This window comes from Periplaneta americana, chromosome 16 (assembly GCF_040183065.1).
Source record: "Periplaneta americana isolate PAMFEO1 chromosome 16, P.americana_PAMFEO1_priV1, whole genome shotgun sequence".
Taxonomy (NCBI): Eukaryota; Metazoa; Arthropoda; class Insecta; order Blattodea; family Blattidae; genus Periplaneta; species Periplaneta americana.
In genome coordinates, this window is record NC_091132.1 from 3,764,019 (window position 1) to 3,908,197 (window position 144,179).

Genomic DNA, 144,179 nt, shown 5'->3' on the forward strand with positions numbered 1-144,179 from the left:
CCATCTAAAAGCTATTTTGTCGTCGTATATTTTGTAGCAAGAAGACCGTGACATAACCTATGCATTATTTTGTTCTGTGCTGTGCATCATGGAGCAAGTTTTATTTGATGAGATTCTAATATTGAGTGTTGAGGAAAATCTTCACGTTTACGATAAGCGGCGCGCCTCGTATAGAGATGAGAAAATGGAGGAGAATACGTGGTTTTCAATAGCTGCATCTTTGAACACCGATCGGAAGCGAATCATATTTTATTACTGTAATGGTTATATTACACACTACATATTCATGCTTCAATTCAATAACTACTGTTGTGTTCATTTTTGTTCTATTGCAAATATTTCTTCTCTAATTATTTTACGTTATGGTAGACTTAAAATAGGTTGTGATAATAAAGCTGCATGGGCATATTTATAGTACCGTACCTAATGAAATGTTTCAGTTGAAATTTCGAAGTTGGTTAACCTGTGTTTATGTTGGCTGCCTTGTACTCATGAAAGAACGCCATTGGTCAAATATACACAAATAACATCAGAATGCGTAATATCGACTTTATATATCGTTATTGACATACACATCGATATGCATAGTCGTCTACGTTCTCGGTTTATTGTGAATCAAAAATTGTCATATTCACGTCCTCTGCTTCTCGTTTTCATTCTGGTTCTCGTTCCCGGTTTATTGTGAACCAGCCTTAAGTCACTTCTATTGCTCCGACTGATATACTATAAGACAGTAATTGGACCGGACGTCATAATAAATAAAATAGAAAACTATTACGATATCTCTTAAACAACAAAGCGAACATCGTTGTAAGATTTGAAGTTTATTTTCGCCCGCAGGTGAATTCCTTTCCTCTTGTTTCATTCTTCAGTTACATTTAATAGATATTACGTTACTCACTGACGTTATGTTAGTAACGGAGAAAAAGCGAGAGGAATTTGGCCTCAAGTCAATGATTTCGATTACATGCCCGGAGGGTTGAAATCACGAAACACTCTAGTCGGTGATTAACCCAGCAATAGCAGTACCGGCTGCTCCATTAGTTCATATTCAAGTAAATTATGAAAATTTTTTGTGAAAATTTTTCTTTTAACTTGCTAACAAATTAAGTCATATCAGGAACATAACTCACCAGCAGGAAACCTCAATGACATAATTGAAAATCCACAACTCTTTCAGAATCCACACAAATAAAGACTTGTACTTACTTACTTACTGGCTTTTAAGGAACCCGGAGGTTCATTGCCGCCCTCACATAACCCCGCCATTGGTCCCTATCCTGAGCAAGATTAATCCAGTCTCTACCATCATATCCCACCTCTCTCAAATCCATTTTAATATTATCTTCCCACCTACGTCTCGACCTCCCCAAAGGTCTTTTTCCCTCCGGCCTCCCAACTAATACTCTATATGCATTTCTGGATTCGCCCATACGTGCTACATGCCCTGCCCATCTCAAACGTCTGGATTTTATGTTCCTAATTATGTCAGGTGAAGAATACAATGCGTGCAGTTCTGTGTTGTGTAACTTTCTCCATTCTCCTGTAACTTCATCCCTCTTAGCCCCAAATATTTTCCTAAGAACGTTATTCTCAAACACCTTTAATCTCTGTTCCTCTTTCAAAGTGAGAGTCCACGTTAATAAATGTTATGTTTTATTTAACGACGCTCGCAACTGCAGAAGTTATATCAGCGTCGCGGGATGCGCCGGAATTTTGTCCCGCAGGAGTTCTTTTACATGCCAGTAAATCTACTGACATGAGCCTGTCGCGTTTAAGCACACTTAAATGCCATCGCCTGGCCCGGGATCGAACCCGCAACCTTGGGCATAGAAGGCCAGCGCTATACCAACTGGCCAACCAGGTAGACTCCAAGTTAATAAAGACTTGTAGCCAGACAAATAACATTTATTTAATAATGCAACAAAAATAGTGATTTAATTCTCTCATCATGTTGCTTCTCACTCAGGAAAAGTAAACTAGTTCATAAATAATTAATTTCAACGAGTAACACCTAGATTCACAGTGATGCGAGATGTTTGGCTGTCATAAACGTAGAAACATCAAACTTTCCGTACCTACCTAATATCGGTTCCATAATCCATTCATCGATAGTTTTCTGTCCAAGGGCAGATCCTTCACTGCAAACCCAGCACTTTTCAATCATTCCTCTTTCCCGCTTTCCTCGTAGTCCCCGCACATGATCCTTATATCTTAGTGTCGTCTATCGTCATTTATTTATTTTTCTTTACTTGTTTATGAATTCGTTTATTTACAAATTATATATTTTTCATTTCTTTATTTTTTTCTTGTTTATATATATTTATTATCTTATTTATATATTTTTTCATTTATGTATTTGTCATTTTTTACTTGTTTATGAATTTCATTATTTACTTATTTATATATTTTTTCATTCATTTATTTATTTTTCTTTACTTGTTTATATATATTTATTACCTTATTTATATATTTTTCATTGATTTATTTATCATATTTTACTTGTTTATGAATTTCTTTATTTACTTATTTATATATTTTTTCATTCATTTATTTATTTTTCTTTACTGGTTTATATATATTTATTACCTTATTTACATATTTTTTCATTGATTTATTTAACATTTTTTACTTGTTTATGAATTTCTTTATTTACTTATTTATATATTTTTTCATTCATTTATTTATTTTTCTTTATTCGTTTATGAATTTGTTTATTTACTTATTTATATATTTTTCATTTATTTATTTTTCTTTATTTGTTTATATATATTTATTACCTTATTTATATATTTTTTCATTCATTTATTTATTTTTCTTTACTTGTTTATATATATTAATTACCTTATTTATATATTTTATCATTTATTTATTTATCATTTTTTTACCTTTTTATGAATTTCTTTATTTACTTATTTATACATTTTTTCAGTTATTTGCTTGATTTCCTTTAATTGTTTGTGTATTTATTTATTTACTCGTTTATAAATTTTTTTCATTTATTCAGTCATTTTTCTTTATTTGTTTATTTACCGTACTTATTTATATATTTTTTCATTCATTTATTTATTTTTCTTTACTTGTTTATATATATTTATTACCTTATTTATATATTTTTCATTGATTTATTTATCATATTTTACTTGTTTTTGAATTTCTTTATTTACTTATTTATATATTTTTTCATTCATTTATTTATTTTTCTTTACTTGTTTATATATTTTTATTACCTTATTTATATATTTTTCATTGATTTATTTATCATATTTTACTTGTTTTTTAATTTCTTTATTTACTTATTTATATATTTTTTCATTCATTTATTTATTTTTCTTTACTGGTTTATATATATTTATTACCTTATTTACATATTTTTTCATTGATTTATTTAACATTTTTTACTTGTTTATGAATTTCTTTATTTACTTATTTATATATTTTTTCATTCATTTATTTATTTTTCTTTATTCGTTTATGAATTTGTTTATTTACTTATTTATATATTTTTCATTTATTTATTTTCCTTTACTTGTTTATATATATTTATTACCTTATTTATATATATTTTCATTCATTTATTTATTTTTCTTTACTTGTTTATATATATTTATTACCTTATTTATATATTTTTCATTCATTTATTTATTTTTCTTTACTTGTTTATATATATTTATTACCTTATTTATATATTTTCTCATTTATTTATTTATCATTTTTTACTTTTTTATGAATTTCTTTATTTACTTATTTATACATTTTTTCAGTTATTTGCTTGATTTCCTTTAATTGTTTGTGTATTTATTTATTTACTCGTTTATAAATTTTTTTCATTTATTCAGTCATTTTTCTTTATTTGTTTATTTACCGTACTTATTTATATATTTTTTCATTTATTTATTTGTTTTTCTTTACTTGTGCATGTATTTATTTACATATTTATATATTTTATTTATTTATTTTTCTTTATTTGGTTATGTATTTATTTTTTTACTTATATATTTTTCATTTATTTATTCAGGTGTTAGTGGTGACCACTGCAATTTTCTTTCCCCTTTTTTTTAAGATATAGGCTACTTCAGTCAAATTTTGGCTAATAATGCTTAATGTGTGGATTTTTTTATATTTTTACCACATAAAAAATAAACAATTTTCACTTTTCAGCATATAAAAATCCGGTCCCTATTTATGATAATGATAAAATAAAAACACGACACAGTGGAGAGAAATCTAAAGAACTGAAGTCGAATTGAAACTCCAATATCATTTTACAGAGCAATGCATGTAAGAGTTGGATTACGATCAAATTAGAATAATTGGACTTTCTGAGTTAGAGATAAGGGTAGATTCGGAATTTATCTATATTTAACAAAAGGTATACCACACTATAATATGAATTATTTGCAACAATATTATTATGGGCAGGACATGCAGCACGTATAGGTTAATCCAGAAATGCGTACAGTTGGAAGACCTGAGGGAAGAAGACCTTTTGGAAGGCTGAGACGTAGATAGGAGGATAATATTAAAAAGGATGTGAAGGAGGTGGGATACGATTGTAGGAACTGGATTAATCTTGCTGAGGACAGGGACCGAGAGCGGGCTTATGCGAGGTCGGCAATGAACCTCCGAGTTTCGTAAAAGTCATTTATAAGTAAGTATTATAAATAAGAAGAATAAATAAAAGAACACATTAAAGAGATGCACACTAAAGAGATGAACCATAATATAATCTCCATACATCACTAACCACAAACTAGCAATGAAAAATCGATGAATACTGCATTACTAGCCATTAAAACAGTTGAAAGTGCCAGAAGCAGATGAGCGTGTCGACAAGGGATTTAGTAAACATTTTTCTCTCCAAGACTACTACAGAACCCATGCACATCTTGCCTGCTGTAGATTTGAATGTAACATAAATCATGTGAATATTTTTCTTAAAACTGATCGTAAATCTGCGAATGGTAGTTTCATCGCTCCACTTAACCACGCTCTATTCAGAGGGAAGACTCGTAAACGAAATGAGGTGAGGTAGTAAATGGCCGCACTCAATTTCACAAAGTAATATAAACGTGAACAAACAATTTCACGTGAAGTCGCTTCCTTCCACAAACCAGGGCACCAATTAAACCAACAATAATCTTGTACATCACTATTTTATGACGTTATATCAACCACAAGGTTATTTAGCATCGTTGTAATTTGTCATAGTGACAAGACATATGAGCTAGGGGACTCGCTATGTCTTTACCTGACTTTCGCCTTACAAAGTAAGATCAAGACCTATAACCTACCAATTAAATCTACTCCTTAACACACAAATATGGTACGCTGTTAAAAATACTGAAAGAAAGACAAACTATATATATATATATATATATATATATATATATATATATATATATACACACTAATAATAAATCTATAGCCGAATTATTTCTGGTAATTTTCGATTTTCCAAAAATAATTGATCCTAACATATATAATTAACCACCCTGAAACCGAAAATCGCTTTTTTGAAATTTTTGTTTGTATGTCTGTCTGTCTGTCTGTATGTTTGTTACCTTTTCACGCGATAATGAATGAACGGATTTCGATGAAAATTGGAATATAAATTAAGTTCGTTGTAACTTAGATTTTAGGCTATATGGCATTCAAAATACATTATTTAAAAGGAGAGTTATAAGGGGGCTTGAATTAAATAACTCGAAATATCTCGCTTATTATTGATTTTTGTGAAAAATGTTACATAACAAAAGTTTCTTTAAAAATAATTTGCGATAAGTTTTATTCCCTGAAAAATTTTGATAGGACTGATATTTAATGAGATAAATGAGTTTTAAAATTAAAATAACTGCCAAGGCCGTGTAATGAAACAAAAAACAAATGACTTCGTCTATAAGGGGCCTTGGACAGCAACAATCGAAAGCTATGAAAGATAGCCTACAGAGAATGTTTCTGCGTTTCTATGAAGTAATATCGGAAGCTAAATTAACCGATTTGTATAATTAATTATTAATTCACCATTGGAAAGTGTAGTTTCTCTAGATGGACATAATGCTATAATGTTATCACAGTAACTTCTGAGTGAATCGAGGACAGGTAAGATTAAAATAGATTCTTATGCACAGAAAACTTGATAGGCTATTCTGTATATTCGTTTCCTGTATTTCCTAAACTAATTTTTATGACCAAATGAGTGATCTCTGGATCAAAATGATCGCATTTTAATTATGCAAATACAATTTAAATTAAGTAACATAATAAACGATTTATCCTTCTATCAAACACGAATGTTCCCTGGATCAAATGTCCTATTTTAAATATATAATTACTTTATATTTATTTCTAACGGGTGCAGCGGAGCGAACGGGTACGGCTAGTATATATATAGGCTATATATATTAAGTTCGGACTTAGGTTAAATGCTAGTAAGTCACAAGCTATAATAATTGGACATAAGAGACTACTGAACACAATGAACGACAGACATATCCCAATTATTACAGTGAATCAGCCATGGCGAGAACGTGACTCGCGAGACATTGTGGCTCGCAGTGATAGCTGCTTGTAACCTCCGCCAACCCCCACCCTCTCACTCACTGGAGTCAAACTCCGTTCCATTTGTATTTGTCTCTGACCTGCAGGTGGCATATGTCTCTCTCTAAACCATGTACGAAAGTTCCAAGTAGGATGGGAGGACGCATTTTTTTGCTGTCAATATGATGAGAATATTAAATGTATGATTTGTTCACAAGTATTACGAGGAAAACGATTCTATAACATAAAACGGCATTATATTACATGTTAAAAGGTTAAGTGTCATCATCATCATCATCATCATCATCATCTCTGTACGTCGACCCTTTTTCAGCAGATGTACGAATAATGCGGTTAGCTCTTCAATTTGAACTCACTGATTTACAATGTGATGTCAAATGGAAGCTAGATGTAAAGATTTGACAATTGTTGAACTTTCAAATCTTTGCCAAAAAATAAATATCCGAAGCTTCGTTCTTTCGCTTGCTCTGTTGAAGCCATGTTCGCTACAACTTACGTTTGTGAAAAATTATTTTCAACAATTAAAATAGTAAAAACCAAATTTAGATCACGACTGACAGACAAATACATTCGTGATCAACTACGACTGGCAGTAAGAGACATAATTCCTGATTTTGAAACTTTGTCGCATAGACATTCTGAAGGCAGTTAATTTTAGGTTGTGATATTGTTCATTTCTTTCTTCGTTACACGTACTAAACATTAGTTTGTAGCCTTGTATTGTATAAAATTATATTTAAGTGCTTGACGTAAGGAAAATGAAAATCCGTTAATAAGTCAGACAGTTGCTTCACTTCCCCTTCGGGTCTCCGCCTCCCTCCATAGGTGCTATGCACGTTGCAGGTTACACAGTGGCTCGGCGCTCGATTACATTTTCGCCACCGCTGCAGTAAATAATTACTATTCCATACCACTCTGTCGTCAGAAACCTTGGCGTTTACTTAGACGAAAATTTAAATTGGGAATGCCAAATAAAGGAAATACCCAAGAGAGTGTGCTATACCATGCATTCTTTTAACCCGTTCAGAAACTTCCTCCCGCCAGAATTAAAACAGACTTTAGTGCAAACCCTCGTACTACCACTGTTTGACTATTGCGACGTAATACTTACAGACTTGACAACTGACCTTTCGAACAAGCTGCAGCGTGTGCACAATGTGTGTGTCAGATTCATCAGTAATGCTCACAAATTTGACCACATTACACCCTCGTTCAAATCTTTATCCTGGCTGCAACTTAGTAACCGTAGAACACTTCATTCGCTCTCTCTTCTGTTTCGAGTTCTCCACATTTCTACTCCAAATTATCTTCGTTCCCGGTTTAACTACTTATCCCCAATCACAATCTAAACACCAGGTCACAGGAGAGCCAAATCCTAGCAATTCCTGCCCATAGAACATCCCACTATTCATCCTCTTTTACTGTCTCCGTCCCTCGTGAATGGAATTCTCTACCTCAGAAGATTAGGGGCTGCCAGACAATAACTACTTTCAAGACAAAGCTAAACAATTTTTTACTGACGCAGAGAAATTGAAGTTGTAATTATAATCATAATCGACTTTAATGATTTAATTATATTTAGGTATTATTATTATTATTAGTATTATTATTATTATTAATGTTATTATTAGTACATAATTATTTCATTGGAGTGTTGGGAAGGTAAAAGAATTGTTATGTATTGTATTGTATTAATTATGTTTTGTTCCTTAGCAATATAGTAATTTTGTATTTTTATATCGCACTGGTTGAGTGAAAGAGAAGGCCGAATGGCCTTAACTCTGCCAGTTAAAATAAACCATTATTATTATTATTATTATTATTATTATTATTATTATTATTATTATTATTGAATTTGGTATTCCCAAGAAACTAGTTCGATTAATTAAAATGTGTCTCAGTGAAACATACAGCAGAGTCCGTATAGGTCAGTTTCTATCTGATCCTTTTCCAATTCACTGCGGGCTAAAGCAGGGAGATGCACTATCACCTTTACTTTTTAACTTCGCTCTAGAATATGCCATTAGGAAAGTTCAGGATAACTGGCAGGGTTTGGGATTGAACGGGTTACATCAGCTTCTTGTCTATGCGGATGACGTGATTATGTCTTGAGAAAATCCACAAACGATTAGGGAAAACACGGAAATTTTACTTGAAGCAAGTAAAGCGATCGGTTTGGAAGTAAATCCCGAAAAGACAAAGTATATGATTATGTCTCGTGACCAGAATATTGTACGAAATGGAAATATAAAAATTGGAGATTTATCCTTCGAAGAGGTGGAAAAATTCAAATATCTTGGAGCAACAGTAACAAATATAAATGACACTCGGGAGGAAATTAAACACAGAATAAATATGGGAAATGCGTGTTATTATTCGGTTGAGAAACTCTTATCATCCAGTCTGCTGTCCAAAAATCTGAAAGTTAGAATTTATAAAACAGTTATATTACCGGTTCTTCTGTATGGTTGTGAAATTTGGACTCTCACTCAGAGAGAGGAACATAGGTTAAGGGTGTTTGAGAATAAGGTACTTAGGAAAATATTTGGGGTAAGAGAGATGAAGTTACAGGAGAATGGAGAAAGTTACACAACACAGAACTGCACGCATTGTATTCTTCACCTGACATAATTAGGAACATTAAATCCAGACGTTTGAGATGGGCAGGGCATATAGCACGTATGGGCGAATCCAGAAATGCATATTGAGTGTTAGTTGGGAGACAGGAGGAAAAAAGACCTTTAGGGAGGCCGAGACGTAGATGGGAGGATAATATTAAAATGGATTTGAGGGAGGTGGGATATGATGATAAAGACTGGATTAATCTTGCACAGGATAGGGACCGATGGCGGGCTTATGTGAGGGCGGCAATGAACCTTCGGGTTCCTTAAAAGCCATTTGTAAGTAAGTATTATTATTATTATTATTATTATATATAAATCTGAAAACTATTTTCATTGAAAAATCCATAGTGATACTTAAGGCGGATATCTGAATCTCTCCGTCAAGATCACATCACTGCAGTTTCATGTCATTCTCCATTCGCCGCTAGACTGGACAAGTGCAGAAGAGGCTGGTTAAGGAACGAGTGGGGTTGCCTACCCGAAACGCGAATACACAGCAAACCTCAGCGGAGTCAGTTGATGTGGATCGAAAATGAGCATAGGTTGGGGAATGTTATACATAATGTACAGTAAATTAGGTTTGGTTTTTGGTTTCTATACTGTAAAATTCAGATACCGAGGTTTATTTTGAGTTTTCGTAACAAGTTGTTTTTTACGGTGATGGGTTGTTAGCCCTTTGCCCAACCCCCAAGCTGGAGGACCACCCCTCATCGGCTGTCCGCGACTGCTTATTCAATATATTCACAGCTACCCTCCATATCTGGAGACCGTCTCCTAGGAAAGTCCACGATAACAGAGAGGGTTTGGAATTGAACAGGTTACATCAGCTGCTTGTCTATGCGGATGAGGTGAATATGTTAGGAGAAAATCCACAAACCATTAGGGAAAATACGGGAATTTTACTTGAAGCAAGTAAAGAGATAGATTTGGAAGTAAATCCCGAAAAGACAAAGTAGCCTATATGATTATGTCTCGTGACGACAATATTGTACGAAATGGAAATATAAAAATTGGAAATTTATCCTTTGAAGAGGTGGAAAAATTAAAATACCTGGGAGTAACAGTAACAAATGTAAATGATACTCGGGACGAAATTAAACATAGAATAAATATGGGAAATGCCTGTTATTATTCGGTTGAGAAGCTTTTGTCATCTAGTCTGCTGTCAAAAAACCTGGAAGTTAGAATTTATAAAACAGTTATATTACCGGTTGTTCTGAATGGCTTTGAAACTTGGACTCTCACTTTGAGAGAGGAACAGAGATTAAGGGTGTTTGAGAATAAGGTTCGTAGGAAAATATTTGGGGCTAAGAGGGATGAACTTACAGGAGAATGGAGAAAGTTACACAACGCAGAGCTGCACGCATTGTATTCTTCACCTGACATAATTAGGAACATTAAATCCAGACGTTTGAGATGGGCAGGGCATGTAGCACGTATGGGCGAATCCAGATATGCATATAGAGTGTTAGTTGGGAAGCCATAGGGAAAATACCTTTGGGGAGGCTGAGACGTAGATGGGAAGATAATATTAAAATTGATTTGAGGGAGGTGGGATATGATGATAGAGAATGGATTAATCTTGCTCTGGATAGGGACCAATGGCGGGCTTATGTGAGGGCGGCAATGAACCTCCGGGTTCCTTAAAAGCCAGCCAGTAAGTAAGTATTATTATTATTATTATTATTATTATTATTATTATTATTATTGTACTTTACCTCCCGGGGTTTTATCCAGGTCTTTCTCATAGAAAGTTTGATTAATGATGGGTTAATTGCTTATGAAGGAGCGAAATCTGAACAGTTTGTATAATCAAGTCCGCCAGCAGATGAGAAATATTTTATGTACCGAGGAGGTCCTCGCTGGAGGATACATTCGAGTCCAGTTCGCTGCATTCTGCAGGTCGAGTATGGAGTTCGCTGAAAATCATTTGAAGCCAATCAAGCACTCGTATATCACTTAAAAACGCTAAATCGAAGCAGATCGTCGTGACCGGTCCTTCTGATACAGCGTACAGACGCGAGAGAGAGAGAGAATGCTCTTTCATTATTACAAATACAAAAACATGTTCCCGATGATGTCGATTATTTTATATGGGATGGCAAAAACGAGCTCTTCAACGGTAGAATGAAGAGGAAATATTAAAAGAAGATGAAGAAAGAAGCCTAAAGGAAGATCATGATGTAGAGCGAAACACAGTAAAATGATACAGCGCGGGAGGAGTTCCACATTAAAGGGAAGCTGCGGTCACATCGCTAGCCACGGTTTGAGATTTACTACTCAGGTTCGGTTTCCGAAAGTGAAAGGATCGGATGATAAGAATTTTTTTCTCTTTCCGCTAACATTAAAATTTCATCCCACCAACACTTTTCATTTCAGTCTATACTCTATTCATTTCACCTTACAGAAAACATAGTTCGAGGGTAAGTTGCTCGTCCTTTTGTGATACCGGATAGAATTGACCAGCCTAACTATTGTATCTTCTGTTTGGGGTATGTTTGTGGCTGAAAATTACTTATATACGTTTTCTCACTGATTTAACTTCTATCTCTAAGAGGTTCAGTGAACAAAGATCCCACATGAATTACCTACGTGCAGAAAAACTTAGGTCTGCCATCGCCTCACAGAAAACAGTCGCAAATACTTATGATACATATAGAAAAATAAATGCTTTTCCCCAGGGAAGTTCTTTCACTGCAAACACAGCATTCTCCAATCTTTCCTATTTTCTGCCTTCCTCTTAGTCTCCTCATATGGTCCATATATCTTAATGTCGTCTATCATCTGACATCTTTTACTGCCCCGAACTCTTCTCCCGTTCACCATTCCTTCCAGTGCATCCTTCAGTAGGCTGTTTCTTCTCACCCAGTGACCCAACCAATTCTTTTTCCACTTCCTGATCGGTTTCAGCATTATTCTTTCTTCACCCACTCTTTCTAGAACATCTTCATTTCTTATTCTGTCTGTCCATTTCACACTTCCATTATTCTCCATATCCACATTTCAAATGCTTCTAGTCGCTTCTCTTCACTTCGTCTTAATGTCCGTGTTTCTGCCTCATACAATACTGCACTCTACAGAAAGCACTTCACTAGTCTCTTCCTTAGTTCTTTTTCCAAAGGTCGGCAGAAGATGCTTCCTTGGTCAATGCTATCCTTCTTTTGACTTCCTGGCAGCAGCTCATGTTACTGCTTATAGTACATTCCAAATATTTGAAGCTGTTCACTTGCTCTACTGACTCATTTAGTATTCTCAAGTTTACCTTCTTTACTTTTCTTGCTATAACCATGGTCTTCGTCTTGTTTGTATTTATCTTCATCTCATATTGCTCACAGCTGTCATTTAGCTCCAGTAGCATATCCCTTAGTATCATCTCCTCTTCTGTTAACAACGCCATATCATCAGCAAATCTTATGCACTTTATTCTTCTTCCTTCTACTATAACTCCATCCATATTCTGAAAACAGTTCTTCACCAAATCCTCAAAGTAGATGTTGAATATGGTGGGTGATAAAAGGCATCCTTAACGTAATGCAATAAATTATTAAAGATTTATTTATTTATTTATTTATTCATTCATTTATTTATTTATTTAACCTGGTAGAGATAAGGCCATCAGGCCTTCTCTTCCCCTCGACCAGGGGATTACAACTACAATATTAAGAATACAATTACAATTATAATTACAATTAATATTAAATTTACAAATACAAAAAAAAATCAAAGTAGTAAAAGATTAACTGATTAATAAAAGCTAGACAGTTTATTGTAAAAGTTAAAAAGAGAGAAGCATTTCTTTTATTGATTAAGTAAAAATTAGACCTACTCTACGCAGTAAGAAAATGCTTAATAAGCTCGCTTTTGAACGCTACTAAATTCCGACAGTCTCTGATGTCACTGGGTAGGGTATTCCACAAGCGCTAGAGCGAGATTGTGTATGGTGATGAATACGATGATGTCTTATGTGTTGGTATGGCTAGTATGCGGCTATTTTGCGTGCGTGTGAAGAGATTATGATATGGTGACAGGTAACTGAAACGGGAGGCAAGGTAGGCAGGTGTAGAAGTGCGAAGGACTTGGAAAAGGAGAACAAGAGAATGAAAATTTCTACGTTCGTTAAACCGTAAGAGTTTGGAAGGATGGGGTAATGTGGTCAGCGCGACGGACATCGCAGACGAAGCGAACCCAAGAATTATGAACACGTAATTTTTGCGATGAGTGGAGCGGAGAAAAATTCTCTCCGGCACCGGGATTTGAACCTGGATTTTCAGCTCTATGTGCTGAAAGGATTCGATCCGACATCGAGATGGGAATCCGGTGTGGCTTAGTGGATAAAGCATCAGCAAGTAGAGCTGAAAACACGGGTTCAAATCCCGGTGCCGGAGAGAATTTTTCTCCGTTACATTCATCATTCCTAACCACAGAACATCCTTTTACTCTTCATTTGTTACCGTCTCTGCAGCTCATCTCTGGAACTCTTTACCACAACATGTCAGACTGTCGGACATTGTCTAGTTTCAAAAGTAAACTAAAATTGCATTTTTTCAATTCAGATTCCTTTCAGTTATAAGTCCTTTCCTCTGCGATAGTTTTGTAAAAATATAATATAAATATCTTTTTTCTTGCTTTCTCCTTTTTTGTTCTCTTGATCACCAGATGAATTTATTATCATACCCTTTTTATTGTCAATTTTATTTAATTTTCGTATTTCTTTTCTTTTTTATTATTTTATTACATTCCATTTTGTTATATTCTTCCATACTTTGTTCATATTAACTATTTGTACTAAATGAGTTGCTTTTACTATAGTCGCGACGCTGTTATTTCCGGCGTGACTCCTCCGCTTTGCTTACGTCTTAGGAAGTGAAGGCTCTATGAAGTCTAGGTAGGTAGTATCGTTCGCCATTTTTGTTCTTTCGTTGCCGAGCTACCATACGAGGAATCTATTTGCCACACCGTTAAACATTATCATGTCGTAGCTCCTATGATAATAAATCAAACGTAATGTAATTCAGCAAATAATTGAGCGGCAAATAACGTCTTCGTGTGCTTTCTGCGAACCCCAACGAAAGAGCCAAAATGGCGGGCGTTTATATTAAGCATTTATCGAGCCTTAAGAAATGAATAACGTCTTCCTCAGCGAGTCACAAGACGCACACGTTTAAATGTGGCCGACCTGCAACGCGATTGGCTGCCGAAAATTATAGCGACTGGACTATATATTACAATGTATTTTACTTTTTTTTATTATGGTATTATTTTCTTGTTGTTTAGTGTCGATTTATTATGCCATTATCATTATTTTTTGTAATATATATTTTTTAATTTTATTATGTTATTTTACGACGCTGTATCAACATCTAGTTTATTTATCTTCTGAATGATATGAAGGTGATAATGCCGGTGAAATGAATCCGGGGTCCAGCACCGAAAGTTACCCAGCATTTGCTCGTATTGGGTTGACGAAAAACCCCGGAAAAAACTTCAACCAGGTAACTTGCCCAGATCGGGATTCGAACCCGGGCCACCTGGTTTCTCGGCCAGACGCGCTGACCGTCACTCCACAGGTGTGGACTTTTTGTAATAGCCTATGTTAGTATTCTGTTCTTTAACTTTTTTTTTTTTTAATTTTTCACTGATTGTGTACTTTGTGACCTGGTAGAGTGTAAGAGAAGGCCCTATGTCCTTAACTCTGCCAGTATAAATAAAGAATTATTGTTATTATTATCTTTCAACAGAATATCTGCACGAAAATATCATAATATGTACTTCGGTACATCATAATAATATAAGTAATGCAACAAATGTTCAATATCGCTGCTACGGATCCCGTTTGTGTGGCACGCCGCCATGTGTATGCAGAGCTATATAAAGCCCAGATCATGTGGGATGAGTAACAGGCGGACTCTCGATAATAATTGCCTGCCCTCACGCCAGGCCTGGCGACTGATCTTCACCGCATCAGCAGGCCATCCAAGAAGATTAGGGGCTTGGCCTCACGCGGAACAAAACAACCTCAAAATATTAGGATAAAAAACACAATCGTAAGTGGAGGTGGTTTTGCAACTTTCCACTTTAAGCCGCTTGTTTTTCTGAATCCATCTTGTTAATATTGCACACGTCATTGACTGATCATAATAAATGAATGAATGAACAGTTGAATAAATGAATGAGATCTGAGTGTACCTAGAGAAGCATTGTTCTGCATTGACTGCAGTTAGCCTTGTTCTTTCGTACTGCTCTTGGCAAACATTCGGTTACGTCTCTGATGTCGGGGCTCTACGTAAAGAACAGAAAAAAGTTTTTCTTGAACTTTTTCCTGCTCTAGTTGTTGGTCAAATGTGAATCCTCCACTACTCCTCGGAGAATCTTTTTCAGTCCGAATACATTTCAGTCGATAGCTATTCTAACACACAGGTTAAGGGTGTTTGAGAATAAGGTGCTTTGGAAAATATTTGGGGCTAAGAGGGATGAAGTTACAGAAGAATGGAGAGAGTTACACAACACAGAACTGAACGCATTGTATTCTTCACCTGACATAATTAGGAACATTAAATCCAGACGTTTGAGATGGGCAGGGAATGTAGCACACATGGGCGAACCCAGAAATGCATATAGAGTGTTAGTTGGGAGGCCGGAGGGAAAAAGATCTTTAGGGAGGCCGAGACGTAGATGGGAGGACAATATTAAAATGGATTTGAGGGAGGTGGGATATGATGATAGAGACTGGATTAATCTTGCTCAGGATAGGGACCAATGGCGGGCTTATGTGAGGGCGGAAATGAACCTCTGGATTCCTTAAAAGCCAGTAAGTAAGTAAGTAAGTAAGCTACTCTAACAGTAAACGTTTGGCAAGAGAACCGTCCAACGTCACGGCGCTTGAATTTAATGAAAATGCATATTTAAGCAAATTCTCGTTCGTTTACAAACGCGGTGATAGTCGTTCGTTTCGCTTTTTCCTCGTTTACGAAACATATTGATTTTAAAAATCGTTGCTGCTTATGCCGCTCCTGCGCGCACTCGGATCCTCATAGTTCCGCTACACAGTATCACAGCTCTCTCATTAGTGCTCTGGTCTATTTCCTTTTTCTCTTAACTCACATTAATAAGTACTCTTTCTTAAATAAAAATTCAATTTGAAGTTAAAATATATATCAACTTGTGACTCACCATAGGAGAGAGTTGGGTACTATCGGACATCGGGTAATATCGGACAGTGAGTTTCTTTCATCTACCACACGATGATAGTACCTGATTGACATGGTTACGTTCCTGTGATGTCGTATACAGAAACGTAACTATGTCATTCAGGTACTACCATATGGTGGTAGATGAAAGAAACGCACTGTCCGATATTACCCGATGTCCGATACTACCTAACTCTCCCCTAAATATGATAGTGTGGATTCGAAATGAATTGGTAGAGACAAGAGCCATTAAACAGTAAAAACATTTTATAATAGGCCGGTTTTTCATACCCTTCTGTAAGAAAAACACTGTTTCTAACATGCAATATTGTTGCAAGAACGTTATCAAACTTTCTTACATGTTTCTCCGACACATATCCACACTTCTGCCACGGGTATATTAGCTTGTCTTTGAGGGCAGGTGAATGAAACTATTGATACACAACAGAATGGAATGTCATTATGAAGCCCTATCGTACAACGTGTCTGGAATGTTTTCACAGATAATTTTATGTCTGTAATACTCTTCTATACTCCATACATTTGCGTTATTCCAATGCCTTGAAATGTAATGTTAGACCTATATGATTAATTTTTATTCATATTACTATAGTTGCTGTATTTTAGACAACCAAAGATCGATTAAACGCTTCTTCAATAAATTCATATTTATTTATATTTATTTTATTGCTAGTAAGTTTGAAATGAATGCAAATTAATACAATGTAAGATAAAGTATCCACTCCTGAATGAGTAAGACTCGTGCTCAGGAGGGGATTCCAATACAGACAAAATAAAATTAAAATTGAGAGTGAATACAGATTAAAAAGTGTTTAATATGTTTAAAATCAAACTATAACTCCAATACAATTTTTTTAATTTCTTTATTAATTTTGAGAGGATTCGTGGTTAAAATATTATTGGAATAAAATTTGTTTAATAATCTGGGACCTTGACTCATGCTATGATAAAAAGCTGCATTGGTTTTATATTTTGGTTCAGATAAACGCAGAGATTTCGTATTTTTAGTCTTATATTTATGTATATACTTTTCAAAGTTATTATGATTTCTCTGAAAATATTTTAATAAAATAAAATAATAAATTTGTTTAATATTGAAAACTTTGAAATGTTTAAACTACAATTCAGTTGGGTAATCTTTCTGCTTTTTTAAACAAATTTTAATACTTTTTTCTGTAGTAAAATTAACGGATAAAGGTTGGATTTATAAGTTCCACTCCAACCTATGATACCATACATAAATATAGATTGAAATAATGCTAAATAAATTAATGTATACTACTTACAACTACTTATTGGCATTTAAGGAACCCGGAGGTTCATTGCCGCCCTCACATAAGCCCGCCATTGATCCCTATCCTGAGCAAGATTAATCCATTCTCTATCATATCCCACCTCCCTCAAATCCATTTTAATGTCATCTTCCCATCTACGTCTCGGCCTCCCCAAAGGTCTTTTTCCCGCCGGCCTCCCAACCAACACTCTATATGCATTTCTGGATTCGCCCATACGTGCTACATGCCCTGCCCATCTCAAGCGTCTGGATTTAATGTTCCTAATTATGTCAGGTGAAGAATACAATGCGTGCAGTTCTGCGTTGTGTAACTTTCTCCATTCTCCTGTAACTTCATCCTTCTTAGTCCCAAATATTTTCCTAAGAACCTTATTCTCAAACACCCTTAATCTCTGTTCCTCTCTCAAAGTGAGAGTCCAAGTTTCACAACCATATAGAACAACCGGTAATATAACTGTTTTATAAATTCTAACTTTCAGATTTTTTGACAGCAGACTAGATGACAAAAGCTTCTCAACCGAATAATAACAGGCATTTCCCATATTTATTCTGAGTTTAATTTCCTCCTGAGTGTCATTTATATTTGTTACTGTTGCTCCAAGATATTTGAATTTTTCCACCTCTTCAAAGGATAAATCTCCAATCTTTATATTTCCATTTCGTACAATATTCTGGTCTCGAGACATAATCATATACTTAGTATTTTCGGGATTTACTTCCAACTCTATCACTTTACTTGCTTCAAGTAGAATTTCCGTGTTTTCCCTAATCGTTTGTGGATTTTCTCCTAAAATATTCACGTCATCCGCATAGACAAGAAGCTGATGTAACCCATTCAATTCCAAACCCTCTGTGTTATCCTGAACTTTCCTAATGGCATATTCAAGAGCGAAGTTAAAAAGTAAAGGTGATAGTGCATCTCCCTGCTTCAGCCCACAGTGAATTGGAAAAGCATCAGATAGAAACTGGCCTATACGGACTCTGCTGTAAGTTTCACTAAGACACATTTTAATTAATCGAACCAGTTTCTTGGGAATACCAAATTCAATAAGAGTATCATATAAAACTTCTCTCTTAACCGAGTCATTAATTTATGTATCATTTAAATATGAAGTACAATTAGATTTCTAAATCACCTTCAATACTACTCAGAATATAGAATGCTTATGTTTTGCTTAGCCTAAACCTCATTTGCAAATATTTTTTCAATATTGTATTAAAATAGCCTAATCTTCTCTTTGGGAAATTATCGTCGCCCGTCTTCGTCAGAAATCATCATTTTCAAATATTAAGTCCATAATTATTATCCTCACCATGATGAAAATTATTGTCGTTAATACAGGATTAATTATTTAAATGACCAAATATTGATCAGTTAACTTAAATGTAGTTTAATGAGAACTTAAAGCCTAATTTGTGTTGATGAAATGCATTGTTGCTTTAATTATGAATTAAAAAGCCTTTAAGTGGCATTTAAAGTTAAATAAGCGTGCTGAAATCGGCGCTTAGACACAAAGACGAAGAGAGCCATCTCTGCTCTGGAAAAAAAGAAACAAATTGCACTCTTTTGAAGCACAAATTTCCAGCGCAGATTTTTTTTTTCAGAAGAAATCAGTGTTGCATTTAGTTCAAAGTGAAGTACTTCCAACTTATTAGAATTTTGCGTAGTCGTAAATCAGACGGTGAATCTGTTTTAAATTCATTGTAAACGCCGCAAATCCTGGCGGTTAATTGAAACTGTTTGAAGTAGATTAGAACGGTTTTATTGCTACAAAAATAAATGTAGGTTTTGTGCTAAATGAACAGAAGTCCATAAACATCTCAAGACGATTCCACCAATCCCAATTAAGTATTTCCGTCATGCGTGGGGCTTAATGATACCTGTTTTCTGTTCCCAAGAGTTAACATGCGGACGACGCAGCCAGACAGACAGTCTGTATTTGGAAGTCTCCTCCCATCCATCCCCCAAACTGGTAGTCGAAATTATTCTGTCCCTTGTACGACAGGGTAACTTACTTTTAATTCAGAGGAGGAGAGCGATGAAGGAACAACTTGTCTCCCGGATCTGGGAAGATTCATTGCTGGCACACTGAGCGCAGCCTCGCAGTTTGATGGACTCGTGAGTTGTTCAACATCCGAGGACTAATGGCGTGCCAGGCACAAGATCGCAGCTTCATTACGAATCGCTTTCTTTCGAAAGAAACCAGCTGATTGATTGACTCGGTATTTTTAATTACTCCAGTGTTTCGTGTAATGTTTCCCTCTGTATTCAGCTTGTAGAGGAGTTAGATTCAATTACATATATCCATTGTCTAAGCCTCTAAGTTGGTTGCATTCCTTGAAAAGGAAAACTTATTTAAAATGCGTGGTTATGTTAATAGAAGCAGATGGACTGTTCTGTAACACGACAGGTTGTTAATGAATTCCTTTAATTCACAAAGAAATTGAGAGTGGGTACTGTAATGAGCATCGCTAGGGGTTTGATCGATAAGAAATTGTGAAAAGTATGGCAGTACTGACCTGTTAAGCACAGAGAGGTAACTGAAAATTTTATTAAAAAATGAGATAATGACATACAGCGATTCTGTGACGTATTTTGCACCTAATATTATTGAATCGAGGCGCAAATTCATTAAAAATGATGTACAGCTAGAGATATGTACTTCATGCTCACGAAGTTCTGACCAAGACGAGCGAAGATGATTTCCGAAAGAGAAGGTTATTTAATAAAGAAGTGGAAAAAGATTTTCAATGAGGTTTAGGCTAAGCAAAACATAAGCATTTCATATTCTGAATAGTATTGAAGGTGATTTCGAATTCTGACAGTTAAGTACTTCATAATTATTTAAATAATACAGGGACATCATTTTATTTTTACTAACATTTTTAATATTAACCTGTCTATACCTTTAGAGAACCGGAAACACCGCTTGCTCCCCCCTCCAAGACTGGAGTTCGATGATACTGGTGTAAAACACAAATCACTCTACTAGGTACAGGAAGGAAGAAAAGTAGTTCATCCATTTACGTAAACTAGGAAATATCGCGATTTTGAGTTTGATAATTTTCATTAGGTTTTTCTTTAATCAAAGTACAGTACTGTATTAAGAATAAGTGTTTTTACTCACGAAGTCAGTTATCCATGCGAACGTATTCATTATGCAGTGTATATTATACTGTCTACAGCACTTTAGCGTACAATATAGAGAAAGAAGTTAAATTGAAAAATAATCATAATATGAATATTTAAACACAATTTTGAAAATGGTGGCCGTTCATTTCGATACAGGCTTCAGTTCTTTTGTGCATATTATCGCACTATAGACTATTGCATCTAATTCCAATTGCCAGTTTCGTCCTTCGTACTAGTAACTCATGTTGAAATAATTCTGTACCTACTCTACGTACTGTGAATTCAATTCTTCACTTCTGCCCGATCCGAAAATATAAAATTACTCAGACATGCTATCTACTGTCCGTCCAAGTGGTTATGCCACAGGATTGTAGAAAGGGAGGAAATCACGTGACAGTTAATTACTTTACGAGGCCCTTTTATTTAAGTTAAATTAAACAGCTGTATAATATTACGTAAACGTCCAATTCCTAAGAGAAATTAATGTTTTCAGAAAAGAGCTAAGACAGCCCAGCTTTTACAGAGGGGCGAGCAGAAGCAGGTGGGGGAAATCGGGATGCGACGTAGGCAAACGGACAGTACCTGTGCGAAAATATGATTCAGTATTGAAAGCCCTTTCGTCACTGGAAAACGCGAACATATTTCTGGAACGTACTATACTCAGTAACTCAGTATTGCTTACTATCTGCGGTTTTGGTTCTGTGTGGAGTTGGAACTTCCTTAGTAGAAGGGGTGGGAGTGAAGTACATTCAAGAACTCAGGTACAATAAAAATTGAAGTAAAAATAAAATGATGTCCCTGTACATTTATTGAAGAAACGTTTAATCAATCTTCGGTAGTCTAAAATACGGCAACTACAGTAATATGAATAACATATTTATCATAGGCGTAATATTAAGGCCCATTCACAATGAAAATTAAACATAACCGTAACATAAACACAGAAGTTTGCGCCCAGGCTACCAAATGGGATCATTCACAGTGATTCACATAAGCATTGACATAAACATTACCTTAAGACGTTAACATGAAAGTTTGCAAACCCCAAACTTTCATGCTTATGCTTACGTGATTTGCAAACAGAACACAATCGTGGAGCGCTGAAGTATACGACAGAATATGAGGAAATGGCGTCGTTGTTATGTTTCCATGGTTACCAAGTATGTTTGCTGTTATGTTTATGTTCCCATCGTGAATGATGGCATGACTTCTTGATTTTACTGTAACGTTAAGTTAACGCCTACGTTATGTTTAAATTTTAATGAGCCTTTACATTTGAAGGCATTGGAATAGCTCATTTTGCATGTTTCTTGATATCTCCTTGCATCTGTTTTCGTATCATCTCATTTTGTTTTTAAGACATTGAGTTGAGGTTTTTTTTTCATTGAATTATATTTCCACTCAATTCCAACATTTATTCCTTTCTTCTAAATTTGCCCATCCGTCTTTTTGTTTTCGATGATTTTAATATATTTTGAGGTTATCTCTGTTTATGACTACTTGAAGCAAGTAAAGAGACAGATTTGGAAGTAAATCCCGAAAAGACTAAGTATATGATTATGTTCGTGATCAGAATATTGTACGATATAGAACTATAAAAGTTGGAGATTTATCCTTCGAAAAGCTGGAAAAATTCAAATATCTTGGAGCAACAGTAACAAATATAAATGACACTCGGGAGGAAATTAAATGCAGAATAAATATGGGAAATGCCTGTTATTATTCGGTTGAGAAGCTTTTATCATCTAGTCTGCTGTCAAAAAATCTGAAAGTTAGAATTTATAAAACAGTTATATTACCGGTTGTTCTGTATGGCTGTGAAACTTGGACTATCACTTTGAGAGAGGAACAGAGATTGAGGGTTTTTGAGAATAAAGTTCTTAGGAAAATATTTGGGGCTAAGAGGGATGAAGTTACAGGAGAATGGAGAAAGTTACACAACACAGAGCTACACGCATTGTATCATTCACCTGACATAATTAGGAACATTAAATCTAGACGTTTGAGATGGGCAGGGCATGTAGCACGTATGGGCAAATCCAGAAATGCATATAGAGTGTTAGTTGGGAGGCCAGAGGGGAAAAGACCTTTAGGGAGGCCGAGACGTAGATGGGAAGATAATATTAAAATGTATTTGAGGGAGGTGGGATATGATGGTAGAGACTGGATTCATCTTGCTCAGGATAGGGACCAATGGCGGGCTTATGTGAGGGCGGCAATGAACCTCCGGGTTCCTTAAAAGCCAGTAAGTAACTAATATAGCAAATGAAGTCAGTATAAATGTCACTGCTTACATTAACAAGGCACATGGCCTTCGGAATTACTATTTTACCACAGTCCAATATATACAGTCACGAAGCTTGAGTTCATGAGGGTACTAGGAACAACAGACTGTGCAGGTACTATTTCGCATTATTTGTAATGAGGCGATAGTAGTGTTCCTAGTGGTTAGCAACTATCTATGGATGCATATTTACTAAGTATTGAGCTTCGTGAGTGTATATACTAGACTGTGATTTTATTATGATTCCGAAAGTCGTGATGACTTAATTGGGAATGAAATTTTATTGACTTTATTTTAAATGTGTATTAGTTTGGTGAAATACAAACGAATTAAATATGATTTAATTAATTTAAATTGCAATTAGTTAATTGTGGATTAGTAAGATGTTGGTGAAATCGACCCTTAGACATGCATTTGTGTGCATTTCTCCTTGTCGTGCTTCAACTGAAACTGCTTCATACTAATCTTCGTTACAAACTAGCTAAATAAGTGGAATTTACACACGCAATTTTATACGCAACCGCCGCACGATCAGTAAATTATGTCTGCTCGCATCAGTAGCATCATTAGCTTCTCACGTGTCGGACACAGCTCGTCTGTTAACATGGTACTCTGCTTTCAAATTACCAAGCAGTCCATAATGGGCAACATGCAAGGATTTCATTTTCCGTAGAAAGTGGGTTCTTTTACTGGAAGTATGACAGCATTTCCGAGTATTATTATTGTTATTATTATTATTATTATTATTATTATTATTATATCTTGGAGCAACAGTAACAAATATAAATGACACTCGGAAGGAAATAAAACGCAGAATAAATATGGGAAATGCCTGTTATTATTCGGTTGAGAAGCTTTTGTCATCCCGTCTGCTGTCAAAAAATCTGAAAGTTAGTATTTATAAAACAGTTATATTACCGGTTCTTCTATATGGTTGTGAAACTTGGACTCTCACTCTGAGAGAGGAACATAGGTTAAGGGTGTTTGAGAATAAGGTGCTTAGGAAAATATTTGGGGCTAAGAGGGATGAAGTTACAGGAGAATGGAGAAAGTTACACAACACAGAACTGCACGCATTGTATTCTTCACCTGACATAATTAGCAAAGCTCGGATCTTGGGGACTTGTGTGTCGTGTGCTTGAGTAAGGTTACAGGCATAACGTACACAAAGCTCACGCTGCAAGTGCTCAGGGACAGTCGTTTGTACTAAGAAAGTGGTCACATCGAATGGCAAGAAGACGAAAGAATAAACTGTGTCACGTCGAAGCCAATGACATTAAGAGAATTACAGGTAAACGGTCTGTTTGAGGAAATAGAAAATACGTGTTATTCGAATGGGTGTTATGGAAGTTTGAAAATGCATTTCTTAAATTTTAGGTACAGAATTTCGTGGAGGAATTCTGAGGAGATACATTATTTTCTTCTAATGCAGAGTTTATATCTTGTAAGTTGTACCACACATAAACTAGAGCTGGAAACGGGCATTCATTGAAAGACATTGCAGTCCTTTAAATTGATGGAGAATTTGTCCATAGCCATGGATCAAGTCGTAGAGGGACCTTCCCTAGTAGTGATACACTAATTGAAAACTATTTGCGAGAAAAATTTAGGATATATTTATCTTTCTCAGATACGAGATCTGCTGAAAATCGAACAGGAAACAGTGACAGTGAAATATTCAGTATTTTATTTAGGCCCAAGACTTTATAATAAAATTTCAAACCATTTTTCAAATTTGAAATTTTTTAAAATTCAAACTTTTAAAAAAGAATTTTGTAAAATTATCCATGATATATAATAGTAACAAATGTACTTTTTTTTACCTTTTATTTCTATCGACTATATTCATGTTTTTATCGAATATCACTGGCTTCTGTCGGATTGTCAATTTATATTAAATGTGTATTTTTCTCTCGTTTTCCCTTTCTTCTTTATTCTTGCTCTTGTGTTGTACTTATTGGTTTGAATTAAGTTAATTACTGTATTTAGTAAACTGTCCTTGTAAATTTTATGTTATATTATTCACTAAGACCACACCGTACACGAGCCTGACTCTTACGGTAGTGGCTAGAAACATTTTTATTTTATAAATGCAATTTGTACTCACTAGGTAGCTAGTTAAAATAAATAAAATAAAAAATTAAAGTTTGCTCCCGTCACTTCATGTGACGTGGAAATAAGTTTCCTTCGTTTCAAATCATGTTTAACTAACAGACGAAGAATTTATGGGTTCGAAAATCTTCGAATGCATGTAGTCATACACTGTAATGAAATGTACAGAGCAGAACTGTAAATTTGATGTATTTTGCATGTTTATTTATATATATGCTATAAAATTAGATGTTTCAACCTATCATAATATTATCATTATGTTGTTCCAGCCAGGAACCACTTTTATAGCAGACCTGACAGTACCTCCGTGCTGGAAGCGGGAGTTTGTTGACATTGAAGTCCGGTCGCTTAGCCACGTTCAAAGACACAAGTCCCCAACTTCCGAGCTTTGATAATTAGGAACATTAAATCCAGACGGTTGAGATGGGCAGGGCATGTAGCACGTATGGGCGAATGCAGAAATGCATATAGAGCGTTAGTTGGGAGACCGGAGGGAAAAAGGCCTTTAGGGAGGCCGAGACGTAGATGGGAGGATAATATTAAAATAGATTTGAGGGAGGTGGGATATGATGATAGAGACTGGATTAATCTTGCTCAGGATAGGGACCGATGGCGGGCTTATGTGAGGGCGGCAATGAACCTTAAAGCCAGTAAGTAAGTAAGTAAGAATTTTCTTAAATTTTTATGTAGTTCTATTATCATTGTCCTCTGTTACCTGAATGACAGAATGGTCACACAGATTCCTTACCGAATACCATCGAAAAGACGTACATGAAGAAGATAAATGAAAATGCAGCCGAAGATTAAGAACAATAGAATAAAGATATTCCTCAAATATTTTTGCCAATCTACAAGTTCTCTTCTCTGTCATCCAAAACTTCAGATGACAATGAAATAGTGACACAGATTCCTTGATAAATACCATCTAAAAGACGCGCAATAAGAAGATGAATGAGAATGGAGGTGAATATTAAAAACAAAAGACACGAGGACTGTTCTTAAATATTTTTGAAGACCTACTATTACTCTTCTCTCTAGTTTGCATGACATGGAATTGTCATACAAATTCATTCCTTTATTACTACCAGTAGTAACAAGCGCAGCTACCCACAATGCATCATGTTATCTAACTACTGTCTTAGGGTGGCAGTTAAACATACAGCACAAGTTCAAAGAGGGCAAGCTGACGAAGGGTGAACTAACAGCACGTTGCAGGCGAAATCCCCTCTGAGATCAGTCATGCCGGATCGTGAGGAGGCCTTAGCTCAAAGTGCAGAGCTGGCGAAACCTGAATCTCTTCCCTTAAAAGGCCAAACTACCAGCGAATATTATCCACATTGTTGCTGTTGAAAAATACAATCTGATTTCTGGGTATGTGCCCGGAAGGCAGGACGTATTACAGATTCGTTGTGAAACCAGATGCATGATTTGTGCAGCTGGAACAATATCGAGCGCGCCATCATTTTGTATATCATTTGGACAAAGATGTTTTATATCGCGTAACCGACGGGCGTGGCTAGTCCGTGAAGTGGAAGGATAGAGCGGGCGAAAGTGACTGACAGTAAAAACAGCCCATCTCACGATCCATACCCTACACGTTAATAATTCTGAATATAATATACAGGCTACAGTACGACCGAATTACTAAATGCAGTAGAAATACTAAGGGACGATTTCACCAAACATATAAGGTACACGTACCAAATAACGCCACCTTAACACTTCAGTCACTTTTGCTCTGGAAATGAGTTATGTACAAACACGAAAATTATGAAATAGAAAGTGTAATCTTATCTTTACAAAATAGCACAATGAAAATGGATATATTATATACCGAACAAGAATTAGAACTCAAATAGGAAAACTTTGTAAACTGGCGTTATTGGGAACAGGTTGTCCAATTAACGCCACCTACTTTCTATACACTTATAATTGTTAATGAATTATTTTTCCTAAGCAACACAAATTGAACTAAGCGACTAAATTTGAGTTTCTGTTAATAAAAGGTACAAAATCACTCAATACTAATGAAAGATTCTTGATCTGAAACTGAAACACCAGATGGATTAGAAAAATATGTTTTCCAGTGACTCCTTACTTAAAAAAGAGACACAATGTGACACAGTAGAAAGTTATTAAACACAAAAGCATTTGCCTTAGTTTAATATGAATGTTTTCCAATAAGTAAAACAAAAAAATTAAGTAATGTAAAATAAAAAAAAAAGAGTTCGATAAGCAATTGAACAAATATCATCACTGCACATTCTGAACATTTGTAAGTTGAAAGCTTAGTGACTTTCCTAATGTTTTCACACTGATGCTGTACTGTCAGCCTTAGTACTAACATAACCTAAAATTTTGTCTGTAGACCTTCAACGCCACATGGCGTTAAAGCGCTACTGAGTACTTGATAACATGACATGCCTGTTTCTCTAACATTTTCAAATTTTATAGATAGCAAATACTTTCTATACATAGAAGAATGTCTAAGGATCACGAAAACATATAGTTTAATATAGTTATTATTTGCTCAACACACAAAATAAAATATTTCCTCTTACCTTGATATAAGAACAGCCATTCACTATCAACACACAACAAGAAAATGATCGAATATAATATCACTCGTAAATGTCAGCGGACAACTAGTAACCAATTTCATCATTAGATTGCAAGCGAATACAGGCTACAGTAGTGCACTACCGAAAACTTGTGTCGTTAACAAATTTTAATAGGGTGGCGTTAAAGGTATACATGGCGTTATTTGGCTCAGGGCCCTCAATAAGAAAATGGTTTGACATAAATTATCTTTCTATCAACGAAAATAAAACCATAATTATTCCATTCTCATTATCTGAAAAATGTAACAAACCTCCTACGTCTATATTAAGTGTTAAACTATATAATTCTGATTGTTGTCTTATACAGTTGTATGTCCGATTATTAAGGAGTCCTCTGAAGTTAAGTATTTAGGCATAATTCTCGATAATCATTTAAATGGAACCAACAAATTAATTACCTTTGTAATAAATTACGTAAAATAGTATATTATTTTGTTTTATTGAGGAATTACTTGTCAATAAGTTTATTACGTACAATATATTTAACTTTATTGCAATCATAAATTATGTATGGAATTATAGGATGGGGTAGCTCATTTAAATCCAATTTTATCCACTTTATTTATTACAGAAGAAAATAATTATAATATATCTCCATAAACCTATTGATTTTCCATCTCAAAAATTGTTTTTAAACTTTAATGTACTTAGCATAAGACAAATTTATTATATTGTATTAATAAAATTCATACATAAAAATCTAAATAGTTTTTTATTTTATTCTCATAGTTATGAAACAAAAGATATGAATCCTTTAAAATTGTTTGAACCAAAATGCAACACTGTTACAGTATTTAATCATAGTAGTAATTTAGGCCCAAGAATATATAACAAATTTATGTTTAAATATCCTAATCTTGTCAATTCTAATAGTTCTAGTATTAAGTTTAAAACGTTATGTATGGACTTTATAAAAATTGAAAAATTGTAAATTTAAATTTATATACTATAATTGCACAGTAGACATAAGACAAATTGTAATGTATACTTATTAATTTTAATTCAGGAATCCGCCCCTGAGCACGAGTTCTACTCTTTCAGGGGCGAGCTAAAGTTTTTCTGTATATATTATATTTTATGTTACAATTATTAGCAAAATAAATAAATAAATAAATAAATAAATAAATAAATAAATATATGTATTTAACTTTGTCACTTAAAATCTTTTTAATTGACACTTAAAAGGACAATGCATTTCACCGACACAAATTGGACTTTAATCTCTCATTAAACTACATTTAAGTTAATTGGTCAATATTAGGTCATTTAAATAATTAGTCCTGCATATCGACTATAATTTTCATCATTGAGTGCACAATGATGGACTTAATATTTGAAGATTTGACGGGCGAGGATAATTTCCGAAAGAGAAGATTATTTTCATACAAAATCGAAAAAGATTTCCAAATACAGTTTAGGCTAAGCAAAACATAGCCTAAGCATTGTATATTTTGAGTAGTACTGAATGTGATTTAGAATTTCCAAATTGCAGTTAAGTACTTCATATTTTATGTAAATGATACATTCATTGAAGAAACGTTTAATCGATCTTCGGTTGCCTAAAATACGGCAACTACAGTAATATGAATAACAAATTTGTCATGTAAGTTTAACATTACATTTGAAGACATTGGAATAGAGCAAATCCATGAAGTCTTTCTATTTTGTTTGTTGCATCTACTTGTATCTACTTTCATATTATCCCGTTTTGTTTTCAATATTGCTCAAGACATTGGAATGAGGTTCTTTGCATTGAAATCTATTTATATTTATTTTTAATCTTTCTTCTTTTCTTCTAACTTCTGCCCATCATTATTTTCTGTTTTCAATGATTTGAATATATTTCGAGGTTACCTCTATTAATGGCCTTATTTCATTGTTGTAATATAACAAATGAACTCACTATAAAAGTCACTGGTTACATTAACAAGACACATGGCCTTCGAAATTACTATTTTACTATGATTCTGAAGGCCGTGATAACTTAATTTGGAATTAAATTAATTGAGACGGTTAGGAGCAAGTTTATCCTATTCTCCTCATATGATTCATATATCTTAATGTCGTCTATCATCTGATATCTTCTTCTGCCCCGAACTCTTCTCCCGTTCACCATTCCTTTCCATGCATCCTTCATTAGGCAGTTTCTTCTCAGCCAGTAACCCAGCCAATTCCTTTTCCTCTTTCTGATCAGTTTCAGCATCATTCTTTCTTCACCCACTCTTTCCAACACAAAATCATACCTTATTCTGACTGTCCACTTCACACGCTCCATTTTTCTCCATATCCATGTTTCTGTCCTCATACAATGCCACACTCCACACAAAGCACTTGACTAGTCTCTTCCTTGGTTCTTTTACCAGAGGTCCGCAGAAGATGTTCCTTTTTCTAAAAAGCTTCCTTTGTCATTGCTATCTTCCTTTTGACTTCCTGGCAGCAGCTCATGTTACTGCTTATAGTAGGTACGGCCCCGAGTATTTGAAGCTGTCCACTTGCTCTACTGCAGGGATGTGGAAACGCTTGTATTACTACTCATACTACAAACAATACAAATCCAACAAGGTTTGCTTTTCAGCAAGATAAAGTACAATTTGTTTAAATTTTTTGACGTGTTCATTATTGTTTTATGTATATAAATATCTACACCACACCGCCATTAAGCATATGAAAAAGACCCAACCCACTTGATTAATAACTATAAAAATATTTGATATTGATATTGATATTTATTTGTCAATCAACTTTACAATTCGCAGTTATGGTGGACCTTCACATTTCTGTTTTTCGATCCACCATCCCTTTAATACATACAACTCTTTTCTATTGATGTATTCTTTGCCGAGAACTTCTTGATTACTTTCTAATGTTCTGTTATGACTGAATTGCTATATGTCCTTCCCTCTCTATCCTCTTCTATTCTCTCCCTCCTACCTAGACTGTCTCCCTTCCATTTCTCGCTCACCTATTAGATATTGCATATTCCTTCCTTAATAATTTGCGTTATTTATTTATTTTCTTCTCTACCCTCGAATCCTGCCTCCTCTTAATCATTGTTTTCCCGCTATTTTCTCCTCATTACTTTCTGACTTTTCCGTTTACTCTTATTTACAAGACTTTTTTTTTCTATCCTCTGTTTATTTACTTATTTATCTCTTTCTTTTCGCTTCACTACTAAATTTCCTATTTTATTACCTCTTTCCATATATTTATTTCTATAACACTACTACAGTTGAAGTACCCCTGATACTATATAAATATATTCCATTTTTAATAACAATATTATTATCTTACGTAAGTTTTGTAGTTTTATACTACATAGCCGCCATTGAGTAAATTATAGAAATGAAGATCTAATTCCATATATTCTCCACATCTACTTATATAACCCCAAAACGTTTCACTTTCATATCATCAATATAGCATTAATATGTATAATTAATGAAAAAGTCACATCATGGCATTAATTATAACAATATTTAATTTCTAACGGTAATAATGTCATCAAACCACCTCAAGTTTTGTAGATTTTAATATCTAATACACAGCTGTACTCTGAAAATTATACACCGCAGAATCAGACCTGTAAATTATTTTTAGTAAGCCTTGAAGTTTTTAATAACCAATTGAATTTGAGCTGTAAATATGTCCGCAATCCTGCCGGTCATGGCCTTCGTGTAATAGCCTATTGTTTATTGTAGGCTAGTGTGTGTTTTGTTTTATTCTGAAATGATGCAATTGGTTCTCAAAACTGACGAAAGATTGATTTTGGAAAATATGAAAATTGTGTAGGAAAACTAACGCTTCACTGATAGTTACTATTTTTCTGAAAAACTTCGGGTTCTAAGCTTCAAAATGAGGGGTCATTTATTAAAATCCGTTCACCCGTTTTCCAGTAATTTCCATTACCAGTTCAAATTATATACATAGAAGGATTATTTGTAAGGTTGTAATCATGTACAGCTGGAATTGCTGATTGGGGCGTTGGCCTCCATAGTTCGCGCATAGGAAAGTTCTGTATTGAACGCTCCCTATCGAACAGAACATAAATGAGGATAATAAAAATTATGGAATTATTCGTAATATATCTATACATTGTGAAACGAATTATGTATCTTAAACGACTGTGCCAGATGTGCCCAGTACTATGATAGTGAGTTCGACATCACCAGTAATATTAGCGAATAGATATTAGACGGCAATTTCTACACATTTAAGATTTCAACAGTATTTTCATAAACTCCCAACATCACATCCTTAGTGAATGTCATGCTCTTCTTCCAGATAGGCCTATTGTCTTATACATCTGAAATTCTGTCTTTCTTTGTTCATCTTCTAATCCCTTATTCATCTGTCGTAAAAAATCTTGGTTTCTTTTTCGATAATAATCTAAATTTGAATTTTCAACAGTAATCTCACTAGACGTTTTGATTTATCTAGAGAAAATCAAAACTCGATTGGGATTTAATTGACTATTACACGATTAGAAGAAAGTATACAAAGATTAGAAGTAACGAAGTACTCCAATACAATAACATATTAATTGACTTACAAAAATACAACTGTCTTCAAATGTATTGCTGTACCATCTCAAAATTACAAATATTACGCTAGATGCATGCTAGATGGCAGTAGTGTCTTTATACAGACACTGTAATGATTACTATTCAATAAATCTTAATATTAAACAATCTCTGATACGTGACTATCCATAATATCATATAGCAGAAGCTATAACATAACCTAACTAATACACACAAGTGTTAGAAAAGTTTTAATTAACGATGATGACATAAAAAATAAACATGAATAATTTTAAAAGGAATAATTATTGAATGTACAATTTTCAAATTTGAATGTGGTTGGTGGTTCAATTGATGTTATATTGGACGTGTGCGTAATAGAAGTGGAACTCGTTGATTTAGGCCTACATGGTGTATTCCTCAACTTATTCAGGATTTCCGAATGGTGCTCTTCATTTATTTGTAAATCGGATTTCAGAAGATGCATAGGTATGATCAGCGATTTTTATTAATTCTTGTTCTTGAATGCCAATGCGAGTCATATTTGAAACTGCTGTGCATCGACTGGAGTGGTTTGTAATTTTATATATATTTTTGACGTCCAGACCAGCGCAGTTTCAAATGTTGGCAAAGAAAGAAACAAATACTAGGGACGCGATAAAATAAAACAAATGCTAGGGACGCGATAAAATTGTGCGATAAGCAGCCATGATTGGTTGAAATACGTCCTTTCGTACCGTTTTATTGATCAAAAGTAGTGTGACGTAGTAAAAGTGTAATAGTCAAGTTAAAGAAACGATAAAAAAAATCTGTTCCTCCATTCACTGTTTGAGTCGCTTGAGAAACTTCTTGCCCCAGCAACTAAAACTTACCCTAGTACAAACCCTAGTAATGCCGCACTTCGATCATTGTGACGCTTTGTTAAGTGACCTAAGTTCTGAACTGTCAGCCAAGTTACAGCGAGCTCAGAATATGTGCGTCAGATACGTGTGCAACATCCGACGATATGATCACATATCACCGTCCTTCGCAAGTATTTCGTGGCTCCGACTTAAAGAACGTAGAACTTTACACTCTTTGTTTTTACTCTTTCGAATTCTGCACACCTCAACGCCGAACTACCTTTCGTCTCGTTTCTCTTATTTATACTCTAACTACGACGTAAATACCAGATCACTTATCTGTGGCACGCTAAGTATACCTCTTCATAGAACATCTTGTTATTCATCATCTTTTACAATATCCACCTCGCGACAATGGAATTCCTTGTCACAAAGTATTAGGGGCTGCAAGACAACAAACACCTTTAAGAACAGCTTAAAAGATAACCTTATTAGCATTTCAATCCAATCATACTGACTTAAACTATCACCGTCTACATTGTTACTCCTTCCTTTAGACATCATCCTGATAGTGCTGTATTTACAAAATTGCCTCATAATCTCTTCCTATTGTTATCTAACATTATTTGGAATATATTAACATTCTATGTATTTTAGCTGAATTCTGCTACACAGTTTAATTAACAGTTCATAGTATTTTGTTGTTTAATTCGTAAATAACTCTTGTATACCTATAGGTAACTCTTATCTAAATCAAATTGTTGAATTCTTTTTGCTGGTTGAGTGGAAGAGAAGACCTTACGGCCTTAACTCTGCCAGCTAAAATAAATCATTATTATTACTATTATTATTATTATTATTATTATTATTATTATTATTATTACTATCTGTAGTAACTTTCGAGGAATATTATTTTTGTTGACGTCGTATAAAATTTTCTCGAATATCCTTTTGAGAAGATTAACTCCATATGTAGATGAAATTATTGGGGATCATCAGTGTGGTTTCAGGCGTAATAGATCGACTATTGATCAGATTTATTGTATTCGACAGATATTGGAGAAAAAATGGGAGTATAAGGGTACAGTACATCAGTTATTCATAGATTTCAAAAAGGCGTATGACTCGGTTAAGAGAGAAGTTTTATATAATATTCTTATTGAATTTGGTATTCCCAAGAAACTAGTTCGATTAATTAAAATGTGTCTTAGTGAAACTTACAGCAGAGTCCGTATAGGCTAGTTTCTATCTGATGCTTTTCCAATTCACTGCGGGCTAAAGCAGGGAGATGCACTATCACCTTTACTTCTTAACGTCGCTCTAGAATATGCCGTTAGGAAAGTTCAGGCTAACACAGAGGGTTTGGAATTGAACGGGTTACATCAGCTTCTTGTCTATGCGGATGACGTGAATATGTTAGGAGAAAATCCATAAACGATTAGGGAAAACACGGAAATTCTACTTGAAGCAAGTAAAGAGATAGGGTTGGAAGTAAATCCCGAAAAGACTAAGTATATGATTATGTCTCGTGATCAGAATATTTTACGAAATGGAACTATAAAAGTTGGACATTTATCCTTCGAAGAGTTGGAAAAATTCAAATATCTTGGAGCAACAGTAACAAATGTAAATGACACTCGGGAGGAAATTAAACGCAGAATAAATATGGGAAATGCCTGTTATTATTCGGTTCAGAAGCTTTTATCATCCAGTCTGCTGTCAAAAAATCTAAAAGTTAGAATTTATAAAACAATCATATTACCGGTTGTTCTGTATGGCTGTGAAACTTGGACTCTCACTCTGAGAGAGGAACAGAGATCAAGGGTTGTTTAAGAATAAGGATCTTAGGAAAATATTTGGGGCTAAGAGGGATGAAGTTACAGGAGAATGGAGAAAGTTACACAACACAGAACTGCACGCATTGTATTCTTCACCTGACATAATTAGGAACATTAAATCCAGACGTTTGAGATGGGCAGGGCATGTAGCACGTATGGGCGAATCCAGAAATGCATATAGAGTGTTAGTTGGGAGGCCAGAGGGGAGAAGACCTTTAGGGAGGCCGAGAGTAGATGGGAAGATAACATTAAAATGGAGGTAGGAGGTAGGATATGATGGTAGGGACTGGACTGATCTTGCTCAGGATAGGGACAGATGGCGGGCTTATGTGAGGGCGGCAATGAACCTCCGGGTTCCTTAAAAGCCAGTAAGTAAGTAAGTATTAATATTACTCCATGTCACCCGTATTAATCTTGTCTCCACTTCTACGTATTATGATTATTCTAAGATGGAACATTTTCCAGCTAGTCATGGATTCATTCCATGTTTTCCGTCCTTCTTCGTGCTTGACTGGTCAACCAAACTCTTTCCTGGATATTATCAATATGATTTATACAAATTTGTTTTATCAATTCGTTTTAAATGCTTTCTCTAAGAACTGTCGATTCAAGCCTTCGTGTGGGCCTCCAGCGGTGAATGGCTGCAAACTTGTGTAGATTAGCTATCAGTTTTGTAATATACTTTGCTTACTGCAAGATTTAATCACAAATGATTTTTGCAATTGAGTAGACGTCATAGAACACAATCTTGATCTCCCTGATTGACTTACATCTTGTTTACTTAAATGCAGATTATTCTAAAGGCAATAACACAGCTAACACATGAAAAAATGGTACTCATTTCATGTTAGTATGTTCCTTAGGCCAAGGCATTCTAAGTCAACAACGTCAAATGACCTTAAAACAATACCCATGTTTAACGGAGACTAAGAGGAAGGCAGAAACTAGGAAAGATTGGGGAATGCTGGGTTTAGTGAAAGACCTGCCCATGGGCAGAACACTTATGTATGAATGCGAGTGTTAAGTGCTTTTATGCTCGACCATGCCGAAATGTAGTAATTATACACCTGGTAGCAGTCCTTTGATGCATGTCATTAAAGTACACCTACTCATTAAAGTTCAGGTTTTCGATTATTCTCGGATATGCAATCGAAAGACAACGAGGGAAACGTCACGGAGGCTGGAAATCCAATACTGTCGCAGAAGGTTATGTTCTGTTACTATAATAATTAGCGTTAATTGTAAATAATATTCAAATAAATTCAATTTCTCGTCTCGTTTTTCAATTCTAAATCAATTTCCAGGTTATATCAAAATAAGTTCATGTTATTCTCTAGATTATATCAAGGTCAATGACATTATTGTTCCTCGGAAAAAATCAATACTTTCGGGTCTGCGCACATCTCACAATTTACGAGCTATGCACAAGGTCACTTCCGCTCTTCAGTCAGATACAAATAAAATTAATACTTCTGAATAATTTCAAGTTAGAAATATGGTCGAGCATAAAAAGTCGTATGAAACTTGCCTATAATGGTAATTAAGTCGCTCGTATGAAAATTATGAAACTCGCTTGCGCTCGTTTCACAAACAAACGTACTCGCGTCTTAATTACTATCATTATAGGCTCGTTGCATAATGTACTATTATCTGTTACCTGGTTTAAATTGTTAGAAATGTACAGCATTGGTATAGAGGATTCCACGTTAAAAAAAAAAACATTGAGTATATAGGGCTATTCCATCAAATGACCAGTTACCATAGAAACGCCTACCCATCATATAGCTTGTACAATGTACTAGGCAAGGCCCACGAAACCAATGCCTTTTTCTTAACATGGAATGCCCTATAGTTTTTTTTTTAATTTATTTGACAATTTTTGTACATTAGTACTATCAATTGTGCTTAAATAATTAACGTTACAATAATATGAGACTTGTGGAGAGGGTGACGTCCATAATGCCCTATAGTGGAATAGATGTTCCTCCAAATAATTTTCTTAATTACAATGAAGAGTTTTGCTATCACTGAAATAACAGTTTATGCGATACAATTAACTGAGTTAAAGAATATGAAGATACTGTTTATGAAATTTCGTGACACAACAGAATGCCAGAATGGATTGAGCTTCTGTAGAAACACAACATTCTATGCAGGGACTTGTAGGCTTGAATACTCCCAAAATCACTACAATTTTTCTCTTTTGTACCTCGAACATAGCCTAGACGTTCTATGTTAAAATGAATAAACCAATAAGAAAGAAGGTAATGTATTATCTCGATAGCTAAGAAGTGATATCTTGTATCTACAAAAATGGTCGTTTAGTTAACTACATTATTATTATTATTATTACTATTATTATTATTATTATTATTATTATTATTATTATTATTACTAATAAATTCATCTGAAAATCAATGAAAAAGGAAGATTTGACAGAGCGAGTTGGTTCAGACGGTAGTATTTGAGACTCTCATTTGGGAGGTCTCAGGTTCAAACCCCGTGGCCGACCAATCTGACTGGGGTTTTTTCATGATTTCCTTCAGTCACAAATCAAACGCCGGATACGAAATTTACATGCCATGATTAATCACTGTCTCAATCACCAATAAACATTAATAAAAATCTATAATCAGTTACATGAACACAAGCCATCTACAACACACAATAAGTAGAAACGGAAACTCAACAGTAAAAATACCCACATATCCTAAACATGAGATAGGCCTATGACCGCAGATGTTAAAGTGTGTATAAATAAACTTGCCAAAAAATATTAGATTTTTTAAAACTGGTTAACCATTAAATGTTTATATAACATAATAGAATTTTAAAAAAATTAACAGTAAACTTTCATTTTCTTTCATCTTAGAATAAAAATGGCATTATCTCATACAGGGTGTTTCAGGGCTAGTGTTACAAACTTTCAGGGATGATGGGGAAGGGCACATGTATCAATTTGAGATAAGGAACCCTGGTCCGGAAATGACCGAGTCGAAAGTTATAAGCAAAAATAGTTGTGTGGAAATGGAATTGTAATTTGGCACCACGTGCCCTCCTTCCCTTAACTTTTGGAACAGTCGTGAAAAAATGATATGGGTCGGATGTCTCCTACGTGGGTACTTGTCCCGATACAATCTGTGAGCTTGTCTACTGTTCCCATTGGCTCATCCGTATTCGAAAATCAGGTCTGCTTATTCCGCTCTCGTGTACTCCTCCATTTCACTAGGACTGATCGACTGGACACTGCAACTTGTACACATACACTGCTGTCTACAGACGTGCATATCAGGACCGACCATGTCCGTTACACATTACGCTATCTGCATTGCTTTAGTGTAGTTTCCTGTCCCCATCCCTCAGACAGCGCACTGAATGGAATACTGTAAGTAGACAACGTAAACAACGTCAGATGAATACAGTATGTGTAAGATGTACAGATAAATACACACAAATAAGGTGTACAGAGGAATAAAATTATTTCATTTCCACACAACTATTTTTGCTTGTAACTTTCGACTCAGTCATTTCCGGACCAGGGTTCCTTATCTCAAATTGATCCATGTGCCCTTCGCCATCATCCCTGAAAGTTTGTAGGCAAACACTAGCCCGGAAACACTCTGTATAAGTATAAGGTTAAGATTCTTATTCTTAATGTAGGCCTACACTTTCATCTGCGGTTGCTTCCACTTCAATTGATTTTTTAATAACAGGCTTGAAACGAAATGCAGCCAGCAATGAATGATTTTCGTAGTTTCCTCATGGAGCAGCTGTGGGTTGGAAGCACTACGCCACTGTATTATGATGATGTCGAAAGAAAAGTATACTTGCTTTTTTTTACTGTAGCATCAACATTTATTTATTTATTTATTTATTTATTTATTTATTTATTTACCTACGTATTTATTTATTTACCTGCATACCTACGTATTTATTTATTTATTTATTTATTTATTTATTTATTTACCTACATACCTACGTATTTATTTATTTATTTATTTATAAACCTACATACCTACGTATTTATTTATTTATTTACCTACATACCTACATATTTATTTATTTATTTATTTACCTACATACCTACGTATTTATTTATTTATTTATTTATTTATTTATTTATTTATTTATTTACCTACATACCTACGTATTTATTTATTTATTTATTTACCTACATACCTACGTATTTATTTATTTATTTATTTATTTATTTATTTATTTACCTACATACCTACGTATTTATTTATTTATTTATTTACCTACATACCTACGTATTTATTTATTTATTTATTTAATTATTTATTTATTTATTTATTTACCTATGTATTTATTTATTTATTTACCTACCTATGTGTATATTTATTTATTCATTTACCTACCTACCTACGTATTTATTTATTTATTTATCTACCTACGTATTTATTTATTTATTTACCTACCTGCCTACTTATTTATTTAATTATTTATTTACCTATCTACTTACGTATTTATTTATTTACCTACCTACGTATTTATTTATTTATTTACGTACTTATTTATTTATTTACGTACTTATTTATTTATTTACTTACCTACTTATTTATTTATTTATTTATTTATTTATTTACTTATTTATTTATTTACCTACCTACGTATTTATTTATTTATTTACCTACTTATTTAATTATTTATTTATTTACTTATTTATTTACCTACCTACGTATTTATTTATTTATTTACTTATTTATTTATTTACCTACCTACGTATTTATTTACTTATTTATTTACCTACCTACGTATTTATTTATTTACTTATTTATTTATTTATTTATTTATTTATTTATTTATTTACTTATTTATTTATTTACCTACCTACGTATTTATTTATTTATTTATTTATTTACTTATTTATTTATTTACATACCTACGTATTTATGTATTTATTTACTTATTTATTTATTTACTTACCTACGTATTTATTTATTTATTTACTTATTTATTTACCTACCTACGTATTTAGTTATTTATTTATTTATTTATTTATTTATTTATTTATTTATTTATTTATTTATTTATTTATTTATTTATTTATTCTGGTAGAGTTAAGGCCATGAGGCTTTTCACGTACATTTGACTTTGTCAAGGGAAAGATAAGTATTCTCTCTGAATACGGATTGGGCACTTTTTACTTCTGACTTGAGGAAATCAAGACGAAGCGATGTCTTGAATAGGGTCCTTGCTTAGACATATTCAGACTTTGGTAAATGACTTAGAACTAGGTGGCGATGAGGAACATGAAGGCAAAAGAGAAAAAAGAAAAATTAGTGTGGATCCAGGACATCGATAAGACAAGTTCCAGAGTCTGAGGAATTATCGTTGCTGGTGTTATTTGTGAGGTCGCCCCGCCGCCAGGCTCGCACAACATGCAAATACGGGGCCGTAGCCACGGCTGTACGGCTCGTAATTTCACTATTATAATAGCAATAACAAAAAAACACAAGTTGGAGGAGCGTGCATCGCACGAGGCCGGATGATTGATACCGAAGCTGTTTAGAAGAGGCACATTTTACTTTATGAAGCATTGATTTCCTTCCCCGCTCCCCCCCCCCTTGCTTCAATCACGTTATTGGTTTGTAAACCTGTTACATGAGGTTTCATGTCTGTAACATGGCTACATAGGATGACTAAGAAGCTAGCAGCGCTCCGAGACCTTTGAGCGTTAGCTAGCAGAAGAGAGAGAAAAATTCACTTCAAATCCTATTTGAAAAGTACAAAATACATAACATGAAAATGACACACACTTTCTGCAAATTTTCATTTACCATGCTACAAATCATATATAGTACATGTACCTGGTTTTAGTTTAATTCATAAGTAACACAGGTACATTTTACCACTTTTGGTTATGATACCTGCATTTATCCATTTTTTTATTTTCTATTTGTCATTTACAGCTATAACCGTGTCTTTTATTTACGAAAAGAGATTGATTTACAGTGAAAGAGTGCGAGCTAGTTATTGTGAACGTGCTAAAATAGCTTGCAATAAGGTCTAGGCTAGCGATTTTGAGATTAATATAGTAAGTACGATTCTACGGAATAATAAGAGTGTAATTGATGTTTTGTCATTTGAAACGTTGTATCAATGAAGAAGTGTGTTGTGTCAGTGAAGTGCGTTGTGTCAGTGAAGTGTGTTTCTGTCAGTGAAGCTTTATAGTTCATAGTGGTAGTGCAAAGTATTTGAACAGTGAAATGTTTTTGAAGTGTTAATGAAATCAGGATAGAATCAGTGAAATGTGTCGTAGTTCCAGTGCAGTGAGTGAGTTGACAGCGAAATGAGTGTAGTGTTGAAAGGTACTTGTGCAAGTACGAACATATCAGACTCGTGGGTTTTAGTTCGAACTTAGGGCTAAGATACAAATTAGATTTACTTTAAATGTTCTTTTAAGTGATCGTGCTGCATTTAATTTAGGATGCTCCTTGTTAATATTATTATAGTCTACTATTGCTATTATTATTATTATTATTATTATTATTATTATTATTATTAATAATAGTAATGTATTATTGTCATTATTGAGTGTAATTAGTTACCACTGCCACCGGATATTTACCCATTAGCAGTGTGAAAATAAGTACACACACACTTACGCACGCACGGACGCATATACTTACATACATACATAGCCTACATACATACATACATAGCCTACATACATACATACATACATACATAGCCTACATACATACATACATACATAGCCTATATACATACATACATAGCCTACATACATACATACATAGCCTACATACATACATACATACATACATACATACATAGCCTACATACATACATACATAGCCTACATACATACATACATAGCCTACATACATACATACATAGCCTACATACATACATAGCCTACATACATACATACATACATAGCCTACATACATACATACATACATACATACATAGCCTACATACATACATACATAGCCTATATACATACATACATACATACATACATACATAGCCTACATACATACATACATACATACAACCATAGCCTACATACATACATACATACATAGCCTACATACATACATACATACATAGCCTACATACATACATACATAGCCTACATACATACATACATAGGTCTACATACATACATACATAGCCTACATACATACATACATACATACAACCATAGCCTACATACATACATACATACATAGCCTACATACATAGCCTACATACATACATACATACATAGGTCTACATACATACATACATACATAGCCTACTTACATACATAGCCTACATACATACATAGCCTACATACATACATACATACATAGCCTACATACATACATACATACATACATAGCATACATACATACATACATACATACATACATAGGTCTACATACATACATACATAGCCTACATACATACATACATACATAGCCTACATACATACATACATAGCCTACATACATACATACATACATATACATACATACATTGCCTACATACATACATACATACATACATAGCCTACATACATACATACATACATACATACATACATACATAGCCTACATACATACATAGCCTACATACATACATACATACATACATACATAGGTCTACATACATACATACATACATACATAACCTACATACATACATACATACATAGCCTACATACATACATACATACATACATACATACATACATACATAGGTCTACATACATACATAGGTCTACATACATACATAGCCTACATACATACATGGTCTACATACATACATAGCCTACATACATACATACATACATACATACATACATACATACATGCATGCATACATACATACATACACTATGTATTTGTATGTTTTTTTTTTCATTTTTTATTTGCATTTATAGCTGTATCTTGCATTTGTACAGTATCTGTTCTTATCTCTTTTTACATTTTACCTCAATTTTTTTAATGTTCTAAGAAAATATTTGTACTGTATATTATATCTTAATTGGTGCTAGACAAATAAATAAATAAATAAATAAAATATGATGCGAATTTAGTTGTGAATAGGCAGCCCCTCCGCATTTCGTAACGGCACGCAACTTCTTGGTCACTCTGTGTTTGGTAAACATGAGCCACATCCGAGTTCTCCGTATGAAAACGGCTATCTATCACGGGAGGAGAACTGCCAACTTAAATCATCCCGCACTCGCGGTCACTGGACCGAGGCGCGTCGTATTTACATATTTGCTTCGTACCCAGTCTCGTTATTTCATATTGACGTGTTTATGAGCGGCTCTGCGGGATTGCATCACCCCCCTGGCAGCAGCTCCTCGGCCACATACGTTGTTGAATTCCTGGAATGCGAGCGCTTGGCTCAGATATTCGTACACATGCCTGTTCCGGCTTCCACCTCACCGAGGGTAGTCCAGATAGCGTTTCCGTGTACCTTCGAACTGTTGACTCTGGGAGGTTCCCTCCTTCCACTTTATCTCAATTAATACTTAACGCGTCCACACCTGTGGAGTAACGGTCAGCACGTCTGGCCGCGAAACCAGGTGGCCCGGGTTCGAATCCCGGTCGGGACAAGTTACCTGGTTGAGGTTTCTTCCGGGGTTTTCCCTTAACCCAATTTGAGCAAATGCTGGGTAACTTTCGGTGCCGGACCCCGGACTCATTTCACTTGCATTATCACCTTCACTTCATTCAGACGCTAAATAACCTGAGATGTTGATACAGCGTTGTAAAATAACCTACTTAAATAAAAAAAAAAATACTTAAAGCTGCGGAAATAAATTGTTAATTTCCATACAAAAATATGCTTTTGTCACCTCTTGTACCGAAAAGTAAATAAATTCTACACGATGTGTAAATATTCTTAAGGGACACTATACTGAAATTACTAACTTAGATGTTTTTAAAGCAATATTTACAAACATTTTATCACTGGTGTACCTGGTTAATAGTAACACATGTACAAAACTTTATGCGCCTATGTTAAGTGGTTTGCATATTTTATTAACATCTTAATACAATATTGCATGGCTTTATAAGATAATTCCTTTGCGCTACAACTTAAATTATTTTTAACTGATATTCACTTACATGATTCTTTACATACCGGTACATTGAAACAAGCATTACTATTGGAGTTTTGTGTACAGTGAATCGATATGGTAAAATTACTAGAAATATGTTTATGATTATTAATATTATTATTTTATAATGAAAATTCTAGTAATTCACTTATTAATTTTACAGCAAAACTCTATAGTAAGTTATTATTTCATGTATTTAAGGATCCGTCTCCATGTATGGTGGGTCCCTATCACCACGGCATGGCGCGTCCTCAGGTTGCGGATAGAGGAGACGGCCTCCAGATATGGAGGGTAGCTGCGAATATATTGAATAAGCAGTCGTGGACAGCCGATAAGGGGTGGTCCTCCAGCTTGGGGGTTGGGCGGAGAGCTAACAACCCATCACCGTAATAAACAGCTTGTTACGAATCCAAACAATATATGATTATGTCTCGTGACCAGAATATTGTACGAAATGGAAATATAAAAATTGGAGATTTATCCTTCGAAGGGGTGGAAAAATTCAAATATCTTGGAGCAACAGTAACAAATATAAATGACACTCGGGAGGAAATTAAACGTAGAATAAATATGGGAAATGCCTGTTATTATTCGGTTGAGAAGCTTTTATCATCCAGTCTGCTGTCAAAAAATCTGAAAGTTAGAATTTATAAAACAGTTCTATTACCGGTTGTTCTGTATGGTTGTGAAACTTGGACTCTCACTCTGAGAGAGGAACATAGGTTCAGGGTGTTTGAGAATAAGGTGCTAAGGAAAATATTTGGGGCTAAGCGGGATGAAGTTACAGGAGAATGGAGAAAGTTACACAACACAGAACTGCACGCATTGTATTCTTCACCTGACATAATTAGGAACATTAAATCCAAACGTTTGAGATGGGCAGGGCATGTAGCACATATGGGCGAATCCAGAAATGCTATAGAGTGTTAGTTGGGAGACCGGAGGGAAAAAGACCTTTAGGGAGGCCGAGACGTAGATGGGAGGATAATATTAAAATGGATTTGAGGGAGGTGGGGTATGATGATAGAGACTGGATTAATCTTGCACAGGATAGGGACCGCTGGCGGGCTTATGTGAGGGCGGCAATGAACCTTCGGGTTCCTTAAAAGCCATTTGTAAGTAAGTAAGTAAATTACTGAATCTGTTCATTGGCTTGGGGTAAATCTATCTAGACATACAGACAGATGCTCGTACTCGCTTCTAATGTAGAGTCGTGTAGAAACTCATTTCCAGGCAGACTAGGATTAAGACCTTGATAAATAACTTATTATTCAGGATGTTGCAAGATATAAGTTATTGGCTTGTTTTATAAATAGCTAGTTTACTTAAATAACACTAGTTCTGCCTGGAGAGAGAAGACCTATAAAGTAATCGGCGCCATTATTCTCATTTGGATACATTCTGTATCCGAAACTAATAAACAACGAATATACAACATCCTCAAAATCATAACAACATATGGTAGCGATTAAGGCAGGTAAAAGGGAGCAGAACAAATGTCATCAACTATAGACATGAATTTCTGCAGGAGATCAGATGGAATATCTATAAGACATCGCACACAAAATAATATAACAAGAGAAATAATGTCTTACACAATATTTGATAATATCAGATCAAAACAGTGCTATCACCTGTAAGAGTTAAAAATCACTGGCGTGAAATTTTGGGTGTTGGACGGGTTTCTGATGCTGATATAGAAAGGGTTCGGAGCTGCGAACTTATTATCAGATACTCGTATGAGGATGTGACCTGACTATATCAGGGATGAAGCAGGGTGGCCCACCCGTCAGCATCGGATTCACGACTGTCATGCAGGCAAACTGTCAGACGTGGGCAATCATCACATATATAGGGAGCACAATGGACCATGTAAGGATTCGTCCTGGATCCGACTTTTGGAAAAGTGAAGCCAAGGTAGGGCTTGATTTACTTCAGGTAAGGCTTTTCTTGACATGAGTATTTGAAAAAAAAAAGTTTCCTTTTTCTTATTTTGGCTCAACCTATTCACATGAGAAATTATGTTCTAAAATGAAGACTTTATCCATCCATCCATCCATCCAGCCATATCTATCTATCTATCTATCTATCTATCTATCTATCTATCTATCTATCTATCTATCTATCTATCTATCTATCTATCTATCTATCTATCTATCTATCTATCTATCTATCTATCTATCTATCTATCTATCTATCTATCTATCTATCTATCTATCTATCTATCTATCTATCTATCTATCTATCTATCTATCTATCTATCTATCTATCTATCTATCTATCTATCTATCTATCTATCTATCTATCTATCTATCTATCTATCTATCTATCTATCTATCTATCTATCTATCTATCTATCTATCTATCTATCTATCTATCTATCTATCTATTTATTCATTCATTCATTTATTTGTAAATACACATAGTTTTATATCGTCGTCATCCTTTGAAGCAGTAGATCTAGTGGCCTGTTACGGTCTCCAACCATCTCTTGTGAGGTCTTCCAACATGAATAACTGAAACATTATGTTACATTCATAGATTCTGTACTAAATGAAAGCTACGTAATATGTAGGCTACTAATTTTATTCGATTTAGTTACTTTTTGGTATAGGCCTACTATTTCGCTCCTGTACAATGCACCAATGGAATGTAAGAATCTATTGAGTTTCAACCAATCAAAGCCAACTCAACTTCAATCTTGTCTAAACAATCTTGTCGCAGCTGATGCGCATTTGTTTAATATATTATCGTACCTGATGTTCAGATGTTAAATATTTTCATTGTTGTCTTCATATTACAGTTGGTCATGATATTGCGTGATGGTCGTGCAAGGAAATGTAAGTATTAATCTGTTTCTAAAATATGTTATAAATTATTTATTAATTAGCCTATTATTCATGAAATAGTATTTTTTAAATATCCCGCGAATTGTCATCTTGTCGATAATCCACTAAATGGAAGTACCTAGTTCAAAATAAAATGTTATAACCTCAAATATTTATGTTTTCTGCTTCACTAATCATAATTTCTACATCTATTGTCAAATGTTTATCCACGAATTTAATATTGCAGGAGGCCAAGGCCATACTGGTCAATGAAATTATATTACGTTAGCAACTTAAATATCTTATTAGTAGTAATAGCCTAGAATTATATATGATCTTCATTTATTTTTTTTATTATTTTCGGGAAATTGTGCCCGCAAAGGGGATGTTTGTAGATTACACCCACTTCCATACACATTGATCATAAAGAGCGTAGACACTGGATGAATTCTTTTAATTGTTTTATGTGATTGGCAAGCTTGCTTTCTATTAATATTGCATGCTCATTTTACTTCAGTTAGATAACGTGAATTACATTATTGACCTATGAAATGCACATAATCTATTATCTTAGGTAATATCATAAGGATTCTCACATTATATAAAGAGATGAGAACTGGCTTCATATTTGAATAAGTGTCCCTGGTGGTAGTATTGGGAATGATAATGATGATGACGATAAAGATGGTCGCTTTGGCAACGATTATGGCGACGGTCAAAAAATGAGGATGAAAAATAAAGCAAAAAATTATTATTGAGAAAAATAAAGGTGAACAACTGTTACCATAATAAGTGGCACAAGGAAAAAACTAGACAAATAAGAAATGATTTTGGTGGAAATGTAGTTGTTGTTGATATTATTGAGTTAGTTTTATGCATAAATAGAAGACGAGAAGGAAGTGAAAGTGAGCAATTCACAAATATATAACTCTTCAGCAAAGAACTATAGAACATAAAAATTAATCCATGTTGAATCTTTCGTACACTACTTTTAACACTTGAATATAAATAATTGATTAAATGGCGATCTTACTCTTGTTAATTGTGTAAGCATGTGTGGCTTACAGCTGTTTCGGTGTTTCTTCACACCATCCTCAGAGCCTACTAGATCTCGGCGTCATCTCGAACTTAGCTGCCTGTTGTGTGGGTAATCTAACCACCCCACACAACACAAACATGCTGCATTCAGGACAATGGTACACAGATTACTCAACATACCCACGAGCGAACAATACTACAATGAAGAAGTGAACACAATCAAATACATTTTTATTTATTTTATTGGGTTATTTTACGACGCTGTATCAACATCTAGGTTATTTAGCGTCTGAATGAAATGAAGGTGATAATGCCGGTGAAATGAGTCCGGGGTCCAGCACCGAAAGTTACCCAGCATTTGCTCGTATTGGGTTGAGGGAAAACCCCGGAAAAAACCTCAACCAGGTAACTTGCCCCGACCGGGATTCGAACGCGGGCCACCTGGTTTCGCGGCCAGAAGCGCTGACCGTTACTTCACAGGTGTGGACAATCAAGTACATAGCACAAGAAAATGGTTACAACCCAAACATAATAGACAACATCATAAAGAAGACAAAACAAACACAACACACAACACAAACACAAGAACACAAGAAATACATCACACTAACATACGAAAACAAAAACACACACAAGATCGCATCCTCATTCAGAAAACAGAAATACAACATGGCATACAGAACAGAAAACACACTACAAAGACATCTCAACACAGAAGCAATAAATAAGAACACACAGGTGTATAGAAACTCACATGCAAGAGCTGCGACAGTTTCTACATAGGACAGACAGGCAGATCATTCCAAACTCGATACAAAAGAACACATTGAAGCAATAACCAGAGGACACAATACATCTACATATGCCGGACACATAACTAATGCTAACCACACATACAATAACATAAATACAGACATGGAAATCCTACACATACAACCCAAAAACCAAAAAACTCAACACACTAGAACAATATGAAATATACAGACACACGAAAACACACCCTGATCAAATTCTCAACACACAGATCAATTTCAGAACACACACACTATTTGACACCACATTTCAAGACTTTTCAACAATCGAACGCACCCACACAACAGGCAGCGAAGTTCGAGATGACGCCGAGATCTAGTAGGCTCTGAGGGTGGTGTGAAGAAACACCGAAACAGCTATAAGCCACACATGCTTACACAATTAACACGAGTAAGATCGCCATTTAATCAATTATTTATAAAAATTAACATTAATTTTAAAAAACTAACTTGAACATACAGCTACTAACAGACGAGAGTTCCTAGTTTGGGCTAGTTTCTTTGGGGTGTGACTGTACACATTCTTAACACCGAAGTGAGTATTTCTCGGTTGCCAGGAGACCAGATTCTTCGCGGATCATTGCATCGACTAGCTGTTGTTATTGTATTGCTTTTACTACTAAAACCCCTCGAGTCTCGACACGACCGGCGCATAGCACGCGAAGCAAAACAAACGCATATCGGGCTCCTAAATGTCTAATGAGCATGTACGTAATTACACAAATGGATATCACTTGTGCACTACATTACACAATCGAGCCAGAAACAACGAAACTTGTGTCACGTTTTTATGACTGCAGCATTTTGCTCCAGTTAGAAGCAAATCTATTTTCTCCGCACAGATGGTTCTAGCGTACTTACAGTTATACAAGTTTGCGTGGCTTAATACATGAAGGCAATACATCCCATCCGATGTGGACCATCTGCCTCACTCAAGCAACCAAGAAATTAATGTCATCAGGGTGTCTATCTCGTGGTTTGCATTCACATACATATTAAACAGCTCACATCTCTCCCTCATACGTCCATACAAAAAGTATAAAGAATAAAAGGGATAAATCCAAGGAACACGCCCTAAAGTCTCTGTTGTCAACCCGTACTCTCTTAAGTTATCTGCTTTGATATTCCAAATTAAAGATGCCAGCAAGAAACAGACATAGTAAATTTAACAAATTTTATTAGGTTAATGTTATTTTGATCTTCTTTTACGGCAGTGATGTCAAAGCAAGCGCATTTTTCTGACCTTGACGTCGTGCGCGGGCATCAAGCGCTAAGTATGGAAAGAGGAAGGGTTGTGTATATGAATAAGCAGCCTGTTGAATTAAGAAAACAGTGGTGCACAAACTTCAAACGGAACGTGAAATTTTATGTCGTTATTTTTATATGGCTTCTTTCTGTTTGATATTATCTATATTGTCTGTAAAACAAAAGTACTAACACTGATTTCTTAATATTGCACTTGTGTTTTAAATCTTAATAACATAATAGAGAGTTAAGAAGGAATATTCACTTAAATTCCATAGTAGTATAATATTATACTGTATTAAGTGGATGAAACACATCATTCATAAAGAAAGTGATATTCCAAAGAAGAGATTGAGTATGACATGATAAGTTGGAATTTATATTGATGATATCTTTAGCCTTACAAAAGTAATCAATAAACTAATCAAAACAATATTACAGTACAAAGCAAAGTTACCTAGGTACTGTATCTGTTTTAAGTGTAACTAATATTACATAACAAAACTCTTATCGCATTAGGCCTATGCTTTTAAGATGATATTTGTGAGCAACTTCCTATCATTAGAATATTAAATTATTTTTTCGAAATGTGCTGAAGCTATAGAGCTGACATTTTTACAACACATGGGCACATATCTTTTGCTTATGATGTAACAGTAGTTGCTTTGTTAATTCATTTCCTTACAAACAATTTCCATGCGAATATTTTCAAAATTTTCAATACGCTATCTTCAGTAATACGTATTTACGGTATATTAAATTTACGAAAACATTCTGTAAGGCTACTAAATAAATAGACCTATATATGAAAATTTCACTTTTTTATAAAGAAAAGTTGAGAAAATATTTCTTTTGAACAAAAAAATGAAACTTTTGAAAAATGAACATTGAAATTAAAACTACATTCTTATAATGCATTTATACTTCTCAGACAAATCTAAAAATTAACATGGATACAGTTTTAATAAGTTCTCTTCCCTTTATCTATTGAATCAGTGCTGGCCATTCCTGAATATAGCTCGACCAAGCGGCACATCTTTCGTCTGTCTCTTTCCTTTCCGCTGTAAAACGCTCAGGCTCTCCTGAGCTCTAAAGCGCGCGCTTGTCCTATGGGCATCAATTGACATGCCTGTACTACGGGGATACTTCACTGAAAATCATCAAATTTTTCAAAAAAATTTGTTGGCCATTTCACGTTTTTAGAATGTAGCTATATTTTCACACCCCAAATTTATTTAGTTCAATTCTGATTACAAATGTGTTTAAAAATGATTTTTTAAATTGAGACTGTAAAGGGGCGTGGCATTTAATAGCCGTCAAAATTAATTTTTTCATCAAAGAATTCTATTTTACAAATTTCTGATTACAAGCCTAGTAATTATTTGTTCAGAATTTGGCTCCCTGAAGTTACTACATGAATGTAACGCTGGAGAATTTTACATAAATATTCATTTTACTTTCAAATTAATTTTTCCGTAAGTTTATTTTTATTGATTCAACACCAACCTTTTTTATGCAAAATATTAATCAATCTGGATGAAATTTTATACTGCAAGTATTTATGAGGTAGCTGCATTTTATTTGGAAGAAATGCTGCTAGTTTGTTTCATTAATATTTTTCTCATAATTTATATAAAAAATAACATATTCAAAACTTCAAAAAAATTTTTAAAATTGAAAAATGAGATATTTCATAAAATGAATACACAGAAATGAATGTCTATGTCTTGTGAATGTAATGAAAAAAGGAAGCTTAAAAATTGAAATCATCTTCTAAAAATTTGGGGTTAAAAATATTTCAAAAATATAGAAAAGAAGTAAAAAATCAAAAGCCAAAAACATTTGGGAGTTCAAAATTTGAATTTCGTTAGTCCTTTACATAGTAAACATGTTCTAAAAAATTTGGTTGAAACAATGATTAGGAAAAAAGTTGTTATTTTTAGTGGGGTGTCCCCTTAAGTTTTAAAAGGGTCTCAATTTAATTCACTCAATACAATAAGAACTCCTATTTCGTCTCACAACACTATAATAATTACTATCAAATTTGAAGGTTGAGAGTTTAGAGTGAGTCTGCACTACAACAAAATTATATTACTTCGTAAACCAATCAGTTTCAATTAGTTTTTGAATACTAGGACAGTGCTATTATGCTTGACTATCGATTTAACAATTGAAGAGGTGAGAGTGAGATAGTCTACAGCCACACTTTTAACAAGAACATTTTTCGTGAGAGTTCATTTCTTACACATATAAGGAAACTACCATTAAATATTATAAAATTACTCAACAAGTATACACCGAAGAAATTATGATACCGCACCTAATAGCATTGGACTCTAAACCTTTAACACGCTCTCCTATAAAGGACTGCATCATTCTCACTTCTTCAACTGCTTTTAACACCAGATGAAACTTATGCAATAAAGCAACTTGTGTTAGTAATAAATTGCTGACGTAAGCAATACAACACTTTTCACAGATGAGTCTGAAAGATTTCATCAGATGTTTTTAAAACCTGAATACAGTCCATGTTGTTAGAAGTTAGCCTATGGTAAAAAAATCTGCGGTCCTTTTACGTAAGGCTTCTGAGCTTTGTTGTCAGCATCTCGGAGCACAATACCACATCACACATTGGACAGTTTTTGGGCTCATGTTCGGTGCCCGTGGCATGATCCCACGAGAAACTTTAAATCAACTTAAATAATATAAAATTTCTGATGCAACGATTGATTACATAGGATCTCATGTGTTAAAATCATCCTTAGCTATAATTAGTAATCATTTGTACCCAAGAAACTTTTATTGTAAATTATTTCCTATGTTTTCGTATCATTTATCATAATGTTTCTTTTCTTTAAAATTGTCACATAATTGTTTTTAATCATTATTCATTGTGAATTGATTAGTAGGCCGATCTATCGAACCCTTATTTAGGGCGGCTTTTTATTTAATCGGTACATTCATTGTTGTTTCCTGGTAACTTTTATTTTTCAGCATTTTTCCTCTAATAACTCAAAAATTTTTAAGGTATTTAAATGATATTTTGCATTCAACTGTATTTAATATGAAGACCTCCCTCAAAGAACGTTGTATATCATATTATGCAAAAGCCGTTGATATACAACGTTCTTTGAGGGAGGTCTTCATATTATGTGAATAATTCTTAGATGATTGGTTGGTTTAAAGTTTTCTTGTTAAATGTCTTTAAAAGTAATATGTATGTTTCTACGAAATGCTTACCTATTGTTTTTTTATGTAACAAGTCTGTGCGGGATGTATCCTGGGAAAGTATGGTATGTAATATGTCTGTGTTTCATATATTGTGTATCTATTTCTATGTATTATATCTATTTTATCTCATATCTACGTATTTGTATATAATACTTTATTATGTCATACACATTTAATGTAATATGTGTATTTTATGTCATAAATATGTATATATTTTTATGTAAATATTTGTACAGGGCTAAGATATGTATGATTTAACTACAACCCTAATATACCTTCGGGTAAAATAGGGTTCTATAAACTTGGAAATTCAATAAAATAATAAAAAATAAAATAATTAAAAAGATGTTATAAAAATTACAAAAAAATTTAGATAGGTAGTATCGTTCGCCATTTTTGTTCTTTCGTTGTCGAGCTACCAGACGAGGAATCTATTTGCCACATCGTTAAACATTATCATGTCGTAGCTCCTATGATAATAAATTAAACGCAATGTAATTCAGCAAATAATTGAGCGGCAAATAACGTCTTCGTGTGCTTTCTGCGAACGCCAACGAAAGAGCTAAAATGGCGGGCGATTATATTAAGTATTTATCGAGCCTTAAGAAATGAATCAGCGAATCACAAGACACACACGTTTAAATGTAGCCGACCTGCAACGCGATTGGCTGCCGGAAATTAGAGCGACGAGACTATAGTATAACACTTTAAGTAGGCTAAATGTGAAAATTGTTTTCAGTATTACAACTACCAAATCATAAGGCAAAAGGATTTCTGGTTGCTAAGGACAAAATAATAATTTAATTATAGGTATGTACTTATAATGTACCTAAGTTGTAACTCTCCCTTAACTTAAAGGATATTAATTCTCGAGACAAACGCCTTTCTACCTGCGCATAAACTTTCGGCAGCCTTCGTAAATAACGGTCAGTGTAGGTAAATGCGAACACATCATATTTCTATAATTTCTAGTCGTACAACGTGACATGAATAAATGTGTTTATTTAACAGTAGTACTCTATATCGATGCGAGAGATCGATTTACATATTTAAATTAAGTTGTTCAGCGATCGTCGTCATTAATCGATCCTCAGCGACCTTGTTTCAGACCCGCTGTCGGGCAGTCAGTTACCTCCTGCTTCATATCCCGGGGGCAACCACAGCCTCGGCTCCAAGTGGAATTAAAAGTCCGTGTTTGTTATTTTTATGCAATGATCTCACTAGAATATTTTAACATTTTATTTAATGCCGTTACTTTATGAAATTACAGATTGAGAAGAACGAATTAGCCATTTTGCTGTCTAATTATATCATTTAAATTCATTATATTATCATTTAAAGGGTGGTTTATTTATTGAGTGATTTTAAAGGACAGGTAACACATCAATGTATTAGCTTATTTTCGGCCCCTACGTCTTAGAGAATCACCCCTTGTTACCCTTTTGCTTACTGCATTTCTGATAAGATACTGTGTACCCAATAAAAAGAAACAAGCAAAGAGTTCACATTAGAATATATACTGTTTTTACAATACCAATTTCAAAGCCCTTGTTTCGTACAAAATATAATTTAAGGGCTCTTGGATATTATACTTTTTTCTTATTTGAATAGGTTATTTTACGAAGCTATAACAACTACTATGGCTATCTAGTGACCCAGCATTTTCTCTTAATAGGTTGAGAGAAAATCCCGGAAAAAAAAAACAGATAACTTGTCCTAACCAGAATTTGAACCCGGCCCGCTGGTTTCATAGTCAGACTTACTAACCACAGCGGTGGATACTTTTTTTGTTTTCATGAATACTACCACATCTCAAAATATCGAATGCTTTTCTTAACACTCTGTATAAGAGAAAATCATGACCATAATATTAATTGGTCTATAATTGAAGCTATTATGTAATGTTACGAAATGAGAAATTATAATGCAGTTACAAGTTGTTGCATTGCTAAATATTGACTGTCAAAGATAATGAATAATTACTGAATCAGAGATCTTAGAATATGCAATAAGCTGCCTAGACAAATTTTTGAACTTAAAAAGAATGCCTTAAAACGATTTGTTTCTCACAGACTGACCAAGAAGGCATGTCACTGAAATTTTAGATATGAGAATATTGTGTTTTAAATATCTGTAATTTTTTCTTCTTAAGGTTCACCATCTTCTAACACTTATCATTAAATATAAAACTTTAAAATTGTAAGAAAATTTTAATGTTTCGTATTCGTAATTGTTCTTTCTTCTCCTACAAGATATTGTTCACTCTAGCGAAAGTATTTTATGACTGTATGACTTGTAATAACAAATAAAACATAAATAAAGAAATAATTAAATAAATAAATAGATATATGAATGAATAAATAGATACACAGACAGATCAATAAACAGACAAACAAACAAACGAGCCAAAACAAACAAATGAACGAACGAACATAAAAAGAAACAAATAAATACAGATATTTTGTTACTCTTCAGCTTGTCTTCCTCCTCCCTAAATGTTTTACATGTTCTTTTTAACTTCTCTTTTGTCTCTCCTTCTGACCCTATTAATTTTCATTTGCTCTCTTTTTCCATTTCTTATTTTCTCTGATTTCAACATTATCTGCTTCCAAATCATTCTCCTCTTTTTCCAATTCTTCTTTTAATAATATTCTTCTCCTCATTGCATCACTAAAGAACGGTTTCAAAATCTGCATTACTTTAGATCAACGATTCTCAACCTGGTTGGGAGGGAGGGTGGCAAAGATCAGTAAATGGTGGGTCACAAACAAAATAATAATAATAATAATAATAATAATAATAATAATAATAATAATAATAATAATAGTAATATTAATATTAATAGCAATAATGGTAATAATAATAGTAACAATAGTAACAGTTTGGGTAAACACCTCGATCGTCTTGGCATCCTTCCATCAGCATCCTGCATTTTGTGCCATCAACAGGAAGACATGGATAGACAACATCTTGCAAAATGCCCTGCTCTGAAATCCTCCAAGGAAGTCGACCGCTACTGGGAAGCCAGAGCCCGAATGTTTTTAATTACTTAATCCGCAGTTTTGTTCACCACTCTCTTGTTTTTCGCCCAGTCAATGCTAGTAAATATAATGTACCAGCCATTAGACAATTAAAATTATAAATAAATAATATTTTAAAAAGAAAACAAACATGTTTTTCTATGAAATTTCAATATATCCGGTACGTTTTTGCTAAATAAAAAAAATAATTAATAAATTCATTTGTATTATATACGAAGTATCCCCTCCCACTATGCCTAAGAAAGACAACATGCTTTCGTCAGAATATTCCTTAATAAGTTTCACGACCACACAATCTCTGAAATAACCATTAATTTTCTAGATTAGTATTGTTCAATTATTATTTTGTATGGTTAACAATTTGAAATACATCACAACTTAATCCTGACATACATTCATTAACATTATTCCAATCCTAATCCATTTAAATGGTTGCAATATTTTAAAAACAAACCAAATTTTACATTACTATGTTTTATATTCTACTATTCACACCTCAGACCAGAAGGCAGCACTAAGATAAGGTGAGGGTAAGAGGGGCCTTATCATCAAAGGGGTTGAGAAAGACTGCTCTAGATTGCGACCACATTTCATGTGAGGGACAATCCTCTGTACACCCCTCAACGCTATTATCTCAGCTCCGCCGTATTAATGACACAGATGAGAAATTCCCCAAAAGTGCTACAACCTCATTTTATTTATTTATTTATTTACTTACGTATTTAATTAATTAATTAATTTATTTATTTATGTATGTATTTATTTAATTATTTATGTATTTATTTAAGTATTAATTAATTTATTTATTCATTTATGTATTTATTTATTTGTCTAAATATTTATTTATGTATTATTTATTTATTTATTTATGTATTTATTTATTTATTTATGTATTTATGTATTTATTTATGTAGTTATGCATTTATTTATTTATGTATTTATTTATGTATTTATTTATTTATGTACTTATGTATTTATTTGTATATTTATTTATTTGTGTATTAATGTGTTTATGTACTTATTTGTTTATTTGTGTATTTATTTATTTATTTATTTGTGTATTTATTTATTTATTTATTTGTGTATTTATTTATTTATTTATTTATTTATTTATTTATTTATTTATTTATTTATTTATTTATTTATTTATTTATTTATTTATTTATTTATTTATTTGTTATTGAACATAACAGGCAAAGCCCAATTACAATGTTCAAGACTGACAATCTAATTTATAAAACAAGGAAAAGGAAACATATCCTTATTTTCACGATTCCAGCGTCAGAGATCGCTGCAGCCTCTCAAGCCAGCAGAGACATCTTTCTACTTCAAACAAAAAGAAAAACGAGACGACATCATTTTTCCTGCAGCCCTTTTGATCAAGGACAAGTTTCTTTTCCGTCCTGTTTATCTAAAACTTTCTTTACTTCTTTTCGAAGGAAAAATCCTAATATTTTTATCGCCCTTGAAAATGCATGGTAGTCGGCGGGGACATAACCACAGATCCAATAGCAAACCCTCTGAATGTGTAAGATTATGCAGTGTAATAGCTCGTAACCGTGTCGAACTGACCCTGTGTCTGGTACACGAGCGTGTGGGGCGCTTGCAACAATCTCACATCCAATTTAGTTCACCGCATATGGGCTAGAACAAAGTCGGCCGATACTACAGAGCTCCACCTGGTGGTCGCCGCTTCACAATGGGATTGTATCACTTGTACAATACTAGAACATCGCCCCTTGTTTAACACGCCTCCAGAAACACAGGGAGTTTCAAAAGCCCGGGGGCAGAAATTTGTAGACCTAAAATTGTTTAGAAAATTACCTACAAAATTCTTCTACAGTACACAGAAACTGTTACAAATTTACAAATGGAAGTACCAAAAATTTGTCGACAGTACCTTTTGTTGTAGATGAGTTTTCTTGCGAGTAAAATTGTGTTTTTATTTATATTTCGAAGAGCACTTACATCTCTTTTCGACGCTTTGTTTTTTTTTTTTTACTATGAGTTTATTTACTACTACACTTGTGTAACTGAAGTTTAAAAAAGTAAATGAAGGAAGGTGTGTAATTGGCATGTTGAACTTAATTCTTTGTTGTAGGAAAGTTTTACATAAAACAAAACCCTCATTATAAAAATCATTGGTGCAAAGTGTATGTCATATGGGGGCAGAATCTTGGACATTACACAGAATAGGATATATATGAAAACAAATTATTGGCTACCGAAATGGACTTCTGGAGGAAAGCAACAAGAAAATCAAGAGGGGAAGAAAATTAGAAATCAAAGAATTAGAGAAATTATTGTAAATTTTATTAGTAACAACAATGTAATTTATTCGTCACAACAATAATTCCTTTCTACAATTCACCTTAAACGCTCTCGTCAACAATTGGATCTTCACTCAACACAGTATTCGTTATAGCACTCCACCGACGACAATGACAATTTACTTGGACTATTACGCACAACAATGAACTGTTAATCTTAACTAATATTTACAAAGCACTATTTACAAATCAGGACTACCAGTTCTCAGTTCACAGTTCTTCTATCTCAGTCACTCGAGTTCACGGTATCTCGAATCACAGACCTTCAGAGACAGTTCACTGTACTCGAACTCGGGTCCCTCCAACTGCGGTCCACTGCACTCGAACTCAGGTCCCTCCAACTGCGGTCCACTGCATTCGAACTCAGGCCTTCGGATGCTGACGCAGATGCGGACGCACACTCGAGTCGAACTCCGGCTGGCTTGCTTGCTCTGGCTTACTCACTGACTGAATAACTGAAAAACTGAAAACTCTGCTCGAGTTCGCTGGCGCTTCTTCTTTTATAGCAAAATCATAGTTGCGAGAAATTTCTACAGGTGTGTAGAGAATTATCTCGATATCTCCACTTCGACGCACTTCTGGAATAGTCAGGAAGGTCGTTCCACATTCACTGCGTTAAGTAGCAGCTGCGCGCGCAGCCTCCCCTCGCGTGTAGGCCCCTTTCCCCTTTCCCCGTGAAGCCCGCGCGATATGCTCTCTCGCGGGACGCTGGTCGTGAGTTAGAATCTCACGTCGCTGTCACATTATGGAGGTATAAAAAATGTTACTAAAGTAAATGAAGAAAGAAGTATAAAATGGTTTGGACATGTGAAGAGGATGATAAATGGAAGAATACCGAAGATGTTGAAATGGACTGAGGAGGAAAGGAGAAGAAGAGGAAAACCAAGAGAACAATGGATGGATGACTTCAGAAGATGTATGACTAGAAGTGATCCTACTGAAGAAGATGCTGAGGATAGAGATTTGTGGAGGAGGAAAATTTCTTTGGGTGGAGGATAACTACTATATTATTATTATTATTATTATTATTATTATTAATATTATTATTATTAGTATTAATATTATTATTATTAGTATTAATATTACTATTATTATTATTATTATTATTATTATTATTAATATTATTATTATTAGTATTAATATTATTATTATTAGTATTAATATTACTATTATTATTATTATTATTATTATTATTATTATTATTATTAAATAGTGTCAGCCTTCGTATTCCTATGAAGGACATGAGACATCACAAAATCTTCTGTATTAGAAATTTTAATTCTTCCTCGCCGGTCTCCAGATGTATTAAACATGCTAACTTACATGTAGGCGATTTAGATTCATTCAATGTATAGAAGTATTAGAATATGGCAATGTCTTTGCTAATATTATTTGCATAATCCTTATACACAAATTGGTAGCACGAATCATCTCCTTTCCCTAATAATTTATAGTATTAATTCTTGTAAATTAATTATTGTAATCTATGTTTTTTATTTTGTTGTTAACTCAACTATTTAGCTTGTACCATAGTTGTTCATTTTAATGTTTTAATTGTATCACTGTGCTGGACTTTTATTGGCCAATGGGTGTTATCCAGCACATGAATATCAATAAATAAATAAATAAATTATTACTATTATTATTATTACTATTATTATTACTATTATTATTACTATTATTATTATTATTACTATTATTATTATTATTATTATTATTATTATTATTATTATTATTATATGACAAACAATTGTAATATGTAACACGCTCTTGATGCGCCAAACATGTATGTTTTATGTTACCAGATGTTTAATTTACGAAATCCCGTTGTGTACATGAAAGTTGTTGCCCAAGTTGATTTTCTTTTACTACGTTACAGTATCTCGACATAATGCTCGGTGCAATAAAAGACTTTCGAAGTAACCCTCGTACCAGGCATAAATTTCTGTTCCCTGTCAGCTCGACAGCCCGCATAACAAGAGCACGTTAGTGACCTTCGTTAATGACGTATGTAACGATCATCTGCGTCCAATTTTATTTCCATAATAATGGCGGAATGAGAACGTCCAGATCATTACGCGCAGATTACCCTGTCAGGTAATGTCCATAAGTTTTACCCTAATTATGCTAAATTTTCAGTGTTGCAGTTTACCGAACACTTCCACGCTGTATTAAACCCATTCTTCCTATCTAACCACTAACTTGCACATTATCAGGAAGGCTGCAACATGCGCAATTCCATCATGCTATCACCGCTAATATAACGATTTCTATTATAATTATTTACCATTAAGAAAGTGTTGGTAGAGCAGCTGGCTACGGACTGGAAAGTCCGGGGTTCAATCCCGAGCGGTAACAGGATTTTTTCTGGTTGACAAACTTTCAGAACGGCCCCGAGGTTCACTCAGCCTCCTATAAAATTGAGAATTGGGTCTTTCCCGGGCGTAAAAGGCGGTCAGAGCGTGGTGCCGACCACACCACCTCATTCTAGTGCCGAGGTTACGGAAAGCAAGGGGTTCTACCTCCATGCCCCCCCCCCAAGTGCTATCATGGCGTGTGACGGGGATACCTTTACCTTTTACCTTTTATCATTAAGAAAGTGTGAAGAATTAAAGCCAAAAGCTGCTTTCAGTTTTCGTTTCTTTTGAAGTTTGTGTAACTATTATATTTTACGTTAGGCCTATAAGCTGTAGTACAGTATAGTATAGTAGTATAGTAGAGCGTTCGCCTACGGGTGGGGCCAGGAAAGCGGCCTGCCTGCGGTGTCGCTTGCGGGAATCGTCTATCCGTAAGCTTCCGCTTTCTGTACTATACTCTGTAGGGTTTTAATTTTAAAAGTTTAGCAGCAGTAAAGACTGATGTTTTTGAAACAATAACTTCCTGTGAAACACGTCTTAGAGATTTATTAGGAGAGCGTGTAAATGATGCACTGATTTCATCAATTTTTTCTCCCGTCAATACTCTTTCGTTTTCGCTTAGGAATTGTAGCATTTATCGACCCTGTTGTCCTTAATTTGTTAACAAGACGTCTAACAGTTTCTCTACCCTGAATTGGAGCACCCGGATATTTCACTTCGAATTGCCTACGCACCTCTCTACATGACTCTGTTTTCACATATGCATCATACATAAAAAAAACTCTCTGTTAAAGCGTGAATTTTTCGTTTTGCATTGTTAACAAATTTTACGCACACGCTGAATATTTAAGCAACTGTGTCAAGAAACTGCACTGTACGTGTTAAATACTGCAACATCTGGCTCACAACTGATAACTTGTCGACCTTGATTGTCCAGCGTGTCTCAACAACTGCGCGCACAAAGCGGAGTATCAGTGCATGCCGCTTTCCTGGCCCCACCCGTAGGCGAACGCTCTGTATTTGCCACTCATTCCAGTGGAACGTTTTATCCACAGTAACCTCACTAGAGGTTTTGATTTATCTAGAGAAAATCAAAACAAGACTGAGATGTAATTGTCTGTTACACGATTAGAAGAAAGTAGGCCTATATAAAGATTAGAAGAAATAAAATACTCTAATACAATAAAATATTGACTTACGAAAATACTAAATTGTCTTGAAAACATATTATTGTACCATCTCATCATTACAACTATTCCGCTAGATCAGGGCTGGACACATTACGTGATTCTGAAAAATGAGCGCTGTGTGCTTTAAAGAGCGGGTCTTGCGAGCACTGTGACGTATGCATTCTGTACTTCATTCAGTGTCGGTGCAGTGGTGACTCTGCAGTATGATGGCGAACTTTGAAGACGGAGTTTCCGCTCCTACACTAAAGCGCCCCGCTACTCCCAATGCTTTTAATGTATCATGGCAGGAGTTCTTTTTGGTAGAGAGCAGTGGATTAGCAAAGTGTTTAATTTGGCATAAACACTCCAACTGATTAAGGAGTTCAATATCCACGGCATTATTCTTTACAACATGCTACTGAATATAATAATAATAATAATAATAATAATAATAATAATAATAATAATAATAATAATAATAATAATAATAATGATTTATTTAACCTGGCAGAGTTAAGGCCATACGGACTTCTCTAACACTCAACCAAATATGAAAAATATGTTGGTAATGAACGTCATAAATTAATACAACTTAAAGAAAATGTTTCTCAGGTACATTATATTAGAGTATATATTTGATATTTATATTGCATTATAAGTTATTGTACATAAGTTACATTTAGTAATAAATAATTTTAAATTATACAAGTATTATGTTATATCATAGTATAGTATAGTATATTACAGTTTATGATATATCTTATCATATATTATATTATATTATAGTCCACACCTGTGGAGTAACGGTTAGCACGTCTAGCCGCGAAACCAGGTGGGCCGAGTTCGATTCCCGGTTAGGGAAAGTTACCTGGTTGAGGTTTTTTCCGGGGTTTTCCCTCAACCCAATATGAGCAAATGGTGGGTAACTTTCGGTGTTGGACCCCGGACCCATTTCACCGGCATTATCACCTTCATCATCTTTCAGACGCTAAATAACCTAAGATGTTGATAAAGCGTCGTAAAATAACCTACTAAAATAAAAAAAATTATATTATATTATATTATATTATATTATATTATATTATATTATATTATATTATATTATATTATATTATATTATACAATAATGCACTTAGTGAATCTGCTTTGAGAATTAGCTACAAAATTTTCCACGAAATTGCAAAGGAATTGAAAACATTCAACGAAGGTGATTTCATCAAGCGATGTTTAATTATATTGGCAGATGAAGTCTGTCCACAGCAAGTAGGGGAAGTGGAAGCCATACGCCTGTCTCGTAGAACCGTGGTGAGGATATTGCAGTATGTGCGTGTGTGTGCATAGAGCGAAGTTTATTCCATTAAATTAATAAGAGTGTTATAATGTCTGTACTGTACAATGGATTGATGTAATATCCTTATAAACTATTATGTACTGACAGACTGAATGACTAGAACAACCGTGGCTCTTGTTATATTAATGCAGGGAAGGTAGCTGTAATGCGAGTCCGCCACTGCGTGAGCGTTCTGCTCCGGCTTGCCTTGCGGAGCGAGAGCAGCTCTGGCCGGCTAAATGGAGCCGCTCTCATGCCCGGCCCTGCGCTAGATGGTACTAGTGTGCTATGATGAGCTGTGCCCTTGTTACCACTTGTGCCAATATCGTAAGTTTTTCTAATATCTCTTCGATATTTATGAAAATCGTATTAAAATTTCTTGAAATATACCTACTAGTAATTCATAATAAGGTAGTAAGTAGACAGAAAAGAAAATAAGCATGCTATTAGGATCACAGAATTTGTGTAGACGTCAGAAATTCCCCAAATTTCTTTAAAATCCGTGAGAAAATACATATCTATAAAAATAACTTGTAAAGTTAGGTGCAGACAAACTACTAGCATTACTATGGAACTACAAACAAAAGTGGTACGAGAATGCATTAACAATGTCCCTCCTTAAGGAGATTCCAGAAGAACTTAAAAAGTTGTGTATAAAGTGCAAATTAAAATTAAGGTGACATTTAACATTTAATTTTTTAAGGTGACATGTATTTATTTAGCCTGACGAGTTACTCCCTTGGTTTGAATTGTAAATTATTTAAAAATAGCGTGTAAGAGAGCCTTAGACTAGAAATGTTTAGCTTAAATGTAGTTCTGTTTATAAGTATGCATAAGGGTGTAATTATTTGACTTATTTGAACTGTTGTATCAGTGAAGCGAGGTGAGTCAGTGAAGTTATGGTTTTACAGTGCAGTGAATAGTTCCGATCAGTGATAATTTATAGCGTCAATGAAATGTGTTCTATAGTGTCAGTGAAATGTGTCCTAAAGTGTCAGTGAAATGCGTCATAGTGCCACTACAGGGAGTGAGATGAGAGTAAAGTGAAAGGCTATTGAAACTTATGTAGGGCCTATACGTATGTAGGTTGTATTGTAAAATTAGGTATTTTATGTTTTATTATTAATTGTAATTATTGCGCTAAATTGTATTGTGTATTCTTATTGTATTGTGTATATAATTGTATTGTGTATTGTATAATTGTATTGTGTATTGTAATTTTATTTTGTATTGTTTATATTGTGTTTACCACTGCCACCGGGTGCTTGCCCACTTGCAGTGTAAACAAATACATACATATGTACATTAGAAAGAACACTAGAGGATGATGATCTTATTTGTCTTCATAAATATCTTTAAATTAAGAAGATTTTGGTAATCACTCTTGAAAATATTGATTTGGAAAAGAGAGAATATTACACTGTGCGATTATTAGGATGTAATTCGCAATTTTGATCAGGAAAGTCTTAGATATGAACGCTTGAAATATCAAGAACCAAATTTCATATTTTGCTTCAGGGATGAATATTTGGCATCCTCTATCAGAAACCTTCAATTAGTCCCAAAGAGAGAGAAATTGACGACAACAACGCGCGTGGATAGCTCTTCATAACAGGGATATCCAAGAAGCATTTCGCGCTCTTGGTCGCATTTCTGTTGCAAAGAATTCCAGAACTAGTGTCGGGATTTTAATAAGATTTTTACTTCCATGGGCCTAATTGTTTTATGTGCTAGAGTCATGTTTGAGAAAAAGTGAAAGAAAGAGAACTGAAATTGTATAAATTCTACATATTCTGGCTTTGAAGATGCAAGATGCTTCCGCACAATAACGACTAAAATACCAACAGTTTTGTAAACTTACAATTTTAGTCTAGGTCACTGGAATTGTAAAATAGCGTACGGAAATATAAAAAATACCAAAAATACGTGGAGCGACAGTCCACGAAGGGCCGACCAACCTGTTGCTGATCCCACGTCCACATGCCTCAGCAGAGGTGAACGATCATCCAACCAGAGCGGGCATAACATGTGGTTAGCACGATGATCCCCAGCTGTTATAGCTGGGTCTCAAAACCGAATTTCGCTACATATCGCACCTCTCCAAATTCATCACGATGCTGGGTAGTCACCGGTCCCATGCAATGGCCGAAATTTCATGAGAAAATTTCTTTCCTCATAAAATATCGAACAAGCGCTCACTCCGTATGGCTCATAATATCGTTATTTAGAAGCTATGTATATGAATTTAATTATGTCGGAAAGTATATTTTTCCTTTTTCTGTTACAAGAATAAGTGAAATTTCATTGAGTTTACAACCTTGAGTACTTTAAACAGAAACTGATATGAATAATATTTCAATAGTCATTATAGATTAACTTTGATTCTTTCACCAGCTACTGATAATTGATAAAAAAAACTCTTTTCAGAACATGGGAGGGGTGATAGTAGGGGAAAAAGAATAAAGTGCATACGATTTGCTGCTGATGTGGCGTTGTTAACAGAAGAGGGACGATACTAAGTGATATGCTAATGGAGCTAAATGACAGCTGTAAGCAGTATGGGATGAGGATAAATTCCAACAAGACAAATACCATTGTTATCGGAAGAAAAATAAAGAAGGTAAACGTGAGAATTCTAAATGAGGCAGTAGAGCAAGTGGACAGCTTCAAATACTTGGGGTGTACTATAAGCAGTAACATGAGCTGCAGCCAGGAAGTCAAAAGGAGAATAGCAATGGCAAAGGAAGCTTTTAATAGGAAAAGGAGCATCTTCTGTGGGTCTCTAGAAAAATAACTAAGGAAAAGACTAGTGAAGTGCTTTGTGTCGAGTGTGGCATTGTATGGGGCAGAAACATGGACATTACGACGAAGTGAAGAGAAAAGACTAGAAGTACTTGAAATGTGGATATGGAGAAGAATGGAACGTGTGAAATGGATAGAATAAGAAATGAAGGTGTGTTGGAAAGAGTGGGTAAAGAAAGAATGATGATGAAAGTAATCAGGAAGAAAAAAAGGAATTGGTTTGGTCATTGGCTGAGAAGAAACTGCTTACTTAAAATAAATGGTGAACGGAAAGAGAGTTCGGGACAGAAGAAGATATCAGATGATAGACGACATTGAGGTACATGGATCGTATGTGGAGACTAAGCGGAAGGCAGACAATGTGAAATATTGAAGAATGCTGGGTCTGTAGTGAAAGACCTGCCCTTTGGTGGAAAACTATGAAAGAATGAATATTGATAAAGGTCTAATTTACTTCATTTTAAAACTTTATAAAGTTTATTTACAGTGACTATTTGTAAAGCAGAGGAATTACCTAATTTCTAAGAAAAAAAATTCATTTCTCGTTATGTAACCATCAATATTACTCAAATATATATTAATTTATTTTCAATAACATTGACATTAGTAGCGGCACAATGAACGTATTTTAATGTTATGTATACTATTTTTAATGTTTTCACTTTATCATTAGAAAATGCGATAATTTTAAAGATACGATGGCAGAGAGAAGGACCAATGTCTGATATAAGATACTTTATGGGTTAGATGAGTTAAAAGAGGGGATAGCTAAGTTGCATTAAGCCGATGTATGTGACAAGGTTAGTGGGTTAGTTGAGCGGGTTATTTATGACATGAGGCCCAAGAATTGTATGACATCATACCATTTCATCGTACCTTTAAAATTACCGAAAATACAATGAAAATGTTGATTAAATTTGTAACAAAAATGTTAGTAGTCTTTACATGCATTGAAGTCACCACTTACATACTCAAAGTAGTTTACCGTAAATATTGTGCAGGTTTAAAATTATAACTCAAGTCTGAGCGCGTAGTACTTTGAATCTTGCCCTTTTGGAAAGCGACTTTACTAGCCTTGGACATCCCTGAGCTCTTCTGCCAGGACCCATTCACTTATCCAGAAGTGGGCAGCCGGCGTTCCATCATAGCAACTAATAACTGATCAAGACAATGGCGTCGTGCAATTTGAATGTAAGAGCGAACAAAAATGTACCAATTGCACGTGCACAGGAAGAAATCAGAAGAGACAACTTAGTCTGTAGTAATTCTTGCCGAAATCTTCCTTCGGGGCGTCTTCATGAAGGTGAAAGGGGCACAATCTTAATAACAAATCTCCAAGGAAAGGAAAAAGAGCAATTCAATTTATCTCCGCCAAAGTAACAGAGACTTGTTTCAAGACAGTCCTTGTGCCTGTTAGGTCTCCTAGAGACAAGTTTTAAAAGGGTTATATACGAGGCGGCGAATTATCAATTGACGATTGCTTTATTTTAGATCATTATGTGACCACTTATGTTATTTTAATAATCACTTGGCTCTCACACGCTGAGAGCCATGAATGTTTCATGAACACAGCCATAATGACAGGGTAGCAATGTCTAACTTCATTTAAAGCGCTGAAGAGATTACATTACACTATAACAGAATTAATGGTTAAATACTAATAATATGACCCATTCAAATCTAAACAGTACAATAAATTTACTATTATTTAATATTTATGTTGTCCTTACATAATACAGAGCTCCCATTAAATAAATAATTACAAGAAACGTAACTTATGCAAACCCGTCATAACAATATCAAGTTTCGGAAGTATTGCTCAAGAGGCTTTCGAAATCGCTGTGACGTTCTTAAAAATATAGCTCGCCTAAAATAAAAGATATTATCAAATTCACACAAGATTTGTGGTAATTTATGTAGGCCTACTTACTTACTCACTGGCTTTTAAGGAACCCGGAGGTTCATTGGCGCTCTCACATAAGCCCGCCATTGGTCTCTATCCTGAGCACGATTAATCCATTCTCTGTCATCATATCCCACCTCCCTCAAATCCATTTTAATATTATCTTCCCATCTACGTCTCGGCCTCCCTAAAGGTCTTTTTCCCTCCGGCCTCCCAACTAACATTCTATATGCATTTCTGGATTCGCCCATACGTGCTACATGCCCTGCCCATCTCAAACGTCTGGATTTAATGTTCCTAATTATGTCAGGTGAAGAATATAATGCGTGCAGTTCTGTGTTGTGTAACTTTCTCCATTCTCCTGTAACTTCATCCCTCTTAGCCCCAAATATTTTCCTAAGAACCTTATTCTCAAACACTCTTAACCTATGTTCCTCTCTAAAAGTGAGAGTTCTAGTTTCACAACCATAAAGAACAACCGGTAATATAACTGTTTTATAGGCCTAATTTCTAACTTTCAGATTTTTTGACAGCAGACTGGTTGATAAAAGCTTCTCAACCAATAACAGGCATTTTCCCATATTTATTCTGTGTTTAACTTCCTCCCGAGTATCATGGTAATTTATGTAGAAATGGATAAATATAAATCTTTGTTTTCCAACATACTCATAGAGAAATGAATGCAGATTAGAGTCCAGAACTCAAATCTCTTAGATTTATCAATATTCTCTCGACTTTTGAAAATTCCATATTTTCTTCATAATAAAACTGAAAACATGTGACAGGATATTTGATGAAAACCTTATAATTGCGCAATGTGATAAAATAATTATGATAAATAGATAATTACAATTTGCTGTAAGATTTAAGTCTATATTTAAAAAAAAAAATCTTATAATTCCAAAGCATTTTATTTAACTACTGAATGATCTCTTGAAGATGACTTGTAAAATAGTCTTTGAGAGCCACATTTTTTATCTCGAAAACACCATACCAATGCAAAAATAATTTCTGATTGTGTAATTTTTTTAAATCTATTTCAACTACCCCATGGATTATATAAAACTCTTCCTAGTACGTTATAGATATATGCGTACACTCTTTACGTATAGGAATGGACTCGTTCATACTGTTGAGTCAACAGCGCGAATCGGATCGGAGCCACGTGGTTATGTTGGTCTAGTCATGGCCATCTTGACAATCGCCTAATATAAATACATGTTCAAATTACATACATATTTAGATTTGAGTATTTTTTACTCATAATCGTGTTCAAAGTTATAAAAAACAAAAAATTGCTATGTCAAACGTGCATCTAATATATAAAAGTGAATGTGGGTATGTATGTATGTATGTATGTATGTATGTATGTATGTTCCCTATACAAATCTACACGCTTTGACCAATATGTACCAAAGTTTGCACATTTAACCTTCATAACCAGGAGAAGAACATAGGCTATATTAAAATTGTTAAAATGGACGTTAAATTAATTAAAACAGTAAAAAATAAAAATAAATACGATCAAACATTCATGTATAATACTAAAATGCAATCTTCTATAGCCAATTGTTCTTTATTATTGTCTGTTGTATTCAACATCGACTTTCATGAGGCCATGGAAAAAGCAAAACGATATAAATAAATAACATTGTAGATATATCACGAAGGCCAAAATTTGATTTAAATGAAGCTGCCAAGAAGTTTGGTGTCCTAAAAGCAACCTTAGCGTCCAAAAACAAATATCCCGTTGAAGGAAAAGTGTTCTTTGGTCCTCGTCCAGTGCTGAGTGAAGCCATTTGTAATAACATCAGAGAAATGACACACACTTGCTTCTGATAAGGCACAAAAGAGAAAAATGGAAGAATAGGCAAGAGAAGAAAGGAAGCGAATAAGAAATGAAAGAAAAGGCAGCGAGAAGAGTTCTTTTCTTATTTTTTTTAACTTGGTTATTTAACGACACTGTATCAACTACGAGGTTATTTAGCGTCGATGGGATTGATGATAGCGAGATGGTATTTGGAGAGATGAGGCCGAGGATTCGTCATAGATTACCTGACATTTGCCTTACGGTTGGGCAAAACCTCGAAAAAACCGAACCAGGTAATCAGCCCAAGCGGGAATTGAACCCGCGCCCGAACGAAACTCCGGATCGGCAGGCAAACACCTTTGCCGATAGAGCTACGCCGGTGGCGAATAGTTTTTAATGAGAAAGATCAGAAGAAGAGAAACGAAACAGACAAGAAAAAAGTGAAAATTGTGAAAATGTGTTGTTCAGTCACTAATAAATGAGTATTCAATAACCGTGCAGTAGATGGTCAATAACTGTAAAAGTGAACTTGTTGTGTTTATTTAATTTATCTTTGCATTAAAATTTTATTTTTTCTTATGTTTATTGATTTTGATTTGTTTCTGAATCTTCACTTGACCCAATGCCTTTAAAATTCTCTCAATAAGTTACCACTGTTTTCCGCTATTTCATTGTTTTATTATTCATTAGCTTAAGTGGTCAATCACTATACAGTTTACCCTATATATTGATTCTTTGGTACGACTGAGAGATAAATTTAGGCTCACGATGACACCCCAACGATTCAGACTTGGAACAAGGGAATTCTCTAATTACCATCAGGTGTCTCTGAAGTTCAAGTGAAAGCACACATAGACATGAAATTACGTGAAATGTATGTCAGCACAGCTTCAATTAAATGTACAGATCTTATAATTATTTTTTCTCTGTCTCTGTACAACGTCACATCTGTGGCGGGGAGGAAAGGAGACGGCAGAAAAATTAATGGTGTTTAATACGCTGACAGCCACGACTAAGATAAAGCACTTGAAATTTAACGGTAACTGACCGGCAGAGATAAATAAACAAAACAGATAAATACATAAATTTAAAACAAAGTTGAACGTCAGGCACATGGTGAAATATTTCCTTTCGGTGCCTGATCTACAATTGTTTTAAATTTAGTTAAACCTGGCAGGCATTTGGCTAAGGAGTATTAATTCATGTAAGTGAAATTAAGTAAAGATTCATCTTCATGTGCGAGGAAAGCTTAGTAAAACAATTCGTTTTGGTTGTCTATAGTTGGGTTTCCGAAATTTTCGAAAATTCAACAAACAGTTCATTTGAAAACAGAAGCAGAAAGGAAAACCCGGGCAACGCCGGGTACTTTCAGCTAGTTTATATAATAAACTTGTACACTGCTGGCGATGTTATGACTAAGAATGTGACGTGCCGTAAGCATTTCCATGGCAACCTAAGTTGAATGACGTCATAGTAACAAAAAGTTCCACAAATCCTTTAATTTTTACTGCTAATATAGGTCGAGTACAGATATTACACACCAATTAATTACCTTCCTTCTGCAGAAGAAAGCAAATAAATTTGCGATAAAAATTTAATAACCAAAGAATTTTTTTTTTAAATACATACTTTCATCTTTCATCCAAAGAAACTTGCATAGCTTTAATTTGTTAATTTGCAAATTAAACGTTGCCAAAGCAACCAAAAGAGTATAATAAAAATAACTCGGCACAAATTTCACCTTAATAGTGCTAAATATGATGGGAAATGTTTTTTTTTTCCATTGCGTCATATATTTAGAAAGATCCTGGAATTATGGTAAATGTCAATACAATCCTGAAGAAAGGGAGACCTATTTGCCACATCATCGAGAGAAACACTTCTGTACTGGTGGAGCCAATATGCTGTTCTGAAACGTTGGATCTTTCTACATCTATGATACGGTATAAAAGTCCAAAGGCATGGCATCAATATGATTTTTGTTATAATTTATATTTCATAAAATCAATTTATTTTTGATTAGAAGAAAAAGAAGGGTAATAAAACTCTCACTGAGAGGCAAATTAGAATTAAAGAGGAATTGAATTTTGTTAAAAGTGTCCCCAGAAAACTTCATTATTCTAAAAATACGGAATTTTAGATAGTGATGAACATAGTTAAAAGCATTATAATCGATGGATAGTTGTGAATGCAGAAATACTTGTAAAAATGTACTTCTTTTTTTTTTTTCCTTTTTCCAGTTCCAGTCAGTCACCGAATGTATTCGAACGCATCGCCCGCGCCACGCAAGCGTGGTGGACACCGACTCCCATTTCGTTCCTCCCACGAGCCCTCAAAATAATGAATCACTTGCATTTTCATTTAAAGGGTTACGCCCTTCTTCCACTAATGCTTTCAATTGTTCTCTCATTGGATCGCGATCAAAGTCAGGCGATCGCAAGGAGCTGTTGAAGCAGAAGGAGTAATGGATGACCATAACTTATCATGCATTATAAATGTTCCCAATTGAATATGAGGACCACACATGCTCCAGACGGTCCATCAACACTGTGCGAGCTTCTTGATACAGGGTGGTACCTAATTCCTTATGATAAGTTTCGTCTTTACTACACTTAAAATATATTTGACTGCTGTAGTGTACGCAATGATTTCGAGGTAGTTTAAATGCTGTGAGGAGTGTGATCGAATCCCGCCTAGATGATCGTCTTTTGTTAAGGTGTAGCTTTAGCAAGGAGCCTGACTTGAGATCCATAGCAAACCATGTAGATTATGTCGTCTAGAATCAGGTTGAATATACATGCTGATTTGTAAAACGTATTTACATTACCGGTCCTTATAAATACTTACTTACTGGCTTTTAAGGAACCCGAAGGTTCATTGCCGCCCTCACATAAGCCCGCCATTGGTCCCTATCCTGAGCAAGATTAATCCAGTCTCTACCATCATATCCCACCTCCCTCAAATCCATTTTAATATTATCTTCCCATCTACGTCTCGGCCTCCCCGAAGGTCTTTTTTCCCTCCGGCCTCCCAACTAACACTCTATATGCATTTCTTGATTCGCCCATACGTGCTACATGCCCTGCTCATCTCAAACGTCTGGATTTAATGTTCCTAATTATGTCAGATTGCGGATAGAGGAGACGGCCTCCAGATATGGAGGGTAGCTGTGAATATATTGAATAAGCAGTCGTGGACAGCCGATGAGGGGTGGTCCTCCAGCTTGAGGGTTGGGCGAAGGGCTAACAATCCATCACCGTAAAAAACAGCTTGTTACGAAACCTTCAAATTATTATTATTATTATTTTTTTTTTTTTAATATTATTATTTTTTAAATATTATTATTATTATTATTATTATTATTATTATTATTATTATTATTATTATTATTATTACTATTCTGATATCTCACCTCATGATTATACTGAATTTCGCAATGCTCCCAGTGTTTTCCTTGAGCGAGGAAATCCGTTCATTTAACTCGATAACAATTTAAGATGAGATTTCAATTAAGTTTACCAACATATGTGGAAGTACTTGCACAAAGGTTTTGCACAAAGGTTACGTCCTCAGTCATAAGATGATGATAATGATGATGAGTAGGGCTAGGATTTTGATGAAATTGCACCTTCTTTCTAGTAAGCCAGAAACATAACCGCTTTAGTATTTATATGTTATGTGATAGACTGAGTGTTTCAAGACATATTTGTTAGGACATTTTTTTTTTGCATGTTTTGCCTGTTTCAACTCATAAGAGCATCTTTTGTCTTATTCGGACATTTAGAGGCATTTTCACTTAATTTTGGCCACAAATCCCCATTATTAATATAAAATAATGTTTATTTACTTTGATATTTTGTCTACAAATTTTGTCCATTGTTCCTTTAATTTCTACTTGGTTATTTAACGACCAACTACGAGGTGATTTAGCGTCGATGGAGTTGGTAATAGTGATATGATATTTGGCGAGATGTGGCCGAGGATTCGCCATAGATTGCCTTAAGGTTGAGAAAAACCTCTGAAAAAACCCAACCAGGTAATCAGCCTAAGTCGGAATCGAACCCGCGCCCGAGCGCAACTCCGGATCGCAGGCAAGCGCCTTAACCGACCGAGCTATATTTTTTGTATAATTTTAATCGTTTTTTCTAAACAAATATTGCCCTTTTAACGTAATACACCCCATGTAATGAATCAGTCCAACCACCCCTTCAATATAGACGCCTCTATACTTGCTAATTCCGTATAAGAGTGGCCTTGTGATTGACTACATGGAAACTACATCAGGTAAAACAATTAATTAAAGTGTACCACTTAGAAAAAATTATGTAAAATTAAATAAACTTAAATGCTGGTACTGGAACTTAATTTAATTACTAGTCTAAATATTAAGTAGCACAAAACTCCTTTTCCTACTAAGCCAATTTTAGAATGTAAGATTAATTTTAGGGCATTTTTAAGGGCATTTTTGAAAGATTTTTAGGTCAGAAATGCATTGTTTTTAAGACTTTTTTTATGATTTATAGGTCATCAAAATCCTAGCCCTTATGATGATCGTAAGTATTGTCACTACATAAGCTTCGTTATCATTCAATGAAAGAGTAATGGAACGGAGAAAAATTCTCTCCGGCGCCGGGATTTGAACCCGGGTTTTCAGCTCTACGTGCTGATGCTTTATCCACTAAGCCACACCGGATACCACCCTGGCGTCGGACAGAATTGTCTCTGATTAAATTCCAACTCTTGGGTTCCCTCTAGTGGCCGCCCTCTGCACTACGTCATAGATGTCTATGAACATAGGACCGAAGTCCACACATGTGCTGAGGTGCACTCGTTATGAGCGACTAGTTGGCCGGGATCCGACGGAATAAGCGCCGTCTTAAATCACGAAGTGATTTACGCATATCATATATATTATTTTAATAAGTACATATGATATTTCCATGCAGATATTCTGCGTCATCATACGATGAAAGAGCAATGGAACGGAGAAAAATTCTTTCCGGCGCCGGGATTTGAACCCGGGTTTTCAGCTCTACGTGCTGATGCTTTATCCACTAAGCCACACCGGATACCACCCTGGCGTCGGACAGAATTGTCTCTGATTAAATTCCAACTCTTGGGTTCGTTATCATTGAAGATAGTGTGGAGGGCTAAGATATCACCCTGTACCTTCCAATCTCACAACACATTGGCAACAGGGAGGAGTTCATGTGAGATACCCTATATAGGGCAGGACCCCCGACAGGTTTGGACCCCTCTGGGGATCACCATAGGCAGCCCCCCTTCTCGGAACTATGTTCTCCGGCTACTCCCTGTGATGGGCAGGGCCTCTTAATCTCAATGCAATGCTGTGTGGGACTCCAGGTCGTTCTTCATCAGTGCTGAAAACCCAACTGTCACTTCCTAAAGGCCACGGCGGCAGGAGTTTATAAAGGGGTGTGCCCTCATCTGGCCAGGAATCTGTGGATCCCCTCCTACCTATCCCGTGCATATGCTTTTATTGCTCCACAAGTTTTCGGTGTCCTCCATCCTTCACTGTTATTCGACTCGATTATGATCCTGTCACTTGAACGTCTATTACTCAACAATCTTTGAGTCATTGTAGTAATTTAAGTTTTGTAATACATAATTGTAGTTCTTCTGTTTTTAATTGCAAATGTCTTCCTTTGAAAGAAGCTGCAGTTGTGAAATATTTGGGAATCACTATTTATCAGCATCTGAAATGATATTCTCGTATTTCTTATCTATGCAACAGATTAAGTAAAACAATATATATACAATCATTAATACAATATGGTATAATAAATTGGGGTAGAGTAGCATCATCTGTACTTTATTTATTTATTTATTTATTTATTTATTTATTTATTTATTTATTTATTTAAATTTAAATATACAGAATAAAGAATATAATTATAAAACAAACAAGAGAAATAGAAATAAAATAATACAAGCAATATAAAAAGAAGATACAGTAGTATTAACAAAATTTGAGACCGAATGAGCAGCGCTCGTGCTCGGTCGCAGTTCAGATATAATATTAAAATAAAAATAATAATATAAATAAATAAGTAAAATAAAATAAGAACTAAAATATAATTACAGCGGCAATGGAATTATATAATATAATATTAACACTAGAGAAGAATAATATCGCACGTGAAAAGTAGGACTAATATAATATTTCAAAATTATAGAATACAAATATAATATAGGTTGATTAATTCATACACATAGGCTATAAATTTATTTAATCAAATTGAAGATATTAACACGTTTCTAATTTTCTTGTTATATGTTAGTGGGTTACATGTTAGAAGTTCTGGGTGTAATTTAGTTAAAGCATTGTACAACCGAGGGCCAAAATTTATGCTATGCTTTAGACCAGCAGATGTGAGACATTTAGGTTCTACTAATGTTGAATTAATATTTCGTCTTGTGTCATAATTGTGTGTCTGTAATACAAACTTATTACGATTTTTATGATAAAATTTTAACAGCGTATACTTATAAATTTGTTCAATATTAAATACATTAAATTCAGAATAAATTAATTTAGTTGGATAATCGAAACGTTTCTTCAAACAAATTTTAATTATTCGTTTTTGTAGTAAATTTAACGGACAAAGATTAATTTTTGTACTTCCACCCCAAAGAATTATACCATATTGAATGGTAGACTGAATAATGACCAAATAAACATTTCGTAGAACTCTAATAGGTAAGTAGCATCGAAGATTAACGAATTTATAATTTGTTTTACGAAGCCTCTTACAAAGATAAGTAATGTGATGAGGCCATTTTAAATTCTGATCAATAATGATACCCAGATATTTGACATACGTGGCTTCTTTCAAAGGTGGTACTTAATCCATTAATTTTATTACGCAGAAGATTAATAAAAATTTGTCTGACCAAAAATATGGATTACCCAACAAATTTAATTTATACAGATTTTAATGTATTGCCTATTGAAGAAATTTATAAATATAGTTTACTAACTTACTACCACAGAAATCAAATAAAACATAAATCTAATTGAAATGAATATCGTACTCGAAGACAAAAGTCTACTTTCCCATTAATTGAGCCTAAATGTCATACAAGCGCAGCCCTTAAACATGGTGCTAGTTTCGGCCCAAGACTTTATAATAAAATTACGAACCATTTTACAAATTTGAAATATTTTAAAATTGAAGCTTTTAAAAAAGAAATTTGTAAAATTATCCATTATATATAATATTAACAAATGTATTTTTATCTTTTATTTCTGTCGACTATATTCATGTTTTTATTGAATATCACTGGCTTCTGTCGGATTGTCAATTTATATTAAATGTGTGTTTTTCTCTCTTTTTCTCTTTCTTCTTTATTCTTGCTCTTGTGTTGTATTTATTGGTTTGAATTAAGTTACTTACTGTATTTAGTAAACTGTCCTTGTAAATTTTATGTTATATTATTGACTAAGACCACACCGTACACGAACCTGGCTCTTACGGTAATGGCTAGAAACATTTTTGTTTTATAAATATAATTTGTACTCACTAGCTAGCTACTTAAAATAAATAAATAAAATTAAAATTAATTAATTTTCATTCTTTGTCGTATTTTACCTATCAGTATTTCACGTACAATGTACTTAGCTCTTTTTTTATTCCACCATCCAAAATGGAATTAATGCGTAGGGTGAAACGTCAAACATTTCTTTAGTTCTTTTAATTTATACTATTTGTTGTTTTGTTTCTTTGTTATTGTTTTGTTTATCTTAATATTTGTATAATCAGTTATTTATTTCTAGATATTTAGTCATTTTTAATCACTAATATACCAAGCAGTCAACATATTGCACTAGTATTTTTTACGTCCATTGTGATCTGATCTTTCTACTTATATAGTTTTTTTTATTCCATCCTTTTTGCATTTGTGCTTTTTGTATTTGTAATAGTATTTAATATATTTCTTATTTACTGCGTCTCTCTGCATTTGTTTTTTTTACTCCCATTGTGATCTGATTTTTCTATATACCAATTTTTATTCTAGTGGTGTGGTGGAGAAGGCCTAATGGACTTAACTCCACCAGTTAAAATAAATAAATAAAATTAGAAAAACAAATAATTTTCACAAAAAGTATAATCTAAATATACTTAATAAATCTAACTCCAACCACTGCAACAGCAACATACAAACTGACATGAATATCCTACGTATTCATCCAAAAAAAAACTTAAACTCAATACTCTATAACAATACATCTATAGACACATAAAACACACCCACAACTCATCCTCAACACTGAATTTAATTTCAAAACACACATACTTTTCGAAACAACATTGGTTGGTTAATCCTCCTACAAAATTCAAAATTTTCGCCTGAAATTTGCTACATATACCTTTCAAAGTGACTGAAACATAGCTTACTATTTACTTTTTCACACACACACACACACACACACACCCACAACTCATCCTCAACACTGAATTTAATTTCAAAACACACATACTTTTCGAAACAACATTGATTGGTTAATCCTCCTACAAAATTCAAAATTTTCGCCTGAAATTTGCTACACATACCTTTCAAAGTAACTGAAACATAACTTACTATTTACTTTTTCAGGTTAGTCTTCAAGAGCTACGATATAATTATGTTATAAAGTACTAGCCAAATATAAAAAAAAAACAAGATGTGACTATTTTGAGTTTTACTCAACCTGAAATATCGCAGATGAACTTTATTCCTAAGCCTTGTTTTATAATTGTGATGGTAACTTCTTAAACTAAAATGATCTAAGGAATTATGCATTAAAATTGAAACATCCAAAATATACAGGGACATCAATTTATTTTTACTTCAATTTTTATTGTGCCTGAGTTATTGAATGTACTTCACTCCCACCCCATCTACTAATGAAGTTCAACCGTCCTCCACACAGATCCAAGACCGCATATACAGTCATAGTAGCCTTACGGTCATAGTAAACAGTACGTTGGAAAAATATGTTCGCATATTCCAGTGACGAAAGAGCTTTCAATATTGCATCATTTTCCATTTGCCTACGTCGCATTCCGGTTTCCCCCACCTGCTTCTATTCGCCTCTCTGTAAATGCTAGTGGCTGGGCTGTCTTAGCTCTTTTCTGAGAACATTAATTTCTGTTAGGAATTGGACGTCCACGTAATATTATATAACTGTTTAAAATAACTTAAATAAAAGGGCCTCGTTAAGTAATTAACTGTCACGTGATTTCCTCCCTTTCTACGAACCTACGACATAACCACTTGGACGGACAGTAGATAGCATGTCTGAGTAATTTTATCTTTTCGGATCGGGCAGAAGTGAAGACTGAATTTACAGTACGTAAGATCTCTTTTATAGAGTAAGTACAGAATTATTTCAACATGAGTTACTAGTACGAAGGATGAACCTGGTAATTGGAATTACGTACAATAGTCTATAGTGCGATAATATGCACATTAGAACTGAAGTCTGTATCGAAATGAACGGCCACCATTTTCAAAAATGTGCTTAAATATCCATATTATGATTATTTTTCAATTTAACTTCATTCTCTATAGTGTACTCTAATGTGCTGTAGACAGTATAATATACACTACATAATGAATACGTCCACATGGACAGCTCAGTTCGTGAGTAAAAACACTCATTGTTAATAGTGTACTGTATTTTGATTAAACAAACACATAATGAAAATTATCAAACTCAAAAGCGCAATATTTCCTAGTTTACGTAAATTGATGAACTAATTTTCTTCCCTCCTATACCTAGTAAAGTGATTTGTTTGTATATTACGTCAGTATCGTCGAACTCCAGTCGTGGAAGGGGGTAGCAAACGGCGTTTCCGGTTCTTAATCGTTGATCCAAAGGCATAGCCAGTTTAATATTAGAAATGTTAGTAAAAATAAAATGATATCCCCGTATAAATTTACTTACTTACTTACTTACAAATGGCTTTTAAGGAACCCGAAGGTTCATTGCCGCCCTCACATAAGCCCGCCAGCGGTCCCTATCCTGTGCAAGATTAATACAGTTTCTATCATCATCCCCCACCTCCCTCAAATCCATTTTAATATTATCCTCCCATCTAAGTCTCGGCCTCCCTAAAGGTCTTTTTCCCTCCGGTCTCCCAACTAACACTCTATATGCATTTCTGGATTCGCCCATACGTGCTACATGCTCTGTCCATCTCAAACGTCTGGATTTAATGTTCCTAATTATGTCAGGTGAAGAATACAATGCGTGCAGTTCATATTATTATTATTATTATTATTATTATTATTATTATTATTATTATTATTACTTACTTACTTACTTACAAATGGCTTTTAAGGAACCCGAAGCTTCATTGCCGCCCTCACAAAAGCCCGCCATCGGTCCCTATCCTGTGCAAGATTAATCCAGTCTCTATCATCATATCCCACCTCCCTCAAATCCATTTTAAGATCTACGTGTCGGCCTCCCCAAAGGTCTTTTTCCCTCCGGCCTCCCAACTAACACTCTATATGCATTTCTGGATTCGGCCATACGTGCTACATGCCCTGCCCATCTCAAACGTCTGGATTTAATGTTCCTAATTATGTCAGGTGAAGAATACAATGCATGCAGTTCTGTGTTGTGTAACTTTCTCCATTCTCCTGTAACTTCATCCCTCTTAGCCCCAAATATTTTCCTAAGCACCTTATTCTCAAACACCCTTAACCTATGTTCCTCTCTCAGAGTGAGAGTCCAAGTTTCCTAAATCTACAAACCTCTCCTTTCGAAAAAAAATCTTGAGTTTTAAGGGCAATCCTGATAGGAAATTTAGTTAAGCACACCTTCAAGAGGACCTACAAGAATTACGTAGGCCTACATATAACAAAATTTGGAGTAGTAGCATTTTTTAATGAAGCAATGCGTAAAAAAAATGCAAATGGAGGAAACAGCTTAAAAGTGTGAAGGACTTCCCAGAACATGTAACCTTTTGACTAAATGTTAGGCGATACAGCTAATTGAAGAGATCTAATCTGTATGAAAATTTTAGTGCATTCATAAAGGCAAATTTATTATAGGCCTAATTTATGAGCTCCCAATTTATAAAATTATTTCGTAATAGCAAAAACCGCAAAATTAAAAAATGTCTCTATCAAGAACACTAAGTAAATAAGAATTTATGAAACCGGAAGTGTTAAGGCGTGTAGCCTGATCACGTGATGTGAACAAAGCCGCCTGCAATCAATAGGACGTAATGTATTAATCGATTGTGTAGGCCGTTATTTCAAGCCAAGTTACTTTGGCACTCTTTAAGGACGAAGCGAGAGAAATCTGGTTGTGCAGAGGAACAAAGTCATGTCCTTATGAAGTTGCATTGTATGTAAAGATGGTACACGACGCTCCCCATGCAAATGCGTCCGTAATAATGCCCGGAATCAAACATAAAGAACTCGCTCTCTACTTCGACCTCAGACTTACGAGACCCGGAAAATGAATATTTGAAGGGGTGAGAACGGAGCCACACTTTTAACAAAAATAGTTTCTCGTGCGAGTTCATTTCTTACACAAATGGGGAAGCTACTAGTAAATTATTATAAAAATTACTCAATAAATAACAAAGTATACGCTGAAGAAATTCTGATACCGCACCTAATAGTATTGGACTCTAAATTTTTAATACGCTCTCCGGTGAAATGTTGTTTTGTGGGCTTAATCATTCTCACCCCCTTCATTTGTCTTCCATCAACAGGGGCTGGATATATTATATCCTGTATTGTCTCAAGCAACGGCCTGCATAACGCAGGTGAATTATTATTCAAAGAGATAAAAATTCACCTGATATTTTGAGTAATATTATCCAGTAATAATAATTAATAATTAATAAAGCTAAGATAACTTAATTACATTACTATTAAATAAGATATTTAATTTGTTAACTTAATATATTTCATTGACCGGCACAGCCTTGGCCTCCTGAAATTTGAAATTCACCGGTAAACATTTGACAATAGCTGTAGAAATTATGATTAGTGAAACGGCAAAATTAAACAGATATTTGAGGTTATGACATTTTATTTTGACTAGATAGGCCTACTTGCTAATAAGTGAACATAAAGTGATACGTGTCTGTATAAGCAGTGTATGTTAAACAGTGATGTTTATGGACGTTGTAAAATAGTGTTGTTGAATGCATTGTAAAGTAATAGTAATATAATAAATTGAACTATCTAAGTAGTTCTTGCAGACTTTTCCATTGCGCTGTACAATAAATACCCAAAGAATACAATCCCAATTATCTAACCTTTTGCTTTATTTTTTGTCTCTGTCTGGTTATATTTTAATCGGGTAGTGTAAAATAGATCGTCTCTTTTATCTTCCTGTTGGCTCCGGTAAGAATTTTCAGTAGAATATGCTGTGAGGAATAAAACTGTAAATGTTTCATTTTAAATTTGGTTAGTTTTAAATATCGATGATGTTGGGAGGGAATACTTTCTGCACAGTTTAACATTTTCGTCACCAGGTGCGCTGCTACTTGCATGGAGTAATTACTCTTTTCGCTACTTGGTGCGCTGCTAGATGTAATAATGCCCCTCCCCCCAATAGGTGGCAGCAAGGTGAATTTCTACAACAGCGCCTCTAGTATGTACTTACTTACTTACTTACAAATGCCTTTTAAAGAACCCGAAGTTCATTGCCGCCCTCACATAAGCCCGCCATTGGTCCCTATCCTGAGCAAGATTAATCCAGTCTCTATCATCATATCCCACCCCCCTCAAATCCATTTTAATATTATCCTCCCATCTACGTCTCGGCCTCCCCAAAGGTCTTTTTCCCTCCGGTCTCCCAACTAACACTCTATATGCATTTCTGGATTCGCCCATACGTACTACATGCCCAGCCCATCGCAAACGTCTGGATTTAATGTTCCTAATTAAGTCAGGTGAAGAATACAATGCGTGCAGTTCTACGTTGTGTAACTTTCTTCATTCTCCTGTAACTTCATCCCTCTTAGCCCCGAATATTTTCCTAAGCACCTTATTCTCAAACACCCTTAACCTATGTTCCTCTCTCAGAGTGAGAGTCCAAGTTTCACAACCATAAATAAGAACCGGTAATATAACTGTTTTATAAATTCTAACTTTCAGATTTCTTGACAGCAGACTAGATGATAAAAGCTTCTCAACCGAATAATAACACGCATTTCCCATATTTATTCTGCGTTCGCCTCTAGTATGTGTTACGGGAAACTCAGTAAGTTTCGCATCCTATTATATATTCATCCATGATCATGTCATGAAAAAATTAAATACAGGAGGATAAAAATGAACTTCGTAAGATAAAAAAAAGACGAGAGGTGTGCTATTGTTTCTACGATAGAAGAAAAGCGACTTCTGTAGATTCGGTGGTTGTCACGAGAAATCACTGTGCATTTCCTCAAGTTCCAATAATAAGTAAACGTCAAGAAATGCTTTATAAACGAGGCGATTAATGAGAATGGGAATGGAACTCGTGGTTCTGGGTCAGACATCCAATGCATGCCGAGACAGTTGTCTTCTCAGAAGAGCAGAGCTGTGATAAGAAGAACGCAATATCTTTGTTCCATTGACGTAACATAGCACGTCCTTATATAGCGCTACAATGAGTGCAAGATTGATGAAACATTAATTTAGACTGCCTGCCGTTAACACAAAGAGTGGTAGTTGGAAGAGCGCCACACAAAAGGCTATTGACTGCTTGCTGTAGCTTGTAAAACAAGCTTACAAGCTAGCACAGAACAACTTGTTTTCTACTGTAATAAATAGATACATGATTGTAGCCAGAACACCATTTGTTTCCAAATGTGGAATGAAACCTTCGGATGATGGGATCAAGTCCTACAATAAAAGTTACCGAAGGCGCGGAAGAACTACTTCCCTCAGAAATATGGAGCTGAATTGCAGGAATTTTAAAAAGGGAAATGTCTGCTTCTGCGGTATATCACTGAATCATCCAGCAAGTGTTAGTGTTTTTTATCGTCGTTAGCTTTGTACAGAGCATCGGCTCCCTTGTACGACGGTAATTCTTGACATACACATTTAAACGGAGACGGCGCGATATGTTGTCAGCACGACGTAGGATTTCACATCAATAACGAACGATCATAATAAATTATTTTATGCTCGACCATGCCGAAATGTAGTAATTATACACCTGATAGCAGACCTTTAATGCATGCCATTAAAGTACACCTACTCATTAAAGGTTAGGTCTTTCAACCAATGACGACTCAGGTTACAACTGTTCAGCCAATGACAGGTCAGCTTTCTACCCGTTATAAAACCGCAAGTATCGATTATTCTCGGATATGCAATCGAAAGAGAATTAGCGAAAAGTCACGGAGGCTGGAAATCCAATACTGTCGCAGAAGGTTATGTTCTGTTACTATAATAATTAGCGTTAATTGTAAATAATATTCAAATAAATTCAATTTGTCATCTCGTTTTTCAATGTCTAGTTTAATTTCGATGTTATCTCTGTAGATTCTTATAGCCTAGCAAGGTCAATGTGGAAATCTGTTCCTCGGAAAAAATCAATACTTTCGCGTCTGCGCACATCTCACAACATACGGAACATTGCTGAAGGTCAGATACAATTAAAATTAATAATATCAAGTTAGAAATATGGTCGAGCATAAAAAGTCGTATGAAACTCGCCTATAATGGTAATTAAGAAGCTCGTATGAAAATTATGAAACTCGCTTGCGCTCGTTTCATAAATATCCATACTCACTTCTTAATTACCTTCATTATAGGCTCGTTGCATAATGTACTATTATAACACTTTCATATAAAGTGGATCTTTCCATTATTGATATTATTTATAGTTCCTAGAGGAGATATTTCTTTTTTACAGGGAGATAAAGTATTTTATTTAACTGTCTTCAGATAAATGAGATAGCCTACGTCAGTGATGTCAACTGATGCCCACAGGAGCAAGCGCGCGCTTTAGAGCCCAGGAGAGCCTGAGCGCTTTACAGCGGAAAGGAAAGAGACAGACGAAAGAGGTAGTATATGCCGCTTGGTCGAGCTATATTCAGGGATGGCCAGCACTGATTCAATAGATAAAGGGAAGAGAACTTATTAAAACTGTATCCATGTTAATTTTTAGATTTGTATGAGAAGTATAAGTGCATTAGGCCTATAAGTTTTAATTTTAATGTTCATTTTTCACAAGTTTGCTTTTTTATTCAAAAGGAATATTTTCTGAATTTTTTTTTTTTAAAGAAAAGTAAAATTTTCAGATATGTTTGTTTAGGAGCCTTACAGGTACTGAAACAATGTTTTCGTAAATCTAATATATCGTAAATAAGTATTACTGAAAATAGTGTATTAAAATGTTTGAAAATATTCGCATGGGAAATGTTTGTAAGGAAATGAATTAACAAAGCAAATACTGTTACAACACAAATAAAAGATATGTGCCTATGTGTTGGTAAAACGTCAGCTCTATAGCTTCAGTAGATTTCGAGATAATTTAATATTCTGATAACAGAAAGTTGCGCACCAATATCACCTAAAAGCATAATGCGATAAGAGTTTTATTATGTAATATTAATTATAGTTAAAACATATACCTAGACAACTTTACTTTGTACTATAATAATGTTTTGATTACTTTTATAAGGCTAAAGATACCATCAATATCAATTTCAACTTATCATGTCATATTCAGTGTCTTTCTTTGGGATAACACTTTCTTTATGAATGATGTGTTTAATTCACTTAGTACAGTATAGTTGTAGTTATTATGGAATTTGTGTGAATATTTCTTATTTACTCTTTACTATGTTATTAACGTTTAAAACACAACTCCAATATTAGGCTAAGAAATACGTGTTAGTACTTTTGTTTTACAGACAATATAGAAAATAACAAACAGAAAGAAGCCATATAAAAATAACGACATAAAATTTCACGTTCCGTTTGAAGTTTGTGCACCACTGTTTTCTTAATCCAACAGGCTGCTTATTCCTCCTAGCATACTTAGCCCTTAATGCCCGCGCACGTTGTCAAGGTCAGAAAAATGCGCTTGCTTAGACATCACTGGCCTACGTTATCTATCTGTTACAATAAGGGTGGTCATGAAGAAATATAAAACTGTGAAATAATAAGCGTTTATTTTGTGAAACGAGTCAATACTAGTTGTGGTATTGGTGATAATAGGGTGATCAAACTGTGCTTATTATATTGACAGATCCATTCTCATCTGTTTTTATATTTTAAGAAGTTATCCTAAATCGCAACATTTCCTGACAGAAATAACCTAACCATCCGGGACGCTATAAACAATTTCAACAATAAAAATGACGTATTAATTAATAAATGAATGATGTATTTTGATGCGTCTTTGTTTCAGCGATTTATAGCTTCATACAAGGAGGCCGTGTTAATAACAGTTGCTGTAGATCTGTCATTTCGGTATCAGGTGAATTGCGAAAGATTCACGTTAAAAACTTAAAAAGAAACATTTCATTCAGTATTGTAAAGAATTATTTTTTTAGAATCTCTTAATACAAATCATCATCTTTAATACATTCATTTGTATTTTTATTAAAGAAAAATGTGGTTTTAATTAAAATGTCTCCGTTATTTATTTGTAGTCTTAGAAACACAACACAAAACAATCGACGATCCTACTTAAAGAAACAGAAAAGAAGCCATTCAGCTGCCAGATTGTAATTCTAATATTTTAATAAATCATTACTTTTAATATATTTATTTAGACTTTATATGAAGGTAGTGCGAAAATCATGTCTACAACTAAAGACTAAAGTAACTTTCCATCACTTGTGGTTCTCGTGATACGAAGTTTCACTTTAGCCTCTAGTAGACTATCATAAATAACTATTTCGCAAAACAAATTATTTTTGGAAACTTTGCAGAAAAGAGGAATAATTTCCTGTGTCTAAGATGAGACATACTTTCTCAACGCGATGCATTTTACGCATTTTGTAATAGGAGCCTAATTCTATTTATTTATAATGTTACAAATGAATGCCCATAGTCAATTTTTCAACCATCGTTCAAAATATGCAAATAAATGAAATCATATTAATATGCAACAAATAAGAAGAAATTCCTTGCTCTGAATTGAATACGGAAATCAATGTTTATAATCCCAACTGCGAGAAATTTTATTTCGCTTATGTATTCAAATTAAGTGAACAATATGGAAAATTGCTTGTAGCTTTCCTATTTACAATGTTAATAAGAAACTCAAAACTTAAAATGGGTTAAGAAAGGAATATTTTAAACTTGTTTTCAAAAACTATGTTATTTATAATGGGTGTGTCAATGAGTCCGTGTTTTAAATGGCACCATGTACTTATTCTTCCATTTTCGTATTCTTCAGATCTCAAGACATTCAAATTCTATTTCTAACGGAGTTGGTGAGCGCTTCGGAAGCAGGTCTCTCATAGTGTTTCTATTCTCCCCTTATTCTGAAGCAAATGAAAGCTGAACGCTTAAATCAGCTGACTGCAATATTTGTCCTTGAATAAGGGTGATGTGGAGGAAGATCCGACATGCTGCCCTCTACACAAGCGAGCGGTGGGACGAGAGGAAGGGGAGAGTTTTTAGTGGAAGCATTGGAAGTAATAAACTATCTGAATATGTATTGTATGACTTTCTCGTGCTAAATTCTAATCGTACCTGGTTTACATGTTTCAACCTGTTATTGGTCTTCTTCAGATTCCGAAGCGATACAGTGTTAAAAGTTGTGTAATCAAGATGTATAATAATAGTAGGCTAATATGCTTTACAACAGCGGTATGTTGAAGTTTTCATGTTCGAGGAAAAGTTTGAAAAAGCGAAACGTAGTTGAGCTGTTTTAATTTCCGAGAATTGAAAGAAAATATACCGCTCGTGTATCGTACATTATTTTGTGCGAAGATCGTTTATTACATCCCTGAAAGACGAATTTCTAATTAGTTGCAATGAAATCTCCATCTTGGTTTCTGTTCAATGACGGCAAATTTGCAAAACAAAAATGTCTATCTCCAACATTGTTGCTTTAAAATGTTCCAGCAGGCCGTGATATACGTCTGTCTTCCCCAATCTATAAATGCGAACTTAAAACAAACGGTAAGGTTATGTAATGATTTAGAGTTTACTTAATTTTTGCAAATATTTAAAAACAATAATTAACAGTGCAATTTAGGTGAAATTGCAGTGGTAAGTTTCCAATTTATAATTATTACTATATTGAACGTCTCTAAAAATAATATGTTAAAAGCCTAAAGCAGTAAAATCAATATGTCACTTAAGCGGTAAGAAGAGGGAAATTGTTATGTGTGTTAGGTTGGGAATACTGAATGTGGAATTTTAGACTTACCGCGGATTGATTTTGTGCGGAAACCAAGCAAATACGCACGATCTCGCACAAAATATATTTCGTTATTTTTAGGTCACCAGAAATATGAGAATTCATTTAACAACGACTCTTTCTTTGAAGTATTAATTGAAATTAACGAATTCCACACGTTTACAGTACACTAGGAATGAATTATTTTAAGTAGAATTAAAGAGAATTTTGTAGTAGAAAGGTAAAATAATGCTGTAAGTAATTTTAATGACGATTAAATTTTGGGAACTCCAAATATAAAGACACACGAAAAGCGTGTATTTTTAAAGTTAGGTTTTTATTACATTTTTTATATCTTAAAAATATATAATATGTTACAGTAGGCCTATGGTTATTCTAAAAGCGATTTTGTTAGAAATAATTATTAGAAAAGCCTTTTTATAGTAGGTATTGTTCGAATATATGAATTTCAACAAAACTAAAATTTGTTTTATTCCTATTTTTATTTATTTATTTTTATTACTTTTCATGGATTTTTTTAGAATTTTATTTTATTACTAGCCGTACCCGTGCGCTCCGCTGCACCCGTTAGAAATAAATATAAAGTAATTATATAATTAAAATAGGACATTTGATCCAGGGAACATTCGTGTTTGATAGAAGGATAAATCGTTTATTATGTTACTTCATTTAAATTTAATTAAAATGCGATCATTTTGATCCAGAGACCACTCATTTGGTCATAAAAATTAGTTTAGGAAATACAGGAAACGAATATACAGAATAGCCTATCAAGTTTTCTGTGCATAAGAATCTATTTTAATCTTACCTGTCCTCTATTTACTCAGGAGTTACTGTGATAACATTATAGCATTATGTCCATCTAGAGAAACTACACTTTCCAATGGTGAATTAATAATTAATTATACTAATCGGTTAATTTAGCTTCCGATGTTGCTTCATAGAAACACAGAAACATTTTCTGTAGGCTATGATTCATAGCTTTCGATTGTTGCTGTCCAAGGCCCCTTATAGACGAAGTCATTTGTTTTTTAATTCATTACACGGCCTTAGATGGCAGTTATTTTAATTTTAAAACTCATTTATCTCATTAAATATCAGTCCTATCAAAATTTTTCAAAGAATAAAGCTTATCGGAAATGATTTTTAAAGCAATTTTTATTATGTAACATTTTTCATAAAAATCAATAATAAGCGAGATATTTCGATTTATTTAATTCAGGCCCCCTTATAACCCCCCTTTTAAATAATGTATTTTGAATGCCATATAGCCTATAATCTAAGTTACGACGAACTTAATTTATATTCCAATTTTCATCGAAATCCGTTCAGCCATTATCGCGTGAAAAGGTAACAAACATACAGACAGACATACAAAGAAAAATTTCAAAAAAGCGATTTTCGGTTTCAGGGTGGTTAATTATATATGTTAGGACCAATTATTTTTGGAAAATCGAAAATTACCAGAAAAATTTCGGCTACAGATTTATTATTAGTATAGATAAACAAATGTTTTGGAGATGTTCATGGTTGTATAGATCATAATCCAATATTTAAATTTCAACAAACAACTGAAATGGTTTCCAATTTATGTTATATTACTGTGACATTCATAGCTTGTAGCTGTTTTTTCACAATTTCAAAACTAGAGGCATCTAGCGTTCAGGAGAGGCAAGTTTAAATTTACTGTATACGTATAAAGTTCTTAATTTTGTTGTACATTTTCAACTGTACGGAACGGGGCTTTTGAACCAAGGGGGCCTTGGTAATTGTAGTTGTAATAAACCTTCGTAGCAGGAGGATTAATGCTGATCTTCGACAGATTCCATGCTGCTTGTGGATATACTACAAAACGCCTGAAAGGAATTGGAGTTTGGCCAATGGAGCACTTAAGGCGATTCATTGAAATTTGGACATCTGTATATCAATGGGTAAACAAATCTTTTTTCTAATATAAATGGTTTACGTTTGTACAGCCTATAAGTGATTTTATTGCTAATAATTCTGTCTTGTATGTAACCTTAAAACGTACTGACAGACAGACTACAGCGTGTTCATAATGCATGTGTTCGATTTATTTGCAACGTCCGTAGATCTGACCGTATCACACCTTCACTAAATATGCTGTCCTGGGTCCGTCTCAAAGAGCGAAGAACTATTCACTCTCTCACTTTACTCTTCAATATTCTTCACACCTCTAACCCTAGCTACTTATCTAGACACTCACTCACAACACCATATCACGCTCTCCATTCCTAAACACAGAACATCCTTCTACTCTTCGTCTTTCACCATCTCTGCAGCTCATCTCTGGAACTCTCTACCACAACATGTCAGAGACTGTCGGATATTGTCTAGTTTCAAAAATAAATTAAAATTGCACTTTTTCAATTCAGATTCCTTTCAGTTATAAACCCTTTTATCTGCCATAGTTTTGTAAAAATATAGGCTATATATTTCTTTCCTTCCTTTCCCCTTTTTGTTTTCTTCATCAGCCGATGAATTTATTATGATAGCCTTTTTATTGTGAATTTTATTTAATATTCGTATTTCTTTTCTTTTTTTTATTATTTTATTACATTCCATTTTGTTATATTCTACCTTACGTTTTTCATATTAACCATTTGTACTAAATCAGTTGCTTTTACTATATTCCAATGTATTTTACTTTCTTTTTTCTATTATTGTATTATTTTCATGTTTTTAGTATCGATATTTTATTATGCTATTATTATTATTATTATTATTATTATTATTATTATTATTATTATTCTTTTATGAATAAAGAATCCTGTTCCTAATTGGAGATTATAGTTTCCTTCCCCATAATACAACAAGTAATCTCCTATTTGTGTTATGCCATTCCCATCTAACCTAACCTCCTGTACTCCCACAAAGTCTATTCTATACTTAGCTAGTTATTTTGGTACTAATGTTACCCCTCCTGTTCTATATAGACTTGTAACATTTCAAGTACCAAATCTCAAAACATTATTCCTTTGCTGTGGTCGTGCCAGAGAATCAGTCCCATTCCGAGGCTTATTTGAAGGATTCGTGAAGTTACAGGAGAATGGAGAAAGTTACACAACACAGAACTGCGCGCATTGTATTCTTCACCTGACATAATTAGGAACATTAAATCCAGAAGTTTGAGATGGGCAGGGCATGTAGCACGTATGGGCGAATCCAGAAATGCATATAGAGTGTTAGTTGGGACGCCGGAGGGAAAAAGACCTTTGGGGAGGCCGAGACGTAGATCTTAAAATGGATTTGAGGGAGGTGGGATATGATGGTAGGGACTGGATTAATCTTGCTCAGGATAGGGACCGATGGCGGGCTTATGTGAGGGCGGCAATGAACCTCCGGGTTCCTTCAAAGCCAGTAAGTATTATTATTATTATTATTATTATTATTATTATTATTATTATTATTATTTGTAAAATGTTAGTATTCTGTTCTTTAACTTTTTGTTAAATTTTAACTGCTTGTATACTTTGTGACCTGGTAGAGTGTAGGAGAAGGCCCTATGGCCTTAACTATGCCAGTATAAATAAAGAATTATTATTATTATTATTACTATTATTATTATCATCATTATCATTATTATCATTATCATTATCATTATCATTATCATTATCATTATCATTATCATTATCATTATTATTATTATTATTATTATTATTATTATTATTACAGACAACGGGTTCACATATCATTTAAATCTACTGAAACATATTTTCGGTCTGTGCTAGAACTCATATTGCTTCAAACAAAATAAAAATTATGTATTTGTTGCTATTTACAGATAAACTTTGTAACACGACTGTACCGGGGAGTAATATACGACGACAACCTAGCCTGAAATTTGTGAGCAATAACAACATGGTCAATGACGTGTAAATAGTGAGGTTACATTGTAGGTGGTTGAAATGGTACCGAGGTTTGGTGCAAAGGAGTGAGATCTTCATCTCTTTTGTTTGCAGAAGACTATATTTGGAAGCAACAATAAACATCAACGTCGGTGATTAAGTCCTGGGAGACCCAGAGCTGACATTTACAAACAACAATAAAGTATCCGCATTTGATGTTCTTCCCGTCACGAACGAATTCCCTCCTCATGTAATAAGATATTGAAGAACTTGCGATTCCTCCTGGATCGATTGCAAAATTACTGCATTATTAAATTACACAGACTGTCCGTAAGGTTATTCGACAATGTACTTAAGAAAAATTATCTAGGGCCTATATTATATTAAAGAAAATAATAATCATTATATTCACATCCATAAATAATCTCAATTTTATGACTTTATCCAATATATACTGAAATATATCCTTTTGTTATAATACCCTGGACGTTGGATCTAAATCACTTAATATATATATATATATATATATATATATATATATATATATATATATATGATTTCAACTGGTAATGGAAATTACGGGAAAACGGTTGATTTTAATTAATGACCCGTCATTTTGAAGCTTGGCATCCAAGGATTTTCAGGAAAATAGTAACTTTCAGTGAAGCGTTAGTTTCCCTACATAACTTTCCTATTTTCCAAAATCCATCTTTCGTCAGTTTTGAGAACTAATTGCATTTCAGCACGGCCGATTTGAAGGGAGCATCAAGTCGGCCGTGATTTCAGAATAAAACAAAACACACACTACAATAAACAATAGGCTATTACACGAAGGCCATGATCTGCAGGATGGCTGACATATTTAGAGCTCAAATTCAATAATTGGTTATTAAAACTTTCAGGACTTGTTAAAAATAATTTACAGGTCTGATTCTGCGGTGTGTAATTTTCTCAGTACAGCTGTGTATTGGATATCAAAATCTACAAAACGTGAGGTGGTTTGATGGCATTATTACCATTACAAATGAAATATTATTAAAGTTAATGTCATGATGTGACTATTTTTCATTAATTATACATATTAATGCTATATTGATGATATGAAAGTGAAACGTTTTGGTGCTATATAAGTAGGTGTAGAGAATATGTGAAATTAGATCTTCATTTCTATAATTTACTGAGTGGCGGCTATGTATGTATACAGGGTGATTCAGACCACCCGTAAGTCATTTATTTCGGAAACTAGTGCATTAAAATTTCCGAGACAAAAATATTTATAACTAAACCGCATGTGAACTTTCACTAGAGCTTGATTTCATCAATCAGCTCTAACAGGAAGTAGGGTCAGTGGCGTACCACTTTAAAATTTCAAATGGGAGTCGGGTCAAATAGAGTATCATTTGATAGAGCTCTTCAAAACAAACAACTTTCATAGGAAACATTTTTATTAATTCCTATTTTTTCAATGAGAAAACGTATGAAAGGCAATGGGTAATTCGGACCACCCATGTAATTTATTTCGGAAACTAGCGCATTAAAATTTTCTAGACAAAAATATTTATAACTAAACCACATGTGAACTTTCACTAGAACTTGATTTCATCAATCAGCTCTCACAGGAAGTAGGGTCAGTGGCGTACCACTTTAAAATTTCAAATGGGAGTCGGGTCAAATAGGGTACCATTTCATAGAGCTCTTCAAAACAAACAATTAAGGAAGAGACTAGTGAAGTGCTTTGTGTGTAATGTGGCAGAAACATGGACATTACGACGAAGTGAAGAGAAGCGAATAGAATCATTTGAAATGTGGATATGGAGAAGAATGGAACGTGTGAAATGGACAGACAATAAGAAACGAAGCTGTGCTGAAAGAGTGGGTGAAGAAAGAATGATGTTGAAACTGATCAGGAAGAAGCAAAGGAATTGGCTGGATCACTGACCGAAAAGAAACTGCCTACTGAAGGGTGAAGTGGAAGAAATGGTGAACGGGAGAAGAGTTTGAGGTAGAAGAATATATCAGATGATGGACGACATTAAGATCTATTGATCATATGGAGAGACAAGGAGGAAGGCAGACGATAGAGAATGCTGATTTTGGCCTTAGACAGAAAACTACGAATTAATTTCAAAATTGATAAGAATTTCATCTAACGAGATATACAGAAATGTCCACGCAATAAGATAAGGTGTTCGGAGGAGTGTAACTCTCCTAGTTTAATGTACAAAGTCCTTGAAGAATTTAAATTTAGTGGACATTAAATTTATTAACTTCTATATATAAATTTTCATATCATAGATTTATAAATTTCTATTTCACTATTATCACTATTTAATTTCAAATAATATTATTACTTACTTACTTACTTACTTATTTACTGGCTTTTAAAGAACCCTGAGGTTCATTGTCGCCCTCACATAAGCCAGCCATTGGTCCCTATCCTGAGCAAGATTAATCCAGTCTCTATCATCATATCCCACCTCCCTCAAATCCATTTCAATATTATCTTTCCATCTACGTCTCGGCCTCCCCAAAGGTCTTTTTCCCTCCGGCCTTACAACTAACACTCTATATGCATTTCTGGATTCGCCCATTCGTACTACATGCTCTGCCCATCTCAAACGTCTGGATTTAATGTTCCTAATTATGTCAGGTGAAGAATACAATGTCTGCAGTTCTGTGTTGTGCAACTTACTCCATTCTCCTGTAACTTCATTCCTTTTAGCCCCAAATACTTTCCTAAGCACCTTATTATCAAACACCTTTAACCTATGTTCCTCTCTCAAAGTGAGAGTCCAAGTTTCACAACCATACAGAACAACCGGTAATATAACTGTTTTATAAATTCTAACTTTCAGATTTTTTCACAGCAGACTAGATGACAAAAGCTTCTCAACCGAATAATAACACGTATTTCCCATATTTAATTTCATCCCGAGTATCATTTATATTTGTTACTGTTGCTCCAAGATACTTTAACTTCTCCACCTCTTCAAAAGATAAATTTCCAATTTTTATATTTCCATTTCGTACAATATTCTTGTCACGAGACATAATCATATACTTTGTCTTTTCGGGATTTACTTCCAAACCAGTCCACACCTATGGATTAACGGTTAGCGCGTCTAGCCGCGAAACCAGGTGGCCCGGGTTCGATTCCCGGTCGGGGCAAGTTACCTGGTTGAGTTTTTTTCCGGGGTTTTCCCTCAACCCAATATGAGCAAATGCTGGGTAACTTTCGGTGCTGGACCCCGGGCTCATTTCACCGGCATTATCACCTTCATCTCATTCAGACGCTAAATAACCTAAGCTGTTGATAAAGCGTTGTAAAATAACCTAATAAAATAAAATAAAAAATAAAACTTCCAAACCTATCTCTTTACTTGCTTCCAGTGAAATTCCTGTGTTTTCCCTAATCGTTTTTGGATTTTCTCCTAACATATTCACGTCATCCGCATAGACAAGCAGCTGATGTAACCCGTGCAATTCCAAACCCTCTCTGTTATCAAATAATGTTATTACAACAGTAATTTCAAGATGAAGAAATAAATTAAGTCATGATTGTAAACGATCGGTCGGGACCACAATTCGCCCGCAGGCAAGGGGTCGGTTGCTCACATCCGTCTGAACAGGCAGTTCAGTGATTTACAATTAAGCTCAGCCCGACTGCCTGGAGAAGTGAGCGTTAGAGCACGGGAATGACATCAGCTAACGTATTGTTCTAGCGCTATTATGCAACATTAGTATATATCAAGTACTCCTGCTTTCCGGCAGACATGTCGACCTCAGGGGGACTTTTACACCGTGTGCCCATGTAAAGGCCTCAACTTAAATTGCACAAGGCCACGACTTAAAATGTATCGACTTTACTTGTCGAGTCGGCATTTCTCTAAATTCTTATTTCTGCTTTTCTTTATTCCGTGGTAAGAATAAACATGAGTATATAGTATATACTGGACTTTTTTTAGTATATACTCTTGTTAGTAAGAATAAAAACATTTGAGTACCTATTCATTTTTTATTACATACTCATAACATGGAAGCATAGTAGAATATACTCAAGTGTCCATCTTGTACAGAATATATACTCATGCTTGATAAGAATAAAAGCTAGTATATTCTCATATTTATAAGTTCGTTCTCATGTTATTCTGAGTATGATTTGTAGCAGACTCAATTCTGAGTATTTCTTGATTTGTGTTCAGTTTAAAGTTAAATAAAAGAAAATGGCAGAATTTATGAACGATGTAGTACCTCTTGGAAAAATATAGAAAATGACGTGAACTTCAGAAGCCTTTAACGCTTCACAAAAGTGAATGTGAAAAAGGTTAAACATGTATTTGTTCTTCATAAAAACATAACCTATAAAAATATGAATGGCTATCAAATTATGAGGTTAGATTGCATTGTTAAATATAATTAACAATTACAGTTTATTTTGTAAAATTTGAATTGCAAAATGCAATTACTTGTAACTCTAAATTATATATATATATATATATATATATATATATATATATATATATAACTCTCTATAATAAAAAATAGAATTAGCATAACTGGAATTCTAGAAATGTATTGTAATCTCTCTTTCATGTTTATTTATTTATTCATTTATTTACTTATTTATTTATCAATTTAATTTATTTATTTTATTATTTGATCAATTAATTTGTTTGTTTATTTATTTAATTATTTCCGTATTTATTTATTATTTACATATTTAATTACTTATTTATTTCTTTATTTATTTATAAAAAACAAATCACAAACCACTACAACATGCGGATAGCATATGAAAGTCTATAAAAACTGAGCATCACGGTGCAATGTGATCAAAGAGGATAGGTAACACGAGTACCTACTAACTTTTAAACGATCAAGAAGGCTGTAGAGATGATTATAGCCTATATTCGCGTTAGGTAGAATGTCTTCATTCTTACGAATATGAGTATGTTCTAGTGGTTACGAGTATATAATTACAGGAAGTGCTCATACTCAAAAGTATAAACCTTGAGAAAGTACTTAAGCTTTATTATTACTACGCATTGTTGCAACACGATTGTGGATTTAGGAAAAATAAAGGCACGGAAAAATGCAACATTCAGTTTAACTGACAAAATTCTGGAGGCAGTTAATAAAAATTACAAGTTGGAGGGATTTTCTGTGATTTGTCCAAAGCATTTGACTGTATAAATCATAAAATGCTGCTAGACAAATTAGATTATTATGGAATTAAAAGCATTCCACACCAATGGTTTTACTCATATCTCATAGATAGGAAACAAAGTCGAAATCAATACAACTATGAAATCTGCCTCGGCATGGGGAACTATTAATAATGGAATTCCTAGTGTTTTCTAGTGTTCATAAATGATCTTGCCCCCTAATAAAAGATGTAGGTCATCCCATATTATTTGCAGATGACACAAGTATAGTAATTACAGCCAATAACTCCAACACATTCCAATCTTCAAGAAAAAAATTCTCTTCAAAATATGTGACTGGTTATCAGTCAATAAATTAGTATTAAATTGTAACAAAACTAATATATTTCAATTTAAATCCAGTAAAAATTCAACCTCGCACATTTCTAGCGCAATAATTAATAACAGATCCCCATTAGAAACAACAACAACAACCAAATTTCTTGGCTTAAAAATCTGTAAAGTGTTAAATTGAAAAAAATCATATTAAAGAAATTACCCCCAAACTTGTTTTCCTATTAGATCTATGCAAAAGATAATAAATATCAATACCTTAAAAACAATATACTTTGCATACTTCCACTCGGTAATGAGTTTTGGAATATTATTCTGGGGAAATTCCACAGATAGTAACAGTATGTTTCTATTGCAAAAAAGAGTAATTAGAATAATAGTAGGTGCCAAATCTAGGGAATCGTATAGGACTATTTTCAAAAAACTACAAATAAATCCCATGGCTTGTCAGTATATCTTTTCATTAATAATCTTCCTCGTATGTAATCGTGAACACTTTGTAACTAATTCAACAGTTCATAATATAAATACACGTCAAAAAATGACTTTCATACTCCATCGGCAAGTCTATCGTGCTATCAAAAGGAGTGCGTTATATGGCAGTAACAATTTTTAATAGCCTCCCTATCGATATAAAAAACGAAACTCAAAACGTAAGATTATTTAGGGCCAAATTCTATTCTGTAGGTGAATTCATGACATTCAATAACACTTCATGAAATTGATACTAAAACTTTGTGTTGTACTAGTAGACTATATTGTAAATCTCGTCTGAATATATTTCATCTAGACTGTGACTATAAATTAAGACTTTATAATAGTATCAAGTTTTTTGACTTGGTCCATATTCTAGCTGTGAAGCAGTGTATGAATACTATGGAATGTTAATAAATACAATACAATACACATCTAGAAGTCTAATGGACCTGTGTTCAGTTCTCGGCAGGAATGAAAGACTTATTTCTATTCCATAGAGACCCTGAGTTTTTCTTGTCTGCTTTGTTATATGTTTTCCTACGTCCTGCTAACCACACGACCAGAGAGCAATGATGCCAACTCGGCTATTTGGGTCGTTATAATCTAGAGACTTTTAGCTGGTGTTGACGACAATAATTAAATTTCGGGAGATTAAACGCACAAGTACAGCGACTTTCATAGCAGAATCCTAAACAGTTTTATTGGTATTTTTCTTGATTAAACGGCATAAAATAAACTTGTTTTTAATATTTAATTACAATATTTCTTTGCTGCTTTATTTCCATTCCTAAAACTTGAGACGGTTCCTCGTATAGGATGAGGAGATTTTCATTAGATTAGTATTTCGTGTTAATATTCTTATATGGATAGGATGCGCGGACGTGTAAGTTAGTTTCAAAATCTGAGACGGAAGTAACAGGTGGACAGGAAGGCCGAAAGGAAGCCAGGCTGACAGGAAACATGTGTCCAGGCGTGGAGTTGACTGATGAGGGAATGTATGGACTTTGCCTGCGGGTGGTCAGTAAGATGACGCCAAGCCAGGTTCCAAAAGAGACGATCTGGTATATGTCAGAGAATTGTCAGGACGCCGGAAGTAGGAGATGTTCTAGTTAACGAACAATTTTTGAAGAACGCGTCTTAAGTGACGTAAGTGTAATCATGGCCAATCAGGATTCTTAATAGAGACACGTGATATATAGATAGGAGGGTGAAATTTTATGTTTGGTGGTTGAAAGTAGAGGATAGATTTGGCAGATAGACAGAAGGCAGATAGACAGTGTTCGGAGAGGTCACACTCCACATATTCTCGGCAAACCTAACTCGGAAGTATAACAATTTACGGACTTAGAATTTTTTAGTGGGTGTAGTAAGAAGTCGTGTGTTGCATTATTATTATAAGTCTGAATTCTTTCCTCTCATCACGGTATCAACTGTCCGTTATATTACTGGTGTTTTATAGTACAAAAGATATAATTACGTGAACTCAGAAATTAGTATACCAACGTGCGGGAAGTGAGAGCGAGATATTATACACTTGAACGCGCATTTCTGCTAACCTGAAACGAACACTTAATAGTAATAATAAACGTTTTCATAGTTCTTACCAACAACTTCTGGTGTGCTCCTACATCATTTCAACCTACGAGCACGTCTCCCAAACCCCATGTCCCGACCGTTTTGCAGCTGACCTGGGACCTCATCCTCTACCGGAGTAATCTCGAGGAGGCTGGCGCCCAAATTAATCATTGTACGTAGTTAATTATTGACATCGACGTGCCATCCTCGAGATACTTTCCATATATGACGGAGCTGGCAGCCGAGGGCAAGGAAAGGCGTCGTGGGCAACGACGACGACGACAGACGACCGCTGCATATTTCGGCGCCCCAACGAGGTCCGACCGTCACAAAATATGGCGTCCCAACGTCGGGCTCGAGATGAACAACGTCGAGCCCTTGATGAATAACGTCGGGCACGAGATGAGCAGCGAGGCCCGAATGAACAACGAGCTACAAGATGAACACCTGATGGCGTGAGGAGTCCACAGGGATCGACGCGACAACACCATGCAGACCCCGAGCAGCTTGCAGTGTCATGCAGTGTCAACGACCGACGGCCACAACACCGTGCAGACCCGAAACAGCTGAGAACAACGTTGGACGGTGGGGGAGACGATCACCCAGGCGTAACCTAGAAGATGTCGATACGTAAGCATAAAGGGTTTCATTTCAATTGCTGTGTCCATATATATGTACATGTGTGTAATTCATTTTTGTAGGGTTTATTTTGTTTTTGAGTTTAAGGGGAATTGTTGAAGATATGTTATATATTACATGTTACTGAGGAGCCAAACTAAAAGTGGAGAAATGGAGAGTTCAGTAGGGATGAGTCCTAGTCAGGATAAAGAGAAGTCACAAGAGTCGGATAGTGGAATGACGAACAGTGCGATAGAGCTAATATTAAGTCAGATCAACCAATTGATAGAAAACAGTAATAAATTGAAGAGTGAGATGGGTAATTTGAAGAGTGAGATGGCTGAGAATAGTAGCAGGCTAGAGAGCCAGTTCGGTAATTTGAAGAGTGAGATGGGTAATTTGAAGAGTGAGATGACTTAGAATAGTAGCAGGCTAGAGAGCCAGTTCGGTAATTTGAAGAGTGAGATGGGTAATTTGAAGAGTGAGATGACTGAGAATAGTAGCAGGCTAGAGAGCCAGTTCGTTAATTTGAGAAATGAAGTAGCCGGGAATTATAGGAAATTGGAATCTATGCTGGTCTGGAATTGTAGTGAATTGAATAATAAGATAGCCGAGAATAGTAATGAAGTGGAAAGTAAATTAATTGAGGATATTAGTGAATTGAATAATAAGGTAGCCGAGAATAGTAATGAAGTGGAAAGTAAATTGATTGAGGATACTAGTGAATTGGATAATAAGATAGCTGAGAATAGTAATGAAGTGGAAAGTAAATTAATTGTGGATACTAGTGAATTGGATAATAAGATAGCTGAGAATATCAATGAAATGAGTAATGAACTAGCTGAGAATTGTAATGAAGTGGAAATTAAATTAGCTGTGAATATTAATGAGTTGAAAGAGAAACTAGATGAAAATAGTACAGAACAGGAAGATAAGTTAGCTGAGAATATCAATGAATTGAGTAATGAACTAGCTGAGAATTGTAATGAAGTGGAAATTAAATTAGCTGTGAATATTAATGAGTTGAAAGAGAAGCTAGATGAAAATAGTACTGAACTGAAAGATAAGTTAGATGAGAATATTAATGGATTGAATAATACGATAGCAGGAAATAGTAATGAAGTGGAGAGTAAATTAGCTAAGGATATTAATGAGAATACTGAGGAATTGAATATTAAAGTAGCCGAAAATAATAATGAGCTGGAAAGTAAAATAACTATGGATATTAATGGATTGGACGATAATCTCGTTGAGAATAGTAATGAATTGGAGTATAGGTTAACCGAGAATAGTATCAGGCTAGAGAGCCAGGTGTTAGAAAGTTATGGAGCATTCAAGGAGCAAGTAAATAGAGTAATCGAAAAGTTTGATGAGTTTGGGAGCGAGAAAGAGAATGCGAAAACCATCACAAACATGGGGCGGAGGGCAGAAGAAGCCTTCCCACCCCACAGAGGGTACAAAAGCAATGACCATAATGACGGTTGGAGCAGGGATCGGCCACACAGTGCTGGCGGTCATGGTTTACAACCCTACAAAATGACAGGCGGTACTGCAACGATCAAAGGAGTGAATATAGGAAGGGCTATTGGAGGCCTCATTTTTCTGCAGGAGGAGAAAAAGTTAAGTGGAAGCATGCTGGTAGATTTCATGTGAGGAGTAGCGTGACTCCACGTGTAAACTGTCAATTTAAGAATGGCACAATGACATATGAGGAAGGCCGCAGACGATCCCATTCGGAGAATGACGATCCGATTCATGATAGACATCCAGGCGACGTACCAGGTTAATAAACGAGAATTTGTGTAAAGTTGAAAATAATATGATTTTAATTATAAGAAAAATAAGAATGTGTTTGTTTTGTGCATGTAGTATTTGAGCGGTATAAGCAACTAGAACCAAGAACTAATTTCAGTGCTGCAAATGGTACCTTGTGAAAATTTTGTTGCTTTTGTTTTCTTTTTTTGCCACCTTCAGAATTAGTTGTTTTTGTGTGTCTTCTTATAAGATCACGCGATAAGTAGTATTCCCTGTGGCAATAATTTAAAGATGATATTAATAAGAATTAATAATGATTAATAATAATGATAGAATATTTTTTTTAATTAACTTCATTTATGTTCATTCATTTGTAGAGGTTGAATGATTCGATTTTAATATGTATCCATTTTTTTTAGAATCAATATTAAGTGCCAGACCATCATTTTAGTTCGAGACATAAAGTTGTCCTCTATATTGAGGGGACGTTATTCGAGATGTGTATTCAAGGTTGCAGCTTGTGTATGAGATATGATAAATAGAGTCAGTATTTCAGAAGTATTATGTATCGTTCGGTATAATTTTGATTCTGGTTAATAATTATTACGGTTTTATGAATGTAAATGTGTTTTCAAGGCTGAAGCTAATGTATGAAGTATGATATAAAGGGTTAATTGGTATTTTAAAATGTATTATGTATTATTTAGCGTATATTTTTTATTGTGGTTCATAATTCTTATTTCTATGTTATAAGTATAAGTATGTATCAAGGAACCGATCATGAATGTGAGTGAGAGAGCGCCATTGTATTCGGATGTGCCCTGAATGTTACGATTGGATGCTGTATATATGTCAGGTAGAAGTCAGTTAAACTGGCGTGTGAGGTGTAAGCAGGCGTGAGGTGTGTATATAGATTCATACATGTGAATAGTTGTAAATATGTAATAATTGTAAGTGTAAATTTGTACATTGTTTATAAGCATAGCAAAAGGCGTATCCAAGTGTGACTAATTAGGGGACACCGGAGACTAGTAGCGAAGGTATTTTATGGGACGTCTCATAACAACAAATATTCCCTTGGGAATATTCTTTGTTATGAGAGGGCATTTGAGACGGTTCCTCGTATAGGATGAGGAGATTTTCATTAGATTAGTATTTCGTGTTAATATTCTTATATGGATAGGATGCGCGGACGTGTAAGTTAGTTTCAAAATCTGAGACGGAAGTAACAGGTGGACAGGAAGGCCGAAAGGAAGCCAGGCTGACAGGAAACATGTGTCCAGGCGTGGAGTTGACTGATGAGGGAATGTATGGACTTTGCCTGCGGGTGGTCAGTAAGATGACGCCAAGCCAGGTTCCAAAAGAGACGATCTGGTATATGTCAGAGAATTGTCAGGACGCCGGAAGTAGGAGATGTTCTAGTTAACGAACAATTTTTGAAGAACGCGTCTTAAGTGACGTAAGTGTAATCATGGCCAATCAGGATTCTTAATAGAGACACGTGATATATAGATAGGAGGGTGAAATTTTATGTTTGGTGGTTGAAAGTAGAGGATAGATTTGGCAGATAGACAGAAGGCAGATAGACAGTGTTCGGAGAGGTCACACTCCACATATTCTCGGCAAACCTAACTCGGAAGTATAACAATTTACGGACTTAGAATTTTTTAGTGGGTGTAGTAAGAAGTCGTGTGTTGCATTATTATTATAAGTCTGAATTCTTTCCTCTCATCACGGTATCAACTGTCCGTTATATTACTGGTGTTTTATAGTACAAAAGATATAATTACGTGAACTCAGAAATTAGTATACCAACGTGCGGGAAGTGAGAGCGAGATATTATACACTTGAACGCGCATTTCTGCTAACCTGAAACGAACACTTAATAGTAATAATAAACGTTTTCATAGTTCTTACCAACAACTTCTGGTGTGCTCCTACATCATTTCAACCTACGAGCACGTCTCCCAAACCCCATGTCCCGACCGTTTTGCAGCTGACCTGGGACCTCATCCTCTACCGGAGTAATCTCGAGGAGGCTGGCGCCCAAATTAATCATTGTACGTAGTTAATTATTGACATCGACGTGCCATCCTCGAGATACTTTCCATATATGACGGAGCTGGCAGCCGAGGGCAAGGAAAGGCGTCGTGGGCAACGACGACGACGACGACGACGACAGACGACCGCTGCAAATTTGGCGCACCAACGACGACGACCGCTGCAAACTCCTCCCCTCTCTTTGATGTATCATTCTATGCAATGCTGTCAACAGAAAGAACGCAAGGTTCATGAACCCATGACACTGTAAGTGGGAGAGCAGCGACTGTCGATTTTGTGTGGCAGGTGCCTGACCTGAGAATATGTATTGATATTATGCAGTCAGGCATTTATTGTTACCATTGATATTTGTTCTCTTAGCAACATCTAGCGACTATTTAAGCGCCATCTAGAGACTTTTGAGGTTCAATGTAGGAAGAAAGAGTTATGAGGAGTTGGCATCCCTGTCAGAGAGTTCCCATAAAAATTCAATCATCCCAAAGAGAAAAGTTCCAGAAACCAAATTTTAGGAAGATGAGTTTTTTTTTTTTTTTTTTTTTAGGATTTCACTGTGATTAGATTTAGGCTCTTGGGTATTCCAACACTAATTCTGATCAACTTTCTGGAAATTCACAAAAAATTGCTTTGCTGATTACTAAATTTCTGAAGTTATCCGAAATAATTATGACTGAGGAAAGTGATAATTTTCTCATGGCTAAGTTATTTTTTTAATTTGTTTGTAAAACTTCAGAGAGTTTAAATAAATTTTACACTTAAACACATTTGCCTCCGTTTTCAGTAAAGGATATTTACTGAATATTAAATTAACCAGTTAAAAACACATGAAATGCGCAATAAATATCTGAAAAACAAATAGAAACAGCCGAAGAACGGTTTATACCACAGCCTTCTACGTAATGATAGTGTTCAGCTTGGATTGTCAAATTACAAACGGAAAAATCCCTAGTCCCAAACATAGAACCTATCTCTTTAGAACAGAGACACAAGCAAGCTCATATCGCCGGTAATGTTAGTAGAACATCGGTCCTTTCAATGTGGAAGATGTCTTTCAACAATGATCACTATTCCTTTATTCATTTCTATAACTGGTTTGCAATCTCATGAAAAGTCCATGATTAATAGTTTGTAGAGGTTAGTATTAATAATAATAATAATAATAATAATAATAATAGTAATAATTATATTATTATTATTATTATTATTATTATTATTATTATTATTATTAGATACTAAATTGTAACAAATCCAAGTACAAAAATTTAAAAAGAAATGTTAAATCAAAGAGATATAGTCATTTCTGCTAGATGCGGCATGCAATATTTCCAAAATATACAGAGTGTAACTAATTTCATACATTAAAAGCTACAGGAGGTTCTATGATCAATAATAAACAAAAACAGTTGCATAAACAAACAGTCCTATTTCATTATTCTACTGGATTACTTAATGGGAGGTGGAATTGGATTTTAGGTGAGAATTTTGACTTACATTTCATTTTTTTTTTCAATTTGATTATTCGTTTTTTCTTTTCCTTTAAATTGTTGTATCACATATGACTATAACAAAATTATATCTATTTTTTGTGCGAGATCGTGCGTATTTGCTTGTTTTCCGCACAGAACCAATACGCGGTAAGTGTGAAATACCACATTCAGTATTCCCAACGTAACACACACAACAATTTCCCTCTTCTTACCGCTTAAGCGCTACATTCCTTTTACTGCTTTAGGCTTTTAACATATTATTTTTAGAGACGTTTAACATAGTAATAATTATAAATTGGAATCTTACCACTGCAATTTCACCTAAACTGCAATGTTAATTATTGTTTTTAAGTATTTGCAAAAATTAAGTAAAGTCTACTACTCCACGAAACTTATTGCATTCCTGATACAAGTAACATTAAGGAAGCCGTGGAAAAATCAACAAGATTCCAGATGCCGATGTTATTACTGCAATATGTTATATAAATAATATTGTTAAAATATTAAAATGAAAAATTAATCATTACATAACCTTACCGTTTGTTTTAAGTTCGCATTTATAGACTGGGGGATAAAAAAAACAGACGTATATCACGGCCTGCTGGACTATAGTACACACAGAAAACATTTTATAGCAACAATGTTGAAGAAAGATATGTTGGTATTCCAAAGTTGCCGTCATTAAACACAAACCAAGATGGAGATTTCATTGCAACTAATTAGAAATTCGTCTTTCAGGTATGTAATAAACGATCTTCGCACAAAATAATGTACGATACACGAGCGGTATGTTTGTTTTCATGTTCTCGGAAATTAAAAAAGCTCAACTACGTTTCGCTTTTTCAATTTTATCCTCGAACATGAAAACGTCAACATACCGCTCTTGTAACGTATATTACTATTATATAACATATTACAGTAATAACATCGGCATCTGGAATCTTGTTGATTTTTTCACGGCTTCCTTAATGTTACTTGTATCAGGAATGCAATAAGTTTCGTGGAGTAGTAGACTTTACTTAATTTTTGCAAATATTTAAAAACAATAATTAACATTGCAATTTAGGTGAAATTGCTGTGGTAAGTTTCCAATTTATAATTATTACTATGTTAAACGTCTCTAAAAATAATATGTTAAAAGCCTAAAGCAATAAAATGAATGTTGCACTTAAGCGGTAAGAAGAGGGAAATTGTTGTGTGTGTTACGTTGGGAATACTGAATGTGGTATTTCACACTTACCGCGTATTGGTTCTGTGCGGAAAACAAGCAAATACGCACGATCTGGCACAATAGTAATATACGTTACAAGAGCGGTATGTTGACGTTTTCATGTTCGAGGAAAAGATTGAAAAAGCGAAACGTAGTTGAGCTTTTTTAATTTCCTAGAATATGAAAACAAACATACCGCTCGTGTATCGTACATTATTTTGTGCGAAGATCGTTTATTACATACCTGAAAGACGAATTTCTAATTAGTTGCAATGAAATCTCCATCTTGGTTTCTGTTTAATGACGGCAACTTTAGAAAACAAAAATATCTATACTCCAGCAGGCCGTGATATACGTCTGTCTCCCCCCCCCCCAGTCTATAAATGCGAACTTAAAACAAACGGTAAGGTTATGTAATGATTTATTTTTCATTTTAATATTTTAACAATATTATTTATATAACATATCGCCGTAATAACATCGGCATCTGGAATCTTGTTGATTTTTTCACGGCTTCCTTAATGTTACTTGCATCACGAATGGAATAACTTTAGTGGAGTAGTAGAGTTTACTTAATTTTTGCAAATATTTAAAAACAATAATTAACATTGCAATTTAGGTGAAATTGCAGTGGTAAGTTTCCAATTTATAATTATTACTATGTTAAACGTCTCTAAAAATAATATGTTAAAAGCCTAAAGCAGTAAAATGAATGTCGCGCTTAAGCGGTAAGAAGAGGGAAATTGTTATGTGTGTTACGTTGGGAATACTGAATGTGGTATTTCACACTTACCGCGTATTGGTTCTGTGCGGAAAACAAGCAAATACGCACGATCTCGCACAAATAATATTACCGCTATAACGCCAGTTTAAAAACCATGCGCTCTCCTGCATATGTTATTTCCTGTATGGAGGGATTAAAAGACCAGGAGATTAACAGTGATCTAATTTTGTCACTAGGGTAGTATCAATATGTCTGTATCAATGTTATGGTTTGTGCTGTGAGAGCTAGCCAATAGAGATAAGAGTATCCACGTGTGTGACCTTATGACATCTTATGAAATCAACATTCATTCACAGCATTACCCCCCTTCGTTTCATCCGGCAGAGACTTTCTCGTGGTTGGAGCACATTACTATACAAAGGAAACAAAAGACAGATCCAAAACCTGCATCAACACATAAACAAAATACACCCAAAGCTACACTACACATTAGAAATTGAAAACAAATCCATAAATTTTCTAGACATCACAATAACAAATGTAGGCAACAAACACACATTCAAAGTATACAGAAACCCCACAACAACACCAACAACACACACATACAAAACACATCCAACCACCCAACACAACACAACACAAACAAGCTGCATTCCGAACAATTGTGCACAGACTATTCAACATACCAATGAACCAGCTGGGCAACTTTCGGTGCTGGACCCCGGACTCATGTCACCAGCATTATCACCTTCATTTCATTCAGACGCTAAATAACCGAGATGTTGACACAGCGTCGTAAAATAACCCAATAAAATAAAAGAAAACCAGTGAACCAACAGGATTACAACGAAAAGCTAAACACAATCAAATACATAGCAAAAGAAAACGGATACAACCCTAACATAATAGACAACATAATAGCCTACTTAAGACAAAACATAATCACAAAAAACAGAAGAATACAACACAAACAGAATAACACAAAAAATACATCACACTAACATACGAAAACAAAAAACATACACAAGATTGCAAGCTCATTCAAGAAATTACATTACAACATCGCATACAGAACAAATAATACTACAAAAACATCTCAAAACACAAACAAATAAGACTTCTACATAGGACAGACAGGCAGATCATTTCAAACACGTTACAAAGAACACATCACAGCCATAACAAAATTACAGAACACATCCACATATGAGGAACACATCACAAATGCTAACCACACCTACAGAGACATCAACACAGACATGGAAATACTACATATCCAACCAAAAAGCCAGAAAATCAACACACTAGAACAATATGAAATATAAGTACAGACACACAAAAACACACCCCAATGAAATTCTCAACATACAACTCAATTTCAGAACACACACTCTTTGACTCCACATTACACCACACAAACACACCCTCACAGGAAACAAAACAAGTGGCGCCAAGACCAACAACGACCAGTTCTGAGGATGACCAATAATAGGTCGAAACATGTAAACCAGGTACGATAGAATTTAACACAAGAAAGTCTTATAATACATATTCCGAAATATGTGATGACAGGATTTTTTCTCGTTGCCAAACTTTCAGAATGGCCCCGAGGTTCACTCAGCTTCCTATAAAATTGAGTACCGGGTCTTTCCCGGGGGTAAAAGGCGGTCAGAGCGTGATGCCGACCACACCACCTCATTCTAGTGCCGAGGTCATGGAAAGCGTGGGGCTCTACCTCCATGCCCCCCAGATGCCTTCATGGCAAGTTACGGGGATACCTTTATCTTTTTTTTTATTACACTTGTAATGTATTAGACCATACTTTTGTGGAATAGGACCAGAACCCCAGAAATCTTACACTGCCGCTCTCCTAACTACACCCACAAGTGGTCCTTGAACCATAGACTGTGAACCCTGTGGTCGGCATTATCACTGCAATAAAGAGTGCGCAGTCTGACGTGTTTATAGGCTTCGCAGTTTCCGGATCGGCATAATGGAGCGAGCGCATTCATATTCCACACGTCAACAGCTCAATTTCGCATCCACCAACATGTCGTATTTTAAATCATATTACACCCCGAGACGCTTTTCACTCCCGTTCGCATTAAGCTGCCACACCCAGCCCCGGTAGCGAGGACGGGCGCCCGCAATGAAATACGAGACGCGGGGATATGATTCACATTCATCACGGATATCATCAGCAGCCACTTTATTATGCAGACATCAGATTGCTGGCGATAGTTATAAGTCAAGTACAGGCGAGATTACTGTCCCTTGTTATTATAATTATGGAGATGGACCGAGGAGTAAGAGTTGAAGACTGGGACTCAACTATCTCCTTGTTCAAATAATACACCAGGTCTTAATATAACCTATAAGATAAAACATTGTAATAAATATAAATAGATCATTTTCTTAATTAATAACAGTGTATATCTCCAATAAATGATTTCCTGGCATCGCCACAGATACACTTGATTGTACTGGCCACTATCTCTGTCACTAGAGAGTTCTTGAAATTTATATTTTCCCCGCCATTCATAAAATATTTTGATATGATACCTCTTGCACAAAAGGAGAGATCTATGACTGAAACTTGATTAATATATTTCAGTATTATTTGTATTTATCCTGGTAATAAAGAACAGTTTGACTCGTAGACATTTTGTTTTTACAGCATTAACTTCCCATGATTGTACGAGAAGATTCGAAGAGAACGGCAGTTACATAGACTTTCGGCTCCCCCTACTACCATTAATGCACAACACAATGTCAATACGGCGGTTGCTGTCGTCTGCGATACATCGAACTTTTCTGTTGATTTTCGAGTTCGTCATTTTTTCCTGTTATTATATGCTTATTTAAGTTGTGTTAACTCTCGCTAGTGGTTTTATATTTTATTTTATCCGTCTTAGTATTTATTTTATTATTGTAAATATTTTAGTTTTATCACTATTATTATTATTATTATTAATTATTTTGTGCTACAATCTTTGTATCATTTCTGTCACGATTATTCTATTATTATTATTTATTATTATTATTATTATTATTATTATTATTATTAATATTGTTGTTGTTACTATTATTTCTATCATCAACATAATTATTGATATCTGTAAAATTTATGTGGACTACTGGACTGTACCCGAGCACGAGCATATGCTCATTTCGGGTATATATTCATATGTATTCAATTCAAATGTAAATTGTAAATAAATTTGAATCTGAAAAAAAAAAAATAAATTTATTTGAATATGCACCGACTTTTGGAGGACAAGGTACTCTCTGCCCCCTCAACTTAAACAGCCAGGGGCGTCGTCCACCATAATAAAATAAATAGAGGGGCTTCGACCCTCCAAATAATAATTAGAAGGGATATCCTTCATTTAAAAAAAAATAATAATTTTTAGAAATCTCTATTTTTCGTACAAATGTTAACATTTTTGTCTGAAATTTCATTTTTGTAACTTTCAAACACTAGAAAACAAAACTTACTATCCAGTATATATTGTTTTAATGTACCGAACAGTGCTGCATTGGAGTTAAATCGCTCGCTTGAACTCGGTCGAGTGTCGCACCCTCGAGTGAGATACGATCGGCAGTGATACGGTCGTAATAAATAGAAGCACAGTACAAGGTCATCTCACCGACATGTCTTATCTTGTATGGAAGGCGACAGATAAGATACACATATGTTTTGCTCACACGGTAAAAATAAGGCTTTATTTTCTGCATTTATGACAAACGTTTAATGGAACGTACCAAAACAGGAACATGAAGTTATAAATAAAATAGTATGAAAAACTTCGATATACAGTTATTATTGCTAATTAAGAATTATTCAATATTTGATTTACCACATATATAATATGACAATGTAGAAACGTTTTACAAAATATTATTGATATAGCAGTAGATTAATAACGATATTAGTACAGAGATAACGTCACAGAAAATATAATAAAACGAATAATCATGCTGCACAACTGTTACAGACGCAAAGATTGATACACTATTTATTAGAGATTATTATTATTATTGTTATTATTATTATTACTGTATTATTATTATTATTATTATTATTATTATTATTATTATTATTATTATTACTAGAAAACTTGATACGGTTCTTGCATTATCGTGATTGTGTTCTCCGTTTATAATAATTACATTTACATCCAATAACATCTATCAGATGTGGCGAAAACAAAATCACTGCTGTTTGGTAAAAAAAAAACATTTACTTACAACATTTATATTACATTTTAAAGAAAGTTTTGTAGTTGTAGTATGCAGAGGTTAGTTAAATACTGCAAAGTTTTGAAATGATAAACATCTATGATGTTACTACACAGTTCATCACTGTAACAAGAACGAATGTCTAACGCTCGGCTTATACTGTTCGAGGATTTATCGCTCGCGACAATTTTACCCATCATGCATGTGCGCTACCTATCGGATTATGCTATGAACTACTTGGCGCTCGAGCGAAAACGTCCGATGCAGACCTCTGGTTCGAAGTACATATCATGGTGTTTCCATGCAGATATTCTGCGTCATCGTGCGATGAAAGAGTAGTGGAACGGCGCTTATTCCGTCGGATCCCGGCCAATCAGTCACTCATAACGAGTGCACCTCTGCACATATGTGGACATTAGTCCTACGTTCATAGACATCTATGACGTAGTGCAGAGGGCGGCCACCAGAGAGATCCCAAGAGGTGGAACTTAAACCGAGAGGATTCGATCCGACACCGGGATGGGAATCCGGTGTGGCTTAGTGGATAAAGCATTAGCATATAGAGCTGAAAACCCGGGTTCAAATCCCGGTGCCAGAGAGAATTTTTCTCCTTTCCATTACACTTTCATCTTACTATCCAGTGTTTTCATTTCTTTACCTCCCCCCAAAAAATGAAATAAAATGTTTTATATTGTCAACTCTAGAAACAGCTAAAAAATGAGCAACTCCTGCAAAAAAAATATATTTAAAAATTGGAAAACATAAAAGAAATTCTTATAGTACGTTTTGTTACTCACATATTGAAGAATTTTCAGAAAAATCATTAATATGATTATGTCGTTACATTTTGTAGGAGAAACAACGTTTTTAGCAAAGCAACATATGCAAAAAACAAAAACTCACAAAAATTAATTTTTAATTTTAAAAGTATTTAAACACATGCATATTCCTTTTTAAAACAGCCTCCGAAATATGCAATTTGAGAGGTATAAGTGCATGAAAATTTCTCCAGAGCTTCCTCAGACCATAAACAATTTTTTAATGCTAAGAACTAAAAATGTGATTTTTTGACCAAAAATTACAAGTTTTGTCCCTTAAAGTTTGCACAAGAGAAGACAGAGTAAAATTAAACAAATAAGTTAACATCAAGTAAATAAAAAATAAATAAATACAGTAATAATTAAATAAATAAGTAAAATAAATAAACAATACATAAATAAATAAACAAATAAATGAATAAACAAATAATAAAAAATAAGCAAATAATATATAAAATAAAAAAGATAAACAAATTTAAAAAATCATTAATAGTACATTATGCAACGAACCTATAATGATAGTAATTAAGAAGCAAGTATGGATATTTATGAAAGGAGCGCAAGCGAGTTTCATAATTTTCATACGAGCTTCTTAATTACCATTATAGGCGAGTTTCATGCTCGACCATATTTCTAACTTGATATTATTAATTTTCTTTGTATCTGACCTTGACGAATGTCCCGTATGTTGTGAGATGTGCGCAGACGAGAAAGTATTGATTTTTTGCGAAGAACAGATGTTCACATTGACCTTGCTAGGCCATAAGAACCTACAGAGATAACATTGAAATTAAATTAGACATTGAAAAACGAGATGACAAATTGAATTTATTTGAATATTATTTACAATTAACGCTAATTATTATAGTAACAGAACATAACCTTCTGCGACAGTATTGGATTTCCAGCCTCCGTGACTTTTCGCTAATTCTCTTTCGATTGCATATCCGAGAATGATCGATACTTGCGGTTTTATAACGGTAGAAAGCTGACCTGTCATTGGCTGAACAGTTGTAACCTGAGTCGTCATTGGCTGAAAGGCCTGACCTTTAATGAGTAGGTGTACTTTAATGACATGCATTAAAGGTCTGCTACCAGGTGTATAATTACTACGTTTCGGCATGGTCGAGCATAAAAATAATAAACAAATAATTTAAAAAATAAGCAAAATTGATAAATGACCAAATAAACGATAAATAAACAAATAATTAAACAAATAATCAAAATAAATAAAAGAATAAATAAGCAAGTAAATAAATAATCAAATAAATAAATGAACAAATGAATAATTAAATAAGCAAAATAAATAAACAAACCAATATATAAATAATTGAAAATAATAAATAAATAAATAAGCAAAATAAATCAATAAACACATTAAGAAATAAATAAACAAATAAACAAGTAAATAAATAATCAAATGAATAAATGAACAAATGAATAATTAAATAAGCAAAATAAATAAACAAACCAATATATAAATAATTGAAAATAATAAATAAATAAATAAGCAAAATAAATCAATAAACACATTAAGGAATAATAAACAAATAAATAAACAAGTAAATAAATAATCAAATAAATAAATGAACAAATGAATAATTAAATAAGCAAAATAAATAAACAAACCAATATATAAATCATTGAAAATAATAAATAAATTAGCAAAATAAATCAATAAACACATTAAGAAATAAATAAACAAATAAATAAACAAGTAAATAAATAATCAAATAAATAAATGAACAAATGAATAATTAAACAAGCAAAATAAATAAACAAACTAACATATAAATCATTGAAAATAATAAATAAATAAGCAAAATAAATCAATAAACTCATTAAGAAATAAATAAACAAATAAATAAACAAGTAAATAAATAATCATATAAATAAATGAACAAATGAATAATTAAATAAGCAAAATAAATAAACAAACCAATATATAAATCATTGGAAATAATAAATAAATAAGCAAAATAAATCAATAAACACATTAAGAAATAAATAAACAAATAAATAAACAAGTAAATAAATAATCAAATAAATAAATGAAGAAATAACAAAATAGGAATAATTTTATTAATGGTGCAACATGGCTTTCTGAACACGCAGTAGCCATGCAGATGGAGCACATATTTCTTCTTTATGTGACGACAAAAACGTAACATTTCTGATCCTTGCATTGTCTTCACCACTTATCACATGCATGAAGTCAGAGTTCGCTCCGCCACTGACAGTCCACTGTTGAAGACGCATAATTTATGTTCTGTCGCTCTTAATTTACATTCATTCAGCTCTCGGAGCAGTTTATATCGGAGATGGTGTTGATTGTGTGTTGTGGCCCTGGAGTTTTATAGCGAATGCTAATAACAGGACGGCACCACCGGGATTCGATTCCAGGAAAAGTAACTGAGATTTCCATTCAACATCTCGCATCTCAAGTGTCGGGAAAGATTTAGCTGTAATAGGTTAGCTAAGCTGTACCAGGTACATCGTGTCTGCAACATGGCTGGCTGTCTCAGCGAATTCCTGTATTATGCTGGATTGCACCGTCCTGCTTGGCGACGTGAGATCTCTAGTCAAGTGTCGAGCGAGTTAAATAGTTAAACAAGACACAAGAAAAAGGGAACCCGATAACTTTCTGGTGAATAGGTGAGAGGACAAATAGAAAGACCCAAGATGGATGGATGAATGGATGGATGGATGGATTGATTGATGGATGGATGGATTGATTGATGGATGGATGGATGGATGAACGGACGGATGGATGGATGGATTGATGGATGGATGGATTGATGGATGGATTGATGGATGGATGGATGGATTGATAGATGGATGGATTGATGGATGGATGGATTGATGGATGAATTGATGTATGGATGAATGGATGGATTGATGGATGGATTGATGGATGGATGGATTGATGAATGGATTGATGGATGGATGGATGAATTGATGAATGGATTGATGGATGGATGGATGGATGGATTGGTGAATGGATTGATGGATGGATGGATGGATGGATGGATTGATGAATGGATTGATGGATGGATGGATGGATGGACGGACGGACGGACGGGAAGATAGAGACAGAAACGGGCACAATGGATAGGATAGGATAGGATAGGATAGGATAGGATAGGATAGGATAGGATAGGATAGGATAGCAAGAGATCAGATAGGATTGGAGGTTAGATTATATTATATTATAGTCAATGAGATTAGGTTATATTAGATAACATTACACTAGATTAGATAGCATTAAATTACATTGAATTATGTTGGAGTGGGTGTGATTAAATTATATTAGATTGGATGAGATTACATTAGGCTATATTTGATCGGATTATTTTGATTACATAAGATTAAATTGGATTGGATTAGATTAGATTAGATTAGATTGTATCAGGTTAGATTACATTAGATTTGGTTAGATTGGATAAGATTAGATTAGAATGGATGAGTTTAGATTATATTAATTTGATTACATTGGATTAGATTGAATTACATTCAAATGGATTATTTTGGATTAGATTAGATTAGACCAGATTAGATTATATTGGATCAGTTTGGATTAGATTAAACCTACATTAGATTAGATTAGGTTATATTAGACTGGATTGGATTGGATTAGACTAGATTAGATTATATTAGATCAGTTTGGATTAGATTAAATATTGTCGCGCATGATCAGAGGACGAGCGATTGGTTCACGAGAGGACGAGTTGAGGTAATAATTAGTTTTGTTTAGTTGTATGTCTGATCATGCGCACTGCCTCATTTTTGGGACTTATAAAGTATCTGTGCAAAAAAAACTTTTTTCTAAGACTGTACATATCAGCCAGAACCTCAATCATAGATTTATTATTATTATTATTATTATTATTATTATTATTATTATTATTATTATTATTATTATTAACAGCTCATTTCTCCATGAATACTGCAAATGCTATATGGTGTAAAAAATCATTGCTAATTAAGATTGTATATGAGTGTATGACTTACTTACTTACTTACATACATACTTACTTACTGGCTTTTAAGGAACCCGGAGGTTCATTGCCGCCCTCACATAAGCCCGCCATTGGTCCCTATCCTGAGCAAGATTAATCCAGTCTCTATCATCATATCCCACCTCCCTCAAATCAACTTGAATATTATCTTCCCATCTACGTCTCGGCCTCCCCAAAGGTCTTTTTCCCTCCGGCCTCCCAACTAACACTCTATATGCATTTCTGGATTCGCCCATACGTGCTACATGCCCTGCCCACCTCAAACGTCTGGACTCAATGTTCCTAATTATGTCAGGTGAAGAATACAATGTGTGCAGTTCTATGTTGTGTAACTTTCTCCATTCTCCTGTAACTTCATCCCTCTTAACCCCAAATATTTTCCTATGCACCTTATTCTCAAACACCCTTAACCTCTGTTCTTCTCTCAAAGTGAGAGTCCAAGTTTCACAAATATACAGAAAAACCGGTAATATAACTGTTTTATAAATTCTAACTTTCAGGTTTTTTGAGGGCAGATTAGATGACAAAAGCCTTTCAACCGAATAATAACAGGCATTCTCAATATTTACCCTGCGTTTATTTTCATCCCGAGTGTAATTTATATTTGTTACTGTTGGTCAAAGATATCTGAATTTTTCCACCCCTTCGAAGAGTAAATTTCCATGCAATGTTTTGGTCACGAGACATAGTCATATACTTCGTCTTTTAGGGATTTACTTCCAAACCTATCTCTTGACTCGCTTCTAGTAAAATCCTGAGTTTTCCCTAATAGTTTGTGGTTTTTCTCCTAACATATTCACGTCATCCTCATACATAAGCAGCTGATGTAACCCGTTCAATTCCAAACCCTGTCTGTTATTCTGGACTTTCCTAATAGCATAACAATATAATAATTAATAAATAAAAACCTGGTCTAAGTTTGTATGACAGCACATATCAACTATGTGTAGATATATGATACAAATGAAAAAAAAAATCTTGAAAAATATAGAAATAGAAAATTTCAGCCCTTAACTTCTACACTTCAGGACAGGAAGAAAACATTACAAAATAAACTCATCCAATCGCTGAAAAACTTATTTGTGTAAATTCTAATTTGCTATGAGATGCAGTCCTCTAAATGGAGGCAGAGAACATTTCTGATAACTGTAAATAAATGGATTAATAATGTTTTTGCAACTCTTTTTAAATAGAAACTTCATTGTCCATAGAAGTTCAAAATTTTCGTGATAAACCGGAGAAATACTTCACACCTATTGTCACACATACTCCACTCATCTGTTGTGAACAGGCTAGCAACGAATGTACGGTAAGTGTTAGTTGGGTAATCGATAATCCAGGAATTTGATTTGCTCTCTAAAGAGTTATTATAATTATTACGATGTTCCTTATCAACACAGAAACTTGTTGCTATGGATACCATTCCTCTTAATATAAAACTGTTATTTAATAAGCTGTACAAAACAAAAGAAATTCTTTACACTATCTCAAAAAAAAGAAAGCAACTCTGGTTAGTTACGAAAGTCCTATCAAAGACAGATGAATGTAACATATTAACGTATTAATATGTGTGCTAATGTTACGTTAGGAGAAGCAATACACTCATAAAACATCGAGTAATACAAGTTACAAAACAGTCACATAAGATTACAGTTTTTTAAGCTTTAGTTTACGCAGTAACAAACGCTGAAATTTAAGTTTGTAGTACACCAGGAATGATCCTCCAAAGTTCCATTGTACACAGAGATGATGCTGAAAATAGAAATATTACGAACTTTTATGTCCTACCTTAGTCGTCCATCTCCTGTCATTTTCTCCTTCGATGCTCCAGAATCCGTCCCTTCATCTCCCATGGCAATGAATCACAACCTGTAAAATATTCACTTTAAAATACACACCAAACTAGGAGACACTTTTGCACTACACAGTCTCACATTTTGTTTGGGTGTCAGCGCAGCTGTTAACAATTTAACACTCCACTCACAAATGCAGTCCTTGAACTTCAAATATCTTACTACTATGTCAAATAACCACACAATTTCTACTTTTATGTACTCTTACGAATGTGTTTATGTTTTAAAATGCACTTAAATCACGTGGTAATTGATGCGTGTAGAAAATTAGGATTTATAATGAGAAATACAAAAGAATTAAAAAATATAAATACTATTTATAAAACTCTAGTTACGAGTAAACTTGAGTATGCGTCTGTAATATGGTCACCTCAGTTCCAGTCCCATCAGATGCAAATAGGAAGGATACAGAAAAGATTTTTACGTTATTTATATTTTAAAAAACATCACGTGTCGTCTTATGACAAGCAAATTTCATATAATCAGTTACTTTTTTAATTGAATTATAAAACTTTAAAATATCGACGATTAATAAATAGTCAAACTTTACTCTATAAGACTGTTAACAGTATATTGAATAACTGTGATTTTCTTAAATTCCTTCAGTTCAATGTAAAAAAAAACAGAATTACGTCATAGGCAGCCTTTTGTTATTCCCATTCCTAGAACTGTTTTCTTCAAGAACTCTCCATTGTTTGTTATGTGTAATACTTACAACTCTCTGTCTTTAAACTGTGATTCTAAATTAGATTTCAGTTTAACAGTTGACAAATTTCATACAATATTAAAAAGAATTGTATTTCCTTAGATATTTGAATTATGAAGAAGTGTACTATAATGTTTTTACTCTAGTTTTAAAATAATTTTGCATCATTATATTGACATTTGGCACTACATTAACTGCAATATTATATTCTAGCATCTATTACCGTTATGTATTTTCTTTCTTTCGTTTATGTTGTTTGATTTGTTTTTTTTTCTCTTATTATGTATTTTGTGTGTGTATCTGTGTAAGCCACCTGTAATTGGAAGCCTGCTTCTGTTGGTAGTGGATTTAAATAAATAAATAAAATAAAATTAAATAACTTATAATATTATTCTTACTTCCATAGAGGACAAAAACACAAATAAATCATGTTAATATGTTATAAATTGAAATGTTTCGCTAAACTTGATATGAATGTCACATCTGACAAACCGTGCACCTTTGACCGAAAGCGAACAACAGAGATAATATATCAAACTTTGGGAGAGTTTAAAACACGGGCATACATCATTACCCTTGCACCTAAATATATTCATCTGAACCACACAAAGGAAAAACGTAGTTCCGGTGATTTTGGAAGTGAAAATTGACGAATTTGTAGGGGATTTCTTGCGGAGATGGATTTAAAATTAAGGATTTTACAGGGAAATATTTCGGTGAAGGTTACATATATCCCAGCCACAATAGGGACTTTATAAAATACCTTGAAAATGCCTTGAATTTATAGTACTGATTAGTAGAAATTGATGTGGTCATTGGGAGAGCTATAAGACCACCCAACTTGAAAAAATCGTTGTGCGTGAATGACGAATACGGCCATATTTCGTTAATGTAACAGTGGGTTTCAGTGTCGCCAACATAGTAATAATACTAGACACCTAATCTAACCTAACCTAACCTGTGACATAATACTAGACCTACATACCTGTAGTAACATTCCTCATGTATAGTATCATTTCGTTTGCATGTATTGCCGACTTTCATACTTATGATACTCGTAACAAAAATAGTTTAACTATTCCAGTACACCATCTTACAAATATCAGCAGAACCTATATGGTTTTTGGTATCAAAATTTACAAGAGTTTGCCTGAGGGCATCAAATTTACAAAAAATACTCACAAATTCAGGAATTATATAAAAATGAAATTAATAAATTTGTGTCCCTACAATCTAGAGGATACACGTATGGGCCCTTCAAATGAAATGAATAATGTATTTTATATTTGATATATTTTAAATTTTAATGTAATGTATATATTTGACCATATCTATGCATATATTATGCCTTCGACAATAAAAGTTCTATCTATCTATCTATCTATCTATCTATCTATCTATCTATCTATCTATCTATCTATCTATCTATCTATCTATCTATCTATCTATCTGTCTATCTATCTGTCTGTCTGTCTGTCTATCTATCTATCTATCTATTTATCCTGCCACTCGTGTCGGTAGCCATCTAGTTGAAGTGGATCGTAATTCCAGGAAGAAAATATGGCTACTTTCATAATAATTACATTTACTTCGTTGAGTGTGTTTTGTGATATATTAAATTTGTTAATGTAGTGATAATTCCATATATATAATACAATGTTTTAGCGAAGAAAGTTAGGGGTGGCAAAAGTGTAAGAAAAGGAACGGAGAAAAAAAGTGTTAAGTGTAAGAAGATAGTGTAAGAGTTTAATAAGAGACTATCAAACAATGAATACAAGAGAATTAAAGTAAAAAAAAAAACATCTGAACAAATGTGAAGTGGAATGAGAGAGAAATTGCAAGTGCAATTAAGTGAATTAGATATTTGATGTTTTTCAATGTTATGGGTTGAGAGTAGTATGAGGGGTACTATAACTGTAGGAGTATTATAGAAATAAATATATGGAAAGAGGAATAAAATAGGAAATTTTGGAGTGAAGCGAAGAGAAAGGGATCAATACGTAAATAAACAGGGGGTAGGAAAAAAAAAGTGATGTAAGTGTTGTAAAATAGAGTGAACGAAAAAGTCAGCAAGTAATGTAGGAGAAAATAGCTGGAAAATAATGATTAAGAGTAGGTAGGATTTGAGGGTAGAGAAGAAAATAAATAAATAACGCAAATTATTAAGGAAGGAATATGCAATATTTAATAGGTGAGCGAGAAATGGAAGGGAGACAGTCTAGATAGGAGGGAGGGAATAGAAGAGGATAGAGAGGGAAGGACATAGAGCAATTCAGTCTTAACAGAGCATTAGAAAGTAATCAAGAAATACTCGGCAAAGAATACACTAATACAAAAGAGCTGTATGTATTAAAGGGATGGTGGATCGAAAAACAGAAATGTGAAGGTCCATCATAACTGTGAATTGTAAAGTTGACTGACAAGTAAATATATCATATCATATCATATCATATATAGTACAATAAAAATTTATACGTATTGTGGCTGTGATAAAAGTATTGAAAATTGGTTTATAGCGCCACATTGGTAGAGATAAAAGTGTGCAATATTCGTTCAATGGCCGGTGAATACTCTACCTTGACCAAAACTTGTATTAATTCAATAACCACTGGAATGCAGTGAAGCACAACAAATAATCTCAACCGTACTATCAGGGACTGGAATGCTTTACCTGCAGACATACTAAAGGCTTTACCAATAACCAAAAATGTATTTAAAATAGGCTTAAGGACTTTACTAATAGACGGTAGTATATTATACACACTACTTAAAGGGTGTAATTGATATCTTGTTATTTAAAGTGTTCTATCAGTGAGGAAGTGTGTTGTGTCTGTGAAGTGTGTAGTGTCAGTGAAGTCTGTTGTGTAAGTGAAGTGTGTTGGTGTCAGTGAAGTGGCTGTGCAAAGTATTTGAACAGTGAAATGTTTAGAAGTGTTAGTGAAATCAGGTAGAATCAGTGCAGTGAGTGAGTTGACAGCGAAATAAGTATAGTGCTGAAAGGTACTTGTGCAGATATGAACCTGTCACACTCGTGGGTCTTAGTTCGAACTTAGGATTAAGATACAAATTAGATTTACTTCAATGTTATTTTAAGTGACCATGCTTCATTTAATTTAGGATGCTCCTTGTCACTATTATTATTATTTTATTATTATTATTATTATTATTTTTATTATTACTTACTTACTTACTGGCTTTTAAGCAACCCGGAGGTTCATTTCCGCCCTCACATAAGCCCTCCACTAGTCCCTATCCTGAGCAAGATTAATCCAGTCTCTACCATCATATCCTAACTCCCTCAAATCCATTTTAATATTATCTTTCCATCTACGTCTCGGCCTCCCCAAAGGTCTTTTGCCCACCGGCCTCCCAACTAACACTCCATATGGATTTCTGGATTCGCCCATAAGTGCTACATGTCCTGTCCATCTCAAACGTCTGGATTTTATGTTCCTAGTTATGTCAGGTGAAGAATACAATGCGTGCAGCTCTGTGTTGTGTAACTTTCCCCATTCTCCTGTAACTTCATCCCTCTTAGCCCCAAATATTTTCCTAAGAACCTTATTCTCAAACACCCTTAATCTCTGTTCCTCTCTCAAAGTAAGAGTCCAAGTTTCACAACCATACAGAACAACCGGTAATATAACTGTTTTATAAATTCTAACTTTCAGATTTTTTGACAGAAGACTAGATGACAAAAGCTTCTCAACCGAATAATAACAGGCATTTCCCATATTTATTCTGCGTTTAATTTCCTTCCGAGTGAGTTATTATTATTATTATTATTATTATTATTATTATTATTGTTTTTTATTGGTTGTGTTTATTATTAATTGTCATTATTGAGTGTAATTAGTTACCACTGCCACCGAGTATATACCCATTTGCAGTGTGAATAAATATATTCATACACATACATAATAATGAAATAGGCAGAAAATCTGTAACTTCGTTTTCACGTCGGCCATTACGCTGACATCACTAGACAAAAATCACCAGGCTTGAAAATTCTGCAGAGATTCGTATATGAAGACAGTTGCGTATACTACTGAAAGTAACACTCTGGCTTACATTCAACAACGCTCTGGTCTTGCTTTCAAACCAGAGTACACAATTTTGAATTTATCTTCCAGTAATAGCCTACTTAATAACGCCTTCAGTCTTCACCTGTGTTTATGTGACTAACACATCAACACTACACTTTACAAACCGTACACTATCACATCGAAAGAAGATTATTTTTGTGTTGTAAACGAAATAGTAAATTCTTACCTCCGTAATATGAACGTCCCATCTGCACAGTTTTTTTAACAGTACGCAATGTCACCATAACTACATCCAAAACCGCCATTTTGATCACCCTCCATTAGCGAAGTTGAAAAACGTAAATAATTAAATAATTACTTTACATAATTATATGTTCTATTTACAAACCGTACTAAAACCACAACGTTCTGTAATCAGTACTAGAATCAGCAGTAATTCACAACCCAAAGTCTTCCTTCTAAAAGTAGAACTCACATTTTGACACATTATTCGAAACACGAATCACTTTTCGCTGTAACTAACCAATCCAAGGTCAATTCGAAATAAGAGTGTGGCTGTTCTAAGAAGCGCTTGCAACCCCTTCAAAGGAACTCGAAATTGTTTTCTTTCATTTACAGTATTACTAATATTTATCACACAACAGTGTTGTACTCTCAAATTAAAGCATAGACTTCCTCAAAAATAATATTAAAACCATAAGTAATTGCTTACTGTAATATATGAAATAACTTAATGTAAGTGTGATAGGTTGACAGTCACCTGTTATTACAAGCTTCCTCCCTCGCTCCGCTCGAACGCCTATGGAAACACGCTGTACAAATAGTTCTATGTTTGAAAAATATTCCAAACGAACTGTTTCGCTTTGATATGGTTAAATAATTCAAAGTGGCAATAAAAAAGGGACTGCACGGAACTAAATAGGAATCGAGGAAGGTAATTAAATACGATAAGTTTAATATGAAAATATATTGGGTGATATAAAAAACTTAAGTTGCGAAATTATACGCAATAAATTGTGTTAGATGTGCCGATACAGAATAATGTGAAGTTCAAGTGTACAAAAAAGGACTATTGCTGACGTCACCAAACAAGAAGCAAAGGAAATCGCAGGTAAGGGAAATGTGTTATGAATATTTCATATATGAATGTGAAAATTATAAATGTTATCCAGACAATGTAGAACTGTTTAGCCTGGGTCACGTACAGAACGTGATAAATTTTTTAAAATTCGGACACTTCAGTTCAAATCCCAGCGTCGATTGAAGTGATACTTATCATGGTTAATATGAAAGAATGAAGTTCGGAAGTTTCCTAGTATCCGGTACTCGTTACATAAGCTGTTAAGTGAGTCATTATTGTATAATCATAAAAGCTGTATATTTTCCCTGCACCAAAAATATATTTTAATCTGACTAGAATCACATCTAGTAGCACAATGCTGTACCTCCTCTCGGAAAATCTACAGCAGTCGAAAATGTAAGTGCTGAACAAAATTAAAAGTATGAAATAGAGTAAAATTAATTTTATAAATGGAAAACTACGATTTACAAAAAAAAATTGAAATAATAAGAAACTTAAACTAAAACAGTGAAATGTAGTGGAGCATGTGTGACATTTGAGGTTAGTGTGACATTACGTGTGAAATGTAGCGGTAAACTGTCACAAGATGTGTCCGTTTACAATGTCTGTTTTGCTTTAAGTAACACAGAAAATTGTGTTGCTAAGGTAATGTATTTGAATTCAATGACATAACTTAACTCTTGACTTTGTGCCTCAAATTGTCGAATGAATCTCAAAAAAGAATGTTTACTCCTTGGTCCAAACAATTAAAAACTGAAGGTGCTTCCAAAGACTTTGGTCTACGGCAATTTACTTTATTTATTTATTTATTTATTTATTTATTTATTTATTTATTTATTTATTTATTTATTTATTTATTTATTTAATTAACCTGGTAGAGATAAGGCAATCAGGCCTTCTCTTCCCCTCTACCAGGGGATTACAACTACAATATTAAGACTACAATTAGATTAACAGACTAATAAAAGCTAGATAGTTGATTGTAGAAATTAAGAAGAGACAATTTTTTTTATTGACTAAGTAAAAATTAAACCTACTCTACGCAGTAAGAAAATGCTTAATAAGTTTGCTTTTGAACGCTACTAAATTCCGACAGTCTCTGGTGTCACTGGGTAGGGTAATGCAATGCATATAAGTTACTCTAGAATTTTTGCCCTGGACCAAAGAACAAAAACCGACATAAGTACATGGACACCGTCTTCTATCAATATGCGAGTCTTGCTTTATATGATACAACCAGTTCGAAGACTGGTTGGAACCTCATAATTTACACTAAATAAAGCATCATTTATGAGGAAACTAAATCAGGAGATAATGGGGTACGGTGGTCAGTTTCTTTTCCACTCCCTTACATACATTGCCGACATATTACACTAATCAGACTTCAGATGCATACAAACAATTGTTCTTCCTCTGACACATATCGTCAAGTGAGATGTACTGCCTGGAAATAGATGTACATATCAGCCAGAACCTCAATCAGAGATAGAGATAATCTAAGCAGTGCTAAATTATAGAGCGTAATATAACCTATAATTTTACAAGTTCTGCCAGATTCAGAATTTGACATAGAACAGAATGCAGTTTCAGGTTTGTCTAGGAAGATTTGGGCTATTGTGCAGACAGGAAAAGGGATAAAAATTAATTTTTTGTATTTCTTTGTGGCATAGGTTAAATGTGATGACAGAAGTGAGCTGGTGTGACTTGGCTCTTCGTGGGTTGTCGTGCCTCAAGAAAAAAATGCATTAAATAAGATAAATTCTATGTTGTAGAGTAAACATATTTTCAGGCTTGGGTTAAACTTACTCCAATGCTTAATCAAGTTGGTGGGGCAAAATACCTGGGACGTGTGACCTTTGTATCTCATAGTAGTTTTGTTGACGAAAATTTTTAGTTAATCACGTCTATTTCTCTTTTTAATTTGTTACTAAAATACTTCTTATAGTTTTTATTGTTTTCATGTTTCTGTGGATTACAGCTAATTTAATTTTCCAATTAACACTGTTGCTGCTCACAATTGAGGGGTGTACAGCAAAAACGTCAGTTGCTCAAATCTGGTAATTTTAGTTAGAGCGGTCATCTGGATCAGCTGCTTGTCTATGTGGATGACGTGAATATGTTAGGAGAAAATCCACAAACGATTAGGGAAAACATGGAAATTTTACTTGAAGCAAGTAAAAAGATAGGTTTGGAAGTAAATCCCGAAAAGACAAAGTATATGATTATGACTCGTGACGAGAATATTGTACGAAATGGAAATATAAAAAATTGGAAATTTATCTTTTGAAGAGGTGGAAAAATTCAAATATCTTGGAGCAACAGTAACAATTATAAATGATACTCGGGAATAAATTGAACACAGAATAAATATGGGAAATGTCTGTTATTATTCGGTTGAGAAGCTTTTATCATCCAGTCTGCTGTCAAAAAATCTGAAAGTTAGAATTTATAAAACAGTTATATTACCGGTTGTTCTTTATGGTTGTGAAACTTGGACTCTCACTTTGAGAGAGGAACATAGGTTAAGGGTGTTTGAGAATAAGGTGCTTAGGAAAATATTTGGGGCTAAGAGGGATGAAGTTATAGGAGAATGGAGAAAGTTACACAACACAGAACTGCACGCATTGTATTCTTCACCTGACATAATTAGGAACATTAAATCCAGACGTTTGAGATGGGCAGGGCATGTAACACGTATGGGCGAATCCAGAAATTCATATAGAGTGTTAGTTGGGAGGCCGGAGGGAAAAGGACCTTTAGGGAGGCCGAGACGTAGATGGGAGTATAATATTAAAATGGATTTGAAGGAGGTGGGATATGATGATAGAGACTGGATTAATCTTGCACAGAATAAGGACCAATGGCGGGCTTATGTGAGGGCGGCAATGAACCTCCGGGTTCCTTAAAAGCCAGTAAGTAAGTAAGAGCGGTCATCTGGTGCTCCTATGGGATAAGCATGATCACAGTTCTTTGAAAACGTCAATAGTAAAGTGCCGAATGGCTTCTAAAAATTCTGTTTCTATTAAAACGTCAGCAATCCACATTATTTCTTGTCAGAATGTCAGTTGTCCAGGTTTCATTGATCTACACAGTGTTGCAGGCGCTAGTGTGTTTTGTTGCATTTCGCATTCTGCATTGTGAATGTGGAACTTTACAAGTAAAAATATAATTTGTCCAAAGGATTTTTTGCTCCAATTATACAAATATTATACGTTATGTGTAAACAACATACTGCAGATAATCCATTAACTAAGAAGTGTGTCATACAAATTACTAAAGAGAAATGCCAATAATTATTGTTGATGCTGTGAAGTTTTTCAAGATTTCCTCAAAAATATGATATTGGACAATGACGTTTTTGCTAAACACCCCTCAATTTATGTAATTCGTGCAAATATCTTGTTTACAGATATTTTTATCTCGCCATGCAGAAATAATATTTCAGAATATTGGGCATCTTTTTACTTTAGAATTTTATTTCACATTATACACTGTTAATGTACTTTTTTAATAAATAAAAATCAGTGTATTTTTCAACTCTGTTAGGATAAATTTTGAGTTTAATTTTGTAACTTCACAATTACTAAAATATTTAGTTTGAAAAGAAACAGACAGATAGGTTATACTCTTTTCGTTACACTTGTCAGCATAAAAAACATCAATATATGATTTTTTTATTGATATCACACTGCAGTATTTCTTAATTACAGACAAACTTTTAATGTAACCAATGTGTAGGCCTATGTGCAATTATATACAATTTTATAATGCAATTTCCGTGCAAATGTTTGAAGTTTGGCTATGTATATAAAAATTTGACTTACAAATTTACAACTCTTAAGTAAAATTCAGTATTTTTTGTACTCCAGCATTATAAACAGTCTGTTTCGTTAGTGAAAATCGTTCACAATATACTACATTATTGTATCAGGCCGTAAAATATTACCATGGCAACTAAAACTTCTATTATGAAGGCATAACTTGTGTCATGAAGTTAACATTATGAAACGATTTGCCGATACAATAATATTTAATACATCATTGTTGCCATAGCAACCTCTATCTTCATAGACCATGATATCAAACTATACAGCATTACAAATCTGTTGTTATTTCTTTATTTCATTGTTTTTATAATGCTGTCAGAAAAAAATAAGTATGAAACACAATTATAATGTTATACAATTATTGCATTCCTCAAAATTAAAACATTGACTTATGCAATAAAATGTAACGTTATTAACTTGTTTCATAATACACTATTATAATAAATATTATATACTTTGAGATATTTGGACTAGAGACATTTTTGTAAAAAAAACAGATACAATTTATTGCAAATTTTTTGTTTGGACAGAGTAACACAACATAATATTGCTTGTTCTGTATCGAAGAGTCTTTCATGGCTTTTGAATCTAATGATATTAATAATAATAATAATAATAATAATAATAATTTTATAATTTCGTCTATCACTTTTTTCAGTTGGACAGAGTGTATTCCGGAGTGCAGAACCGAACCGTTGGCTTTAGGAAGACATCTGGAGCAGGGGTGCCCGCAGTTTCCAGGTATGAAATCCTCTTAATGAATATTTTAGCTCCGCTGATGATTCACTGGTTACTATTGTTGGAATTGAACCTAACTTTACAGAGATTATGCCTACAATACAGACGGAAAACTATTCTTCGATTGTAATCAGTAAGGGGTTTGTATTAATTTTCTTAGATTTTATGTAACGAGGTTCTCCGATATTTTATAAATCGGCATCATCACGAAGAAGACAGAAATTTTGTAACTGTATTATACATTTCATAACAGTTCAGTCTCTTATCGCATTATTAATGATAGTTTTCTTTGCAGTTTGTTTTCTTGAACTTCCATCACAAATAGATACTAAATTAATCACTTACTAAGTGATATCCAAGTAAGGATATCCAACTTCCGTTTTATGCACTGCACACAAAATATTAACTATATTAATCCTAAAAATTAAGATATTTGACTTCATTTATAAATTGTATCATTTCCTAAGTTGTGTGACAATTATTCTGCGTAAATTCACGCATTGCTTTCTAGCATAATTTTTATATTTTTACTACAATCGGCCTTAGAAATTTATTTATTTATTTATTCATTCATTCATTTATTCATTTATTTATTTATTTAATTCTGGTGTAGTTAAGGCCATCAGGCCTTCTCTTCCACACCACCAGAAATACAAATACAATAATAGAAAAAAAGAGAGAGAGAGCTCAAAAGATTTTAGCTGTTTATAATGAGATTCATAAGTATAGTTCGTTTCTACGTTATCTGCAGGATTCTTTTATAATGAGAGTCAAGTATAAATTCGTTTCCAAATTAACAAGGGATTATGAATATTTTTCTCCGAATTTATGCCAAATTAATTATAAAAGCCTACATACAATTGAATCGTACATTCATTCTTTATTCTTTATTATTGGCAGCTGTTTTCGACATTTTGTTTTAGTCAATGAAAATGCAGTACACATTAAATCAACTGCTCTTTCTTGTGAAGCAATTACAAATTCAATTACAGCTACTCAAAGGGATGCCAGAGAGAATTTAGTGTTCGTAATCCCCCCAAAGAAACACAATACTGGGACTGATAAAAAAATTGGAAACAACTGGATCTCTGGTGAGTGAAAAAGGCAAACATAAGGAATAAAGAATAAACATCTGCGCATCTCATGGCAGGAAATCAAAACTCCTGCTTAATTTGACGTTAAAAACTGGTTATTAAGTGAATTTCCAGCCGAATAAATAAAGAATTTTCAATATTTGCTATAAATGTTAGTAATCTCCCAAAGATTCTCTACATTTGAGGTATAACAAATTGTGGCTAGCGTCATTTGTTTTGAAATAAATAATAAAAGAAAAGAAATGTGTTAGTTCTATATAAATCGTTCTGTATTGACATTATTTTAAAACAACGCACAATCATACGTATGACGCTGAAGCAGACTACAGAATATGACGTAGTTGTTGTGTTTCCATGGTTACCAAGTATCTTTGCCGTTATGTTATGTTCCCATCGTGAATAGCTACGATTTTTTTTTTTATTTTATGGTAACGTTTGCTTTCTGAAGTTAACGCTTACGTTTCCATTGTGAATGAACATAAAAACTTAATTCTTGCAAACACATAGGCCCAACGACAAATTATTTGCTGTGTTCGTAACACAAATCGTTGCAATGTGGAAAACAAGCATCAATGACTACGAAAGGGAATTAATCATTTCATCTTTATTATGAAAAACAAAATGCTACGCACTATTTTTGTACAGGATTTGAAAAAAGTCATAGCTGTGATTGTAGTTCTGTTTTAGATTTTTTGTATCTCAACTCCACCCACAAACTCTTTCGACTCGCTCCTTTACAAACTGATGTAAATGACGTCCGATGCTTAGCTATGGCTAACATAGCGTTACAAACACATATAGTCGTTTTTGCGCATATAAAAATACACTGTCTCTGGTAATTATAAATTTTCTTGTGGCTGATTATCACTCATTATTGCACACAAAGTGAGCTACAAAATAACAAGGTTAACACCAGTAACGAATTCAAGGATAGGAAACTAAAGAGTTAAGGCACATCTAAATTATTTCACTTAAATTTTAAGGTACGCTTAAGTACGAAAGCAATTAAGTCGTAAATAGTATATTATCGCAGTCTACTATATACAATCGCGAAGCTCAATATGTAGTAAAAATGCAAACGTGGGCAGTTGCCCACCACTAGGATCGCTACTATCGCCTCATCATGGCAGAACTCTCTCCTAGCAGCCGACAAAATATGTTACACTTTCGTTGTCGTGTTCTTTTGGAAAAATTAACAACTTCCTTCCATTATTGAAATATTAAATGCATAAAGTTAATTTATTATTTTAATAAAGTATATTAAATTCCACCATAAACTCGAAGATACCTGCAAGAAATAAGTTAATATAATTTTTGTTTGTGCAAAACGAACTGAAATTTACTATAATAGCTTCACTCATTCAAGATTATAGCGATAATAAACTATAAAACCAATAAATATTAATTTACATTTCCCTTTACAGCAATAATGATGGAAATATGAATTAATGGAGTAACTTACGTGTACCGGTACTTGCAGTGTAGGCTTACGTAGTTAACAAAGTGGGATGAGGTTAAGCAATAATAATCACACCAGAATTGGAAATAAAACGTGATCAATAAATTTTATTGTAACAGACTTTTTCTACGTCTCTAGTAAAGCAACAAATAAAAATTAACAACAAAATTAACAGATATAATTAAAAACATATCCTTTGAAGCAAAAAGTAGGCCTAAGCAATAATAATCCCACCAGAATTGAAAATAAAACGTGATCAATAAATTTCATTAAAACAAACTTAATTTTTCTACGTCTTTAGTAAAATAACACATAAAAATAATAACAAAATTAATAGCTACAACTAGAAGTAGATCTAACCTTTATTTCTCTGGAAATTTAGCAGCCTAAGTGACAGAACTTCAACCGGTATCTAATGTCCTTTCGGTTAGACTGAAACATTTCATTGTGAAATTTAAGGATATAATGTATTCTAACAGTCACAAAGAACTACAAATTAACAGTTTTGTTTCTGCACAGCATTCTTGTGGAAACCCAGGAATCTTTCTGAATCTTTCGGAAATCGGAAAAAGGATAACTCTTACTCTTTCTCTTACTGTTGCTACAATTTATAGCACTACAAACATCTCCTCCTTGTCCCATATTATTATTTCAATTATTATATTTTAGCCATTAACATTTTCATTATAACCAATTACGAACATTTCACAAGCATCAATGTGAAATACTCAACGAGCTAGCACTCGATAGAAATACGACACAGTGCAAAGTCGACCATGGACAGTCTATTGTTTATAGTTGCCAACCGCTTGGAGCGCTTTATCATGAGATTTTCAAAAAAAACACCTCAAGCTTCGCGACTGTATATAGTAGACTGTGATATTATTTTAAGTCATTTAGCCACGTTATAATATATAAATAACATGATTCCTTAGGCTATATACATGGGTCTCTATCAGCGATAAGGGTCTCTCTACAAACGGACTTCCTGAAACGAATACTTGGAATTGGCAGAAGCACAGTTAACTGCGGGGTGCTAAAGGAGTTTGGGCTTCAAAACGAAGTAATTCATATGAAAGTTAGGATGATAAAATACTGGTTAAAAATTATATTTGGGGATCAGTCGCTTCTACGGTCGATTTGCTACAAAGTTCAACAAAGAGAGGGTTGGAAAAAGGGGTGGGTTTACAGACGTGGACAAATAATTAGCAAAATTGAAGATTTTTATTATATATTTTTACAAAATATGATTCTTCAATTCAGACTACGGTTGACATTTTTGCGTATTTCCAAATTATTAGCAAAATTGAATATTTGTATTGTATATTTTTAGAAAATTTGACTCTTCAATTTGGACTACATTTGATATTTTTGCATATTTACAAATTATTAGCAAAACTGAAGATTCTTGCTATATATTTTTACCAAATTCGACTCTTCAATTTGGACTACAGTTCACATTTTGGATACTTCCAAATTATTAGCAAAACTGAAGATTTTTATTGTATATTTTTACAAAATTTGACTCTTCAATTTAGTATGCAGTTGACATTTTTGCATATTTATATATTTTTAGCAAAATTAAGGATTTTTATTATATATTTTACAAAATTTGGCTCTTCAATTTAAACTACAGTTGACATTTTTGCATATTTCTGTCTAGTATAATGATAGAAATATGCAAAATTGTTAACTATAGTCTAAATTGAAAAGTAAAATTTTGTAAACAGAATTATCATAAAAATCGTCAATTTTGTTAATAATTTGTCCACGTCTGTATAAACTGCAGAGGGGGCTGCATCATATAGAAATGGGATGGGTGTGGGAGAAAGGAGAGAATAACAAGAGGAATGTATGGCGTAATGTGAAGATGCGTTTAATTGATATCGACTGGCAAGAGATTGAGCTCCAATGTTCGGAAAAGTCCTCACTACATCTACAATCAGAGCTCATGCTTAACTGGGGGAGGTGTGACTACATAAATTCTTATAACAAAGACAGCAGAGCAGGTTTAGCGTGGCTAAGATTGGGGGCATGGAAGGGTGATAAAATTGTCAACGAAGAAGGCGAGCGTCTTTGTCCGCTTTGCAGAGAAAAGGACTCCTATAAACATATCTAATTAAAGTGTGTCGAATTGGAACAAGTACGGAGAAAATATCTACCACCCTCGATGCTAAGTCAGAATAGGAGTTCGCTTGCATGTTTTGACCTCATGGGGAATAGAGAATACGAACAAAAGACTGGATTGTTCCTCTTGAAGGCGAGAAAGATTAGAACTTCAGCTGCTGAAGTTTGTGACGCAAATTGAGGAAGGGATAATAGTATCTACCCAACTGTACATTTTTATGTCTGTTTTAGGTTTGGATATATTATATAATATTTTTTGTTGTGCCATTTTCATTTTAATATGTGTGTTCTTTAGAGAGTAGTGGATATAATCATAGGTGGGGGGGAACCTACAAAGTAGGACTTGTTTTAGGTACAAAGCACGTACGGTCAGAAGACCCGTGCACTGGATTTTTAAGAAAACTATGATAATATAAGAATCTGTATGTATAATATTACTCAATAAATCCATCTATCTATCTACTTTTAAAACTGGAACCATACTACTCCAAGTTGATTTACGTAGGCATAAGAAATAGGGTGTCTTTAAATTACACCGACAAACTCTTCATATCGCCTAGATAATATTACCTAACATATTTTGTTAAGAAACGAGAGGGCTGCAGTGTATTGGGTTTATACTCAACTTTAACATAGCAGTATTTTTCCTTTTACTTTTGTTTGTGTTTTTCTGTATTTTGACCGAAATGAATATCTGTAACATTAAAGATTCGTTTATTAATCAACTCATTTTCAAATACCTGATTACCTTCAGAATCGTCTAGTAAGATAATCCAATTAATAGAATAAAACCTCCATGCACTGAAACGAAACGTCGTAGCCTATTTCTTCCTTAATTTTATTTTATTTTATTGGGTTATTTTACGACGCTCTATCAACTTCTCAGATTATTTAGCGTCTGAATGAAATGAAGGTGATAATGCCGGTGAAATGAGTCCGGGGTCCAGCACCGAAAGTTACACTGCATTTGCTAGTATTGGGTTGAGGGAAAAACTCCGGAAAAAACCTCAACCAGGTAACTTGCCCCGACCGGGATTCGAACCCACGCCACCTGGTTTCGCTGTCAGACGCGCTGACCGTTACTCTACAGGTGTGGACTTTCTTCCTTAATAAAAAGTGTTTTAATAAAGGTTATCTATTCGATATCGAAGTTTGTCGGTCTAATTTAGAGACATGCTGTATATAAGTGTTTAGTTCGAACCATGGTGGAAATAAAGGTCTAATGTGCAGTGAAATTAGTAAGATGTTCTCACACTCAATTGACACATCTAAGCCTCTAAACATTAATGTCCATCGTGGAAGAGAATGATCTAATACTGCGATGCAGAATCAGGAAAAAATTAAAAGCACGTTTAAAGAAATACATACAAATGATTTACGTCTAGAAATCAGAATATACCGAATTTTGGTTCTTGATCTGCGTCGGCAACAGCGCATTTTGTTTCTCTATATCATGACTACAGTTTGAATTAGTATACACCAGCCCTGGCGAAAATGTAATCGTGCGCCGAGCCACTGTGTAACCTGCAACGTGCATAGCACCTATGGAGGGAGGCGGACACCCGAAGGGGAAGTGAAGCAACTGTCTGACTTATTAACGGATTTTCATTTTCCTTACGTCAAGCACTTAAATATAATTTTATACAATACAAGGCTACAAACTAATGTTTAGTACGTGTAACGAAGAAACAAATGAACAATATCACAACCTAAAATTAACTGTCTTCAGAATGTCTCTGCGGCAGAGTTTCAGAATCAGGGATTATGTCACTTACTGCCAGTCGTAGTTGATCACGAAGATATTTGTCTGTCAGTCGTGATCTAAATTTGGTTTTTACTATTTTCATTGTTGAAAGTAATTTTTCACAAACGTAAGTTGTAGCGAACATGGCTTCAACAGAGCAAGCGAAAGAACGAAGCTTCGGATATTTATTTTTTGGCAAAGATTTGAAAAGTTCAACATTTGTCAAGTCCTTACATCTAGATTTCATTGTAACATTAGGGCTACATTGTAAATCTGTGTGTTTTAGTTGAAGACCTAACCGCATTATTCGTACATCTGCTGAAAAAGGATCATAATAATAATAATAATAATAATAATAATAATAATAATAATAATAATAATAATAATAACACTTGATCTTTTAATGTTTCATCAGTAACATGTAGTATAATGCCTTTTATGTTATACAACGGTTTTCCTCATAATACTTGTGAACAAATCATACATTTAATATTCTCATCATATTGACATCAAAAAATGCGTCCTCCCATCCTACTTGGAACTTTCGTTTTTGTAGAGGTACATGGTTTCGAGAGAGACATTGCGACGATACGCCACTCGCAGGTCAGAGACAAATACAAATGGAACGGAGTTTGACTCCAGTGAGTGAGAGGGTGGGGATTGGGGGAATTAGGAAGCAAGAGAAATGCACAGCTACCATTGCGAGCCACAATGTGCTCGTGAGTCGCATTTTCGCCACGGCTGCTATACACGAAGAAATATTAAAAACAGGAAGTAAAAAGCTGTAAACACTTAAGAGAAGAGGCGCTTAAATAGGCAGTAAATATCAATTACAAACTGTACAGATATTTACTTCTTTATTTTCCATCATATTCTGCGTGGGCTTTTAATTAAGAATGTGCTTATCTTTCTGCCTTCCTGTCATTCATTTAATCTCCCATTCTTGGTTTCTTCCTATCTACGTTTCTGTCTTTGATTTAGTCAGTTCATTTGTTTTTCTTTTATTATTATTCAGCTTCCATTTCTCTCAATACATACTGTAAATATTGTTCCGTTTCTTTTTCTTTCTTCACAACTGCTCCCTCGTTACTAGAAGCCTCAACACCAGCGCCCACTGTACTGTATCTGCTGTTTTTTGCTTCACGCAGTCGCTTTTCTGGGAACTGGATGCCTTGCTGTGGTTTCTGCACTGTGATAGGGAACGAACGTTTTTATGCAAGTAAGTTGGTTTCCGATGCTCGAACATCACAACTGCGCCACTGATTCTGATCTCGGATTACTCAAAACCATTTTCAATTTGTGAAATACACACATCTTCCGACAACATCCAACCCTTAGTATTATCACACGTTTTACTAGGCCTGTCATATTTTTTCAAAGAAAATCCAAACACATTCTGCTAAGTTATGTTGCCTACTTTCTACTGGTATCTTACTTACTTACTTACTGGCTTTTAAGGAACCCGGAGGTTCATTGCCGCCCTCACATAAGCCCGCCATTGGTCCCTATCCTGGGCAAATCAATCCAGTCTCTATCATCATATTCCACCTCCCTCAGATCCATTTTAATATTATCCTCCCATCTACGTCTCGGCCTCCCTAAAGGTCTTTTTCCCACCGGCCTCCCAACTAACACTCTATATGCATTTCTGGATTCGCCCATGCATGCTACATGCCCTGCCCATCTCAAACGTCTGGATATAATGTTCCTAATTATGTCAGGTGAAGAATACAATGCGTGCAGTTCTGTGTTGTGTAACTTTCTCCATTCTCCTGTAACTTCATCCCTCTTAGCCCCAAATATTTTCCTAAGCACCTTATTCTCAAACACTCTTTACTCTCTTCCTCTCTCAAAGTGAGAGTCCAAGTTTCACAAGCATAAAGAACAACCGGTAATATAACTGTTTATAAATTCTAACTTTCAGATTTTTTGACAGCAGACTGGATGATAAAAGCTTCTGAACCGAATAGTAACAGGCAAATCCCATATTTATTCTGTGTTTGATTTCCTCTCGAGTATCATTTATATTTCTACTGGTAAAACATAACAAAATACTCATGTATAATACTTCATTTGATTTCCAGAAGAACTTAAAGTACAGCCCTACATTACTTGATATTCAACATTTTTTTTCTTTCATTTCGGTGAATCTAAATAGAGAAACATATTAGAATTACTGGAAAGTATTTTTTCTTTCACAAAAACATCATTAATTCATTCATATTTTTCTGCCCACGGATACGTCTTTCACTGCAAACCCAGCATTCTCCAATCGTTCCTATTATCTTCCTTCCTCTTTGTCTCCTCATATGATTCATATATCTTAATGTCGTCTATCATCTGATATCATCTTCTACTCTAAAATCTTCTCCCGTTCACCATTCCTTTCATTGTATCCTTCAATAGGCAGTTTCTTCTTATGCAATGACCCAGACAATTTCTTTTTCTCTTTCTAATCAGTTTCAGCATCATTCTTCACCCACTCTTTCTAACACAGCTTCGTTTCTTATTCTGTCTGTCCATTTCACACGCTGCATTCTTCTCCATATCCACATTTCAAATGCTTCTAGTCGCTTCTCTTCACTTCGTCCGTAACGTCCATGCTTCTGCCCCCCATACCATGCCACACTCCACACAAAGCACGTCACTAGTCTCTTCTTGAAAGTGTCCACTCATTCTATTGCCTCATTTAGAATTCGCACATTTATTTTTATTTTCCTTCTGATAACCATTGTCTTCGTCTTGTTGGCATTTATCTTCATTCCATACTGCTCACAGCTGTCATTTAGCTGCAGTAACATATCGCTTAGTATAGTCTCCTCTTCTGCTAACAACGCCATATCACCAACAAATTTTACACACTTTATTCTTCTTCCTTAAGATGTTTTTGTACGATAGCATTGTAAAACAATTAATAAATGAATAACATTATCAAATTTGTAATAATGGGTAGTTTCACGTCATGATCCATGAAGAAATGTGTTTCTATGACAACAGTGATTTATTAAAAATTACAGCACGGCAAATCATTTCATAGTGTTAATTTTATGGCACAAGTTAAGCCGTCATAATAGAAGACATGACGTTTTAGTTGCCATGGTAATATTTTACGGGTCTGGTACGATAATGTGGCATATTATTACAGTCTAGTATATACAGTCACGAAGCTTAATACGTAGTAAATATGCATCCATAGACAGTTGCTAACTACTAGGATCGCTAATATCGCCTCATTACAGACAATGCGAAATAGTACCGGCACAGTCTATTGTTCCTAGCACCCTTACAACTCAAGCTTCGTGACTATATATACTAGACTGTGAAATTATGCACGATTTTCACTAACGATAAAGATTTGAATTTTCTCAGTCCATTTTTTTATCTGTATTTTTTAAATGTTCATTATGTGAAATATTATCTACTGCAAATTTTAGTTTCTTGTGAACAAAATTTCTTGTAGGACATTTTTAAAGTCATTTTAAATGTTGCTGTTTAACATTCTTTGTCTTTGGCAACCTCACTAACTACAGGAAGATTTATTTATTTGTTTATTTATTTATTTATTTATTTATTTATTTATTTATTCATTTATTTATTTATTTACTTATTTATGTATTTACTTATTTATTTATTTGTTTATTTGTTTATTTATTTATTTACATATTTACTTATTTATTTATTTACTTACTTATTTACGTATTTACTTATTTATTTATTTATTTACATATTTACTTATTTCTTTATTTATTTATTTACTTATTTACGTATTTACTTATTTATTTATTTATTTATTTACTTACTTATTACGTATTTACTTATTTATTTATTTACTTATTTATGTATTTACATATTTATTTATTTACTTATTTATGTATTTACTTATTTATTTATTTACTTATTTACGTATTTACTTATTTATTTATTTACTTACTCATTACGTATTTACTTATTTATTTATTTACTTATTTACGTATTTACTTATTTATTTATTTATTTACTTACTTATTACGTATTTACTTATTTATTTATTTACTTATTTATGTATTTACTTATTTATTTACTTACTAACTGCACGCATTGTATTCTTCACCTGACATAATTAAGAACATTAAATCCAGACGTTTGAGATGAGCAGGGCATGTAGCACGTATGGGCGAATCCAGAAATGCATATAGAGTGTTAGTTGGGAGACCGGAGGGAAAAAGACCTTTGGGGAGGCCGAGACGTAGATGGGAGGATAATATTAAAATGTATTTGAGGGAGGTGGGATATGATGATAGAGACTGGATTAATCTTGCTCAGGATAGGGACCTATGGCGGGCTTATGTGAGGGCGGCAATGAACCTTCGGGTTCCTTAAAAGCCATTTGTAAGTAAGTAAGTAAGTGTCATTTATATTTGTTACTGTTGCTCCAAGATATTTGAATTTTTCCACCTATTCAAAGGATAAATTTCCAATTTTTTTTTATTTCTATTTCGTGGAATATTCTGGTCACGAGACATAATCATATATACTTTGTCTTTTCGGGGTTTACTTCCAAACCTATCTCTTTACTTGCTTCCAGTAAAATTTCCCTGTTTTCCCTAATCGTTTGTGGATTTTCTCCTAAAATATTCACGTCATCCGCATAGACAAGCAGCTGATGTATCTCGTTCAATTCCAAACCCTCTCTGTTATTCTGTTATTTATAAAGTTCCTAGATTTCTCATTTCAGTTACCTGTTACACCCGAAAAATCGCTTAAGTCTTCCCCCGATACAGCTAATCCTATGGAAAATATCTGACAGTATTAAAGCTTTGTCACCATTATAGAGTCCACACCCAATGTCGTCTCCATTCTGTCGGTATAATTAGGTTCGCCTCGAACATCTGCTGCCAAGCGTAATGCCATAGCGTTCTCACTGCGTCTTCCTCATTAGTAATCTATTAACCAGTTATTAGTGCCGCGTGGAAATGAATGCAAGCTCAGCCGAATAATGGAGTCTATCATATAATTATCAATTATGATGAACTGCGCGAAATCCATTAGGGTGTTGCCCGTCTGCCACGGTGGGATTAAGCGTTCAACCACGACTGATTTACTCGCATCGCGGATCGTTATGCATATGTTTGTCATAGCAACACATCGTCGCCTTCGCTTTGCTCTTAAAATACGACCTCATTATGAGGAAACTAAACTAACAAAAGCCCAGCTGAAGGATTACTTCTCACTGCGGTTTGTGTCACACGGAGAGTTATGAACTGTTCTGCCACGAAGGAAGCAGGGCGACCTTTAAAAAGCGATATTTATGTGGGAAGTCGTAGGCGAAGTCTGTTACTTTTATTATAATCTATATATAATTTGAACTGGTAATGGAAATTACAGGAAAACGGCTAAACGGATTTTAATGAGTGACCCCTCATTTTCATGATTAGCATCCAAAGTTTTTCGGAAAAGTAGTAGTTTTCAGTGAAATGTCAATTTTCCTACATAATTTTCCTATTTTCCAAAATCCATCTGTTGTCAGTTTTGAGAACTAATTTTATCGAATCACGGCCGACTTAATTGAATTTCAGATCAAAACACACACTACAATAAACAATAGGCTATTACACGAAGGCCATGACCTGCAGGATTGCCGACATATTTAGAGCTCAATTCAATTTGTTATTAAAAACTGATCCTGCAATGTATAATTTTCTGAGTACAGCTGTGTATTGGATATTCAAATCTACGAAATTTGAGGTGGTTTGATGACATTATTACCATTAGAAATTAAATATTATTATAGTTAATATCATGATGCATCTATTTTTCATTAATTGTACATAATATTGATGCTATATTGATGATATGAAAGTGAAACGTTTTGTGGTTATGTAAGTAAATGTAGAGAATATCTTAATTTAGATCTTCATTTCTATAATTTACTGAGTGCCTGCTATATATAACTACATAACTTAAGTAAGATAATAATATTGTTATTAAAAATCAAATATTTTTATACTTATTAACCCAGTGGGGTTGGGTCTTTTTCATATACTTAATGGCGGTGTAGTGTAGATATTGATATGTGTCATTGTCTTCAGTTTTGGCTCGAGAGAGCGCAAAAGTTACAGTTCCTAAGGAAAGTTCAAAAAGTATTACTTACTGATAAAATAAGAGGCCTAGAAAATTTTGTAGTCTCCAGATCATTTCAGCAAGACCTCTTAGTAGGATAAAATGATTTTACGCTCTACATTTCAAGTTCTACATGCAGCAGCTATACGAAAATGCTATTGTTCGAAAGCTTAGCAAACCTGACATTTTTTTAACTTTCGCCTACAATCCACAATTACCTGAAATAGCTACTGCTATCGTCCTGGCATTGATACTTGCGTTTTCGCGTTGAAAATAAAAAACTGAAGTTGGATAGGTTCAAGAAAAAGTATTTGTCCTAAAAAAATCCATTCAGAGGGAGTATGTTTCATTATTATGGAAGCAAATAACTATCAAAAAGACAAGTATTCTTCATTGAAAACAAATCTGAAAAATTTTTATTTGAACGTCTAACGAACTTAGTTTGCAGCAGTATTTGCTGCACAAGCCACTAGTCTATATATATATATATATATATATATATATATATATATATATATATATACAATTTGAACTGGTAATGGAAATTACAGGAAAACGGCTGAATGGATTTTAATGAAAGACCCTTCATTTTAAAGCTTGGCATCCAAGGATTTTCAGAGAAATAGTAACTTTCCGTGAAGCGATATTTTTCCTATTTTCCAAAATCCATCTTTCGTCTGTTTTGAGAACTAACTGCATTTCAGAATAAAAGAAAGCACACACTGCAATAAACAATACGCTATTACACGAAGGCCATGACCTGCAGGATTGCTGACATATTTAGAGTTCAAATTCAATTGGTTATTAAAAACTTCAAGATTTACTAAAAATAATTTACAGGTCTGATTCTGCGGTGTGTAATTTTCTGAGTACAGCTATATATTGGATATTAAAATCTACAAAATTTGAGGTGGTTTGGTGACATTAATACTATTAGAAGTGAAACATTATTATAGTTAATGCCATGCTGTGACTATTTTTCATTAATTATACTATTAATGATATATTGATGATATGAAAGTGAAATGTTTTGGGGTTATATAAGTAGATGTATAGAATATCTTAAATTAGATCTTGATTTATATAATTTACTGAGTGGCGGCTATATAGTATATGTTATTGAAAACTATAAAACTTACGTAAGATAATAATATTGTTATTAAAAATCAAATATTTTTGTAATTATTAATCAAGTGGGGTTGGGTCTTTTTCATATACTTAATGGCGGTGAGGTATCGATATTTGAGGGGCACACAACCAGAGTGGACCAAGTCCACCAGTGGTCAGTTTGTGGATTAATACAAACTCGGATGAAGAAAACTTAGATTTATTCATTGCCATAAGAAAGTCCATAACTCATTTCTTACTCCACAGAGGGGCAGCATTTCCTATGGAAGGTGAAGGTTGCTAAGCGTGAGTCAGGAACTTTAAGACTCAATTTCTCAAAATTATTCCAGAAGGACTTGGTCCACTCTGGTTGTGTATCCCTCATTTATATGCGTGATTCTCTTCAGTATTGGCTCGAGAGAGCGCAAAATTACAGTTCCTAAGGAAAGAGGGTATTACTTACTGATAAAATAAGAGGCCTACAAAATTTTGTAGTCTCCCGATCATTTCAGCAAGATATCTTAGCAGGATAAAATGATTTCACCCTCTACATTTCAAGCTCTACATGCAGCAGCTATACCAAGATGCTATGTCTATTGTTCGAAAGCATAGCAAACATGACGTTTTTTACCTTTCGCCTACAATTCACAATGACCTGAAATATCTATTGCTTTACTTCCACATGAAAAACCCATTGATCGTCCTGACATTGTTACTTGCGTTTTCTCGTTGAAACTCAAAAACTGAAGGTGGATAGGTTCAAGAAAAAGTATTTGGCATAAAAAGAACCATTCAGAGGAAGTATATTTCTTTATTATGGAAGCAAATAACTTTCAAAATGTCCGATATTTTTCAACAGTAATCTCACTAGAGGTTTTGATTTATCTAGAGAAAATCAAAACTCGAGTGGAATTTAATTGACTATTACACGATTAGAAGAAAGTAGGCTATATAAAGATTAGAAGTAACAAAGTGTACAATAAAATATTAATTGGCTTACGAAAATACAACTGTCTTCAAATGTATTATTGTACCATCTCAACATTACGCTAGATGGCAGTAGTGTTTTATGATGATGTTTTCTTGTTACCGGTATCAGTTGTGCCAACTATGGAATCATCATTGAACTCTGTGGACTGTTACTAGTCAAGAAGGCTTTGTTGATTCAGTTTCATTTTTATTAAAACATTTGCATTCCATTTCAATCATCCGGATCCCAGTAATCAACGTCACTTGACAGATGATTTTCAATAAATCTTAGTATTAAACAATCTCTGATACGTGACTATCCATAATATCATATAGCAGAAGCTATAACAAACATAACCCAAATAATATAAACAAGTGTTAGAAAAGTTTTAATTAGGGATGATGAAATAAACAAGAAACGTTTTAATTAACGACGATGAAATAAAAAATAAACATGGATAATTTTAAAAGAAACAATTATTGAAAGTACAATTTTCAAATTAGAATGTTTTGGTGGTTCAGTTGATGTTATATTGGACGTGTGCGTAAAAGAAGTGAACTCGTTGTGTACATGGTGTATCCCTC